The 111,147-nt window shown below is 49.8% G+C and overlaps 3 protein-coding genes across 16 annotated transcripts; 2 read left to right on the top strand and 1 right to left on the bottom strand.

Moving 5' to 3' along the window:
- Positions 1-6,547: 6,547 nt before the first annotated feature.
- Positions 6,548-72,533, top strand: Synpo (synaptopodin). Of its 12 annotated transcripts, XM_087593308.1 has the most exons (5): positions 6,548-6,713; positions 14,441-14,545; positions 37,943-38,566; positions 62,420-64,803; positions 70,037-72,533. In XM_087593308.1, exons 3-5 carry the CDS (start codon positions 38,185-38,187, stop codon positions 70,694-70,696), a joined length of 3,426 nt encoding a protein of 1,141 aa, XP_087449434.1. In that variant the 5' UTR covers positions 6,548-6,713; positions 14,441-14,545; positions 37,943-38,184; the 3' UTR covers positions 70,697-72,533.
- Positions 72,534-74,676: 2,143 nt separating this feature from the next.
- Myoz3 (myozenin 3) lies at positions 74,677-94,923 on the top strand. Its single transcript, NM_001400829.1, is given in 7 exon segments — positions 74,677-74,838; positions 76,278-76,339; positions 87,414-87,568; positions 88,636-88,689; positions 88,792-88,933; positions 89,183-89,348; positions 92,305-94,923. Coding segments are annotated over 6 exon segments (747 nt in total). The 5' UTR covers positions 74,677-74,838; position 76,278; the 3' UTR covers positions 92,474-94,923.
- Positions 94,924-96,489: 1,566 nt separating this feature from the next.
- Positions 96,490-107,712, bottom strand: Rbm22 (RNA binding motif protein 22). Of its 3 annotated transcripts, XM_087592820.1 has the most exons (12): positions 107,583-107,712; positions 107,157-107,210; positions 106,057-106,270; positions 104,912-104,941; positions 104,223-104,355; positions 103,080-103,180; positions 102,327-102,499; positions 101,506-101,706; positions 99,566-99,730; positions 98,353-98,441; positions 98,081-98,212; positions 96,490-97,384 (listed from the first exon to the last, which is right to left on the bottom strand). In XM_087592820.1, exons 5-12 carry the CDS (start codon positions 104,305-104,307, stop codon positions 97,254-97,256), a joined length of 1,077 nt encoding a protein of 358 aa, XP_087448946.1. In that variant the 5' UTR covers positions 104,308-104,355; positions 104,912-104,941; positions 106,057-106,270; positions 107,157-107,210; positions 107,583-107,712; the 3' UTR covers positions 96,490-97,253.
- Between the last annotated feature and the right edge of the window lie 3,435 nt (positions 107,713-111,147).

Raw genomic sequence — 111,147 nt, 5'->3', positions numbered from 1 at the left:
ATGAGGTATGGGCCACTGAGGGATGTAGCCCAGGGGTGGAGCACTTGATCAGCATGTACGAGGTCCTAGGTTCAATCCCTGCTAGGGGTAATAAAGAAAGATTAAATGTGGGCTTACCTGAGCTTGGATCTCAGTTTGAATTCCAGCTTTGACTCTCTTTTTGAAAAGACTTGTTTTTTTTTTTTTTTTATCTGTAATTATATGTGTTTATATGAATCGGTCTGTGTTTGGGAACATGCATGTAGTACAGACAGCTGAGCAGGCCAGGGACAACTGAGATGGATTCACAGACAGTTGTGAGCTCCCTACTGTGGGTGCTCAGCCGAATGGAACCTGGGTGGTCTGCAAGAGCAGCATATACTTTTAACTGCTGAGCCATCTCTCCAGCCCAGCTTTGACATTTGAATATCTGCTTTATCTGTGTGTTCTGAGTACAGGGGAGTATCTGACAAATATCAGTCATCATGTGTCCTTCCCAGGTCACCACTTCCTGTCTTAGGAGTATCTTAAAACTAATTAAAAAAAAAAAACAAAACGCTTTTTAAATGACTTGCTTTTCTTTCAGATGTTGCAGCTATGTAAGTGTGTGTAGAATGTGCTCTACATGCAGGCCTGGTGCTCCCAGGGCCAGAAGAGAGCGTCTGGACTTATGGATGATGATGAGCTGCCAGGTGGGTGCTGGGAACAGAAGTAGATCCTTTCCAGGAGCCCCCAGGGCAAGTACCTGACCAGCAAGCTCCGAGGATCTGCCCGTCTTCCATCTCGCCATTGCTGGGATTACAAGCAAGTACCACCACACCTGGTTGTTCTATGGGTTCTGGGGAATCGGGTCATGGTTATAAGGACAGCACTTCTGGGTGGTGGTGGCACGTGCCTTTTGTTCAAGCATGGGCAGATCTCTATGAGTTCTGGTCTATGGAGTGAGTTCTGGGACAAGCCATGGCAACCCAAATAAACCCAGTCTCAAAAACAAAAACAAAAACAAAACAAAAGCAAAAGCAAAAACAAAAGGCCAGCGTTTCATTGACTGGGCCATCTCCTTCATCCTGTTTGTTTCTTTGTTATTGTGGAGTCCTGGTTTGGACTTCCCCATGGAGATCAGCCTGCCTTTAGACTCTAGGAATCCCCCTGCCTCTGTCTCCTAGGTGTCTGAATTACAGGCATGCATGGTCATTTAATGTCACTTCCTTTCTTTGTCACCCACTGTGAAATGCGCCCCTCTCTTCTACTACCTTCCCTCATCCTGGCTGGGTAGGGTCAGGGGAGAAACATCTGAAACCAAAGAAAATGAGTGGGAAGAAGTTGGGCAGGAAGAAAGGGACAAAGAGCAGGCTGTCCATGCTTAACGCCCTTTCTCCTCATGGCATTCTAGAGGTTCTGCTCGGTGATGAAGCAACGAGGGGAAAAAAGGCCATTCAGATCAGAAGGGAGCTATCTTTGTACCGGAAGTATGTGATTAACACCTTTTTTATTTTGGAAATGTTGAGGAATGATTGTGTACCCAAGATTGTATATGTGCCGAGCAAGTGCTAGACCACTGAGCTACATCCCTTGTTCTGACATGATCTTGTATAGAAAGCCACTGAACAGCTGGAGTTATTAAGTTCAACCAGAGTGTCGAGACGGCTGTAGGAACACGCGCCTGGCAGACCTGATGACCTGAGTTGGATCCCTGGAACCGGGGTTAAAAAGCAGGATGCTGAGGCTTGAGCCTATAATCACAGAGCTCTGTGGCGAGATGGGAGACAGACAGAAAGATTGACTAGAAGTGCAGCTTCGTAATGCAGTGCAGAAAGCAAAAAACCCTACCTCAAACACAAGGTGGGGAGAGAACCAACTCCCCAAAAGGTGTCCTCTGATCGTTCTGATCTCTGCATACATACCATGGCAACCATGTACCCACAGTCTCATATTCTCTCCCTGTCTCTCTCCCTGTCTCTCTCTGTCTCTCTCTCTCCTCTCTCTCTCTCTCTCTCTCCTCTCTCTCTCTCTCTCTTTCTCTCTCTCTCTCTCTCTCTCCCCCCCTCCCCTCTCCTCTCTTCTCTCTCCGTCAAGTAAATAGATAAATCTTCAAAAGATTAAGTTTAAGTTTAAGAGGTGGTGGTGCACATCTTTAATCCCAGCACTCAGGAGGCAGAGGTAGGTGGATCTGAGTTCAAGGCCAGCCTGGTCTACAGAGCTTGTTCCAGGATAGCCTGGGCTACACAGAGAAACCTTGTCTAGAAAAAAAAACACAAAAATAAATTTAACAAGTTCATATGATACAAGATAAATGCAGAAAATATGGATTGCCTCTTCTGTATAGTCACAGAGAATCATCCAAGATTATAAAAACAATTGCACTCACCATGGAATTAAAGAAGAGCAGACACATAGACATAATTTAACCGAAGAAGCCCCAAACTTACAAAGCTATAAAGCTTTGGAAAGAAATACCTAAATAGGTGGAAAATACCATCTGTTCATGGGCTGGAAGACACATTACCGCAGTTAAAATGACAGTGCTTCCCAAACCAGTGACCTAGTGTTTCTGAGCTGAGTTTCTCATCTTTTAACAGACAGTGAGAGGATGTTCAGCTCGTGAACGTGGACATGCAAGATGCCTATGTGAAGTGTTTAACAGAGCTGGCCCCTGGGGCGAGCATGGGGTGGGGTAGGGAAGCATGGTCAGGACGTGCAAGTAAGCATTAGGGTCCCATGCTCTCCCAGGTCCCCCAAGGGAAGGCGGAGCCTGATGGAACTTAGGTTTGCAGATTGGGTTTGGCAGAGCTTCGTGGGCTGATAATAAATGAACAGGAAAGGAGAGTCTATTACATAGGAATGTCTAGGGAGGGGGTGGGAAAGGAGTCGGCTTCCCTTCCAGCACCAGCCGGCTCTGCAGCCTTGATTGATGTGCCTTACACCACGGCAGCCTCCAGGCCTGGTGGAAGGAAGCCCCTTGCTCACCCCTCCTGGAACAAGGCCAGCAGCCAGATGTTCCCAGCCTTTGGGGGAACTAAGGTGGGGGTAGGGCAAGCCAGCAGACTGCCAAAGAGCAGCTGCCCAGATGCTGGGAGTCTCTATCTTTTCCACGACTGGGCTCAGGGAGCTCCGGTTCTGTATCTGGTTTGGGTCAGCTGCTATGTCATCCCGGAGATGGTAGCCATTACTCACCCTGTTCTGGTCAAGGTACACAGCTAACCAGGAAAGAGCTCTAGGCACCAGAGAGAAGCATCTGACAGCTCAAAATCATTGAGTTGTTCTGGACAAAGCCTCAGGGCTATGATCAAGGGCTGACACAGCTGAGGCCCCTGGATTTGTTAGTTGGAGTTTGAATCTCCAGGCCTGATTCCAGGATGTTGAGAGAAGCCTCTGCCAAGAGGTACCAAGGGATACCAGAGTGTGTGGGTCCATGAACTCCTCTCAAGCATGGTGATCCATCTCTGGGTGTTCCTGTGATTTTTAGTATTAAACAAGTAATAACTGTAAGAAAACATATGTGTACACACACACACAGACACACATACACGGGGAGCAGACACACACACACAGAGACAGAGACAGAGAGACACACAGAGACACACAGAGAGAGACAGAGAGAGAAAGACACAGAGAGAGAGAGAGAGAGAGAGAGAGAGAGAGAACACTAAGTATAACCCTCAGTTATCACACCCCTGAGGATAAAGTGCAGCAGTAAGACACTTGCCTAGTGTTTTTGAAGCCTCAGTTTCCAGTAAAACCAACTAAAAAGGAAATTTCAGGGCTGGAGATGTGGCTTTGTAGGTATAGTGATTGTCTAGAACTTTTAGAGTCCCCAACACCACATAAACTAGATGTAGTGGCCCATATCTGTAACCACAAGGTTTGGGAAACAGGAAAACCAGTGTCACCCTTAGCTACCAGGTAAGTCCAAGGCCAAGACGCGCTGTGTAAAATAATGCACAGCAACACGCCAGCACAAGTTCTTTTTTTTTTTTTTCTTGGTTCTTTTTTTCAGAGCTGGGGACCAAACCCAGGGCCTTGCGCTTCCTAGGCAAGCGCTCTACCACTGAGCTAAATCCCCAACCCCAGCACAAGTTCTTATATTCAGGTTCATGCTTGCAATATTTAGGTGTGCATTAAAAGAATCCAAAAACAAAACCAGGTTCGTGGTTGCTGCCCATCCTCGTGAACTTCCTGTCTACTCCACAGTATGCTTTGAACTTCTGCTGGTGTGAGGAGATGCAAATCTGCATTGCTCTGTTCAGGGGTTTTCTGTGTGTGCCTTCAAAACCATGTAGACAGGCAGCACGGCCTCGAGCACACGTCTTGGAACATACCTGCGTTGCTTCATTATGGTAAATTCCACGAAGCAAAACTGCCAAACCAGGGGAGCTTACGTGTTCAGCCTACCATCCTCAGTTCTGGGGCTTCAGAGTTCAATGCCCACCACATCCCAGTTCCAGCTCTGGAGGAGTGTGACTGGTGGCTGAGGAGGCAAAAACCTACCTGGGGCTGGGGGAGGCCCAGAAACACTTGCCCCCCACTGGTCTTCAGGAGCCCAAAGGGTGGGGAAGTTCTGGGCACTGAAGACACCATGAGTCATTTTGGTTTACATTCCCTATTGGGACCTGGGCCCTGATGTCTCTGTTCTCTTTAGTTCACACAGTCTGAATGATGGGGTTTTCTTGACAATCTGGCCTGGACTGCAGGGGACTCCATAAGCATTCAGGACTACGGTGGGCACAAGGCAAAAATGTTCCTACCTCAGATACTTGCCTTGGGCACGGGCTTGTGCAGATTCCTGCCACAGACCCAGGAAGACCTGGCCAAGGTGAGAGCTACCCAGCTTAGCCCAGGAGTGGGCGACCAAGGAAGAACTGGATGCCCCTCTTGGGGACATGGATATGTGACAAAGCAGCATGAGCTGTGTCACTTAGAGGAGGTTAGAGGTGGGATTTGAACTAGGGGATGATGGTTCAAGCCTCCTTGGAACTCAAGGATCCTAAAGAACTTGCAGAACCAGGACCTCCATGATGACATTTGCCCGAACACACTGCTTTATTAGCACACAAATCAACCATTGTCAGCAACTTCTCTGCCACACAAGCGCGCGCGCGCGCACACACACACACACACACACACACACACACACGCGCGCGCGCGCGCGCGCGCACTTCCATTGTCTCATTGCGCACGTCACTACACTCAGACACACAATGAGAATGACACTTTGAGTAGCAAATTCCGTGATTTATTGCGCCTGTGCTGAGTGCCAGCACTGGACCTTCCTAGGCTTTGTTTGCCCCTCCCATTGTTAGCTCTATGGCACAAAGGGGGTGACCTCACTTGACTAAGGTCACAGAGGTGTGGAACAAGGGCACCCCACCCTGTATACACACTGCCTCTCGTCCACTCAGACACACCCCACCCGCTCTGGTCTCTTTACTTACCTCCTTCCTGTCCAGCCCAGGCTGAGTGCTTGCCACCTCACTCCTCGAACTCCCCAACCCCACCCCCAGGCCTCACCCAGCCCTTGGTACACAGCTGAACAGACCTGGCTTGTCCACGTCCAGGCAGCTGGAGACATAGTAAATCCAGGCTATAAACTACCTTCTTAGTTTCTTGTGTAGACACAGAGTTTATAGAAGTCCCCACCTCCCCCACTCCTTTCCCAGTTCTGAACTTAAGTGGAAGGAGGCAGAGGCCACTGCCTCAGGCTACGGAGTTCTTTTTCTTCCCTATTCCTTCTCCCCTGTCCTCTTTTGCCCTCTCAAGCCAACCTCAAGGACCTATCATCTGTGTGCCTGGAGCTAGGCTTGGCACTGTGCTATGGATGGGAACGCAATCTCCTGACCCCAGGAACCCAGTATCTCACCCAATCATAAGAGGCACAGGAGGAAGAGGTTTGCTCAAGGTCACAAAGGGACTGAGTGACACAGCCAGACAAAAAAGGGAAAACTCCCTCTGCCCAGTTTAGTGCTCTTATCTGGGAGCTCAGCCAGAGACCCAGTGACCCAAAGTGCCATATGCTGCCCTCCGGATTCAAGGCTGAGCCACTGAAGGCTGAGTCTGAAGCAGCCCTGACTAACCAGGGCTCCAAAGACTCAGACACATTGTATGCATTTTCTTGCTCGCCAAAACTCAACAAGCAGGCGCTACACAGTTATTCTTTTCTGCTGCTTTGTAGTTATAGAAGGTTCACAGCCAACCACTGGGGCCCGAGTCTGTTCTCCTAAACCCAAACCCTCCATCTAAGCTGGACTACTCTGTTTGAGGAGGGCTTTGGCAAGTAGCTGGGAGTGAGCAGAACTTGGTGGAGATGGGAGGAGAGGGGAACCTCCCGGATTGTGCAGATTGTTTGAGCAGATACAGAGACATAGAAAAATGCCTGGGGAATTCTGGTACTGGTTGGGACCGGGCAGCCCAGACGAGCTCTTGGCACTCCCAAATCACAGCCTTCTCAAAAGAGATCCCAGCAAGTCAGTCTAGTTCCGTGTCCCCAGTTCTGGAAGCTCATTAGATTCTGCCAGCGGTGGCCTCAGAGGCTCTGAGCTGGGCAAAGGTCTCTTTGGCATCATAAACCAGCCCACATGGAAGGAGGAGCCATGGGAGCTCCCATGGCTGTGCCAGTCTCAGAGAAGGACATTGCCAGGGATGGGCTAATATACCAGACTCAAGGTCCTTGACACAGGTGAGCATCAAGGACTTTGGCATGTGTGATGGTGACTGGGCAGTGCTCCAGGCCTGCAGAGGTGAGTTTAGGCAAGATTGCCTTGGCCTCGGTGGGCTGAGGGGCTTGTTGCCTGGAAAATGGGATGGGAGGAAGGAAATCCCAGCATTACCAGTTGTATTTGTAGAGTGGAGCCTGGGAGACGAGTACTATGATGTGCTCACTTAAATCCCCAAAGCACAGAGGCCAACTCTAGGAAGCAGGAGATGATTCAGGCAGAAGCTCCCTGAACTTCTTCTTTGAAGAGTCCAATCCATGACTGCCTGCTCCAGAAAGCCTTCTTCTATACCTGTTCCCCTTCCACACAAACATAGGCCACTTCAGCATCCCTCCCACAGCTGGGTTTCTTTTTGTATTGGGTTTTTTGAGACAGGGTTTCTCTGTGTAGTTCCGGCTGTCCTGGAACTCATTCTGTAGACCAGGCTTGAGCTCAGAGATCTGCCTGCCCCATCTCCTGGGTGCTGGGATTACAGGTGTGCAACATCACCTCTTAGCTTCATAGTTGGGCTTCTTATGCTACAATTTCTGACTCTACCCTGAGCTGTGGTATGCTTGGATTGGTTTTGTGTCCCTCGTGGTTCTGGGAAGGCAGATGTGTGTCTGTTGTGTTCTGTGAGAGTAGCCTCAGACCTTGAAGTAAAATAAGAACCCAAGAAATATTTGATGAACAAATGCTTATATGGACATGAGTGGATGGATGGGTGGGTGGGTGGGTGAATGAGTGGGTGGGTAGGTGGATGGGTGGGTGGATGGATGGGTAGATGGATGGATGGATGGATGGGTGGGTGGATGGATGGATGGATGGATGGATGGGTGGGTGGATGGATGGATGAATGGATGAGTGAGTGGATGGGTGGGTGGATGGGTGGGTGGATGGATGGATGGATGGATGGATGGGTGGATGGATGGATGGATGGGTGGGTGGGTGGATGGGTAGATGGATGGATGGATGGATGGATGGATGGATGGATGGATGGGTGGATGGATGGATGGGTGGGTGGATGGATGGATGGGTGGGTGGATGGATGGGTGGGTGGATGGGTGGATGGATGGATGGATGGATGGATGGGTGGGTGGATGAGTGAGCAGGAAACTGTGTAGGTAGACAGTGAAATATGAAGGTGACAGAAAGTTACATGAGAGAAACTCAAGGGTATTAAGACTAGCAGCCTGCTACTAAGCTTGGGACTCTAGACTTCAAGGGTGAGGTGCTTCTTTATTGCATTGCTGAAATAAATCACTGATCAGAAAGGACATTATATAATTACCTTACGGGACAATTCTAGACCTTACCCCCCATATGTCCTGAGAAGCACAGTCGATGTGCCCAAGGTCACACACAAATTAAACGACCCCAATGCCTGTCTCTTCACTACCTGCAAAAAGGCCTCCAAGAACAGGGTGAAGGTTCTAGTTTCAGCTCGTCTCTTCTGAGCTTCTGGGTGACCTGGGACAAGCTGTTGGAATTCCACTTTTCCTTTGAAAGAAAAGGTTGGGACCCTACCAGGGCCCAGAATCCAGCATTTTCTTTGCTTCCTCGATAAGGCCTACCTTCCTGGGTTTGGCAGACTTGTTTCAGGTGCCTTTTCCCACCCTTTTCACAGAGACCTGTGAGGCTGACAAGGTGGACCCAATCCCTGGTTTGGAGTGAGGTGTAGGATGGGAGGACTAGCCTTAGTCTCCCTCTGGAGCCAGCCCGGGCACCTCCCATATGGCCACCTTAGGAGCATCCTACATGCTGTGCTGGGTTTCCGGCTCCACGAGGAGTACTTAGAACATGCTCACTGCCCTGGACTCCTGCAGCCCTCAAGCCCCTGATGCCAGGAGGATACCCACGCAGCCAGGGTGGGAGAAGGGCTCCCATGTAGGTAAGGAATGGGTCTCATGGACCCATTATGGAGACAAGTAGATCTTAAGATGTTTATAACCTCAAACCCAGAAAGCCATGGAGTCTGAATGGAAGGAGGAGATTTTTACGCTGACCGTGTTGGGGCTGCAGCACCACGTGACAGCTGTGCTAGACTAGGGTGCAGGCAGAGAGAGAGAAGGAGAGGTAGGGTGGTGCTTACAAGGCTATAAAGCCAGACTGACCTCTGGACTTTATTCTCTATAAAGGAGAGGATGCTGTTTCTATAAAAAGCTTTCATGTGCTTCTGACATTAACAAATCCATATTGCGTAACCACTATGAAGGGAAAATAAACCCGAACGACACGAGTGAGCGTATGAAGGCAAATCTAGGGGTGGCGGTCTGCAGCTAAGTCTTAAGAAATAATCACGGGGGCTGGAGAGATGGCTCAGTGGTTAAGAGCACCCGACTGCTCTTCCAGAGGTCATGAGTTCAATTCCCAGCAACCACATGGTGGCTCACAACCATCTGTAAAGAGATCTGATGCTCCCTTCTAGTGTATCTGAAGACAGCTACAGTGTACTTATATATATAATAAATAAAATAAATCTTTAAAAAAAAAAGAAATAATCACGGAGGCACATGTCGAACACAATGGTGTGTATAATATGCGACTGCTTGTAAAGTGGAGGGGCAGAGCTCAGAGGTGGGATGCTTGCCTAGCACTGGTGATGTGCAAGCATACCGATATTTTTTATGTTTTGTTTTTTTTTTTTCTTTTCTTTTTTTCGGAGCTGGGGACCGAACCCAGGGCCTTGCGCTTGCTAAGTAAGCACTCTACCACTGAGCTAAATCCCCAACCCAAGCATACCGATATTATTTCTAGTCTTCCTTCCACAAATGGTCCTGCAATGGACTTCTGCTGGTGAAACCATCTCTGAGCATATGGGCCGGTACAAATGCCAGACAGCTTCTGAGAACTGCTGTCGCAGACTAGGAGGCCCGTACACAGACTTCAGTAGATACCAACAGATTGTCATCTGCATGGGTCTAGTTAATTGCGGCTGACACCTTTGGCAGAGTGTAAGTTATGAGCAGCAGAGTCTCCGTGGGTCAGAGGATCTTCAAGTGACTTTATTCCTAGTCTCCGTGGTCCCTTTCCAAGTCCTGAGCTATGGTGCTGGTGCTGCCTAGAGCAGCAAGAGAGGAGTCCAGTGGATAGAGTTCGTCAGCTGCTTGGAGAAGTCCCCTCCTCTGGGCTATGCGAGGACCCACATCATCCAGGGGGAGAGGACAGACTGCCAGCAGCTGTGAGGGGCTGAGTTCAGCCAAAGCCCACACGGAGGGCTGCCAGAAGTTTCTTCTTTTCATTTTTCCAAGTCTTGCGCTTTGGGCTGGGTCACAGTGTCATCCTCATGTTTCCTATTACTCTTCAAGGCTCCCTTCAAAGCACCCGCCGCCCGGGCCCTTTGATGTCTGGGCCTAGCCTGCCTCCGCGCCTGGGGGAGACACATCTCGCTGAGGATCAAGAAGGGTACCGCAGCTCGAGATGGTCCCCAGGCCTTTCTCCCATGTCTTCTCCAGGATCCCCTCCAGCCTAAGTTATGGGTTCCTGACTAAGCTGAAAAACCCTCGGATGGATGGAGCCCCAAGTGAGAAGCAAAACTCAGTAAGAGAAAAGGGCAGTGCCAGGCTCCACTTCGAATGGGAAGAGCGCAAAGCTGCCAGTCTCCTGTGAGCGCGGCAGCTTTGGTTACCTTCGATCTTTCAATCACTTCCTGGAACTCTGAACACTGATGCCCTGTAGCTGGGGTCAGTGGCTATCTGTGGGTGACTAAGTCACCCTACCTAAGTCCAAGCCCTGAGCTTTGTCCCTTCTATATAGCTAGGTGGTTTGGGGAAAACAACTAATACAGCTGACCATTTTTAAAGAAAATGGTGATTCCCCACTTTGTCACTTAGAATGTTTCCATCATGGTGAAATAGGGAGCCGATGGGGCATACTGCACGGGTGCCTGGTGTGTGAAGAGACAAAAAAAAAAAACAAAAAAACAAAAAAACAAAAAGGCAACTTGTGACCACTGGCGATGGCAAAGGGGTGCTGAAGGGATTTCTGAGAAAAGATGAAGCTAACTGCTCCCCACGCTGTCCCATCGTGGTCTGAAGACTCACTGGGGCCTTTGGTGCAAAAGGAGAATTAGCTCCTTTTTTGCCTCTATTCCCAACCTCCTGCCTCTAATTCCACAGCTCTCTGCTCAGAGCCCCAGGCTTGGGGAGGGGGTCGGGGAGGATAAGGAGAAGGTGCCAGGCAGGGGTGGGGGGGGCAGGCTCTGTCTGGGCCGGAAGGGGCCTGGTAGGTGGGGGCAGCATCTGGAAGCTTGCAGCCCTGACTCTTGGAGGCAGCCAGAGTAGAAAGGGGGTGGGGTGGGGTGGTTTCCTGGCAAGGCTGAAAAGGTTTGGATTTGACTTGGAAACACAGTGAAAAGTGCCTGGCGGCTGCCTCCTCAGAAACAGTCTCTGAAGTCAAGCTGGTCAGGAGGCTGTTTTGTATAAAGGGGCTCCAGGGACCTGGTGATGGAGAGCAGTGGGCTGGAACCTCACCCCTGCAATCACAGCTCGAAGGCTCTGGCACTTCCTGCAGGCCTCCCAGACCTATAGGCTGAGTGCTCACTGGAATCAGAGGGCCAAGATCCCTGCCGCCCAGAGGAAAAAAGAGAGAAGCACCTTTACTCAGGCCAAGCTCAAGCCTGGGTCTGTTGGGCTCCAGCTTTCAGCTGTGTCTTATCCTTGTTTAGCCTGTGACATTACTTATATAACACTTTCCTTTAGATTGAGTCACTTGAAACACCTTGAAGACATGCTTATTTCCAAAGAAACTTCATATTGCCGCTATAAATGGAAGACTCTATTCCAGTACATAGCGGCTATATAGGTAAAATACAATCAGAACAGGACAGTGTTCTTAAATGGTACTCAGTGCCTGAGATTGCTTGTCCCTCTGTTAAAACTGGGAGATCAAGGGGTTGGGGATTTAGCTCAGCGGTAGAGCGCTTGCCTAGCGAGCGCAAGGCCCTGGGTTCGGTCCCCAGCTCCGGAAAAAAAAAGAAAAAAAGGAAAAAAAACTGGGAGATCAAGACACATGAGGGCTGTGGAAAACCAAGAAGCCCCTCCATTCTACCTGACAGGTAAAAATGCAAAATAGGTAGTTAAATTTGCATACTAGAGCATGATTAATTTTTGTTAGTCATGCAAAGACAAGCCTCCAGAGATGGTGAGCGCCACTGCTGGAGACAAGACTCCATCATTAATGAACAATAACTAATTTTCCTTGTTGGTGGTGCTGGAGATCAAACTACCCGGGCCTCTTGCCTTCCAAGGAGGCACTTGCTACCTTCCACTATGCTCCCAACTCGAAAAACAAATAATTTTGTTGTGTTACAATACAGCCCAGATATCGGATAATTAATCGTACTTACACTAAAGAAAGAAAAAAGATTGTCTGTCTCGGTTCAGACTTAGTGGGGCGACTGCATTTTTTTTTTATTTGCCAGATTTGGCAACCTCAGTGAACGAAATAAAATTAAAAAAAAATTTTTTTTTTAGATTTACTTGTTTTATGTGTATGCGTGTTCTGCTTGCATGTATGCCAGATGTGTGCCTGACGCCTTTAGAAGTCAGAAGAGGGTGTTGGATCTCCTGGAACTGGAGTTATAGGTGGCTGTGAGCCGCTATGTGGGAATCAAACCAGGGTCCTCTGGAAGAGCAAGAAGTGCTTTTAAACCGCTGAGCTATCTCTCCAGACCCAACCATAAAGTTTTTAAAGGAACAATTTTCTCATGGCTAAGGACTTAGATGTTGCATATGGTGTTTCTGGGTCATCAAAAATAATTTCGAGAAAGCCCGTTCTGATTCAAGGTTGCATTAGACCACTGTATGCAGCTGTGAGGAATTAAAGGTAAGAAAGACCATTCCAGACAGCTAGGGAGTTTCTGAAAGACAAGGCAATACTGGGATGGCCCTGGAGGTCAGTGAAGCCTCAGGGAAGACAGCTTGACCCAGCTTTCAAAGGACAGAGAGGGCTTGTCTCTAAGTGTTACATATTTGTCCTCACACACCGCCTTTCAAGACAGAAAAGACCCTTTGAAGCTGTGTCCTTGAACATCTCCACAAACCCCTGAGCCCCTTTGGGGTTGGGGTCTTGTGTCCAGTGATAGAGTCCAACATCTCTGGAGGCGTCTCTTGGCTTGGGCGTCTTTGCCTTGTGAATGCTCTCCTCAGACTGCACAGAAATTACTGTGGATTTACTGGGCACTGTGCTCACTCTGCCCAAGGACCACTCTTAGTTACCAGCTTCTGGGCTGGAGGCCTTCTGGGGTCTGAAGAGACGCAGTTCTTTGAGCTGTCCTCACAGTTTGGTCTTGGGATGGGTCTGGGGTGCTGCCTGGAGCAGTAAGGCAGTGTGTGATGAGACGGCACGGGGGAGGTGGGTGTGTTTCTGGGAGAAGAAATCATGCCAGGGAGGGGGGCCCGGATGTTCAATCTGTGGCAATTGCAAGCAGAGCCATGGAGGCCTGGGTTCAGTGCTTCCTCTGTCTCTGGCTTCTGAGTTACACATTTTCCTAAGGTTCTCCTCGTGTCCTTGCTGATCTCTGTGTGTGTCCGTTCTGACTCGTTAGCGCTTGGAGCTCAGGAATAGATTTCTAGGCAGTATATGAGTTTAGAGAGAAAACAGGCAGGGTGGACAGTGCATGGTGACTGGGGGCTAAATAGGTGCCAGGAGGGGAGAGGTGGGGAGGAGAGGGGGCTTCGAGTTTTGGCAGGACAGGGGAGTTTGTTAGTCAAGTCAGACGTGAGGCAGGATGTGGCTCTGCTGTTTCTGGCCTTGCCTTCTGCCAGCCGGTAGACCGTGACCACCGTGCGCCGCTCAGACAGCTGGAAGACAGAGGCACTCTGTGGAGTCCTGTGCACAGGCTGAGACTTGTGGCCTGCAGCAGACGGTTGGCTGGCAGGGCTGAGGAGGAATGAGGACAGAAAGGTGTTTATCATGGCTCAGAACTGGGCCTAGCTGACACATAAAGGGGCTTTCTCCTCATCCTTGTGTCTCAGGGCTAGGAGCCTGGGCAAGGCGAGCTGAGACTCAATATCTAAAGGGAGTGGTTTTGAACCTCTAAATTGCATGGAATCCCTAAAAGCTAGCCAGCCCCTCCCCCACCCGTGGATTGGCTTTCCTGACAGATGGCTTTTTACTCTCCAGCTCTCACTCTGACCCTGCTTCTGCTGCTGACCCTCCAGCCCTGAGTTTTCCTAATCATCTGAGGAAGAATAAGACAGATGGTCAATAAAAACCCTCATTGCTCTCATATTTAGAGTCCACACTCACCATAAACACTAGTATTGTGCTCTTACGATCTCTGGGTACCTTATTTTTACCTTCTGATCAACACCAGAATTGCATGTATTTTATAAGGCAAAGGACAATATTTCAGTGGATGGATCTGATCAGACAGGGTAATTAGCTTATCCATGTCACAAACACTTATCGCTGACTTGTGGAAGGTACACTCCCAAGCCTCTCTTCCAGCTACAGAGCACTTTGGAGTTCATCGCTATCAGCAACCCTATCCTTTAAGCGTGTCCCTAGAGATTTTTTTCCTTTGAATGCCCCAGCAACTTGGGGAGGGGAGCCTGGCAAGTTCAGCCATCAGACGATAGCATTAGCACTCAAAGAAAAAGATACCATCCAGTTCGTACCGGCCTCATCTCTGTCCACTGTGCCTGAAGTCTTCAAGGGACATCAGTGCGTTCCTGGAGGCTATAGAGGAAAGTTGGGGGGGCTAGAAGACAGAGAAGGGGGTAGGCAGAGCTGGCAGCATGTTTTGATTGCCCCACCTTTCCATGTAGGTTTCGATGGAAGATGTACCTTGAGGAAAAAATACTTGCGTCGAAAAATGTTGCTGGATCTTTGCTGCTACTGGACTTCTCATAGGAGCCAAGAAGAACCCTCTGGTGAGTCATGCCAGCTCAGGGTCCAGTGCCTTCACCCAAGATTGAGCAAGTGCTTCTCGAGTCTCCAGGGAGAAATAGGGACTTGGATGTTTTAGATGTTTGTAGACATTTAGTATGTTTGGATTGGAGTGGAGGCTGAAAAACTGAAGGGGAAGAAAAAAAAAAAGACAACCTCCAAAAATGTCAGAATCACAAAGTGTTAATGCTTGGAAAGGTCTTGAGACACCATCTGCTTCTCTGCTTCATCCCTCCCTTCCTGACTTTTAATGAAGAAAAACTGAGACCCAGAAAGGGGAAAGAATTTGGCCCCGAGTCATTTAGCATCAAGGACAGTGGCAAAAAAAACGAGGTGAGTCCAGTCCGAGCTGCTTCGACGACTACAGTTTCTACACAGTCTGCTTGCTGGGGAGGCATGGTGTAGGGAGCTGGGGTGGGGGTGGGAACCTTGGGACAGGCAGACAGAGGTATGTGGGGCCCAGCTGCCTGCTGATAAGAGACCCCCAGTGCTATTCCAAAGGGATGTTTAATCAAGATGTATTTTCCCCTGCTGCAGACACTATTTTCTTTCTTATGTAGACTGTGCTGGCCTTCGAGATAAGGCGCCTAGACATGTTCGCACCGAGGCAGCCAAAACATGAGGCAGGAGGCAAAAAATCCCCTTCTCAATACCCCCCCTTACCCACTCCCCCTTGTTTCCTTTCATTCTCTCCAAGTTCTCATGCCCCTCCCCCCCCAAGCTGACTGGCCTCTTCCGGCCTTCCAGTAAGTCAGCCCAAAGGAGCCAGGAAGGTATGTGGTCCAGCAAAAGTCAAAGGAGACACGTAGAGAGCCCCCCGCCCCCCACCTGAAGAAAAAGGCCTAGGCCCCAGGCTCCCCATAACCATAGAAAGTAGGGGATGAAGGGAGGGCAAGCCATTTGTAATATTACCCCACAGCCTCCTTCCTCATGCTATCCTCTCTATAAACGGAATGCAGAATAGTCTCCGGTTTAATCTGGAGGTGATTAGTGATCCCCAACCACAGTCTCCGCTTCCTGACCCCCGCTTCTGCCCTCCTAATCCAAGGCTCCTTGGGGACTTTTTGAGGAGGAGGTTACCAGCCAGTTCCCATCCAGCACTTCTCAAACATAAGAGCTCCTGCCAGAGACATCTGGGGTCCCGACCCAGCCAATCTCTCCCCATCACCCTTGCCTTTCTAGGCTTCAGTTCCCTCTGCCTACCAAGGAGGCTAGACAGAGAACCTGGCCTTGAAATCCCTCCTTTGGCTTCTGTGGAAGTCAATGTTCTATCTTGGGCTCCCTGGGCACTGGCAAGCTGGCTTTGTGGCCCCACATATCAGTTCACCGTCCTGCTCTGTCAGGAAGTCACCCCACCCTCTGTACATCTGGATGGAATTTACCCCCAAAGCAACTCCGTTGCTGTGATGCGATCGGGACAGCTCATGTGTCAGAGGGGGCCCTAGTGTGGACTGTTCTGCAGGGGTGAGGACTCCTGGTTCCTCTCACAGCTCTAGGTCTTTCTTGAGGTCTCTGGGGAGATAAGGCCTGGATAGCAGAGTCCCACTGAGCAAGGAGCAGAGACACAGTCAGGCTTGGTACTTTTGTACTGGTTCAAATACCCCATCCTGAAAGCAGGTGAGGGTGTAGAAGCTGGAGAGAAACATTGATTCATGAACGGTGCTCATGAAGCCAGTGCAAATGGGATTCTCCTTGACTCTCTCCTCATTCTGAATCCTGCTAGGGTATCATGATGGCTAAACTGGGGCTTGCAAGGGTCCAGCTTAAGTCCCTAGAACTTAAGGACCTTGGGTAATATCCTAGGAGCCCTTCTTTGGGAAATCAAGACAACACCTGTTGTTTTCCCGTGGCTTTCACCAAGTTGATCTAGTGGAGTCTCTAGGCTCTGGAACTTCCTGTCACTCAGTTACTACTCGAGATCTTCATTCTCAGGAGCCTTTTTGGCCTCTTTCTCTACCTGGACCAACACACCCAACATGACCTGAGCTTAAGTATTCTGGGCATGGTGCACTATGAGAATCTGGTGCCCCACAAAGTTAGACATCCTAGCGAGGGCCCACCAGGTTGCCTAAGGAAAGATGAACCGGCTTGGATGAGAAACAGCAGGTAAGATCACCTATGCTTAGTGCTGTCACATCTGTGACTTTCGGCCACAGACATGAGTTCCACATGGGCTGCACTGACTGCTCTCTGTCCATTGTCTCTGAGGACCTTCCCCAGATCAGTGGAGTGGAGAGCTAAATTGGGAGTAAAGCCCTGTCCTCAGTTCTGCTGCCTTAGAGAAAGAAAAATCCGAGGCCACACCTTCCTCCCCGAGGGGCTCAAAAGTCAGAGGACCCGGAGGCAGCCGGCCCTCGAGTCAGGTGATGTATTAGTGAGAAGCAAATGCTGAAGATTGTGGCCCCTCATGTACACCTGCTCTGAAAGGGACAAGCTGGGGCCAGTTGGCTTACAGCTTAGTCTCCTCCCAACTTCAAAAAATTGTCAGGAAAGGGACAGTGCTCACAGAACACTTCCCACAGCGCCAGCAGTCTGTGCTCTGCTCATGGCAGGATTGTTATCATTGTCTGAAATGACTATAATCAAGACAATTGCTCCTCACCTAGAAAATGTCCTAATGCAGAACCCAGCCCAGAACTCACAAGAAGCCTCTTTCAAAACGTCTCTGAGCTTCACCGACAGAGTTCTGTGCCTGTGCCCAGAGCTCATGGACCCCTCTCACCAGAAAGCTGTCAACAGAAGTGGGAAGGGACAGTGGAATGGCTGGCTTCCTGGAGACCAAAGGGACACCCAACTTGAGTGGAAAGTCTGAGTGTCAGAGAAAGGGAACTGAAGTGGGATCTTAAATGTCCCTCCCCCAGTATAGCCATTCATCTGGGGTGAAGGGAGGTGCTGCCTATGCATTGTTGGGGGGTCGGAATGGAAGGGGTGTTCCAGCAGACTGACTCTGAGATGGGTGAAGGTTACATTGAGGACCACCCAAGGGCAAGGAGACTAGTTAGGGCTTGTTGGAACCCAGATAGAACTTAATGTCGGGATCCAGACACAGCATGAAATTCCAGAGAAGGGTATCACCATGTAGGTGAAAGTCCTCTCACGTCCTTTGTCACTCAGAGAGATGATTCTGTCTACTTTGTTCATGGGGCACGGGGACATGTCCTTAGAGGGACTCTTGCAGGTCACTGATGGTAGGATGGAGGCTAAAAAGTCAGATCTCGTGCATTCAGGCCAATGTCCTTTATCACAGATAGCTTTAGGGGTGCTGCCTAACAACAGGCAGGGTAGGCCCACAACAGGCTTCATTAAATGAAGTGGCATGGTGGTGGTTCTGCAGTCTCAGGACCAGGGTTGAGGGCAAGCGATGTATGAGTGACATTTGGGTCACAGTAGCCAGGTCTGGAGTCAGGAGTCCCTGACTGGAGGTCCAGGCTTGTACCATTCACCCATGTAACCCAGGGAAGGAGCACCCTGAGGCCAGTGACTACCAACAGAGATGGGTGGTACACTGTACTGCAAAGTATATCTTTGAAGGGTCTCGGAGCAGATGGAGGCTGAGACATCTGTACCATGTATGCATGGCTGCTACAAAGGCTTAGAAATGGCTGGAGCTCATGGCAGGGATTCAGGCAACCTATCATAGTCACGCATGTTCATCGTGGACTCTTGGTGTCATGCCCTGTGCTACTTAGTTAGACAAAGGGACGAGCAGACGGCTGGCAAGAAGAGACTAAGCTCCAACAGGAATGGAGGTGACTGAGCCCTGTGGCACCACTGCGTGATGCCATGCGAGGGTTTGCCTGAAGGGAACTGAAGGCCTGTTCAGTCACACAGTCACGCAGCAAACACAGGCTCCAGAGGGCAAGCGTCTGTTTTCTGGCCTCCCACTGCCTTCTCTAAGGTCGGGCCCTCTCTGGGCCCATTTCTCTTCCTGGAGGACAGAAAGAAAGCACCTGAGGAGTGGGAGCTGAACGGCCATAGAGGGGAACTTTCTTGCACCTGAGGCCTCCAGGCCTGTTGGGATCTGCCGGCCTAAAGGGGATTTCCTGGGGCGGGCCCTGTTCCTATCGTGACGACGGTGTCCTTGGATAGATGCCCAGAATGGGGGGTGTGTGTGTGCTCAAAGCAACGTTCCAGTGGGAAAAAGAGGCGGGCATGCTCCCAGCCCACATGCTGGCCCTGCCTCCTGGTCCTGAGGTCTCCCCACCTTTACCCTTGAGGTGAGGAAATAGGGCACCGTCTGTTGAAGGAAGCAGAACTGTCCCTTGGCTCAGGATCCTGATGTGTTTGCTGTGTGACCTCAGGCAAGTCCCTGCCTATTTCTGGGCCTTGGCCCCGGTTTGTACAGTGAGGAAGGCAGAGATTTCCAAGTTGTTTTGGAACTCTGATACTTGAGATCTGGCTGGGGGCTGGGGGTCCTGAGAAAGGGGATAGTATGGGACTGGGTTCCAGGGACTCGCCTCTCTCTATAGAGCTGAAGATGTGGAGGTACAAGGGTAGGTGGTGCAGGGGAAATGGAGCCCCAAGGCCTCAGGTGGCTCCAAGTGGGGGCCAGCCAAGCCCAAAGGCTTGGAAACATGTTTATTCTGAAGTGTCTGGTGTCACTGGGGCCATTTCTCTGGGGTTTGAAGTGCTCCAGAAGCCAGCAGGCTGCATGTGTGTGTTTGTTGAGTAGAACATGGGCTGTATTTATTCATCCTTTTCGCCTGAGCCCTTAAAAATATAGACGGCTAATGTCTTCAGTATGTATGAAATATCCCATATGCTCCGAAACAAAAGGGGCTCTGTTATTAAAGTTTCATTTCCACACGCCCCCTCCCCTCCCTCCTGCCCGCCCCCTGACACCCTGCCCTCCTCCCATCCCGTTCAGCCTGCTAGAGACAGCAGAGAGAGGAGGCAGGCGGGCAGGCGGTGGGCAGCGAGCTGCCGTGGACAGAGACCGGGCACCGCCGACTTCCTCTCCAGTGTGTGCAGAGTCCAGCTCCAGGTGAGGGGGTGCCAGTGGGAAAGGACTGCAGAGTTTTCCGGAGGAGAAATGTCCCAGGGATGTCCAGTGAGGAGTGGGAGCTGAGGTGGCCCTTCTCGTGGGCTCCTATGAAGCTGGGGCCCTGGCAGGGTCCCACTGTCTGGGACGGAAATGCCCGCTCTGCTGCTAACTGAAACCACATGTGCCTCCCAGGCAGCGGGACAAGGACACAAGCCTAGCCTGAGGCTTGGGACTGGGAGAAAGAAAAGGTGTAGGTTGGCGTGCGGTATGCTCCAGGGCAGGTTAAGGGCTCTGCAGGAAGGCTCTCTCTCTCTCTCTCTCTCTCTCTCTCTCTCTCTCTCTCTCTGTGTGTGTGTGTGTGTGTGTGTGTGTGTTGAGGCTCATCAGAGTACAAGAAGATGCCAAGGTTCTGTGTGTGTGTGTGTGTGTGTGTGTGTGTGTGTGTGTGTGTGTGTGTTCGTGTTCTTGCATGCATGAATGGAAGTGTGCCCATCTCTAAGTAGAAGTGTATTGACTCCCAGGGCTCACACAGCCTCTCTCCCGGCCCAGTGGGGGGTCCTCACTATAGGAGGCTCCTTTCTGCCCACTGCCCACTATGTCTTCTGAAGCCACAATCAGTATGCTATTGCTTGTAGGACCTCTGCCCATTCTCCAGCAGAAGACAGGGAGGGTAACAGCGGCCGCCTTTTGCCATCTGTTCTGTCCTTCATAGCAATCCTTCACCTTTAGGAACTTGGCCTTGCCACCATTGCCCTGGAAAGTAAGGAAATTAATTGTGAGTCTTGAGATGGCATGTTCATGGCTACCAAGAGGACGGGGGTTGGGCCTGTCTAGACCCAGACAGAAGGCATGGGTTGACAGGGGTGAAGGCTTGGGCTTGAGGAAAGACAGAGAGCCTCCCTGCTCCATTCTTTGGTCAGTAGAAACTTTTTTGAGGGCCAAGTAACCCGAGTCCAAGAACGTTTGTCCCTGAAGAATGAGCCTTGGAGGGGAACTTGCTTCCTATTCAGGTGGAGGCCCTGCCAGGCTCTCCTGCACAGGGCCCCACCCAGCACCTGGTCTCCGTCTTCTCGCCTCTAATGTCCTGGTTGGGCCAGGGCGGTGCTTCCAAAGCCCAGCATACATACCATTGGTAGCTCATGTCACAGTGCCCTGTGGACTGCCACTTCCCCTCTTAACAAGGACTGTTTGTTAATCTTACTTATGCTGGGGAAAAAGTGTAAAACAGCGTCTCAAAGCTGTGAGGAAATTTACTCTTGTAAAATGAATGAAAACTGGGACTCGGTAGAAACTCCTTGAGGTCCTGTGCTTTGGCTCTTTTTATGCTCTTAGCATTGAAACCGCTCTCAAGAGTGTTGCATTCTTGGGCAGAGTATGTGGCTCAGTTAGTAGACTGCTTGTCGACTTGTATACAGCCCTGGGTTTGATCTTGCGTAAGCCAGGAGTGGTGGTGTATGCCTGTAATCCCGATAGCCAGGAGTTGGTCATCCTCTGATATCTATTATTTGAGGCCAGTTTGGGATATGTGAGACCTGTCTTACACATATAAAAGCTGTTGAGAACCAGATGTGACCTGCTGTGGGACTTTTAGGTCCCACAAACGAACAGCATGTCAATTCCATGAGTTGAGAGCAGAAAGACCAGTTGCTACCCAGTGTATGTGTGTGTGTGTGTGTGTGTGTGTGTGTGTGTGTGTGTGTGTGCAGCTTGGAGAGCAAGAGCCAGCAGGGGCAGAGGGGAAAAGACCATCTTGTTCTCAAGGTGGGTTTGGTGTTCAAGGTCAAAGGCAGGGGCCTTGGGAAAAAGAATGTCCTCTGTGTGGCATTTCAAGAGCTTCCTCTGGTCTCAGTCTTAGACCTTTGAATGGCTGATTGGGTCGGGTGGAGCTGTCCAAGGCTACCTTGGCTCCCGCCTTTCCTGCCATTCAGCCCTAGCTCCTAACCTCTTAGCTGTGATTTATGTGCTGAGCCAAGGCTGGCCCCAGGTGCATAGTGCTGGGGGGACTTGCAGTGTTTGTAGGGGGAGACTTAGCATCATTCTAGTCACGTCTCCATGCTGAGCCCCTGATATACCCCTCCTCCATGAGTTCACTCTGGCTGCTATCATAGATTGGTCATAGCTCATACGTAGAGTTTCGCTGGGTACTTCCCCACCATTAGCACTTAGGAAAGCCCTATTCTGCTCTGTTGTAGAACAGCAACTTCTGGGGCCATTCTTTCTTGTCCCACACTGAGCTGAGGACGCTGACCTTTGGCACACAATGGTGGAGAACATCCTCGGGTAGGGAGGAGTTCACAAACTCTTCTTGAGGAGGCATCAGGTAGAAGAAGGAGCTGAAGGCTGGCTTCATTATAAACTTACCACTGATGTGTGTGTGTGACCTAGAACGAGCCCCTTTCTGTCCTCTAACCCAAGGAATCATTGGCTTTGGTTGAACGGAGTGCCCTGTGATGGGGCAGCAACCCACTTAAATGTTCTTACCCTGCTAGGAGTATGCCTCCTCGCAGAGTGTGGCTGGCTCCCTCAAGCACATGTAGAGCCGTGGACATTCTGCAGACCCAGGTTTCTTTTCGGCTGGTGGTAGCTATTTCAAACTCTGAGGAAGCATCTGTCCAGGGTCAGGGGCACCGTTCCTGTTTATGGCATGCTCAGCACATCTAACAGGCCTTCAGTGGCCCTGTGAGGCTTGCTGAATAGTCAATGCCGTGCTACTCAACTGCCAAGGCCAAATAGATCTGCCCTGGACTGCCCCGGGAGTCATGGGGATCAGCCTGACTGAGGCTCCGTTCAGTGGGGAGGGCGTGAGCTGCAAGACTGCAAGACCAGCTTTCCCCCTAAGAAATGTCCTCATTCGGAGAACAGACCTGCTTCTGTTAAGGTGGTCAGTGACAGAGGCATAGGATTAGCACTCTCCCTGAGCTCCTCACTGCAGCCGTCATCTCCTCCAGTTTCCTTGAGTCCTGTTTTTTTCTGGGTTGATTAGAAGCAGAGTGGAAATGAACAAGGGAGTTTAACTGTAGTGCTTCATCCAAGCTACTAGTGACAATTTCAACCCCAGGCAAGGGGAAACTGAGGGCTGCATTGGGTTAGAAAACAAACAAACAAACAAACAAACAGGATATAAAGCCAGGCATCCAGCCTGCAGAAGTCATTCCTGAAGCAGCCATGAGATTCTGGACTCTACTTTCCTGATCTGTAAAATGGGTCGTCAGAAAGTGACACAATAGCCGGGACAGACTGCCATGTACATAGCACAGTGAGCACTGAGGAGATTAGAGTTCCATAAGTCTGCTGACCCTGTAACAGAGAAGACAGCATGACACTGAGTGTTGGGTTCTGAGGTGTCAGACCGCACCGATTCTTCCCCATGCTGGGATCCAGTCCTAGCTTGTGGCTTGGTAACTTCAAACAGGTCATTGGACTCTGCTGGGTCTCATCTCCTCATATAAAACAAATGTAGAAACAGTGTCCACCTCTTGGTGGCAATAGGACTCTATCAACACTTTGAGCTCCTGGTTCACAGAAGTACTCAGGTGATGGAGCCTAGAGGCCTTGCCCATCAGGTGACTCCCCTCCTATAGCCCTCTGGTGCTCTGTTAGGTTATAGCCCTCACAATCAGTTGGCTCAATGGCCAGAAGGTTTGGATATCTTCGCCCCAGGGTACGTCTTAGACTTTGCCTTGAACTGTCACCCAAACAGCTCTTGGGACAGCTCACTTCAGACTCACAGGATGGGTGTAGTCAGTTGTGGGGGAGGGACAGTGGAGTGGTGTCACACCTGAAGAGTGCTGAGTGAGACATACTTGGGAAACTGAGGCTTTGAGAGGGAAAGGGCTGATGTGGACAGGAATACGAGAAGTACAGGGAAGAAAGAACCAGGCGAGCCTATTCCAGGCTCCACTTGGAGCAGAAGAGAGTAAAAGAACCAGAAAGCAGAGGAAGACAGAGTCAGGAGAAAGCCTGGAGCACTAAGCTGGGGTGGTTTGGTCTGGGTGAGCAGCCTCCTGAGCTTACCCTCACCATGAGCACACAAGCACGCACAGAGATCTATACATCAATGGTTAGGCACTTCACACACGGAAACAAGCATACAGCCTACCGACACACAGAGGCATATGGACATGCAAACAGACACACACACACACACACAGACACACACACACACACAGAGAGAGAGAGAGAGAGAGAGAGAGAGAGAGACCCAGAGGAGCAGTTACAGAGAGACACATACACACACAAAGACAGACAGATACACAACTTCATTCAGATGCACACATATATGCACAAAACACACCACACCTCCATACCCCCACCCCCCCACACACACACAAAGAGAGAGATTCAGAGAAGCAGTTACATAGAGAGAGACATATACACACAAAGACACACAGATACACAAATTCATACAGATGTGCACATATATGAACAAAACACAAACACACATATACACAATACAGAGAGAGAGAGGGGGAGGGGAGGGGAGAGAGGAGGAGGGAGAGGGAGAGGGGAGGGGAAGAGGGAGAGGGAGGGGGAGAAGGAGAGTGCAAGCACACAGGGAAGCTCCAAGCTGGAGGTCGTGTGCTGGGACCAACCTGCCTCTCCTCTGCCCTCACTGCAGTGTTAGTAACTCTTGTCGTGTATGGAGGCAGGCTCTGTTGTAAACACTTGTCCTCCATTACTTTGTTCAGCCCTCACAGCGCCTTGTGAGATAGGCACTATCATTAGCCCCTGATTCGTGTAAGGAGAAGTCAAGTCTCAGAGAGGAGGAGCTGCTCCCTGGAGGTTGCCATTTGCTTTAGTAGCTGTTCCAGAGCAGTCCACCAGAGTGCAGAGCTGTAGCCAAGCTGTAGCCGGGATGTAGCCGTCAGCTCACGTCTGAGCTGCTAAGGCCCAGGCATGGGGCTCAGCTCTGCCCTTCCACCAAGGCCAGGCCCAAGGCAGCAGCAATAGGAGTTGGTTCCTTCTCAGGTCCAGGCCGGGAGTGCGGTGCTTACATCACAGAGTGGAAGAGACAGGCTGGGTCTCTATGTGTGTCTAGATCAGACAAACATGATGAATGGAAGTGTGTTCCTGACCCTCGAGAATCTTATTACCCCCTTTTCCTTGGTTCAACTCACCCTGAGATTACACCTCTCTCTCCCACCCACCCAGCCACTGCCCCAGCCTCATGCCCCAAGATTCCTTCCTAACAGCTTTGGACAGCTTTTTGTATTTCTCTTCATTATTTTATGTCAGTCCAGTCCGCATGGATGATGGGGAAAGAGACCATGATCTTTTTAAAAATAGGTTTTGGCTTTACCCTGATTGTAAGAGTGCATGCAAGTGTGTGTGTGTGTGTGTGTGTGTGTGTGTGTGTGTGTGTGTGTAGGTGAGTGTAAACTAAATACAATATCTATAATCTTGTCTATTGGGCTCAGAGGGAGAATTACAGGAACGGAATGCAGGCCATGTGGTATAGATGTACAGTGAGGTCTTTGTGGACTGGGAGCTGTAGCAGCTGTTGAAAGAAAAACGCGGCCACACTGGTCTAATGTTCCTCTTTTTTTTTTTTTTTTTTTTTTTTTTTTTCGGAGCTGGGGACTGAACCCAGGGCCTTGCTAGGGCCTTGCTCCTGCTAGGCAAGCGCTCTACCACTGAGCTAAATCCCCAACCCCATGTTCCTCTTTACTGATGTAGGTAGATGCCTAGAATGGCCAGACAAGGGCTTGCCATGTTCCCTATGGTCTGAGCAATGATAGAGCAGGCTCAGAGCAGGGAGAGTGGACAAGGGTCTGTGTGGTCTTGCAGGTCTGGATGAAGGTTAGCTGTGTCAGAAAGATGGGCATCCTCAGAGGACAGAGGCCATTGGTGGCAGTGGAGGTTTGAGGCACCAGATAAGAGCTTTCAGTTCTATAGGAAAAGTGTTCTGGAGATTAAGAGTGTGCTGGCTTTGGAGGACACATGTTTTACACCTCAGACATACCAGCTGAGGCTGGGCACCCAGTGGAAAGGGATTTGGAAGTCAGAGGGAAACGCTAGAGAGATGATTCAGTGGACCAGAGGACCTTGGTTCAATTCCCAGCACCCATCTGGCTCACAACCATCTGGTTCACAATCGTCTGTAACTTCAGTGCCAGGGATCTGATATTGTCCTCTTCTGGCTTCTAGGGATACCAGGTATGGAGTGTGGTTCACAGAAACCAAACACCCATACACATAAAAAGAAGTAAGTACAATATACAAATATAAGTCATGAATCATAGAGAGCTTGGCTCCAAATTAGTGCCCCGCAACACTGCTATTTCTGTACTAGGTGCTAAAGATGAAGGTCCCCCAGGGGAGACTTAGACATGTCCGACCTACTTTAGGCACTGCATTCTGTACAACCTCGTCTTCAACCCTACCTTACTCTTTCCAAGACAAGGTTGGGGGGACCATTGGAGAGCATCTATCTGGAGCAACCATGCAGGGTAAACTGAGGCAAATGATATCCACTTGTTTGAAGTCAGGGTATAGCCTACGACTGTACCATCCTGAATGCACCTCATCTTGTCTGAAGTCAGTGGACTCATAGCAGGTGGTAGATCATAATTCTAGCTCAAATAGATTTCCAACCCTGGGTTCCTACATGTCCCCAACCTGTTAGGCCAATGATGGGCTTAAAATGTCCCTATTAGAAAAGGCTTCCTGGAGGAGCCTTCATGTTCTTCACCTTCAACTCAACCCACAGCACGTCTTGCTTGCGATATGTCCATGCGCCCTGTAGCATCCGTTACAGCAGGCCAAGAGATTTGCTAACCACTGCACATAAGGAGGAGATGACAATCTCCTCCTGCCTAGCCCCCTACGGAGCACTTTCTGTTTTCTGAAGCTATCTAGCATGCTTCTCCGTTTCCTAACTCATTGCCTCTCCTTCTGCCCTCCTAACCTTGTTCCCAAACCCAGGGGAGTCCCTGCTTGACCCTCAGTCCTTAGAGCAAGCTTGAGAGACAGTATGTCTGCAGGAGCACTGTATGTCCGAGCCAGGCATGGTGGAACCTGCCTGTGATCCCAGTACACTGGACACAGAGGCCAGAGGCTCATTACAAGGCAACTTCGTCTACATAGCCAGTTTCAGAACAGCCAGGGATACATAGAATGATTATACACACACACACACACACACACACACACACACACACAGAGAGAGAGAGAGAGAGAGAGAGAGAGAGAGAGAGAGAGAGAGAGAGAGAGAGAGAGAGCGCCTAGGTGGTGGCTTGAAATCAGCACTTAAGAGGCTGGGGCTGTTGTTGGGCTAGCCTGGGCTACATAGTGATTTGAAGGCTAGCCTTGGCTATGTATCGAACCCTTGTCTTAAAGAAAAAGAACAGAAAGAAAAAAAATAGAACAATTTACCCTTCCCCAACCGCAAAGAAACAAACTCTGCAGAGTGATAAATAGCAGGACAGGGTTCCAGTGTGAAGCCTAGTAGTAACCAGAGCCCTTTCTGAGCCAGGTCCTGTACCTGGCATGGTACGGAGTGCTCCTTCTGTGTCACCTCGTTTCAACCCCACAGCAGTGCCCTATTTTACAGGTGGTCAAATTGAGGCTAAGAGGCTCAGCCACACCTCAGATCCCTGAAGTTCATGGCATGGCAGTAGGTGGCATACTCTCCCGGACTCAGGCTAAGTCTGAACATAGAAGCACATGTGTAATTTTAAAATGACTGCAGCCACACTGAAAAGCAAACAAACAACAAACAAACAAACAAAAAACACTGGTGGAAGAAAGACATCAGTGAAATTAATTGTAATAATATACTGACTTACAAACCAGCTGGAGTTATTCTAAGACAGTTATTCTGTTTCGTTTTTGTTTGTTGGTTTTGGTATCTTCTTGGGAATGGTCTTTATTCTTTGCTTAGAGCATGTGTCTCTCTGCTTGCCACATTTCAACTGCTCAGCAGTGTATGTGGCTAATGCTAGCCTATTGGGTTAGCACAGTTCTACAGTCTATGGCCTTGCAAGGGCTTACAGTGATATCTCTGGGCTCCAGGAAGAATCCAATAATTTTTGATTCTAGCATGATCATTTTTATCATTAGCTGTTGTTTGTCCAAGAAGAGGTTGGGCTTAGGCTGCAAGCCTTTGACATAAGCGTACCCTGATGTCTCTATTTCCAATCTTCAGAGCCTGAAGCTTAATGTCTCCCCGGAGGAACCACTTCTGTGAACCTTTGGCCTTTAGGTTAGGAAAAGGCAGCTTGGAGAGGAGGAGAGGCTTCTAAGAACCCTCCATCTCCCTGGATGGCCAGCTGGGTACCACATGAAGTGAGGCCTCTTGAGGGTTGATAAGCCTGTGGCCCATCTGCTCAGGATGTTGTAAGTGGCTGGGTTGCAAAAGAGAAGGCAAAGGAAATTCTGCCTCCCGGGTTCCTGTGTGCTTTCAGCTCCGAGGGTTGCAAGCCAACAATAAAACTCGTTATCGCCACACTCACTTTTCATGGTACCCCATGAATTATTAAGTGAAGCAGGGATAGGGTCTGCACGTCTCTCTTTCCACTATTGTCTGGGACCAACTACCGGGTGCTCGAGAAGAACAGGATTCCAGAGCTCTCTGCACACAGGGATCCCTGGGAAAGATAAAAACCTGCAGATGGCCCAGTCCCACTCATAGACACACGTGTCATCCATCAGGGCTTCGGCCAGGGATTTGGACTATGTCAAACATTCTCATGTGGTTCTAATGCATGAGCAAGCTCAGAGACCAGGTGGCCACCTCTTGGAGACGTGTGCCCAGGCAGCTCTCACAGTGGTCACAGCGCAGGTGTGGTTTCAGGGAAAGTGGAGGCTCACCATAATTGAGGGACCACGGTGTAGGGTAATTTGCTGGCTATGGCTTTAACCAGTTCTGGGGTGGCCAGTGTTGAACAGGGGGAAAGACCTTGGTTTGTAACATCTTCCCATTTGCACGCTGTAACCATTCCTACCACATTCCCTACCATATCCTTTCAGGCTGTCAACTGTCCTCTGTAAGGGGATAGAGGCTGCAAGAGATGTTGGTGGGTCAGGGTGCTAACTGCATAAGCCCAAAGATCTGAGTGTGGATCCCAGCACCCTTGTAAAAAGCTGGATGTGGCTGTGCCAGCTAACCCCAGTGCTGTGGGCACAGAGAAAGAAGGATCACTGGGGGTTGTTGGCCAATAGCCTAGTGCCAGGTGCAAAGAGAGACCCTGTCTCAAAGGAATAAAAATAGAGGGTACAGACTAGGACACCTGATGTCACCTGATGTCCTCTGGCTTCTACTAGTGCACTCACCCAACATACCACACACATACACACACACACACACACACACACACACAGAGACAAACAGACAGACACACACAGAGAGACAGATACACACACATACACACAGAGAGACAGACAGACACATACACAGAGAGACAGACACACACACACAGACAAAGAGAGAGACAGATAGATACACACACACAGAGAGAGAGACAGACAGACACACACACACGCAAAGAGAGAGAGACAGACACACACACACAAAGAGAGAGACAGTCAGATACACACACACACACACAAAGAGAGAGACAGTCAGATACATACACACACACAAAGACAGATACACACACACAAAGAGAGAGAGACAGACAGACGGACACATACAAAGAAAGACAGACAGATACACACACAGAGACAGAGATAGAGACACATAGGGAGAACAATAGAGAGGTATACATTTGGCTGTGAAGTAGGTATGCCTTGACTTCCCCGATGCTGACAAACAGTCTGAGTGAAGAGGGGCCTTTGCGTGGGAAGGAGGTGGAGAGGAGTACTCTGGGTTTTTGGCTTCTTTGGCTAACTGGAATCACATACTACACTGCTTTTGTTCAATCTAGACTTGTCCTGTTGAGTTTGTCTCCACGGTGACACAAGGATAGCCAGGAAGAACAGTCACATGGCCTTGGGGAAATGCCTCCCCTTCTTGGTCCCCATCTCCTGTTGTGGCCAGGAGGGGACTTGTGGTTTCCCAAGCTGGTCTAATCCGGCCAGCAATAGACCCGTATTTATAGCCATGACTTCAGTCTCTCCAGTTTCGTCAGAGCTGGTTCCTTGGCCCGTGTACTTGTCAACCCAGCATGGCAGAAATAGGTGTGACGTGCAGGGACTTAGCTGATTTGGTGCCACTTGGATTTGCAAGTCCATTTAAAACAGGCTGGGCACCTCAGGTTCAGAGTGCCAGTTGCCACAGGCAATCCAGAGCTGGGAATGGACTTTGAGGCTCAAACTTAGGAGTAACTGAGGATCAGAGCGGAGGGCTATGGTTAAGGCAGAATGATGACCCTTTGGCTATATGACACATCCCTCCCCTCTTGGAGTCCTCAGAGAAACCTAGTGACTACTTCATGTCCTAGGTACCTGTCAGGTCCCAGTTTGGCTATTCCCCTGCTCTTGTACCGTGGGAAGAGACTCTTCTTTCGCTGAGCCTCTGCTTTCTTCTGTTAACTGGGAAGAAAGAGTAGCAGGTGCTGGGAGGAGCAGCAGGTGCTGGGAGGGGCAGCAGGTGCTGGGAGGAGTAGCAGGTGCTGGGAGGAGTAGCAGGTACTGGGAGGAGTAGCAGGTACTGGGAGGAGTAGCAGGTGCTGGGAGGAGTAGCAGGTACTGGGAGGAGTAGCAGGTACTGGGAGGAGTAGCAGGTGCTAGGAGGAGTAGCAGGTGCTGGGAGGAGTAGCAGGTACTGGGAGGAGTAGCAGGTGCTGGGAGGAGTAGCAAGTTATAGGAGGAGTAGCAGGTGCTGGGAGGAGTAGCAGGTACTGGGAGGAGTAGCAGGTGCTGGGAGGAGTAGCAAGTTATAGGAGGAGTAGCAGGTGCTGGGAGGAGTAGCAGGTACTGGGAGGAGTAGCAGGTGCTAGGAGGAGTAGCAGGTGCTAGGAGGAGTAGCAGGTGCTGGGAGGAGTAGCAGGTGCTAGGAGGAGTAGCAGGTGCTGGGAGGAGTAGCAAGTGGTGGCCTTAAAATGTCAGGTATGGGCAAGATCCATGTGGACACAACAGCCAGGGCAGGCCCTGCACAGAGTCCATGCTCAGCAGATGGCAGCTCCGGTTCTTATTATACCCCCAGGCATCCTCTCACGAAACAATAATTACAGTGGTAATAGCTGCGCCTTGGTGAGCTCTTTCACAGGTTGCCTTAGTCAAGCCTTCTAAGGACTATCCAAGATCACCACCACCATTGTTCCCAGACTCATTACAAAGTATCTGCTTTTCCAGGAGGCCTATCAATTTCATACCCTCGAAACACAATGTTCGAAATTGAAATCATACTGGTACGTGAAACCAAAGGTTTAGATATGGATTGCAAAATATATTCTGTCCTAAATGGTAGACGTAGTCATCGAGGGGGATGAGCAGGTTCTAAAATGGTGAGTGACTGAGTCATCAGAACATTCGCACAAGAACCGTCCCTCCCAGGGCTTCTGCCACACAACGTTGATTTGTATGCTTTTTAAAATAATTGCATATGAAAATCTAACACCACCATGAACTTGAGATACATATGCCACCCAAAACCCAGAATAGCATCTGTGGAGGTTTCTCTGTGCTTCCTCTATCTCGACTCCACACAACACTCCCTGGTTCTCTTTCCTGCTGAATTATGCTCCCGTCCCATTTAGCGCCATCTGATTCGCTTGCTTATTTATTTATTTATTATTTATTATCTATTCCACGTCAACCAACATGTGAGCTCCACGTGGGCAGGGTTCCTTCCCCTCCTGTTCACTGTGTGCCACCAGCACTTAAAATAGCAGGCATTCGTGAATCCGTGCCGAGTGAAAGAACAGAGAAATGAATGACTGAGCCTCTGCTCTGTCAAGATGGCGCTGGGGGATTCAGAGAGACCACGGGACTCACCCAAGGTCATGTGCAACCTTGAGGTGTGGCTAGCACCTCAGGTGACTCCCTGAAGACCCCCCGGGACCCTCACTGCCCTCTGTGCCATCCTGATGCTTCTGGGCTCTCCTGGCCTCACCTCATGCTCACCCAACCCAGGCTCCTTCTCCCCCAGGGACAGATGGGAGTGAAGGGAAGGAAAAGGGATTCAAGGAAGAAGGAGGGGCTGTGGCAAGTTGGGCCTCAACACTGCTGATGGAATAGAGACAGGAGAGGCCAGAATCCTTGTCTTTTCTTCAGAGCTTGGGTAGGGGTGGGGGCTGGGAAATGGGTAGTCATATTTTACCCCACAAAGTCAGGGGAAGTTCATGCTATATCATGCCACTGCTACTGTCCTACCAATCACACAGCCCACAACGTTTCTCAGATGGAGAAACTGAGGCCCAGAGAAAGAAAGTGACTTCTCCAAGAATGCAGAACAAGACAATGACAAACACCACAGTCCTAGTCTGGAGGTTGCAAGAACATCACTGGGTCCTGATGATGCCTTGGTCCCATCCTTGTCCCAGGAGAGAGGCAGACGGGGCATCCTCTCAGTTCAGATGCTTGCGGCTGGATAGACCTCTAGCTCTGAGTAGGTCAGACACTATCTTTTATCCCCTGTGAAGCTGAAGGTACTGCCAGGTAGGAGTAGGCTGAGTGGATTGTGAGTGACCCCTTTCCCCAGGTAACCCCATTTTTACCTTTAGCTACATGCACAGCTAATCTCTTGGTGATTCAACACTCATGTGTTAAGAGTCTACAGTATGCCAGGTGATGTAGCAGACATTGGAGGGACCCTCCGACCCTGCCATTTTCTTTGTTCATCCATCGTCTTATTTCAGGAACTGTTTCCACTGCTGAGGGAGTGCAGCCTTGTGGAAGAGCCACCATGTCTAGACTCTAGGGAGTTTTGGGGATTGGAACCTGACTTAGCCACTTGCTGGCTGTGTGAACTTGGCAGGTCACAGAAGCTCGCCTTCCTTATCTATGGAATGGGGTTAATAATAGCACGCCCATCTCGTGAGGAGTAAGATGTTTGGCTCCCGAGGAAGGTCAAATGAATGAGGTGTTTGGAATGGCCCCTGACATAGACGCTACTCAACCATCATCTCTTTTTTTTTTTTTTTTTTTTTTGGTTCTTTTTTTCGGAGCTGGGGACCGAACCCAGGGCCTTGCGCTTCCTAGGCAAGCACTCTACCACTGAGCTAAATCCCCAACCCCAACCATCATCTCTTATAACCCATACTGTTTTTATGTGCCTGTCACCATGCCATGAGCAGAGGAAACGGCTCAAAATACTCTTGTTACAGGGAACCCAGAAGACCAGCCTTGGCCCAGCCTCTGACCTTTCGCTCCAGCCCCACTGCCCTAAGCCTGTTCTGTAGAACCGTCCCAGCAACAGTCCTACAGGAATAGTCTCAATGGGTTTCCAGATCTATCCCCAGCAGTTCTGCCTTCTTGCTTTCATGGAGCCTTGATGGATTGTCTCCCTTAGGAAGCCGAGAACCAGGGAGCAAGCCTAATACAGTACAGAGACGGAAATAGGTTGTAGGTGGAGAAGGGGTTAAGGTAAGGAGAAGGAGGACCCTTGGAGAATGACGGTCTTATCTTTCTGGGTTACTAATTCCCTCTCAGACTACTTTGGTCCTCTATCTACAGAATCAGACCGTGAGATCCAGGTGTGCCTATGATCTCAGCACTTAGGGTAGGGGCTGGGGAAAAGCAAGAGGATGTGAGTTGGGTTAATCAGGGCTACATAGTGAGAATAGGCCAAGAAGAAAATAGGCTGGGGTGTCTCTGGAGGGATGGCTCAATGTATAAGAGCACTTGCTTTTGCAGAGGACCCGGGTTCCGTTCTCAGCACCCACATGGTGGGTGACAACCGTTCATAACTCCAGTTCTAGGGGACCCAATGCCTTCTCCTGGCTTCGGTGGGCACCAGGCATGCGTGTAGCACTTACATACATGTAAGTATGAAATTTTGTTGGTGCTGCTTTCAAGAAGAGCTTCTCTGTGCATCCCCAGCTCTCTGCCTCTGCCTCCTGAGTGTTAGGATTAGAAAGGCATGCACCGCCAGCACTCAGCAAAAGTAAAAATGTTTTAAATATTTTCCTTTTAAAACAAGGAAGGCCAAAGAGGCGACTCAGCTGGTAGAGTGCTTGCCTACTGTGTACAAGGCCTTTGATGCAATTCCTGGCCCCAGTATGAACTGGGTGTGGTGCTATACATGTAGGAGGTAGACACAGGAGAATCAGAGGATCAAGGTCATCCTTGGCTATTTGACCAGCTTGAGGTCTCTGTGAGCTAGAGACTGTTGAAAGAAAGAGACGAAAGAGAAGTAGAGGCTTATAAATAAGAAAAAGAAAGGAAAGGAAAAAGACAAAAAGAGAAGTTCAGATCCTGTGATGACTGTGGGTGAGCAACAAGGACTCCATGTTGAGTACCTCGGATGTGCTCTGTTGGGTACCTCTGGCAGCCCTTGCCTCTTCTCTTCCTTGATAACCACACAGTAGGTGCCTCTGCTCTTCCAGTGTGTAAATGACCATCACTGGCCCTGATTGTCTGACTTACAAGCATCTGCAGAGCCTGGAGAGCAGCTAGTGGCTGGAAACTTGTGCTCTGTCTACCACCCTGGGAAGCTCAGTCCAGGCAGCTCAGCTACAGCACAGCAGCAGTGTGTGTGTGTGTGTGTGTGTGTGTGTGTGTGTGTGTGTGTGTGTGTGTGGTGTTAGAGATGGAGAGACGGAGAGTCAGAGAGACAGAGAGACAGGGGAGCAGAGAGAATTTGAACCAGGATCTGACTCAAAGCCAGCATCCTTCCTCTACTATGCAGAGAGCAGCAGAAAGGACACACGAGAGGCCCCAGGTCACAGATTCTGGACTATATATTTCAGAAGCTGGCAGCAGAAAAAGCCAGGGATGTCTGGACGGCTACTGGGACTGCAGGGCATCTCATACCCAACTGGGCTTTGAGGTTGAAGCATTCAGGTGCCTTCATTCAGTTAGGGCCTCCCATCTAACCCGAACTCCAGGCTCCCTCTGGGAAAAAAGGGTGGTTTGTGAGCCTTAATAGCTTTGGCTGCCAGAGTTCAGAGCTTGTAGCCATGAGAATGGAAGCTTGGGAGGACCCTTTCCGTCACTGCTGAGCAGGACTGGCCTTCTTCTGCCCACACAGATGGGGTCAGCATCTCCAGGGGCTGTGAAGTCCTCAGAGCCATGGTTTGTAGCTGCTAAGAATGGTAGCTAAGAGCACTGGTCCTGATAACCTTTGTTCCCACCCTGCTACCCTTCTTGCCCAAACCCTAGACGTGGTATCAAGCTTCCTTGTCTTCAACCCTAGACCACACACCCCTGTCACCCTCCTGGAGAGGTAGATGTAAAGGGCTCAGACCAATACCTACTACTTGACACTTAGATGGCAGTTCCTGTTACTGTGACTATGAGTCCCTGTGGCTCTGGGGTAGAGCCATGGACCTGCTGGGACCCCTGCTCTGTCCCTGCCTTGGTTGGAAACCCTCCCTCCTTGGGAGAGAGCCTTGAATTGGAGGGTTCCTGCCACCCCCTCCCTCCTCGCCTGGCAGCCTGAAGACAAAGCTAGCCAAAAATATTTGTGTGGGTGGCGGAAAGTTAACTTTTCCGCCTCTCTCTTCTTTCCTGGAAACTGTGGCCACTGTCAAATACAGCAAAACAGAAGCAGAGACGGAGCGGGCGAGGCCCCCACAGGGAGTCAGAGAGCTCTGCCCCCGCCCTTCACCCACTCCTACTGCCTCCTGCCATCTGGTTCTGTGACAGGGTAGGGGTGGGTGGCTCTGAGTACTGAAAATCATGGATCCGTGATGCCAGGGTCCTATGGCCCTGCTAGCACTGGCTGCTTGAGGTGCATAATGACCTTGGAGAAAACTCACTGGCCAGGCTCATGCACAAGCTACTAGCCCCTTTATGAGAGTCTAAAGCCTTTGAGATTCTAGTGGTGGGAATCTGGCAGCTGCTGGAAAGCAAGCAAGGTCCTGGAGAGGAGTGGAGACTTGAGGCCATCAATATCAGGCTTGAGGTCCAGCCACTTGATGAAAGTGTCAGAACTAGGTACGGTTCCCAAATGGGACACTTTACTTAGTGGATTCTCATTTTTCTTCCCTCCGGCATGACTTATGGAAGCACATGTCCGTAGTAGTTTTACCTAAGTGAACACACAGGATGGCATGGCTACCCATTCCTGGGAGCTCTCTTCTTCCCGGACCCTGCTGCATGGACTAATGTGTGCTTTGTTCTCTCTCTCTGATTAGGGCACGTGTTTGCCTTTCCCCTGCTTGGCTCTGATCTGCCAGAGGTCTTGGTAAAGCGCCTATCTCTCAGTCTGCTTACCAGTCTCTCCTGGCACAGCCCCAGGTAGAGGCCAGCACCTCTACCCAGGCTGCTACATTTGGGATGTCTGTCTCCTGCCTGTGATGGAGGCCTAAGGGCCACAGGTAGTCAGGCTTGGCCCACTATCATCAAGCCAGTAGGCTTCAGTAAATTCTCGCCCGCCTGGGGCAGTCAGTACATGAGTATGTGCACGTACGAGCTCTCTCTCTCTCTCCCTCTCTCTCTCTCTCTCTCTCTCTCTCTCTCTCTCTCTCTCTCTCTCTCTCTCTCCTAATAGAGAGTTCACATGGTTAAGCAGTGGTAGAATGAAGTCTTTGAACAAAATCTGTTCACTCACTCCAAGAGTGCCTTAGGGGCTATCTGCTCAACCGAAAAGGTCTTGTTCATGTCAGACTCTGCACCTCCTCAAATGATTTCCAAAGTTTTGATCCCAGTGTGGGACTCTCCTATCCTCTGGGATCCCAAAGGGATCTGCCCACTGCACATCACCCCCTGGAAATCTAAAGATCAGACACCTCCCTGTTTCACTGAACACTTACACCTTCCTGTTTGGTCCCAACCTCCATGTACACAGTCATGTGTCCTCAAAGCCAGGAACCTGCATGGCACCTTGCCTTCCTCCCCTTCTCCACACCCACTCTCCATCTGCCAAGCTTGTCAGCTCTTCTTCTGAGTACCCTCCATTCATACCCCTCCTCCTCAGCCCTTGGAGGAAACTTCCACCCTCCCCTGATTACCATCCTCTGTAACATCTACAAATAATTATACTATTATTACTCTTTTTCCTCATCATTCACAGCCCTCTCCAACACAGCCGTTCCCAACCTGTTAAATGACCCATTCACCGGGGTCCTAAGACCATCAGAAAACACACTACGACTCATAACAATAGCAAAATTACAGTTATAAAGTAGCGATAGAGCGATTTGATGGTTGGAGGGAGGGTCACCACAACACGAGGACCTGTATTAAAGGGTCACAGTATTAGGAAGATTAGGAGCTACTGCCCTAACATATCAGAACTTCATAAGCTAGCATCATACCTTCATCTACCCTATATGTCCCAGGAGTACTTATGGTGTTTAAATAGAACATGGGCCTGGTACATTTTTGTGGGAGTAGCCTGTATGAAATAAGTGATGGATGTCTTGGACAGCGTGCCCAACGCTCTGTGTGCGTTTTCTCATAGAACCCTTTACACAATTAAACTGGAGTTGAGTCTTCATTCAAAGTGCCTGGGACCAGAAGGGCTTCAGATTTTAGATTTGTTTTGGAAAAATTGCATATGCATAATGAGAGAGCTTTGTGGATAAGAAGAGGAGTCTAAAATTAAATTTAATTTCTGTTTCGTACATATATCTTATACCCAGCTTGAAGGCCATTTTACATGATTTAAAAAAAACCAAACAAACACACTGTGACTTCATGTTTACTGTGACTTTGTCCTCAAGTCCAGGGATGGGATTTGGACTGGTGACTGACAGGATGCTGCTCAGAAAGTTTGGGGTTTGGGGTTTTCCCATCTGGGTTGCTCAAGCTAGCTTACAATCTTACAAATGGGGGAGGGGAGGACTCAGAGACCAACATACATGCCGCAGGGCTGGACTCTGGCTCAAAGTCCAGCGCGGGTAAACAGACCATTGTGTTGGCTCTTATAACCAGCTATGTACCCTGGTTTTGTACCCCCCCAACCCTGCTGTCCCAGTGATTCCTGTGGTGTGTGTACCTTTGGTGGGACGTGAAAAGAATTCTTTTTAGGTGGTGTACAGATGAGTGCTTTAAAACAACTAGATATTTATTTAATGTGTGCAGGGAAGGGGATAACTTGGCACGATGTGCTTGTGGTTTTCCTGCAATTATTGCTCAAGATAAGTCTAAAGTAACAGGAGTCATGTTATTTAAAGTGGATTGAAGGGAAACATTAAGTAAATAAGTGTCAGGTAGCCTAAGGATAGGGTATGAGTAGCAAAGTACAAGCCTGAACCTCCGGAAACACTTCCCTGTGGAGGAGTGGGAACTGTACCCTGCAGCCTAGCAGCTCTTGAGGCTGGCTACTCAAGGGTGGACAGGTCTCAGTGGTTCCATTCAGAACACTCAGCGAGCTCTCTGCCATGTTATATCTCTTCTTCCTATACAGATAGCCCACTCTGAAGGGGCCATCATAGCAGAAGGAAACCGTATTGGACTACGTCATTACCCAGCTCAGAAAGGACTTGCCTTACTCCTCAGCTGGACCTCACCCCGGCTTCAGCAGAAGAGCACGTGAATCTTCGGAGAACCCAAGGAGGCCTTGAGAGGGCCCAGGAGCAGTAGTCACACAGGCCACTCACTTGTCCTGAGCGAGGCAGCGGCTGCTTTGAACTGCCAAGGAGAGCCATAATGCTGGGCACTCACTTCCCGCCCCCGCCCCTTGGACCCAGTGAGGGAAGGGCTGCCCCTTGCACCTTCCAGATCCCGGATGGGAGCTACCGGTGCCTGGCTCTGGAAGCCGAGGAGAGCAGTAGTGAAGACGGCTTGCAGGGAGAAGTGAGGCTGGTGGACTTGGAAGAAGAGGGGACCAGCAAGAGCAGAGTCAACCATGGGACACCACCACTATCCAGAGCCCCAGCCATAATCCAGCCATCCAGCTGTTGCAGGGAGGCACGAGGTGGTTTCCAGCACAGTGACAAGCCAAGCCGTGAGTGGGATGTGGTACAGGCCCGGAAAGTGATGACAGCCAGCGTCAGCAGCAGCCCTGTGCCCAGGGTGGCCCAGAAACCAGGTAAGCTTATAGGTCATAGAAAACCCCACTGGTTCTTAATCAGGGACTGTTGGAGCATATTTTCCTAGGATGTTTAACAATGATTGTAAGTCATCGGGAATGTCCAGATCTCTAATTGTGGAGAGATGGGAAGTGGTCCATATGTGTAGTTTCAGCTGATGTCAAAGCGAAAGCAACAGAAGAAAGCCCATATCTCACTCAGGTGACAAAAAAACCCCACTCCTCCCCACCCCCACCTGCCCTTTGACCATTCCTGGTAACAACTTGGCTGCGAAGTCCCAAGTGTCTTATGGGGCAGGCCCCCCTCCTTAAGCCTTCAGAGCTCAGCAGTAGCTCTAGACAAACAGACACCCTGAAGAGGTCATTGCTTCCCAGTTGCTGACAGGGCAGACACCGAAGCCTTTCATGAAAGCTGACCTCGGTGGGGAAACTGAGACTCAAGTGTGCGAGCTCCGGTCTCTTAGCATATTGATGGCTGAGTAGGCTTAGGGCCTTGGTTTTCCATCTGTCAGAGATGGATGACAAAGGAACAGGCCATGTCACCTGGATTGCTGCAGAATCCAATGACGGCTTGTGGAAGGAGGAGGCCTGGGGCCCATGAGTCCTGGAGTCTGCACAGCAGGCAGGATGAGACAAGGGAATTCACTCTGAATGGCCTCCGTCACTGGCCGGCGGCAACGGAAAGGCTGTAGTGGGTTTTCAATGGGGGGTGGGGATGACCATGAGCTGAGCCACGATCTGCACAGGCAGGAGAGCTGCTGCCAGCCGGTCCCCAGGGTGCAGAGCGGGTGGGGTAGTCCTGGGAGGGCTTGTGCGTCAAGAGACTGAAGAAACACTTCATTTCTTTGCAGGCGTCGCTGACGCCAGAGCTGGCATCTTGCCAACCTTCTCACCCACTCTGCTCTCTGCAGTAATTCTCTCCAGGCTCTGATTATCCTCTCTGGACATGGGCAGAGAGAAAGAGCTGGGCAGGAGCAGTGAGGGGCTTTCAGGGCCTCTAAACAGAGAGGAGGACTCCAGAATCATCCTGAATATGGGTCCTCAGGAACCTGAGTCTCATTGTGACTTGCTCCCTTCCCATACCAAGGGAACAGCTGGGTCAGGAGGCAGGGATGATGGGTCTCAGCCCAGAGTTTAGTAGTCAAGCCCTAGTCAGTCCCTTCTCTTTGGTGAACTATCTCTCTCTCTCTCTCTCTCTCTCTCTCTCTCTCTCTCTCTGTGTGTGTGTGTGTGTGTGTGAAAATAGAATAAAAACAGGAGCTGTTGAGAGGGTGTCACGACCTTAGCTGTGGCTATGTTTTGGAAAATCTACAGTGCTCTCGGTAGCTGTATAAAATGAAACAGAAAGGATCATTATTAGCTGAACAGTCCAGTTGCTATCGTCTGAGCTGTGTGCAAAGTCTGCTGTGCTAACAGCGTCAGCGTGTGACTTTGAGCCCATTACATAGCTCAGGAATGCAAGTGACTTGTCCAGGATGTGACTAGCGTGTCCAGCCATGGTTGTTTGACTAAGGGGCTTGCACTACGTGTTATGATTCTATTGTGAAAAGTGTGCTTTCAAAATACCCTGGAATGATAGCGACAGTGGGTAGGGCAGGGAGGAGAAAAGATCACCTTTGATTGCCTTGCTGGCAACTCACAACCCATGGGTCATTCATTGCGACCTCAGTCTCTGATATACCCTGTAGACAACTGAGGGTCAGAGATTCAAGTCACCTGTCCAAGATACACAGCCATTGTCAGCCCCGAGACTCCGTGTGTCCTTTACATCAAATGCCCAATTCATCGGTCTACTGTCCACCCAGTTGGTCTGAACATTCTAGAGACAGAGGGAAAGGAGGGGCCTCTGGAGAAGGGACAGGTAAAACACTTCTCAGAGGAAGCTGGCTCTTGCGGAGAAGTGGAAATCTGGGTGGTCTTGGATCTAAGTCTCAGTGGCCTTTCTGCTCCCTGGGGCTGGGGAGTGGCAGGTCCTTTCCCTCTGCCTGGAGAGTGGGAGGGAATGAAGGCTGGGGAGCTGCCAGGTTATTAGGAGCTTAGGGTTTCCTCTCCAAGCTTCCTCTCATTACAGAGAGGATCATAAGCACCTTTAGACAATCACACCCATCCTTCCATTATTAAGCCTGGCTTTCTGGAGTGCTGCCTGGCAGACTCGAGCCCAAGCCATTCATCTTCTGCCTCGGGCACCGTACAAATTTTTATTTGGGGATTGGTGGGTGCTGGTACCATAGTTGAGATGGGCAGAACAGGCTCTTTGTCGGGCCAGGAGGGGCTGCAGCCTCACGTTCAGGTTCCACACCACCCGTAGCTGAGAGAAGATGATCAGGCCTCTGCCGAACACTAGGTCATCCACAGTTCCCCAAGAAAGAGCTCTCTCCACTACAGCCCTCTTTTCTACAGTCTCACTGATTGCACCTGGCATTAGAGTGTTGAGTCTGCTGTGCCGACGGAGACAGAAGCAGATGAACGGAAAACAATTTGTGCAAAGTCACACAGAACCCAGGTTTCTGGTTCTCTTTTCAGCTGCTGGACTCTGGGTTGAATGTTTTGTACAGATTACTTCATTGTAGCCTCAGAATACAAAGTTCAGACAGGACACTGCCTCTTCCTCTTCCTCTCCCTCTCCTTCTCTCTCTCTCTTTTTTTTTTTTTTTTTTTTCCTGGAGCTGGGGACTGAACCCAGGGCCTTGCACTCTCTAGGCAAGCGCTCTACTGCTGAGCTAAATCCCCAACCCCTCCCTCTCCTTCTCTTACTCTTCATCTCCCTCTTTTTTTTTTCTTTCATTTTGAGACAGTCTTGCTATGTAGTCTTTTTTTTTTAAATTAATTTATTTTATATATGTGAGTACCCTGTAGCTGTCTTCAGACACACCAGAAGAGGATGCCAAGATCCCATTACAGATGGTTGTGAGCCACCATGTGGTTGCTGGGATTTGAACTCAGGACCTCCGGAAGAGCAGCCAGTGCTCTTAACCACTGAGCCATCTCTCCAGCCCTTGCTATGTAGTCTTGCTAGAGTCTAACTTGAGCGGCTGCCTCTCCAGTGCTGGGATTACAGGGGCGCCTTCCACACTTGCTTTCTCATTTCCGTTTTCCAGATGAGGAAACTGGGCATCCAGAATTTAAGAGAACTGTGCCTTGAAGTCTCACAGCCTGTAGATGGAGGGACTGAGATTTGAACCCTGAGAGGTCTTGGGCCTGTGCTTTTAAATAACTCTTTTTTTACTGCTTTGTCTCCATGGAGACAAGGAAGCAGGCTGTGATCTTCCACCCACCTGGGGCTGGAAAAATGGTTGTTCAGGCTCTGAGAGTAGGTGGGGGATCCAGCCAAGCCACATTCCTCTTTGTCATAACAGGGAGACCTATGATCCACTGCTGACCCAGCTTCTCCTTTGTCAGTGGCCTTTTGATGGTAAGGAGTATCTAGAGGATTCGGGGACCGTTGCTACTCTTGTAGACACTGCCTGGAGCCATGGGCGTGAGGATTGGAGTACTGATATGGAGTGTAAGATAAGTCTCGGTTGCATCCATCTTCATTAGCAGAGGGAACTGAACCATATTCATTTTATTAAGCAGAAGACAGAGTCTGGTCAAGGTCAAGGAGCTTCTGCCCCTTAGGCTTCTAGGAAAGAGCAGATGGCACAGGAGGCTACATAGGGAGCCCTATACCCTGGTGATTTTAACAAGAAGACAATAGGGAAGAGGACCACCCACAGGTTCACACATACTTCCCTGTGCTGTTCAATCAAACATACATCCATAAACCCATGTATACACCATGATGTAGACATGCCACATTCTCAGACAAAGGCTATATGTGCACCTTTAAGTTACACATATGTGAATGCCTGCAAACCCTGGCATATATATGGGCAATGGGCACACACTGGCATACACCCTCCCAAACAACCCCTCATCCATTATACCACAGTACGTGTGGACAAGTGACTCAGGCTCGTTTGCATAGCTCCCATCCCACCTCAGGGCATGGAGTAGACACTCCTAAGTGTTCTCACGAAAGTACATGGGCTCTTTCCTGTAGACACGGGTTAAACCATGCCCTTTTCTCCCTTTCCTTTGCTAAACACTCATGGTCTCTCCTCCGGGCGTATCCACGGTTGCACAGCCACTGTCACACCCCCACATGCAGACTGAACCACTTTCGCTCCCTGCTTCTTTTTCTCATCTCTTTCTCTTTCGCAGCTACCCACGCAGTAATCCTAGCTGCTCTCTCTCTCTTCCTCTCACCCACACACTCTGTTTCCTGGATTTCCACAGGCTGGGCTGCAGCCACCTCCCCAGTGCACGAATTGGGAGAAAGCAATCTCTTGCATGGTGCCATCTCCGGGATAGCTTCTTGTCCCTCACCCAGCACAACGGGAGAAGAGTGACCACAGGTCAGGGGAATGCCCTGATGCCCATGAAGCCAGGCAGAGGGATGGAAGGGGCCAGAGAGGATTTGTTTCCCTCAGTCAGCTGACTGCTTGCACTCAGAGCCAGGGGCAGTTTTAAACAGAACACATCTTTGGGGTCTGTGCTTTAGAGAGCCAGCATATTTCTAAGTTCCTTTATCGGAAACCTAAACACAGTTCTTTGAAGACAGGTGACACTGGAACCACCCTGTCTGAAGGAGTGATCAACGAGTGTGGTCTTCCTTCAGACTTGCTGGGGATACAGAAGTGCTTGTTAGCCCAGTGTTGTTTCCAAGTCCACCAACCGCTCCCCACAGGATCTGCCCTGGAATGTGCGAATATAGACTGTTAACAGCAGTGCGTGTGGTGTTCCCACTGAAGCACGGTGACAATTGCCATGGCCTCTGCTGAGCTCAGCCTGAACGGTGCTTTGCAAAAGTTGGGGAATCAAAGCCACATACAGACCACACAGCATCTCTGCCCTTGTTGCTGATAGCTAATTAAGTCGAGGGATGACAACAGACTGGCAACAGCACTCATCAGCCTCTTTGCTACCAAAGAAGACAGTTAGTTACTCTATAGTTACTGGGCTGAGACAAGTGGAGTGGGGTGTCACGGTTATCACTTGAGGGGACAGATTTTAAAGGAGAGTAGTGGGGGCGGGGAGAAAGTGGCAAAGAGATGGCGGGGGCATGGAAAAACTGAGTGAGAAAGAATTTAAGGGTAGAACTACAGACCTAGAGATACACAGTAAGATGAGGAAACGATGAACAGGGGCAGTCGAAAGTGAGGTGCGTAGAGAGGACCCGAGGAGAAAGTAGGAATCCGCTTCGAGGTAAGGCCTCCCCACCGGGGCAGGGGGAAAGGGGGGCTCGTACCCCGGGGGCTGGGCGGGGAGCTGAAGGGGCGGCGCTAGGGCCCGGGGGAGCGCTCGGCAGGAGAGCGGTGCCCGCCCAGCGCCCGCGGCTCCCGCTTGGGTCCCCTTCAGCCTCTAGCGGCTAGGACCTCGCTTAGGGCGCTGAGTGGGCGCCGCCGCTGGGCGGGGTGCAGGGATCTCGGGGCGGGGCTCACGCATGGACGTAGCCAGGTGAGCCAAGGCGGCGGCGCCCGGGAGCTCGGGGACCGCGCACGGCTGCTGGAGGTGAGTGGGGGGGCTCGGGGCTGGCGGGGCGCCCAGTGAGCCTCGCCCTTGCCACCTGCGCAGCTGCTCGCACCGCCCCAGAGGAGGTGGCGCATCTGGGCTCCGGTCCCTGTACTCAGGGTGACCTTTGCCAAATTGCTTCTGCATGGAGCCTCAGTTTCTCCATCTGTACAGCACAGGCTGGGGAGATCTCAAGGCTCTCCAGCAGCTCGGAAACAGGAGGACGCCCCGTTCCGGGGTGCTACCTTCCCGGGCTGTGTGGGCACCAGCTGTCGTGTCTTTCTCCTCAAGCTCGTCGTTGTTGGGGGTGATGCAGCGCCCAGGCTCACTCATGGGCACCAGTCCTAGCTCTAAGCCCCTGCCCGCTCCGGGAAATCCGGCCGCAAGACCCAGGAGCCTGAGCGTGAACCGACGTGGGCGCCTGTGGAGGCAGCAGGACTGACTGTACTGGCCAGCACCTCAGTTTCCTGCGGGCGGAGTGGCGGGGCAAAGGGAGCTGCTGTAGGGCTGGTGCGCAGGTTAGCCACGCTGCCACACAGCTGAGACCTCCAGGGTCCGATCCCATCTGAGGAAATCAAGTCCTTTATAAAGTCCCCCAAGGGACTCCTGAGTTTTCCTCGCCTGATTCTCACAGCCCTGGTTTTCTATTTCCCCTTTCGTTTAACTACCAGAAAGGGCCGGTTCCTTTCTGACATAACACCGCGGAATGAAGGGAGGGAGAAGGTACCGCTTAGGGCCTTGGAAAGACCTCTGAGGAATCTAGGGAAAAGGTCTCCATGTCCTCACTCAACCCCAAGTTCCGGGCTTAATTCTGGATGGAGATGGGGATTCCTGTGCTCCACATCTGGGTTTTCTAAACAGCTGAGTGAGAAGCCGCAGGTGGTCCTAGAGCAAGTGGGATCCTAGCGTGCCCCTCCCTTCTCCAGATCCCAGAGAGGTGGGTAGGTGACCCCGAGGGGGCAGCTGCACTACAGACCCAAGTACCACGGTGGTCCGAGGGACAGCCACCCTTGTGGCTTTGGAAAGTGGGAGATGAAATTCGATGCTTGTCATGAGGGAGGGTACAGTGAGCTGTCTCGTCGGTCCGCAGCCAGCCTGCCCTGTCAGTGACCTAGACCTGGCCTCTATCCACGTTGGGGGGTTGAGGCAAAAACTGAAGCTGATGACTTTCTCCCAGCGGGAGGCCGAAATCCTTGTCAGGAGCTGACCTGCCTTTGGCTTGTTCCAGCATCTTTCAAGTTTGGTGCTGGAAGAACTTACAGCAAATATTTGCTGCTGGGCCACCAAAGCTTTCAGGCCCCGATTTTTAGCCTGCCCTTACTTCGCAAGCCACGCCCCACTCCTGTACCCCTTTAAACTAACTTAGGACCCAGTTTTGCACAGTGAAAAAAATAAAGGCTTTAACTCTTTCCCTCCCTAAACAGCTCTTGACCTTCTATACTCTCTGGAAAGTAAGGTAGACTTTTTTTTTTTTTTTCTTTTTTTCTTTTTTGGTTGTGCCTGGTTTCTGACTAGCAGCTTAGCGCACCTCCGTCTTCTGAGTTGGGGAGACTGAGGCCAGGCAGGAAGAGTTTGCCAGGGCACTTCTGCAGGCAGAAGGCAGCAGGGCCCTCTCTCCCTGGGGGTGGGGGTGGGGTGGGGATGGCATTTTACTAAAGGGGAGGGTTACAGCACCCTAGAGCATCTGGAAGGAGGGAAGACACTTCAGGGTTGATTCCCTGAGGCCTCGCTAGGTGGGAAGTTCACACATCACAGGCCCCCTACCAAGGTTAGCTTCCCACAAGGCTGATTTACACCTCTAGCCCTGGGGCTTGGCCTGGGAGGCACCTTTTCCTTTAGGGCAGCTCCTAGGCTTCCAGACGTGAACTCATCGGAGCAGTTGATGCCAGGAAGGGAGGGACTGAGGGGAAGCAGTCAGGGCTGCCCAGATGGAAATACCATGGGCTCTAAGAAGTAGAGTGGGCACTGTTGTCAAAGGCTTGCGGGCTCTGCCCCATTGTGACGAAGAAACATGATCAAAACAAGCCAGGGGAGATCAGCTGGGAGAGGATGGAGCCAGGCTGAACGCCCCAGCCCTATAGTGCCAGGCTGATCTCTGGGATCTGCTGGCTTGCCAAGTGACCTTGGGTAAATCCCGCCTGCCTGGGACCTCAGTAGCCCTGGGTAGCCATGAGGGGGGAAGTATACATAGGAACTAGGTTCTAGTAGAAAACAGGGCAGACAGATTCTTCCCATGGGAGCTGCTGTATACAGCATATACACATCTATATACAGTGTACATACACGTACACACACGTATAGGACTGGGCTTTTTTTTTGGACACGGTCTTACTGTGTAGCTTACTCTGGTCTGACACTTGCTGTGACACTCAGACTGGCACTGAGCTCGTGATCCTTCTGTCTGAGCCTGCTCAGTGCTGAGATCACAATAGACATGTGTTGCCTTACCTAGCTTGAAGCTAGCTGCTTTGTCTAGATTTTAAAATAAAATTTATTTATGTATGTATGTGTTTGTGTGTGTATGTGTGTGTGTGTGATCATGTTTGTGTGTGACTCATACATGCACATAGCCTGTGTATGGAGGTCAGTAGTATCGGTCCCAGGGATTGTACTCAGGTCATCTCCTTTATCCGATGTCCCTTCTCACCGTCAGAGCTTTCATTTTAACTCAAAGAATAAGGCAACTAAAGAGGGATGAGTGGGTCAATAAGATAACTTCAGAGTGGGGGGACAGCACGAGAAAGCCCTGCTGTTGGGATGGAGAGTGGCCAGGGAAATGCTTACCAAGGTCTACTGTAGCACGCGAATCTGGATTTGAGTGGTGGTCAGGACTTCTTGGAAGAAGCATATCCAGAGTGGTACCCAGAGGCTTTGAGGGCACTGGGCTGGGTGTGGGAGGGTGCTGCAGGGGATGGGGAGTGGCCCACACTCAGAGCTGGGAGTGGGTGATGCATGTGTTGGTGGCCGGGTGTACCCACCTATGCACATGGCCCCAGGCTTTAAAATACAGGCCATAGGAGTTGAGCCTGAGATCTGGCCAGAGGGAGGGCCGATCTGCCTCTGGAGAGGATCCGTGAGTCAGGACAGTGTGTCTATAGGGCCCTTTGTGAACTGTTTCTGGACACTGGGGCTCAGTTGCTACTCAGGGTGACTGGAGGAGGAGCCTACATGACAACAGCCCCCAGGCCCTGTAATTCCAGAGGCTTACCCCAAGCCCTTTTTCTGGGATAAAAACCCTTCCCCAACTGGCTGCTGCTGACATTCCGTCACCCTGGTTCATCTTTTCCATTCAGTAAGGCGGACCAGTGTAGGTCTGTGCTGACCCTGCCCTGCCCTGCCCTGGCCTGTCCACTTCCCTGGATGCCACAGTCTGTCTGTGTGTCACCTGCTTCCCGCATGGCTGGCACATGAATGCTGCAGTCAAACTTTGGGGTTTCGTTCCTGGCTGCCTGAGAGTTCATAAGCACATTATGTAACCCCTCTGGACTCTTAATTTCCTCATCTATGAAACAAGACAATGCTAGGCCTTGTACTGTTGTGAAAATGGAGTGACTTCATGATGAATGCCTAAAAAATGAGCTACTACTTATTAATAGTACTCCCATGTTTTGATCTCTGTTAAAATAGCAAGCCCTTGAGCAGATGGCCTCTTGCCTGAGACTCCTCAGATCTCCGTGTAAATTTCTTCTTCGAGTTTGGCCAGGGCATTTTGGAGATTGGCACGATGAGCCAGCACAGTGGGTACAACCTGGACTAAGCCTTGGGGGTAGCTCATAGGCAAGCGGACAGTTAGGTGAGGCCATGGTTGGAAGAGTGGGCTGACTTGATTTTGTTGGTTGTTGTCACTGTGTTCCAAGAGCCCTATGAAACCAGCCTCACAGTTTCATGAATGGGAAACTGAGGCACAGAGCGGCTCGTTCAGTGAGCCAGTCTGACCTCCTGCAGACCTCAAGTTTAACTACTGTATAACATAGTCCAGAGAGGCCAAGACATTTTCTCCAGATCTCGAAGCAGAATTGGAGGATGGGGAGGCACTGACTAAAAAATAGATTGTCTGTGTGCATGAGGGCCAGACATGCCACCACCCAGCCTCTGGCTGTTTGGCTTTCAGTGACCCAGATGCCAGGTTCTTCTTAGTCCTCCCGCTGAGAGCCCTCTCCACCTCTCCTGGCTCTGGACCTGAATCCACATGTCCTCAGCAGCAGCCGCTCTCTTCCCTCCCTCTTGCACTTCTCCCAGCATCCAGGCAGATGGTGCTCTCATTGAGCGTGGGTGGGCCCAAAGCTCAGCTGTTGGCTTCTAGCTGTGCCAAGGAAGTCTAGTGTCACCGTGCACTGGTTGTGTGGCCTCGGATAAAAACCTGTCCCTCTCTGGGCAATGGGAGAGGAGGGGGATTAGTAGAAGCTCTTTCTTTGAAGGTTTAGAAATCTTACTCAGCTTTCTGCTCCCACAAAAAAACCTGGCAAAGCAGTGCTGGGGACCCCACACCAAGAGGTGATGTGGCCTGCAACAGCCACTGGGCCTCAGAGAGCAGCAGAGGTCCTGGCCTAATCATCTTGAAAGTCCTGTTCTTTAACGGCTTCACAAGTTGAGGGAGACTGCATGGTGCCATGGAGGTGAAAGCTTTGCAGTGGGGGTTCGAACTGTTCACTCCTCCGTTCTTTTCTCCCAATGTCAATAGCCAATGTCTCTGCCCCGTTAGGGCAGAGCAGACCGATATTAAAACAAACAGCGATGGAATCTGATGAGTTGGGAGAATATCTTGAGGATGTTATGGTGAGAATGTTACTCCCAGGGGGTAGAGAAGATTGCCGTCTTCCAGCATCCCAAGTGTGGTCAGAAGGGCACAGCTGATGGGGCAAGAGCAGAAAGGACTCCAGGCAGGGAGAGAAGGGGACAAAGGTCCTGAAGTGAGAAAAGGCATGGCACCTCCAATGAATCTCTAAAGGAAGGCCATGAGGATGGACTGTTAGGAGGACGAGGCATCCCAAGGAGAAGTGCATTGTGGGGGCAGTGGAGATGGTCATCTGGGGTCTGGAGCCCCAAAAGGATTTGAGAGCAATGCTTGTCTCTCTGGTGCTGTGCCAACGTCCGCCTGCATCTTTTCTAGGATGGGTGCTATCAGTGGGCCCCACACCCAGCTACTTCATGGATGGTTGCTCACACAGCATCTGGAGCCACCTCTCTCTGCCTGGACCACTGTGCTTGTATCTGAATGGACTCGAGCAGGGGATGGTGGTCCAGAAGCCACCTCCTTGGCCAGGCAGTTCAGAGTCCCCTGAAGCCAAAACCCTGGAATGTTGGTTCAGAGGCTTGAGCTCTGAGCCAAGTTCTGCTGAAGTCCTTTTCTTTGGACTGTTTCCCAACCTGTACCCTAGAGAATAGGTTTGCTGCTCTCAAAGTGAGACATGTGGATGCTGCGGCAGCATCGCCCAGAAGCTGGTTGGAAGTGCAGGTTCAAGTGCCCTGCACGGGTCCCCTGTGCTCCAGAGGAGAGAACTGTTCTAGGCCAGCCATTTTTAAACTTGCAAAGAGTTAACGTCTACAGAAGCTTCCTCCCTCTCCAAGGTTTTACATATAATCTTTCCAGACCTCTCTTTTATTCTTTAAGAACTTGGCCACTGACCTCTAAGTACCCTTAATTCTCTGGGGTTCCCTTTCTTGAGAGTGTCTAGCAGGGAGGGCAGTTGGCAGGCCACAGGCTGGTGACATTGTTCCTGTTCATTCCCATTTAGTGTCCTGCCCTCTTCCCTTTGGGATCCCTGAAAGGGTAGCTGGTACTATTCTTAGCAGGTCAGGATGGGGAGGAGAGAACATACTGGTACATTATTTATGTCTCTTTGTCAACAGGATTACATTCTGGGCTCCCAGGACATAGCCCTTCCAGCATGGCCTTTGTCACTGGCATGACAAGGACATCTATTATGTAGCCCTGAGGTGAAAAAGTGCTTGGCACCAGGAAGGAAGGAAAGCAGTTTCCTAGGACCTCAAACCTGGCAAATGGTGTTGGGGAACCCACACCCAGAAGCAACATGATCTGGAAAGGCCCTGAGCCTGAGGAAGCAGCTGAGCAGAACCCTGACCTTGACCCATCTTGAAAATCCCAGTCCAAAATATTCCAGTTGAGTGAGATTGCATGGTGCTACAGAGGGGAAGGCTTTGCCATCTGGCCTGTCACCCCCATTTAGGCTTGTCAGCCTCATGCTGGTGAATGGAATGTGAGATATAGTGGTAATGAACCTGAGATATGGCCGAGTGGGTAGCGTGCTGGCCTAGCATGCCTGAAACCCTGGATTTCAGTCCTCCATGTCATATAAGCCTGGATGCGGTGGTATATATCTACCATCCCAGCCCTGGGGAAGTGGATGCAGGAAGATGCAGGAAGAAGGTGTAGGAGGGCGTAGGAAGATGTTCAAAGTCATCCTCAGCCACGCAGCGAGTTTAAACCAGCCTGAGATACAAAAGGCACGTATGCAGTTATATGTGTGCAACATGTGTGTGCACTGACAAATGACAAGACTCCCTGCTTCAGAAAGTTAGTGTGTTAGCCAGAGCCCATGCACACCCCCCATGATCGCTGCATGAGCCAGGGCCCTGATCATGGCTCTTGGCTTGTATGTGACGAACCCTTGCAGCTGCCCCACAGGGTAGGAGACTGTTACAGAGGCTCAGCAGATTCAAGGCTTGCTGAAGGTTTGATAACTCACGATCAGGTTGGTTAGGGGGAAAAATGATTCTTTTCGATCGAATGCTAGCAGTAGTGCTGGGGCTCCGGGGACCCTGTCCACAGCCTAGTGAGAGAGATGCTACTTACTGTGCTGGGAGATTAACTGGTGGAGGTTGTCCCGTTGCTAGGGAACCTTGAGTTGTTGAAGAAATCACATGTGTCAAGCGTTTTTCATGAACTTGGAATAAAGGCCAGTTACCCTGTGGCTAAAGTCAAATTTATAAAGGATGAGTGGATCAGGTCAGAGGTGGCATAGTTCGCTGGAGGCTCTGCAGAGGCTCTGGCTGGAAGCCAAAGACTGCATGCTGTGAAATCCTGTGGGGAGGAATGGCTTCTCTATGCCCCCTCCCCCTTCTCGCTTTTTATTTTATTTATTTATTTTTTATTTTATTTTATTTTTGAGACGGGGTCTTGTTATGTATCCCTGGCTGACTTCGAGTTTAAGGCAATCCTCCTACCCACCTCTACTTTCTAAATGCTGTGGGTACAAGCATGTACCACTATACCCAGCCACTGCCTCAGTTTTCCACACTGTAGAATGACGTCACAATTCCCGTGTTTCTGACGAAGGAAAGGCGTTAGGGAGACTGAGTGTCTCGAGTACATAGAGGACGGTCTCTATTCCCTTTATAACATGGTACGCGTACCTAGATCCTTTTTTACTAAGTTTTCTCCTTAGCATAGCTAGGTTTCACTGTAGCATTATCAAGCACAGCACACATCACAGGGGCGTTGCTCTTATCTGTTCCACGAGATAATTTTCTCACGCAGTGCATTCTATTGACTGTGGGTTTTGTTAATGTTAAGGAGCCATGTTAATATGCCAGATCACAGTCTAGGCATTTGTCGCTATAGGTTTGCTCGCTATAAACCTAACTGATGGGTTGGTGGGCTCCAAAAGGCCCGTTGAGCCTTTAACCTGACTGTGTGCTAGTGTCCCTCAGGTGGGCCCAGGGGTCTGGACTGGAGCCCAGGAATTGGCTTGTGGGCCACCTGCAAGTTCTGATCCGGGCAGGAAAAAGAAAGGGACTTGAGGCCTTACATGGCGTTGGGTGCCAGGCTAGGGCTACTCTTTTTCTCCTTCTTCTTAGCTGCCCTGACCTGTGCCCAGGAGAGAAGTTAGGGCAACTGTGACAACTGGTGACACCGATGGTGGCTGCTGCCCCCCTTGGTGCTGTGCAGGTACTTTATGGGGCTTAGCTGTTGTGGAGATGGACAGGGGGACATTCTCCAGACAGTGTCATCTCCTGGGACATCTGGGACAGGTGGTAGGTGTTAATGCCCTGAAGGGAGAGGTGCTGCCTGACAATGGAGAGTCATGAATTTCAAAGCCTGTCATTGCATCACGTCACCGGCTGTGCTCCAGCAGCTAGCGCCCTCCATGCAAGAACTGCTTACTGACTCCATTACTTAGAGAGTAGGTGGGCTGGAGGGACCCCTACCCTCCCACAAGGTATGTATTGATTTCAGATGTGCCCAGGCTGGCCTGCTGCATGTGCACGAGGTACTTCCGCGGATATGCCTGCGGGCACTCACGTGACTGTCCTGCCCACTTTATTTACTGTGTGCACGACTGGGTGGGCTCTGTTGCGTGTCAGGCAGATTTGAAGCAGGCAGAGCCTCTGCGTGGGGGCGGGGTGGGGGGAGGGCTGTGTTCGAGGGAGGATGTGCTGCCACCCGCTGGAGTATGGCCAGCGTTCAGGAAAAGAAGGAGATCTCAGAGGCAAGAAGAGGCTGGTGGGAAAGGCAATTTTCTTGTTTGCGTATTATGTAGCCTGCCTCAGGACCTTAGCACGAGCTGTCCCTCTGCCAAGGCACACTCCCCACCCCAGATGCCCATCCCCCCTCCCCCACCTCTGCCCCCTACCTCCTGGACGAGGTTGACAGTCATGGCTACCTTTGCAAGTCACTCTCCAGAGGCTCAGAATCAGGCTCAGAATTATGTTTGTACTCATTATCTTGCCGCCTTAATTAAAATTCACACATTTTTGTGCTACTTTTTGTTAATGACTGTGTACAGTGCCCAACCCTTATAATTCGTGCAATAAACATTGGCTGTACTATGGGGTCTGTACTATGTACGCCTAGTTTCTTTAAATTGTCTGATTATCCTCTAAGATGAGACACACCTGACAGCAAAGGCCTGGTGCATGTTTTCGGGGACACATTTGAAACTTACATAGCTATGAAGATGTGAAGAATCAGAGCCCCACCCAGAACGCTTGGCATCCACTAGAGGTGGGAGGCACCGTTCTCGGGCAAGCACTGGTCCCTGTGCGATCTCCAGTATGAGGAGCTGGGTATAAACTAGGTACAGGAGTTAGCTCAAGGCCACCTAAATGCAGTCATTCAGAGACGCAATGATTTACTAAGTGTGGATGATTGCCGATCTGTTGCCCAGTAGGTGGAAGGGTGGGCTACGGGTGGGAGGCGCCAGCTGACAGGATGGGAGTGTGAAGGCAGGTGCTGGAGACCTACAGTTAACTCTCTAGCCTAACGCTGTAGGGGATCCTCCAATCCTTGAGAGCCTCGGTTTATCTTTAAAATGAAGATAAGACTTGTGACTCACAGCTCACAAGGATAAAAGTACAATATTGAAAGAATGATTATGCACAAAGGGGGAAGGCCTGGTAGATGGATGTGGTGGGCGGGCGGCTACTTGAGAAACAAGGGCACCCAACTCCTGACAGTTTTGCTGTGGTGACCCCTGTGCTATAAACCTTAGAGCTACCTCTGCGTCTCAGTTGCTGAGTGCTGGCTATGAAGCGGATGGTCTACTCTGTGTGTGTGTGTGTGTGTGTGTGTGTGTGTGCCTGTCTGTCTGTCTACCATAGATTCTCCCTTGTCACCTGCGAGCAAGCCAGAGCCCCGGTTTGGTCTTCTATCCTCTGTGAGAGGCAGCCTCAAGCCCCATCCCGGGAGAGGCACTGGGCAGAGCTGGGTTCCCATGCTGTCTACCCCGTTGAGTAGCTGGAGTGCCAGCATGCTTGTGCTGTCCTTATCATTCCTCCTGTGTTTTCTCTCCCGGGTTATTTATTTTTCTGAGAGGAAGGAATGTGGAGAATTTACCACAGGGCTGGCCTTTTTTTTTTTTTCTTTTTCCTTTTTCCTCAGCTGCATAGCAGCTTCTTCTATATGAAGGAAGCAGCAGACACAGATGGCAGAGTGGAGGAGGCAGAGGGTCCTGGCTGACTGTGGGACTGAGAGGTGCGGGTTATATAACCACCCAGAGGCCCGAGGCAGATCCCACAGGGCATGTAGCTCAGGGCAGAGCCTCGAAGCTCCCGGGCTCCTGTGAAATGCTACCCAGCTCACTGCATGCAAACTGGACTCCAGGCAAGCCTGCTGTCAATTTTTCTTCATCAATGGTTTCTCCTCTCCTTCTCACTTTGGGCCATGGGGGTAGGTTAGGGCCAGACTACCTTTGAGTCTTCTAGTCTCTGAAAACTGTCCCTGGTGCTTGGGGCACCCCTCATCTCTGCTTACAAAAACCTAAGGAAATGCTGTCCTCTGCAGGAAGCTTTTGGACCACTTTATCCTGATCTCTCTCTCTCCAGGCTCTGTGCTCTCTGGGTATCTTATGGAATATTCTTCTCCTCAGGTTTGACACGGCAACTTGAGGTTTCATTTCCCGTTCCCCCCACAAGTTTGCCGTTCTTTCCTCGGTGTCTCCTCACCCCCTGGGAACCTCTCTCCAGTCTAGAATCTGGAATTTGGCTCTAGGGCTGAGTGAAGAAGCAAATGAGAAAGTTTGGGTGTGGGGGCGCTCGTCCATCCGTCCATGCTCACTGAGCCCTGCTACTGATATTTCTGCCCGGTCACGGCACTTAACGAAGCTCTTGGCACAGCGCTCAGAAGAAAGCCCACCTCTTTGTGTAGGGCCAGCCTGTGGCAGGCGCTGGAGATGAGCACAGATGCGGGAAAATTCTCTTTCCTATCCTGCCTCTCCATTTTTAAGTCTCTGGACCTCTTTGTCTCCGGGGTTATGAGTATGGTCTGTCTTGTGCTCCTAAGTCTTCCAAGGGACCTTATATCCTGAAGGTCAGTCAGCCTTAGCTCTCTTACAGGTTCTTGTCCTTCTAGGACTGAACTTGCCTATCTCCGGTTACTGTTTTAGATTTTGCTTTTGTTTTTGAGATAGGGTCTCATTGTGTCACCACTCTAGTCTGGAACTGTACACAGACCAAGCTGGTCTGGAACTCATAGGAATCTCCCTCGCTCTGCCTCCATAGACAGGGTTAAAAGTGTGTGCCACTAACGTGCCTGCCCTGTTTTGTTCGGGTTTTTAAAATTTACTTATTTTTATTCATGTGTGTGGGTGTTTTGCCTGCATGTATGTTTGTGCCCCAAGTGTGAACAGTACCCATGCAGGCCAAAAGACAGTGTTGGATCTTCAGGAGTTGGAGTTACAAGTGGTTGCTAGTCACCACGTGGGTGCTGGGAACTGAGTCCGGGTCTTCTGCAAAAGCAGAAGGCCCTGTGAACCTTTGAGACAGTTTTCCATCCCATTCTTTTTCTTAATAATTGATCAATTTTTTTCGGTACCAGGTCTCACTCTGTAGTCTTGGCTGGCCTGAAACTTATAGAGACACCTGTCTCTGTCTCTGCCTCCTAAATGCTCAGATTAAGAAGGGTCTGCATCACTATGCTGGGTGATTTTGTTGTTGTTTTGTTTTGTTTTAGACAGAGTCTCATGTAGCCCAGCAGGCCTCGAAACTGTGGGGTAGCCAGTCAAATATGACCACGGACTTCCTTTCTCCTGCCTCCACCTCTCTAGTGCTGAGATTACAGGCATGCACCACCATGCCGTCCCATACAGGGCTAAGGGATGTATACAAGGACTTTGTGTGGGCCAGACAAGTGCTCCACATGGATCTGTGTCCCCAGCCCTCTGACTACCATTTCTAAAATTCTGAAATCTACCCATAGTGCATCAGTGATCTAGCCAGTAGAACAGGCAAGAACAATGCTATGACAGCCCGGTCCTGCCAGGACCTTGCAGCAAGGCCTCGGTCAGCCAGAAGTCTGCAGGCTACCTTTTATCTGCAGAGACAGCTGCCAGCTGAGCCAAGGGTCAGCCCTCCCTCTTCTGTCTGTACCTGGCTCTTTTGACAGGAGTGGGAAACCAGGAGTTCTGGCACAGCCCTCGTCCTTCTACTTCCTGTGAGTTCTCTTCCTGCCGTGAGGCCTCTGGGCCTGACTGAGCAGAGGATGCTATGAGCCTGGGAGGATTGAGCGGGGGGTTTCCTGGATGAAATGGCAGGAATGAGAGGTGTGCTTGAATATTCTCTGCAGGTGGAGCTCCACAGAGGGGAGCATCCCAGGCTCAGGGATCCGCTGCACTGCTGCAAATATGCTCTGTTCCCTCTCTTGGCAACTGTGAGAGCCGGGGTGTGTGAGCTAGCCTTCAGTGCCTTTCTCCTCGGCTCTAAACTGGCCGTCAGAAGCAATCCTTCCTAAATTGCTGTAAGAAATCGAGGAGAAAGCCTCCAGCCTTTGTTTTCAGCATCTGGAACTCAGCAGATGGTGGCAGCTGTCATTGTCACTGGGGGTGTGGGCAAACAGGAGTGCAGGAGTGAAGCAGGCTATGTGGGGGACTGAAGACCCAGAGCCTGGACATCTTGAAACAAACTTTGGGTGGGTCACCCTGAGTGTGACCCGAAGCTGGGTTTCCAACTGGCCATGTGACTTTTCCAAGATACAGCACGAGTCTTCTCTAAGGTAGAGGTGATGTCACGGGTAGCCTCAGGGCTGCTGTGAGAATGAAGCGCAGTCCTGTCAGCGTCCCTAGCAGACAGCAAGCCCTCCCTGAAGTGCAACTGCTTCGCTTGTAATGGTGCCCTGGGCGGTGCAGCTCAGACACTGACAGGCAGGGAAGTCTTTGGGGAGGGGCTGGTCACATTCAGATTGGACAAGAGGGTGGGGGGCATAGGACACATTGACAGGACGGGAAGGAGAAGGCTCCAAGTGTAGATGGAGGTTTGTGCATCCCTGTTTCCAGACTGGAACTCACTCACAGGCAGGAGTGGGAACCCGGAGCCCTTGTTCCCAGCCATTGCTAAGGACACAGGGAGGAGGCGAGTACTGCTCAGGCTGTCTTAGCTGTCAGGACCCTGGAATGCCTGGATGAGGAAGGAGGACCCTTCTGGCTCTCCCGTGGTTTGGGGTTCTGAGCACAAGAAAAGCATAGGGCTGGAAGGGAGGACTGGTGAATCTGGTGAATCTGGCTGCGTGGGGTGGGTTGATTGGCGGGGGAGAGACTGGGGGTGGAGAGGCCATTTAAAAGGCGGTTGCAGAATCGTTTTTTCCTGATAAAGAGCTGGGCTGAGTCATCTGTGGAGGAGAGAAGTCATATCGAGCTCCTCCGGGTACTGTCAAGGTGGGATTTTTCCTCTCTTTGTCGGCCAGGAGCTTGGCTGCCTGTTCCAGAGGCTTTGAGAACAGAGGCCAGCCAGCAGCAGAGCATCCTGGGGAAGCTAGGCTGCAGGGAGGACCCGTCAGAGTGAGTAAGCTGAGCGCTCAGGGGGGCCTTTGGGGTTTGGGGTGTGACTCAGGGCATGTGGCATCCCCTGTCTGGCCTATTTGCTCCCCCAGCATTAGGAAAGAGGCAAATGGGGAGTTCTCCCAGCCTGTTAGCAAGGCTAGAGCCGGTTGGCTCTAGGGATCCCTGCTCCTACCCCTGCATGCCCCTTCCTACCCATGTGTGGGTCATTCCACATGCTTCTGGCATGGATGCACCCCTGAGGGTCTGTGTCACTTCCTTCTCTGCAGGGAGGATGTGAGCTTGGGCTGGCAAAGCGGCTGGGTTATTACTCAGACCTCCTCATCTTCCTGCCCTGGCCAAACCAGAGGTTATGTAGTGGCTGGGACATTGGGTCCTTCCTGACACCACTGGGGAGCCAGTTTACCCAGCCTGTTTACCCAACCTGTTGCCAAGGCTCCCAGGCTGCTACAATGGGCTGCCTCCCGTCAACCTCTGTTCCCACCTCTGGCTCCCATCCTACCCACTGGCCTTGCCTGGCCACTCCCATTGACGGCAATAGTGTGGAGTCACATTTCCTTGAATTCTCGCTGTCCTGACCTCTCTGGCCTCTCCTCCTTTGCCTCAGATCCCCTCCCTTACTTCAGACAGGCTTAGTGATGAGCAGAATGGGGGGCTGCCTACAGGAAGCAATAAGGACTTGGAGAGAGAGCTTATACCTGCTACAGCTGGGCCGGGAATTTACTGATTCTAGCCTTAAGATCTTCCTACGCCACTGGCATTCCATTTCTGCCTTTGTGAGAATAAGGCTGTCAACTCTCCTCCTGAAAGAAAAAAGTGGTAGAAAGCAGCTGAGGGGTGTTGGTGGGGTGAGGAGACAGGGCTCTGCAGACTGTCTTCCAGGAACCTTGAAGCTTCCTTGATGTCCCTCCCACTGAAGCTCTGAGCCAGAAAGCCCAGTGGTTAAGACGTCTCACTTCCCAGTCGGACCTTCGGAGTCCAGAATCCTAACTGTGCCACTTAAAGTTGTTTGGCACTGGGTGGGCAACTCTGAGCCTGGCTATCATCTACAAAATGGAAGGAGTAACAACAGTATTATCATTTGGGATTGCCTTGTGGATGAAAATAAAATCCAAATCTGATAAGCATTTGGGGGCCATGTAGGGCCTGTACCCTAGCATCCCTACCGCCCTGGGGCAATGTTCTGTCTTTAAGCCTCTCCTCCACTCCGGATCTACCCCGTCCTACCTGTCCCCAGGTAGCTCTCTTCTCTTTGTCTACGCTCCATCCTTCTTTGAAGGCCTGTATTCAGGGCTGTTCTCTAGAGCTCTATATAGGCCTTCAGTGATCTAGGCTAGGAAAAAGGGCACCAACTACTGCAAGGGCAGCCAGGCAGTGAGGACTGCTGGTTCCTGTGGCCCTGGCTCACCTCTGATCTCTCTGAAACCAAGATGCACAATCTTAGACAAGTTTGCTATTGGCAGGGGTGACATTGCCTTAGGAGACTTCAGTTGGAACATCCCCTGTTGCCTGTGACAAGGGACCCTGGGGTACCTTTGGTTGGTCAAGTCCTGTTCTATCCTACCCCCATGATTGTGTAGGGTGACCAAAAATTGCCATGCTAGTAGTTGGCTGGGTTGACTCCAAACCTCTTGTTGAATTTCTTTTATGTGCACTGCAGCTGGCCCAGGGTTCAGGACTCCACTAGAAGGGAGGCTAACACCCCCGCCCCAGGCCCTTTCTGCCATTCTTCTTGGAGCTTAGGGGCAGCTCTGATCTCATAGGAGGGGAGGGTCATCTAGAGCAATTCAGACTATGACTAGCCTGGCCGGAGGTCAGCAGTCTGGATCCTGGGCCATCTCCTCTTTGTGACCCTTGTTTTTCCTGAGCTTCCCAAGCTGGCTTCTCCCCAAGGGTCTTTCATACTGCCATTGGAAGCCAGAGGGTTGAGGAGTAGTGTGTATATGTGAGGCATGCGGGTCGGGCACACAGGACTGGCCCTGAAGCAGGAAAGTAAGGAGGAAGCAGCAATGTGCAAGGACATGGAGTAGCTGGACGTTCAAACACCAGATCACTTTCTATCTGCCTTACCCTGTGGGATCCTGCTAGCCAGTTACCTAGCTCTCTGCAAAGGTAACTCTGTACTGTTGGATAGCTCACCTTCCTGTTCTGGCCTTTGGTTTTTCCCATCAACACCAAGTGCACAATAGCAGGTTGTGCCCTATAGGGTCACAGTGAGAGGGGGGCGCAGGTAGCATGCACTTAATCAGTGCTAGCTGCAAATTGCTACAAGTGTGTCAGAAGGAACATTGGTGGGCCCCGTGTCCTGGGTCACACATGATGGGGTTGCCCCCGTGAATCTCTGCAGGACTGTCAGGTTGCAAGGAGAAGCTGTTCGCTGGTGTGGCCGGGGTTGGGGGTAGAGCAGAAACACACTAAGTCACGAGTCCATGCCACATGGGTGTGTCAATAAGTTTTGCACATGTAGGGGTGTTGGCTTTAGGGATGCAAGAATCGAGTGGAGAATTGTGCCATGACAACCACCTCCAAGCTGCTGAGACTCTGTGGTGCTTCTCCATGTCTCCAGAGTCCCCTGATGTGAGGCTTTCAGGATCCTGATCTGTGCTGTGAATGAAATGTGCTTTGCAGGATAAGGATTGGGAAATGTCTGTCCTCATGAGCAGAGTCGGGTCACAGGGGCCTGCTGTTCCTGGGGTAGCATGAGCCTTCTTTGCCCTTTGCCCTAGACTTGATGATGTCAGATCCCTTGTACGTATGACCTCATGGAGGCCCCCAAACCTTTCAGAGCCCATGACTCTGAGAGAGGATAAGAGTTTGCCAGAGCCCTAGGGATAACCCAGCCGGAGAACTTGGCTTTGGGCCAGGAGACCTGTTTTAAAGCAGAACAGAGGAGGGAGACGGTCACTGCATGGTCCAAACCTTTCCTAAAGACTTTCCTGTGTGCCTGGAAACCTCATCTTCAGCTGTCCCAGGGGAGTGGTCTGGCTAAAGCCTTTATGTTTTACAGAGGGGGTAACTGGGGCAGAAGAGGAATACCACCAGGTGTTGGGGTACAGGTGGGGTAGGCTATGTGCTGTCGTTGTGGCATGAGGGGGAAGCTACAGGAGTAGTAGACTGGAGGATAGAGCCAAAAAGCCACGAAGCAAGGATTGTACCTGCTGACCCCAGCATGGGGGCCAGTCGACTTTGCCCTGGGATACTCTCTGGATCTCAGTTTCCCTATCTATAAAATGGGATAATGGTGAACTACCAATCTCCTCTATCGAGGCACTCCCATCTCTCAGAGTCCACGAACTCAGAGCCAGGCTGGCAAGATGCCTAGAAAGACTGTCCCTGGAGACCCATCAGCCTGTCAGGGCCAGGGCTAATTAGGGTGAGTTAGGAGAGAGGGCAGGGTCAGATTCCTCAAGAGCTAATTAGTTTCCCACAGTGGGGGAGGGGTTTTCTCAGCCACTGGGTAAGCTGTGACCCTGGTCATAGGCTGATCCCTCCAGCTGCCTGTGACTCATCTGTTCAGGCGACTATTTGTTTATTCATTGTTCAACAGCATGGCAGCCGGAGTGCGTGCCAGCTGGGCACTGTGGGCAGAAAGAAATGATTACCTCACTTGTTAGGAGGCCGACCAGTGACCTCTGTCCTTGCCATGTCCCACCGATTCTTTCCCCAGAAGGACCTTGAGCACAGCTATGGAGTGACTCAGCCTTTGCCACCTGGAGCTGTACGGCCTTGGGTCTGTCAGGAATCTCTGAACTTCTTCACACAGCTGCCCAGTGGCTGCCTCTCAGTACACTGGGGAGAACAAGATGAATGAACACAGGGAGCGTTGACATTAGCCCAGGGTATCACTTGGCTTATGTTAGCATGTACAAATTTTTAAATAATTATCTTAACAAAAGTGAGAGGAAAAAAATGGGGAAGGGTGTAGGAGAAACTGGATCGTGGTCTCTTGATTTGATGTGTTATAATTAGGGTTGGGGACACGGCTACTTTTCCATGTTTTTATTTTTTAGAACTAAAACGTGTTAACCATTTTATTTTTTGGAGACATTAGTCCTGGTTGTCCTGGAGCATGTTATGTAGACCGGGCTGGCCTAGAACTTGCAAAGATCCTCCTGCCTCTGCTTTCCCAAGTGCTGGGATTATAGGCATGTATCACCATGCCTGCATATTAATATGTTTTCCGAAAAAGAAGTCTTAGGGGCAGGAGAGATGGCTCAACAGGTAAAGGTACTTGCTGTGCAAGCCTGGTGTCTGAGTTTGATTCCCAGGACCCGTGTAAAGGTAGAACGAGACAAAATTATCCTCTGACCTCCACATGTGTAAACATGGTACATGCCTCCCCACATCAATAATGATAAATTTGAAAGGCCTTAAAAAACAACTTAGTGGCCCAGTTCTAAAATGATATCAAGCAAATGACCAAACTTTGAAAGTATAAAGAGAGAAATGCGTAAGGTGTCCTGGGCTTTGCACACTGGGGAATCTTTAGGGAATCTATTCTTGGAATTGAGGTCAGAAAGGTAAACACGTCAGACGAGGCCTTCGGAGCTGTGCTTGAGGTGAGGAGATGGATGGTCAGTCAGGAGATAAGCAAACTCGTTGATTTCGGACAGTGGTGAATGAGTGCTGTGCAAGAAGAGACGAGATCGGAGAGGAGACAGGAAGGCCCCTGAGGGGAGGGCGTGCTGTCGGGGAAGAGGATATTCCTAGCATATATGGGGCCTTAGCCTTGCCTTCCGGCCTCTTCCCCTTCTTAGGTAAAGAGGAGAGACAGAGTTGATGTAAAACACTCTCAGGGGGTGAGAGCGGTCAGTGGCCAGAGGGACCATGGGAGATGTAGTTGGAGGCATGACTCATTTGGAGAAGTGCTGTGTTACAACCTTCCAGGGCAGTCCAAAGGGACAGACAGGCTATTCTGGACAGCCAATCAGCTTCACCCTTGTATCTTCATGACCGCTGATTCTAGGAAACGGAGCAAAGATCAGATTTCAAAGAGATGTAGGAGGGCATAGTGACTGACTGTCCGTCCGTCCGTACGTCCGTTTGCTAACCAGGCCTGTGTTCTCTGCAGCTTTGGGCCGGAGCACCAGCTTCACAGAAAAGGATCTGAAGGAGGCCAAGGAGAGGAGCCAGCGGATTGCAGCCCAGCTCACCACCCCTCCCAGCTCCAACTCCCGAGGGGTCCAGCTCTTCAACAGGCGCAGGCAGAGGGTGAACGAGTTCACCTTGGAGAGCCGAGGCCAGAGGTCACCAAAGCTCAGCCAAGAGGCCCTTCAAACAGGGCATCCTTCCAGCCCCATAGGCCATGCCCCAGGGCTTAGTGTGAATCCTACCTCTCCATCGAAGCCAGGCTCTCCAAAGCACTCCAGCTCCCAAAGCCCCAGCCGAGGGGTCCCTGGCCACATCATGGAGGGGTACTCAGAGGAAGCCAGTCTGCTGCGGCACCTGGAGAAGGTTGCCAGTGAGGAGGAAGAAGTACCATTGGTAGTTTACTTAAAGGAGAATGCAGCCCTGCTGACAGCTAATGGACTGCACCTGTCCCAGAACCGAGAGACCCAGCAGTCCTCACCAAACCCTCCTGAAACGGAGGAAGTGCCCAGCCCAGCTGCAGATATCAACCAGAACCCCTCCTCTCCCAATGCCACGCTCACCACAGCAGCCTCTAACAGCCACCACAACCAACCCACCGCTGATGTCAATCAAAACCCCCCAGCCACTATCACCCCTGTCCAACAAAATTCATCTGAGACACAGTGTTCCCCGAATGGCACGCTTGATTCCAAACCCAACACTCCAAGCGCTGATGATGGGCAGCGCCCGGTGCCAGCAGAGGAAGTGAGGTCCAGCATTCTCCTGATTGACAAGGTGTCCGCTCCACCATCTGCCGCCAGCCCCTTCTCTAGAGAAGCTACTCCCCTCTCCAGCTCTGGGCCACCAGCTGCAGATCTCATGTCCAGCTCTCTGCTCATTGGCATGCAGCCTAGCACCCTAGTGGCATCAGCAGAACAAGAGGTGTCTGGACATGCAGCTGTCACCACGCCCACTAAGGTGTATAGTGAAGTACATCTCACACTAGCCAAGCCTGCATCCATGGTCAACAGGACCGCCAGGCCATTTGGGATGCAGTCGCCAGGGACTACCAGCCAGATAGAGCAAAGTCCCATGATGGGAAGACGACATTTTGGAGAGAAGGCCTGGGCTCCCCCAGCTAGCAGTATGGCGGATAGGAGTCCCCAGCCACAGAGGCACATAATGGCCCGCAGTCCCATGGTAGAAAGGAGGCTGGTTGGGCAGAGAAGCCCGGTTGTAGAGAGACGCCCCTTAGGAAACTTTACCCCACCCCCCACCTATGCGGAGACTTTGTCAACAGTCCCTGTGGCTTCCCGGGTTAGGTCTCCTCCCTCTTATTCTACTCTGTATCCCAGCTCTGACCCCAAGCCTCCCCATTTGAAGGGCCAGGTAGTTCCTGCCAACAAGACAGGAATTTTGGAAGAATCTATGGCACGCCGAGGCAGCCGGAAATCAATGTTCACGTTCGTGGAGAAGCCTAAGGTGACGCCGAATCCAGACTTGCTGGACCTCGTGCAGACAGCTGATGAGAAGCGGAGGCAGAGAGACCAAGGGGAGGTGGGCATGGAAGACGAGCCCTTTGCCCTGGGAGCTGAGGCCTCCAACTTCCAGCAGGAGCCAATAGCTCGGGACAGGTCCGGCCCTGCGGCAGCTGAGGAGACTGTCCCTGAATGGGCTTCCTGCCTCAAGTCACCCCGTATCCAGGCTAAGCCGAAGCCCAAACCCAACCAGAATCTCTCAGAGGCCTCAGGGAAGGGGGCTGAGCTCTATGCCCGCCGCCAGTCACGGATGGAGAAATACGTCATAGAGTCGTCAGGCCATGCGGAATTGGCTCGCTGCCCTTCACCTACTATGTCATTGCCTTCATCCTGGAAGTACACCACTAATGCCCCTGGGGGCTTCCGAGTGGCGTCCTTAAGCCCAGCGCGGACTCCGCCTGCCTCTCTCTACCACGGCTATCTGCCAGAGAATGGAGTCCTGCGCCCAGAGCCTACCAAGCAGCAGCCATACCAGATGAGGCCTTCACTCTATGCTCTGTCGCCGGTCAAGGAACCTGCCAAGACCTCATCACGTGCCACCTCGTCACGCGCTTCGTCACGCACTGTCTCACCTCGTGCTGCCTCCCCGGCCAAGCCTAGCTCCCTGGACCTGGTGCCCAACCTGCCCAGAGCAGGCCTCCCACCGTCTCCTGCGCTTCCTCGGCCTTCCCGCTCCTCCCCAGGCCTCTACAATGCCCCAGTCCAGGACAGCCTCCAGCCCACTGCCGTGAGCCCCACCTACAGCAGTGATATCTCCCCCGTGTCTCCCTCCAGGGCGTGGTCTCCTCGAGCCAAGCAGGCCCCCAGGCCTTCCTTCTCCACCCGGAATGCTGGGATCGAGGCCCAGGTGTGGAAACCTTCCTTCTGCTTCAAGTAACACATCCCAGTGCCTGTCTTGTCCCCCCTTTCGGAGGGCCAGAGAGAAGATGTGGCAGGATCTAGCTCAGGGCTTAGTGAGAAAGATGGACGTCTACGGTTCAAGGTCTGGCATTGACACCAGATAGCTATGTGACTGTAGGTGGACCATCTCCCCTCTCTGAGCTGCAGACAAAGGGGCTTAGACGCCATATCAGGGCGATGAGGGGTATCACGGAGAAAGAAAACCCTCAGAGGGTCCCAATGAGCAGAGAGTCTTTCCCTGGCCTTGCAAGCTTCAGGGATGGGAGTCTGGTGGCAGTGTCTTGCTTGGAGAAGGCCCAGAGGTGTCCTCACGGGGACTTCTGGAACAGTCTTCTGACATCTGTGAATCTGCAAGCTCTGGGTGTGCCTTACTCATAGGGCTCAGGCTCCTGGCCTCTGGCTTCCTGCTTCTGGATTCTCACCTTCACAGGGCGCTTCTTCCCCCTCTGCCTTCTGGACATTTTCTCTCTCCTGCCTCAGAGAGCTTTGCCTGACTCCACCTCCTCTCCTGAGTCCTCTGCTGCCTGTGGACTTAGTGCACCACTCCTTTCTGACGCTTGTCCTCCTGCTCTCTGAGACTCTGCTGCCTCCGTGCCCTCTCCAGGACCTGACTGTCCACAGGGAGGGTGACTCCTGGGCCCAGACCTCAGTCCTGCTTCCAACTGCCTTGCCCTCACTGTTCTGGGATGAGGGACATCCCTGGGGAACCCCCGAGAAGAGTGTCCTTTAGACAGCTATGCAGATGTGAATGTGCTGCTAGGAGAGTGACCCTTTAGTGACATAGTGACCTCGGGCAAGATCTCCCAGACTGAAGGAAGCCACCAGGATGCGAAGGCTCAAGGTCCAGGGAGAGACAACAGAAGGGTGTCCTAGACTCACCCACACCTCCCATTTGCTGGGGAGCTTTGGCCAATTCACTTCTCCTTTCTAGGCCTTAGTTTTCCCTTGTTCACAGGGTTTCGATACTCCCTGGAGATTGAGAGACCAGGCTGGCACAGTGGGATAAAGGCCCCAGAAGCAAGCACACTGTCATGTAGAGAGAAAGTGGAGGAGCCGCTGTGGAGGGACAGTGAGTTAGAGCGGCCTGAGGAGGTGGGGTTGCAGCGGGCTACAGTCAGAAGCCTCGGCTGGGTCAGCTTAAGCGTGGGCTCAGTTGGTGACAGTGGGAAGAACGTGGCACAGTAGCTCAGGAGAGGCACAGAAAAGCCTTGGACTTAGATCTGGACTAACAGACTGAACGGGCACCTCGGGTCTCAGTCTCGGTTTCCCTGTTTATACAGAGGGTGTGGAGTCAAGTAGCCCAAGATCTCCCACTCCCTGCCTCCCTTCGACGTGGTACAGCCACCCCCTCCCACCCCTAGAACTATCCTTTGGAGGGTGTGTGAGAATACAGATATAAGAAGACAGACACATTTAGATGGAATCTTCCCAAGACTTAGGGCTAGGACCACCCACTTCCTCTTTCCCATCCCTATTTCTGGGATCCCAGAGGGGCAGGGGTGGTGGAGGCGTTGCCTGTACTCGGCTGAGTGCGCAGTTTGAGCCTTAGGCTTGTCTCCATGGGAACAGGGGTGCCTTGTCAGTGAGCTCATCCACACAGAAGAGGGGGGTACATGGGGAAACTTCAGGCCATGTCTTCCCTGAACAATCAGTCTCTAGTAGACCCTGCCCTTTTGCACCCGGGGCGGGAAGGTTGGCAGTGGAGGAGCCCATCCTCCGTCTGTCCTGTAGCTCCTGCCGAGGGCTCAACTCTGGTCCTGCCTCCTGTTCTCAATACACTCTGTCTCAAATCTGTCTGGCTTCTTTCTTCTGCGCTGTTGCTGCCGCAAGTTGGGGCTCCCTCTCTCCTCCCTGAGTCAGGCCTGGAAGCGAAGTGGAACTGCTCAGCTGCTGTGTGTGGATGGAAAGGGAGACTGTGTCCCTGTGCTACTGAGCCTGCTGTGTGACTGGATCTGTTAGGTGTCAGCCATATGACACCTAGGAAAAGAGGGCACTTCTTTCCCCTTACTTCTTTCCTACGTCTGAGTCTGTCCCAGATCGTGTTGAGGAGAGAGAAAACACACTGCCCTGTGGCCCAGATCGGTTGGGGGGTTCTATCCATCTGTCTGCCCATCTGTCTTGTCTATTTATTTGTTTGTTTGTTTGTTTGTTTATTCATTCATTTGATAGGATCTGTAGCTGAGCCTGGCCTTGAACTTATGATGATCCTCCTACCTCAGCCTTCTGAGTGCTAGGACTATCTATAATCATAAGCTTCCATGCCTAGTTCTGTGGTTTGCTGTTTGGTTTATTTATTTTTATTTATTTATTTATTTATTTATTTATTTATTTATTTATTTATTTATTTTGAGACAAGATCTGGCTGACCCAGAACTTGGTAGGTAGACCAGGCTAGCCTCAAACTCACAGAGATCCACCAGCCTCTGTCTCCCAAGGACTGGTGTGAAAGATGTGCATCAATGTGCCTGGCTCTGATTTACCTGCCATGCCTGCCCCTCCTCCCTCCCCTTCCCTCTTTTAATAAGTGGGATTGAAATGTCTTCCACCAGAACACTCGCTCTCCTGCTCCCTCTGGTTCCTTCCCCCTCTCCATTATCTCTAAATTGGATTGTTTGCCACGTACATTCATCACTAGCCCTGCCTGGCTCCCTTGGTGGAGAAAAAACTAGCTGGTTTGCACGGCCTCTGCCTGTCTCTGGCACTGGTTTCCTCTTCTGTTCAAAGACGGGGTTGCAGGGGATGCCCTGCGAGTTCCGAGGCCTCTGACACTGCCATATGCTGTCAGCTCAGCTTCTGTCTCCACCCCACGGTGCATAGACCCTGCTTTGAGCCTGGGGTGACTGGATGCTACTTTCTGAATTTTCACCTATTGCGTTTTCAAGGAATTGGGTAGACACAGTGAACTGAGCTCTTTGGCTGGAAGTGAACAGTTCTGCTCTCTTCTTCCCATCTGTATTGTGCACCCTCTGCCCACACACAGTCATGAGACATGGCACTTAGCATGAAGTCAGGCCTGGATCACTCACATTTCAGCCCATGCCTGAACCACGCCACTTCACAATCCTGCCTGAGTCTGATCACTCTTTCCACTTGTTGGATCCAGCAATCTGCAGTGACCACAAAAGACAGAAACAGGTTCTTTAAAAGAGATTTTTAGACAGTTCTCACAGCTCCTCCAGCCTCATTAACTAGGGCCAGGTATGGTGGCACACGCCTTTGAGCTCAGCACTCAGGAGGCAGAGGCAGGTGGATATCTATGAGTTGAGGCCAGTCTGGTGTACAGAGCAAGCTCTAGGACAGCCAGGGCTACATAGAGAGACCCTGTCTAAGACAACAACAAAAACATTCGTTGACTGACTTGGGTCATGAGCTCAAGGTGACACTCGTTATATAATGGGATGTACCTGAGCCCTTGCACTTGGCTTTTGGATCTGAGACTCTGATCTCAGCCTTTAGTCCTTCCTGTCTACCCTGGGGCAGAGGCCTTCCTTGGAGCTCTTCCCCATCAGCCTGTGCTTCAGGCGACCTGGCTGCACTCTGGGATGTGTCACACACAGAGACCAGCTTCCGGGGACTCTGGCTTATATATACACATACAGCCCTGACCCTGGGAATAAAGGTGGGCTGAGGCCTTGGGCTGACTCTTAATTTGCTTCCCTGTAAGCTTGGATATCCCTGAAAAGGTCCTTACAGCATTACATCCCACCAGAAATGTCCTCTTCTGACTGTCCCTAATGGCCCTTTTGAATGAGGACACTGAGGTTGGACTCATCTGGTAGCTGCCGTGGTGTGACTAGAGAATATATACCTTCTGTCTCTGTTGGTTCTTTTGGTTGGGAGGGACCAAGTTCTCTGCTGGTTGAAAGGATAACTGGCAGATGAGTGTTTGGGTCAAAGAACAGACTTGTGGGTGATTGCAAACTTTGGGGTGAAGTCACTGACTGGACCCCATAGCTTAGGGCTGGGGTAGATGGATGATTGCTAGTGAACATGGACTCAACTAAGAGCCCAAGTGACTACTTCTAGAATATGGGTGAAGAGCTGGACTGTTTAAGGGGTGTGTGTGTGTGTGTGTGTGTGTTTAGCCTGTATTCCCCAAGCCCTCCACTTTCAACCCCCTTAACACTGTGTAAGCATGGTGTGATGTTTGAAACACACACACACACACACACACACACACACACACACACACACACACACACACACACCACAGAACGCAGACACTACTGGGTATGGAAGAATACACCTCTTGGCTTTTTTTTTTTTTTTTGACAGGGTTTCTTGGGGCTGGAGAGATGGCTCAGTGGCTAAGAGCACTGGCTGCTCTTCAGAGGTCCAGAGTTCAATTCCCAGCAACCACATGGTGGCTCACAAATGCCTATAATGGGATCTGATGCCCTCTTCTGGCATGCAGGTGTACATGTAGATAGAGCACTCATCCATTAAAGTAAATAAATGGGGTGGGGGTTCCTCTGTGTAGCCCTGGCTGTCCTAGAACTCACTCTGTAGACCAGGCTGGCTTCGAACTCACAGAGAATCCTCTGCCTCCAAGTGCCCTGCACAAAACCCTTCCTCAAAAAATGCTTTTATATATAAGAATAACATAAGGCTTATGTTAGATATCTACATTTTTTTTCTTTTTCTTTTTTTCGGAGCTGGGGACCGAACCCAGGGCCTTGTGCTTGCTAGGCACGCGCTCTACCACTGAGCTAAATCCCCAGCCCCAGATATCTACATTTTAAAATAGTCAATGCAACTGTATGGCTCAAAACTCTAAACAGACATAGGAAATACTTACTTAAGACTTTTCCCACGCTCTTGTGGCTGTGTGCATTGTGTCTGCCAGCCCTATTCCTTAACTTTTTCCTATATCTTTCCCATCTCTCCTTATGGTATTTTGTTTAGCAGTTCCCTCCAAGAAACGTATTAATGCACGCTATGTTCCTTCACATGAGTTTCTGTTTCCAAAGCAAGCAGAGGCTGGCCCCAGATAGCAAAGGCTTTAAAAGCTTCTTCATTGAGTTGAGCCACCTGAGTTTTTTACTTCAGGCACTACCTGACTTTATTGGGTTCCTTTCCTACCTCCGAATGATGGACAACCATGCTTGATCCTTTCCAAAACCCTGACTCTGGAGGACCAGACACTAAACCTTTCCCTGTCCTCTCTGCTCTCTCCCCAGGACCGCCCAGAGAGCCTGCCCACATCCCCGCCCTGGACGCCAGGCGCTTCCCGGCCCCCTAGCAGCCTAGACGGCTGGGTGAGCCCGGGGCCGTGGGAGCTTGGCCGCGGGAGCAGCATGGGCAGCCCTCCGCCGCTGCCGCCGCCTCCACCAATGTCCCCCTCCTGGAGCGAGCGTTCCGTCTCCCCGCTGCGATCCGAGGCCGAAGCGCGGCCCCCAAGCCGCCAGCTGCAGGCGCTTCTGGCACGCAACATCATCAACGCGGCCCGGCGCAAGAGCGCCTCCCCGCGGCCAGCGCCCGCCGAGACTCTGCGGCCCTTTTCCCCGCCGCAGGGGCCGCCGCCGCCGCCGCGCATGCGCTCTCCACAGCCAGCCCGCCCGGCGGGCAATTTCCGCGGAGCTGCTTTCTCCCCTATCCCGCGGAGCCCGTTGCCCGTTGGGCCTTCGTCCTGCACTAGTCCCCGGAGTCCTCAAGCCGCGCCGTCCAGGCCTTTTCCCTACCGCCGCTCACCCACAGACTCCGACGTGTCTCTCGATTCTGAGGACTCTGGGCTTAAGTCGCCCGGCATTCTAGGCTACAACATCTGTCCTCGGGGCTGGAATGGCAGCCTGAGGCTCAAGCGCGGTAGTCTCCCCACCGAGGCCTCTTGCACCACCTAAAGTTCCATCCCCGCCCCGGGAGGGTCGAGCTGGAAGAGGCACTAAGCTTGGGGAACCCCAGCACCGGGATCCGAAGGGTCTGACCCCATTGGACAGCTCTAGAGAAAAGGGGGGTCAAGGAAGGAGCGCTCTGGGCTTGGGGGGCTGTCAGTCAAAGGGTTGTAGCCCTTGGCTCTGTCATTTATTTGTATGGCTCTGAGGAAGAGCCTGTACTGTAGTCTTTGACCCTTAGCTTTGGCCAATGCAGTCTCCAGAATCTTCCCGTTCCTTCCATACACGCATGCCTTGGGGGCGGCAGCTAAGCACACAACCATTGGCCTTCATCATACTAAGCTCCCATGCTCTTTCCTCCAACACTATTCTCCGCCGCCTGGCAAATGAAGTGTGTGTTGAAAAGAACCTAGGCCATGACCCATGCCCAGGCTCCGGCTTGACCGTCGGCTCCTGGCACCAAGTCTCAGGCAGGAGCAGCTGTTTTCCACCTCTTCTCAGACTAGCTCTATTTTTATCTGGTGACCTTTAACGAGATCTCCCAGGCAAGCTCAAGGTGCCCTGCTGGGCCCCTCTAGGGAGAAGGGGCTGGAAGTTTCTCCCGAGGCTCTGCCGTGCTGCTTTCTCTACCCCACCCAGCTCAGGGTGTCTAGAATATCTCTTCGGCCAGGGCAGAGCAAAGTGTAAAGTTCCCTGGGGCCATGGGTCTCAAGAATCCCAGACCCATGCTTTTCTGGGATCATTGATGGCTAGTTTTAGGTTTTCAAAACCGGGAAGAGACGAGATGGCAGTCTAACACGGCTACCCTAGTCTAGGGTGTATTACCTATTTGGAAAGGGGTCCATGTTGCAGAATATGCAAGTCATGCCCAGGATGCGCGGAGGAGACTCCGGTATTGGGTAGAGCTGACTCCTGACCTCTGAGGATTCTTGAAACTCACTCCATAGTATTAGAAAGCAAGGGAGGGTGAAGGGGGAGGTTCACAGGGCTTGAATTCAGAGACAAACATGGGTGGGCAGTCAAGGGGCTACTCCAGTATGGGGCTGCCATAGTGTCTATATTATGCGCAGAAGAATGGGTATTGTTATATTCATTGTCTTCACATCTCTCTCTGGCCTGGCTCATACCTGTATCAGCCTTTGAGGCATCTGTCCCCTTAACCTCAGTGACTCTGATACCAGTCCCCAAGAGTGAGTCGGGGAAGAATAGCTGAGTTCTGTGGTTTTCATAGTCGATGGACGGTATCCCTTGAGATTCCGAGCAGCAGCTTCAGAATTCAGAGCCTGGGGATGGGGGTGCTGGAGTTTGATGAGGCACGCATATATGTAGGTGGGGAAAAAAATACCAGGATGTTGTTAAAGGTAAGGGATGATGCGATTTGGGGATAATTAATAGATTTACCCACATATCAGGGTGATCTAGAGCCCCTTAGGAAGGCTAGGGGAAGCTAGGGTCAGGATGGAATAAAGTCAGGGTTGGAATAGACAAGTGATCTTGGTAGGTCCCTATTGCCCGTGGGTTAACCAGGCCCTGGGAAATGAGAGAGTACTTAGGTCCTACCTGGGGCAGCGTCCCTTGTAGCTAAGGAGTCCCAGGCTACGATGCCTCCAGGAGAAGAGACCCTATTAGATATCTAGTCAATGCTGTGGCATACACAGATCAGCTTCTACCTGCATTTCCTCAGAGAACCAGCAGGAGTCAGCTTTGAGAAACTACAGTTGTTTCTGCAGTTGTCATAGCGACCACCTTCTCACTTGAATAGTCTTCTCTAAAACCCACGACAGCTTGCCTGTATCCTGCCTCATGCCTCTTGTAGAATTCAGAGCAATAAATGCGTTCTGCATTCTTCTGCCTCCTGTTCCCTTTTGCCTTTCTGGAAGCCGTTGCCTTCTTCCTAAGTATGCATCAGTCCACAGAATGTCTGACACACATGGTCTTGGAGCTTGGAAATAAACAGTCACAAGTACAGATGCAAGAACTTGGGGCCATAGAAGTCCTTGGATTGAAGCCCAGGTTCTGTCATTGATTAGGTGGGTCTGAGTAAGCCATTCCTTCCCCGTGTCTCAGCATCCCCATCTGAGTGAGGGGAGGGTTGCTCTAAGTAGTGTCTTGGAGTAAGCACTGCTGCTGGAGTAGGCAGGGCCAAGCTGAGTCTGAGTCTAGTATCCTGACACTGCTTTCTCACTGAAGTCAGGATTCCAGGTCGGGAGGAAGAGTCTCCAGCAGATGTTCTATGTGACTTCAGACAGACTGAGAGAGACCAGGTTCGTCAGGGTCCTGCTCTCTCCATGGGCCAGAGAGAGGGATTGTGTTCCCACTTCTAGGTGAGGATATCCGTTAGCCCTACCCTCTAGATCAGTGGTTCTCAACCTGTGGGTCTCAGTCCCTTTGGGGGGTTGATTGGGCATTTCACAGGGGTCACCCAAGACCATCAGGAAACATATTTACATCACGATTCATGACAATAGCAAAATTACAGTTATGGAGTAGAGACAAAAATTATTTTATGGGGTCACCACAAGACAAGGAAACGTTTTAAAGGGTTGTAGCATTAGGAAGATTGAGAACCACTACTCTAGATTCCGGCCCGGCAGAGATTGGCCTGAGCAACCCAAGGGGTTAGAAAGCTGAGTTTCAAGCAGAGCCCATGGTGTCAGAATGGTCTAACTGGGACCATCTGAACTGATGGAGTCGGGTGCTTACCACCCTGGATCCAGGGAGCTCTTGCAGGGCCCACCCCTCCCTGGGATTGAGTGTTGCTCTAATAGATCATTACTTCTGTTGGAACCTGCCCTGAGTACAGTCAGGAGCTGACAGCCTGCTGGTACCATTACTCCCTCATCTCTTGCCCAGTGCTCAGTACCTCAAACTGATTCATCAGAGATGGAATGAGCTTACCATCTGACCCCGCCTACTTAGCTTCCATTTCCAGACCCTCTCCAAGATGTGGGCATTATCTAAGTGCCCCTCAATGTCCCTTGCTCCTCTTCACCTCTCTGTCTCTGCCCTTAGCCAGCCACCCCATCTCACTCTTGGCTACCAGTCTCTCAGCCTCTAGTCTGGCCCCCTACAAACACAGTGCAGAGCAGATCTGTCTCTGGAAAACGTCAATCTGATCGCCACAGTCCACCAGCTTAACCTCTTCCTCAGCCCTTTATAACACAATTTCCTTTTGGAAAACCAGCCCTTGCCCACCTCTCTCAGTTCCCAGCACCACCCTCAGTCCCAAGCTCTAGCCCTCCTTGCCAACCCACAACTGTCTTTGTGAGAGATCTGCCCTCTGCCTGCTGGGTCCCTGGCCCCTCTGCCTGGTGCGCTCCCATGAATCCTGCATCATCCAAGATCCAGTGCCAGTGCCTTCTCCTCTGGGATGCCTTTCCAGGCTCTGGGCTGAGCTGGCCCTATGTTCTCAGCCCCATGAGCTCTCTCAAAGCAATGCTCAGGATACAGGTCAGACCGTTTACTCACTGGAGTCTGAGCTCCTTGAAAATGAGTCTTGGCATATTTGGTTTTAGTCCCTGGATAGAGGCTCAGGGAATATGAAAAGATAGCAGGGAGGGAGAGAGGGAGGAAGGGAGGTAAGGAAGGCATGAGGAAGGACGGAAGGGAAGGAGTCAGGAGGAAGGGAAGGAGACAGAGTAAGGGAGGGAAGGAGACTGGAGGGAGGGAAGGAGGGACAAGATATTCATTCATTTATTTCTCCATCCACCCATGTGCCAGCAAACATCTGTTGAATTTCTATTAGGCATTACACTTGAACACTAGAGATAGAACAGTTACCATGTTTCGGCAAACGCAGCCAATCCCCAGCATTCCCAGGTGACTGAAGAGTTCTAATGTGGATGTGTGTAGCCAGGGGGTGCAAGCCCTTCTGTTTGCAAGGGCCCGCTGCCGGGGCACCTGTCTTCCCCAGAGCCCAGTGCTTTAAGCATCTGGCCCCGGCTCCTGTTGCAGCCCGAAATAAGGCTGTGACCCACGGACAAGACAAGAATGATTCTTGTCAGCTGAAGCCAGTACTGGCTGTAGGGCACACCCTGCTCACTGACCGCTGACCTGGGAGACTGCAGTGGACACAGGCCCTAGAGCTCCAGCTCCCCGAAGTGTTAATCCTGAGGGGTAGACATTCTTCCCACCTACTGTGGCCCCATCAGGTACAGGCATTGCCCTCTCATCTTTGGGAGATCTTGGGGCATAGGGGGAGTGGGTAGAGAAGATAAGGTAATTTTCAGGGCCTTGCAAGGGATCGGGGGAGTCTGGGCCTTACAGAGGCCTAGGCACTGCATTAGGAGGAAGGGAGTTAGTTGTATGCTGCAGGGTCCTGGACATCAGGTGGGAAGGCTGGGGTTAAAGGTAAGGGAGAGGTAGCTGATATCTCTTCTTAGCCTGCAGAGAAACAACTCCCTGAACATTAGAGACCTTTTTCATACCCTGTGACTGTTTATTTGGGGACAGATCTGACTGTGGCATTCTAACCCAGATAAGTCTTAGTTGGTTTTTGTCAGTTATCTTGTGACCCTAACCCTCGACAGTGTGCAGACATGCTCAGATTTGTGTTCATTTTTAGAGGTCTGTAGACACCCCGAAGCCCATTCTTATAGTTTAGTCCAAACAATGCTGTTAAATTACAAAGGGGGAAACTGAGGCACAGAGCTGGCAAATAACCCGTCTGTACTTGCAGAGAAAGCCAGCGGAGCCTATTGGACTCAGCTCAGTGTTCACAAGGGTCCTATTGGGTGTGGGGACACAGGTAGAGGATGGAAAGATGTAAAAGCCATAGAGAGGAAGGCTGGCAGGGGCAGGCAGGGATGAGGGACTGAAGTTGGGGTCCCCTTTTCTGACCCATGTTAGGGAAACTGGGTTGGGGACCCACGCATGTTCCCTGGGGACTGCATTTGTCAATCTGCTTCGAGATTCCTGGAAAGCATTAAGAAATGAAGGGGAGGGATGGAGGGAGTGTAAGAGAAGAGATGGCAGGTAGGGATAGCTGAGGGCTGCAGGCTTGTGGTGGTGCTGGGTATGGAGGTAAGACGGGTGGGCAGGGCCAGACTTCCAAAAAGGAGAAAGTTGCAAAGGGCACGGCAGATGGGGCTGGCAGAGTGAGGTGGTTCTACTGGCATTCACCTGCAATATCTCTGCTGCCGTGGAATTAGAACAAAGGTAGAGAGATGGTGGGCCAGGATGTGATGACTCTGCCCATCTGATTGGACTAGCCTCAGGACCAAGTACCAGTGTCCTTACCCCAGGGTAGCCCTGGCCTGACTCATGATCCCCAACCTCTATTAGCCTCCAATTAGGTGAGCAGGTGGCAATTGTGCCCAAGGTCCCACCTACCCCACCCTGAAGCCCCAGGCATGGGGACGGACCCTAGGAAGAAGCCCTTAAAGAGAGTGACTTCCCAGAGGACTGGCTTCCGATTCGTGTGGCCTCCTTGGTCCACCGTCTCCTCCTTCACATAGAGACCTTAAACGTCCTTCAACTCCAGTCTTTGTGACTGTGTTCAGCTCAGAGCTGGGGCTGAGTGGCAAGGACTTAGAGGATGTCTTGGGAGAAGAGGTTTCCTGTGCTATTTGTGGGAGTTTCTCCTCCACAGGATGATCCCCAAGGAGCAGAAGGAGCCAGTGATGGCTGTCCCAGGGGACCTTGCTGATCCAGGTAAGGTGACTCCAGTCCTCTGCCTTTTTGGTCCCAGATTATGGCCATTTGAGCCTGCCCTGCTGGCCCCGGGGCTGGCAAGCAAGTGGGGGTTTCACAGTAGCTCCTAGACATGTCTGTGGAGTATGTCACTGGCCATACTTTCTGAAGCCTTGTGGGAACAAACCCTATCTTACAGATACAGGGTACAGAGGAGTATCCCAGACTGAACCTCGGTTCCAAGACCGCATTGTACCCAGTCCTCTCTAAGGCCAAGCTGAGCTCCAAGGATTGGTCCCAGATTCAACTCAACTATGGGTCACACTTAGGCCTCAGGGCAGGACAGGTAGCCCAGCCCCATTTCTGGGAATAGGATTGTGTGTGTGGTGGGGCATGGAGGGACTGGAGGGAAGGTGGCTCAGCTAGACTCAAACTATTTTACTAAAATGTGTCTTAATTTTATGAAAACAAAAATCACTTAAACTCCATGCTCAGCAACTTCACAAGGTACCTTCAAGAATGTCCACAATAATCATGGAGTTTATTAGAGCACTTCAAACATTCTAAAAATTAATCCAGCTAAGGTGGGAGTTTCAAGTTTTCATGTGGCCTTAGTGGTTCCATGTGGCTGATTAAAATCCAGATCTAAGGCTGGTGAGATGGCTCAGTGGTTAGGAGCACTGACTGCTCTATCCAGAGGTCCTGAGTTCAAATCCCAGCAACCGCATGGTGGCTCACAGCCATCTGTAATGAGATCTGATGCCCTCTTCTGGTGTGTCTGAAGACAGCTACAGTGTACTTATATATAATAAATAAATAAATCTTAAAAGAAAAAAAAGGTTGATAGCCTCAGCTCCTGGGTGTGGTATGGTTCGGTGTGGTAGTTGGGGTGGGGCCCACACCTTCTGGATAAGTGCCAGGTCACTGGCCCAGATGGCAGCAGAGACTCTCTGATAAATGTTTGCTCCGCACCTTCTTTGCTTCTCAGCTAGGGTTAGAGACTAAAGGACTCTACAATCATACGGTATGGCTTCAAATGTATTTTAAGAAAATAATATTTTTTGAATCAGGATCTTATATATCTCAGGTTAACTTCAAACTTGCTATAGGGCTGACAATGACCTTAGAGAGTACAATGTATGTGTGGGGAAGGGGGCTGGGGGAGCAGGAGCAGGTGGATGCATGGGTATGTGTGCACAGAATCCAGGGGAGGACATTGGGTTCCCTGTTGTATCATTTTCAGCTATTCCTTTGACACAGGGTGTCTTAGTTAGGGTGTCACTGCTGTGAACAGTCCCTGTGACCTAGGTAACTCTTAGAAAGGACACTTCATTGGGGCAGGCTTACAGGTTCAGAGGTTCACTCCATTATCATCAAGGCAGGAACATGGCAGCATCCAGGCAGGCCTGGTGCAGGAGGAACTGAGTTCTACATCTTCATCTGAAGGCTGCTAGCAGAAGACTGGCTTCCAGGCAGTTAGGGTGAGGGTCTTAAGCCCACAGCTACAGTGATACACCTACTCTAAGAAGGCCACTCCTCCTGATAGTGCCACTTCCTGGGCCAGGCATATACAAAACATCACACAGGGTCTTCCACTAAAACTAGAGCTAGGCTGACTAGCCGGCAGGCCCACAGGACCCTTCTGTCTCTGCCCTCCAGCAGGGCTGGGGTTTTAGCTGTGCAGCATTTTACGCAGGTCCTGGGACCTGAACTCAGAACCTCATGCTCATACATGCTCTTACCCATTGACCCATCTCTCCAGTCTCCATGCCGGTTTTATGTGGCATTGGGAATCAGTGCCTAGTGCATTCTAAGCAAACCCCAACAATTGAGCTACAGCCTCTGTCCTGTATGGCTTTACATGTGTGAGTTATTCTTCTTCTTTTTTTTTTTTTTTCTTTTTTTTCGGAGCTGAGGATCGAACCCAGGGCCTTGTGCTTGCTAGGCAAGCGCTCTACCGCTGAGCTAAGTCCCCAACCCCGTGAATTATTCTTCTAACTGACCTTGCGTGTTCCTTCATCTTTTGGTTGTTTTCCTGGTTTTGTGACCCACCCCCTTGGGTACCGAAGCTCAAAGACTTCTCGTGTGCTAGATAAGCACTCTAGCACCGAGTCCCACTCCCAGGCTGTGTCCCCGTGACTCCGTGTGCGCACATGTGCAAACGCTGTCAAGCATTGATGCTACCCTGGTAGAGTCATGCAGTGCATTTTACGCCTCTTGTCCATGGAGTTAATCACAGCCCCCCCCCCCCCAAATAGCGACACACAGAATTTATACCGCCCATGATTATTATCAAGACACTGTATTAGTTATCTTGTGTGGCTGTGATGGAAATCTATGACAAAGACCATTTGCAGCTCTCCAGAGAGAATCCGGGATGGATGGGGGAGGCATCGCAGCAGGCAGCTGGAGCAGGAAGCTGAAAGAATACACCTTCAAGCACATGCATAAAGCAGAGAGAAAGCTCTGGGAGTGGGGTGATGCTTCAGTCCCTCGAAGACAGCCCCCAGGCGAAACACTTCCTCCGGCAAGTTCTATCTCCTCAAAGTTTCTTTTTTTTTTTTATAAATCTTTTTTTTTTTTTAAGATTTATTCATTTTATTATATATAAGTACACTGTAGCTGTCTTCAGATACACCAGAAGAGGGCATCAGATCCCATTACAGATGGTTGTGAGCCACCATGTGGTTGCTGGGAATTGAACTCAGGACCTCTGGAAGAGTAGTCGGGTGCTCTTAACCGCTGAGCCATCTCTCCAGCCCCTCCTCAAAGTTTCTTATCAGTGCTACCAACTAGGGATCAAGTTTTAAATACTGTGCCTATGGGAGACATTTTTTCATCAAACCACCTGTCTTAGGGTTCCCATCACTGTGAACAGACACCATGACCAAGGCAACTCTTTTTTTTTTTTTTTTTTTTTGGTTCTTTTTTTCGGAGCTGGGGACCGAACCCAGGGCCTTGCGCTTCCTAGGCAAGCGCTCTACCACTGAGCTAAATCCCCAACCCCCAAGGCAACTCTTATAAGAACAACATTTAACTGGGGCTGGCTTACAGGTTCAGGGGTTCAGTCCATTATCATCAAGGCAGGAAGCATGGCAGCGTCCAGGCAGCCATGGTGCAGGAGGAGCTGACAGTTCTACACCTTGTTTCAAAGGCAAAACAGAGAAGACCAACTCTCACATGGCTAGGAGGTGAGTCTCAAACCTACCACAGTGACGCACTTCCTCTAACAAGGCCACACCCACTCCAGCAAGGCCACACCTCCTAATAGTGCAACTCCTTGGGCCAAGCATATTCAAATCCCCGCACCACCAAATATACTAATGTCATTTTAAAATTAAAAGTAGCCACCGAAAGCAGTAGCAATCTCCAGGCAGTGGTGGCACGCTGTTTAATCCCAGGATTCAGGAGACAGAGGCAGGCAGATCTCTTAGTTTGCGGCCACCTTGATCTACAGAATGAGATCAGGGATAGCAGGACACTACACAGAGAAACCCTGCCTTGAAAAACCAAGACCAAAAACCAAAAAAAAAAAAAAAAAAAAAAAAAAAGGCAGTAACAGTCAAAGCACTTACCAACCATTATTACTTGGCTCTGTGGGTTAGACACTCTGTAGAAACCTTTTTGCACTAAGCCAGCTGAGCCACAACAGCTCTAAATTACGTATTATCATGCCAGTTCTGCAGACCAGAAAGAGGGCTCAGAGGAGCCAGGTGACTGGTCCATAACACAGTTGGGATCTCACTGTTGATCTCTCTGTCTCTAGATACGATGCTTCTATGGTGGTTCTGTAAATAATTTAGCCAGTGACAATATTCAGACAAGTGCCCAGAGAGATGGCTCAGTGGTTACGAGCACTGGCTGTTCTTCCAGACAACCGGGACTCAGTTCCGAGAATCCACATGGGGGCTCACAGCGGTTTGCAGCTTCAGTTCTAAGGGATCTGACACTCTCTTCTGGGTTCTGTGGCTATTGTATGCCTGTGGTACACAGACGCACATTCAGGGAAAACATCCATACATAAAATAATGGGTTTTGAAAAATTCAAAGAAAACACACGTGAATGAAACAATTTGAATTCGTTAACCTCTGTCAGTATAATTTTTACTGGTGTAAAATTTTCTCCTCTACATTTTTATATGAATGCAAGTGCATGGACCGTGTTCTCTCGACCAAGCCAGCTCAGACAGTCAACAGGATCTCCAGGGAAAGAGTGAGGATTAAAAAGAAAAAGACAATTAGACAACACTATAAAATGACTCCAACCAGTTCTGAAGCTCAGGTAGTTTTTTTTTTCCCAGTCTGCTTTTATATCATTCTAGGTGCATACAAAGAATACGGTCAGTACCAAGGCATAAACAAAGTAGTCAAGGAACAAGCAAGGCATAAACAGAGTAGTTTAGGAACAAACAAAGCATTAAAAAAAGTCCCATGATTACTGTATTCAGGGTCTTAACAAGACTTATCAAGATACAAAGATCATGGGCTGGAGAGATGGCTCAGTGGTTAAGAGCACTGGCTGCTCTTCCAGAAGTCCTGAGCTCAAATCCCAGCAACCACATGGTGGCTCACAACCATCTGTAATGGGATCTGATGCCCTCTTCTGGTGTGTCTGAAGACAGCTACAGTGTATATAATCATTTTTTTTTAAAGATACAAGCAACACATCCCTCAGCTGTATTCATCTTGAGTCTACTTCCTTGTCCTAGCCCAATGTCAAATTCTCACCAATATCCTAGAAGGCGGCACCAAGAGCGCTCCGCATTCTCCTACTGGCTTTCTTTTTCACTCAGCAGCATACCACAGGATTCTTTCCATTCTAGGATGATTTATCTCGCTGCATCCCATCCACTTGCTTCCGTAGCACATCTTGTTTGGGATGTGTCATATTTACCCGACCAATTAATTCATGATGGTTGTCCCAAAGGTTGTCTTAGGTGGGACCCTTGAACGGAGGGTCTGAGTGTGCAAACTGGAGCTTAGCTGTGGTTCTGCTGATGCTCCTGTGTGTTCTTTTACCTCAAGGTTGCCTGTAGCCCAGGCTGTCCTTGAACTTGCTATATTAGCCAAGGATAACTTTAACTCCTGATCCTCCTGCTCCTTAGGTGCTGGTACAGGTGTGTGCCACACATTCTGTTGACAGAAGGACAAACTCCCCTTCTGTTCTTAGTATCTGTTAGAAATCCCATTGAATGGGGTGGTTGGTGGCACACATGTGCATGGCCTATGCCTCTAGTAGCTGCATCCGCCTCTGCAGTCCGTACACCCTGCCATGCTTCGAGTTTGGCGCCCCCCCCCCAACCCCTTGCAAGTTTCTACGACCACCTCCCATATCCTTGTCTTGGGCGCTGGCCTTCCTTGTCACAAGGAGAACGGTGAAGTGGCTAACGCAGAACACTTGTGAGGCAGTGTGCACACCCGTGTGATCCCATTCTGCAGCTGGGCTGAGGACACCTGTTCCCTTCACCGCAGGCTCGAGAACACTCCTTCGTCGTCTTCCCTCCATCTCTTGCATTGACAGTTACTATCCATGCCCTTCATGAAAAGCCCCTCCTTCCCGATTCCACAACTGCCCGTGACCACTGCCCTTTAGAGCAGGGGACATGCTTTACTAACACTTTTACTTTCCTAATTTCCGAACACAAATGGAGCTAGGATACAAGTCCCACAGACCTCCTTTATTATAGATTCCAAAATTGACACAGAAGCTCGAGATACTTCCCCTGAAGAGCATGTCACCACCCCCTCCCCAGATTCTACAACCTGAGGAACAAAAATAACAGTCCCTGTTTGTCACAAAAAACATTAGCACATTGAACGGTAGCAGCAATAATAATTGAGTGGCATCTAAGAACTACTCGATATTCAGATTTAATTTAATTATTTTATTTTATTTTATAACTACATTTAGTAGTTTTTAAAGTTTTTAAGCTGGGCAGTGGAGGCACACACCTTTAATCACAGCAACTGGGAGGCAGAGGTAGGCACATCTCTGAGTTCAAGTTCAGTCTGTTTGTACAGAGCCAGTTCCAAGACACCCGAGACTACCCAGAGAAGCCCTGTCTCAAAGAAAGCACAACTTTTAAAGCCTTACTTATTTGTATTGGGGGGGGGGCGGCGGCGGCGTGTTTTTGCGTACATGTTTGTGTACCACAATCATGCAGTTCTGGCAGTGGCCAGAAGAGGGCAGTGAACACACACTGAACCCACCCTGCAACTGAAATTTCAGCCGGGTGTGAGCTGCCTTGATGGTTTGAGGAATTGAACCTGAGTTCTCAGCCAGGGCAGCCAGCGTTCTTAAACGTTGGACTCTCTCTCCACCCCCATTTGTAGTTTTAATCAGGACCCAAGCGAGGTGCACAGTTCTTATTTGGTTGCTATATTTCTTAAATATTACTCAATCTAAAATAATCCCTCTCTTTCCTTCCTTCCTTCCCTCCTTCCTTCCTTCCTTTCTTTCTCCTCTTGTCTGAAGAAACTAGACCGCTGCACAGCTGCACTCACAGACATTTCCGCATCCTATTTCTAGCTCTTCACCCCTTTATTCCACTGTCCGTTTTCTCTTGAGCCCCTCCTGCCACACTTGCACACCCAAACGCTCTGTGGACATTGCTTTAGTGGAGTTTACCACTGACCCAACTTGAAAACTCCGATGGTCACTTTCCAGGTCTCATCTGCTTTGACATGTCAGCAGAATTTGACTCCTTGGGCTGGGCTCTTGTCTCTGAAGTGTTTCAGGTACCCTTTCTCCCTATTTCTGCCTTGCTGGCTCCCCTAGGATTCCAGGGTATTTTTCTCCTCCACCTAAGCTATGTTAAGTCATTGGTTCTCTGTATTTGTATTGCTTCCTTCCCGACTGCATCCAGCCTACCAGCCTAAAAGGGCATTTATTCACCTGTTGACACAGGAGAGTTGGTGGTGTCTGATTACACACACACACACACACACACACACACACACACACACACACACACACACACATAATTCTGTACTAGAAGAGATTGCCCTTAGGTTCTTTCACTTGCTGGGAAATGCTCTCCCGCTGAATGACGCCCCCACCCGATATCAGATGTTGAAGACTGGTAATGTTAGCTAAGATGCCCACATAGAGCCCTCTTCCACCACCATCGATTTGTTGTCTTCCAGGGGACTTCCTTTGTTGGTTAAATATATATAGTTATGTCTTTTGCTCTTAGGGAAACACAGGCAGAGGGTTTGGGATCTGAACGCTTAAGGACAGTCAACAACCCCGAACATCCTCTAAGTGGGGATAATGACTGATTCTAACCATGAGAAGAGGCATAAACAAAACGTTCTTCATTGAAAAGCAACACGAGGCAGACATTGTTCATGGCAATCCTCAGCTAGGTAGCAAATTCAGGGACAGCCTGGGGCCACATGAGACTGTCTCGAAACACAGTGGGTAAGAGCATTTGGCTGCCAAGTCTGACAACCGGCGACCCAGAGGATGGAGTAAGAGGGCTGACTCCTGCAGGTCTTCTCTGGCCGCCACATTTGGTATGGCATGGGCCACCTCCTAGAACTTACTAATGGATGGATATAATAAAAACAACAAAAATGAGGGGAAAGGGAGAGAAAAGTGAAAATAAAATATTGTTTATAAGCTTATGATGCAATTTTGATCTCTAGGCTTTTTTTTCCCCCTTTGAACATTAGCCTAACACTTTCAAGTTCCTTCTTGGTATTTCTTTTTTTTTTGGTTCTTTTTTTTTTTTTTTTTTGGAGCTGGGGACCGAACCCAGGGCCTTGCGCTTCCTAGGTAAGCGCTCTACCACTGAGCTAAATCCCCAGCCCCCCTTCTTGGTATTTCTACCTGAATATCTGTAAGATTCCTCAGACTGAAAAGGTGCCTTTGTGTGACGTTGTTGCTTTTGTTGGTATCTGGTTTTTGTTTTTTTTTTTTGTTTTTTGTTTGTTTGTTTGTTTGTTTCATGACAGGGTTTTTCTGTGTATCCCTGGCTGTCCTGGAACTCACTCTGTAGATCAGGCTGGCTTTGAACTCAGAGATCTGTCTGCCTCTGCCACCTGAGTGCTGAGATTAAAGGCCGGGGCCACTATGGCCCTGGAATGTTGTTGTTACTTCTGGTGTTTGTTTTCACAGTACTTACAATGTAGCCCAGCCCAGCCTTGGACGTAGTCCTTTATAACATTCTTAATTGTTTTCAGACAATTGGGAGAGTTTGAATAAAACCAGGTAACTGTGCTGGCTGGTTTTGTGTGTCAACTTGATCCAGGTTAGAGTACTCAGAGAGGGAGGAGCCTCAGCTGAGAAAATCCTTCCAACTTGCTTTTTTGGTCATGGGGTTTCATCACAGCAATGGAAATCCTAAGACAGGCTGGTTTCAATGCAGTGGGGTATGGCTGTGACAGACCTGACCATGGTTGGGGAGAACTGTGGAGGGACTTTGGAACTTTAGGCTAAAAGAACCTAGTGGTTTGAGGCCCCAGTGGAATGTTCTGTCAAAGCTTGGAAGAACAGTGCCGAAGATGGAGGCCTGACTTGTGACATTTCAGAGGGAAGATTAAAAACTTTCAGGGCCAGGCTGGAGAGACGGTTCAACGGTTTAAGAGCACTGACTGCTCTTCCAGAGGACCTGAGTTCAATTCCCAGAAACCACATGGTGGCTCACATCTATTGTAATGAAGTCCAACACCCTCTTCTGGTGTGTCTGAAGACAGCAACAGTGTATTCACATACACAAAATAAATAAATCTTTAAAAAAAATCAGGGCCATTTGCGATTTTGATTTAAGATTTTCTGTGGTTCTGGCTGCTGGGGCTTTGATTTAACAAGAGGCAAGAACCACTAAAGTGCAACCTTTGTGCTACTGGGACACTTGATGCTGGTCAGCTGGAGCTAAGAAAGTAGGGCAGTGATCAAGAAGAGGCCAGCATCACTGGGGTGAAACCTTCTGGGAAGTGTTTCCTGAGAGCACAGAAAAGCTGTGCTCCAGAAGTGACCAAGGTTGTACCGTGTTTTGGCACCTAGACTTGGTAATGTGTAAGATCACCCAGGTGGTTCTGGTTTTGAGAGCGTGAAGAGGTCATGGAGAGCAGCTGACGCTTGGCACTGTGAGAAGTCAGGAAAGGTCACTGGTGAAGGTGCAGCCTCAGTGGCAGTTGAAGGACCAGGACTGAAGGGGTCATGCAAAGAAGCTGAGGCTTGGCATCAGGAAGAGAACTCATGACAGGCTATTGATGAAAGTGTGGCCCAGTTGCAGCGGAAGAGCCCAGCTTTTTGGAGATGCCAGTACCATGAGATGACCACCAAGAACAGCAGCTGCAGTGGAGAGGAGCCAGTTAGAGCCAAAAGACAAGTTGTGTGTGCTACAGAGGGCAAAGCTGGAGAAGTGACCCAAGTCCTTTAGTGGAACCCAGAATATCATGTGTGGATCCCAGACACTGGACTTCGAGTTATTGATACTGTTAAGAGCTTAGTTTTGCTTGGTTCAGAGTGTGACTGTGGCCTGGTTCTTCCCTCTTGAAGAAGATATTTAATTTTGAATTTTACAGGCTGCCCAGCTGAAAGATCTTGAACTTTTAGAAGAGGTTTTTGGGTTTTTAGAGAGACTGGATATTTTAAAAGAGACTGAAATTTTAATGTGTTTGAATTTGTTAAAAACTGTGAGACTTTTAAAAGTTATTTTTAATGTGAGATCTTGGGAATGAATAAGACAGGAAGAATTTATGGTTTTAATGGTAGTATGTTTGTGTGTCAAGTTGACAATGGGTCAGTTGTACTGGCTTGTTTTGGGTGTCGACTTGATACAGGTTAATGAGAGAAGTGAGCCTCAGCTGAGAAAATGCTTCCATGAAATCCAACTGGAGGGCATTTTCTCAGTGATCAAGGTGGGAGGGCCCAGCCCATGATGGGTGCTGCCATCCCTGGGCAGGTGTCTTGAATTCTTTAAGAAAGCTGGTTGAGGGAGCCATGGGAAGCAAGCCAATAAGCAATACCCTCCATGGCCTTTGCATCAACTCTTGCCTCCAAGTTTCAGCCCTGCTTGAGCTCCTGCCTTGACTTCCTCCAATGATGGATTAGCATCTGGAAGTGTAAAACAAACCCTTTCCTCCCCAACTTTCCTTTGGGCTATGGTGTGGAGACAATAAAACCCTAAGATAGTAAGTAACTTAGGTAAAGGAAACATTTCTTAGTTTCCTTTCTAACGCTGTGATAAAGACACCCTTACCAAAAGTAACTGGGGGCAGAAAGATTTTGTTGGCTTCTATGTTTCCGCTGTCACAGGTCATCATGGAGGGAATCTGAGCAGGAACACAGAGGCAGGAACTGAAGTAGAGACTCATGGAGGGGTGCTGCTTACTGGCTTGTTTTCAACAGCTTCCTTATACTACTCAGGACCACCTGCCCAGCGCTGTGATCGCTCACAGTGGGCTGGGCCTTCCCACATTATGGAGCTGAAAAGTCATGCTAGCAGGGGAGTCCTCCTGGAGCAAGATTGAGATCCGGGAGTGTCTGCACCCTGAAAATCTCTTCCAGGGCCTGCACGTCTCTGGGCATGCAGTCTTATAGCCCCACCTTTGCCAACCTTGAGGTGGTCAAGTAGCCTGAGGGTTACGTGGTTAACAGATTAAACTTCTTCTTTCCTGATAAAGTCGTGTCCAGCAAGCACCTGGAATTCCTCTTCATGTAAATAAGGCATTCCCGGCACCTTAGCCCCAGCCAGATATGTACACTCACCCCCAAACGCTCTACCCGTTCTCCAAAGGCTTTAATAGCCTTTGGTTTCCCAATTAAATGAGCTGCTCAGTGAAGCCTGCCTCCTGAGAAGTCTGTTTCTCGCCAAGCTCACCCGCAGCCTGAGTTCTCTGAACCCACCCCACCAATCAAGGGAAGGGGAGTGGAGCGGGAACAGTAACACACCAGCCAAGAAAATGTCCCGCAGAGCCAAGAAAATGTCCCGCGGAGCCAAGAAAATGTCCCGCAGAGCCAAGAAAATGTCCCGCAGACTTGGCTAATCTGATGTAGAAGTTTTCTTAGTTGAGGCTGTCCTGGGGTATTGGTGGGGCCTCCTTGAGGTGAGGTAGTAAGAGCCCTCTCTGAACGCTCCCACAGTCCCTTCGCTGGACCTGGGGAAGAAGCTGAGTGTGCCTCAGGACCTAATGATAGAGGAGCTGTCTCTACGAAACAACCGAGGATCCCTCCTCTTTCAGAAGAGGCAGCGCCGGGTGCAGAAGTTTACCTTCGAGCTCTCAGAAAGCTTGCAGGGTGTGAGTAAGCCATTGCGCGCTCTCGGGGAAACCAAGCCAAGAGGGAGCCAGAGCGGACCTCTGTGGATGGCGGGTGGTAGGTGGTGGGGAGCGGTGTGTCCCTTTCGTGCACCCAGTAGATTATGCACTGAGTCGTTGACTTCGTGTCAGATGCAGTTCAGACTTCGGCTTGGTCTTAGGGAGGAAATACAGAAGAAGGCCATAGAACGATGGTTCTCAACCTTCCTGAAACCATGACCCTTTAATATATAGCGCCTCATGTTGTGGTGGTCCCCCAACCGTAACATTATTATTGCTGCTGTTTTATAGCTGGGATTTTGCTATTGTTATGAATCATAATGTGAATACTTTTAGACATGGAGGTTTGCAAAAGGGGCCCTGATCCACAGGTTGACAACCGCTGCCCTAGAAGCATTGGCCAGTAGACAAAATTAAGAATGGGGGATAGTGCAGCTCAACTGGTTGAGTGCTTGCCTAGCACGCAAGAAACCCTGGGTTGTACCCTCAGCAACACACAAAACCAGTGTGGTGCTTCACACCTGTAACTGTAGTGTCTGGGAGGTATAAGTAGGGGATCAGGGTTTCAAGATTGTCCTTGGTCACAGAACAAGTTCAAAACCAGCCTAGGCTACATAAGTAATCCTGCCTCAAAATACAATAAAATAATGTTTGGCAGGTGGCAGGTAATTTTAGAAAATACTAATAAAGTTAAGGAGTGGCTACTTTGCCAGATGCCTGAGACAGTGCTTCCCAAGGGTCCCACATGTATGAGGTGGGATGTGAAACCATTATCATACACGCGGTCATCCTACCCCCACCCTCTGCCCCCAGAAGGGAACTGAGACAGTGTCTTATATTGACTCTAGTTTACAGTAGCAATGAATGCTGTTGTTATTTCTCCACTACACTACAATGGCACTGACTCATTGCAGCAAACCATCAACTCATTCTTCCTACATCCCCAAGCTCCCTGTTCCTTCATTCCCCTCCCCATCCCTTAGGTAGTGATGATTAAATCCTGGCTTCTTGCTCTGCTGAGCGTCCCTACCCATTTATTTCCCCCATAGATCCTGGCGGGTAGTGCCCGAGGGAAAGCGGCTGGCAGAGCAGCGGTGGCAACGGTGAGGAGGAGGGGCCCTTCCCCCAGGAACAGCTATGGGAGGGGACCTGGCTGCTAGTGGGCACCTGGCCATTACCCTCTGCGAGTCTGATCCTGTGCTCAGGTTCCCAATGGCTTGGAGGAGCAGAACCACCACTCCGAGACGCACACGCACGTGTTCCAGGGGTCACCTGGGGACTCCGGAATCGCCCATCCTGGAGCGGCTGGGACTGGGTCTGTTCGTAGTCCAAGCGTCCTGGCACCAGGTGAGCAGCTGTCCCGATGGCTCTGAGTCAGCAAGCAACCCAGATTGGTTACACAGTGCAGGCTAGACTCCCACCGCTGGAGACCTCCCTGAGTCCTCGGATCCGGAGGCTGTGCCTCTCCTCATGCACCCCAACCCATCTCTGCTCTCTTGATTCCACTCTCCTGGCCTTACCATTCTCCCCAGGGATGTGGGAGATAAGGAGATAGAGCCCAGGCCTCGCCTGTCACCAATGCCATTTCGCCCGCAGGCTATGCGGAGCCACTGAAGGGCGTCCCACCGGAGAAGTTCAACCACACCGCCATCCCCAAAGGGTACCGTTGCCCTTGGCAGGAGTTCATCAGCTACCGAGACTACTACCCGAGTGGCAGCAGAAGTCACACTCCCATCCCCCGCGACTATCGCAACTTCAACAAGTAAAGCCAGGCTGAGTGGGACACACAGGGTGGGGAGGCCTGAATACTTTCTGCTTGCTAGCGCTAGCGCCAGAACTTTGTAGATGTTTACTGAGATCTTGCTAGAACAACGGTGTTCAATTAGTGCCCATGCGTGCGTGCGTGCGTGCGTGTGTGCGTGCATGTGGTGTGTGTGTGTGTATGTGTAAAAGATGAATATGCCACACCTCCATCACATATTTGGGTGTGGCCCAGATTCAAGTCATTTTACAAAGGTAGAGACTGGGCTCAGGGATATGAACTCTCTTCTAAGTCACAGAACTGGGAGGAAGGGGCATCACGGGGCTTCAAGTCCCGGAAGTCTGGGCTGTATCGCTCTCGGATGAAAGTTCTGTTCTTTTCTGAGGACAATTCCACATCTCACCAGTTCTAGGCCTCCCCCTGCTTTATCTTTCACCAGGAGTATGGGAAAGGGCCGGAAGGTGGCTTCAAGGCTGTGGAAAGCAGGAAATAGCAGAATTGAGGTCTGCTGAAGGAAGTGGTCTATACTGGCTTAATGTATGGACTTAACTCAGGCTTTAAAAAAAAATGCAGATGCCAGACCTAGCTGTGTGGTCTTGAACAAGCAACGTAACCTCTCTGCCCCTCTGTTACTCCATCTGTGAAAGGAAGCATTCCCATGTGCACAAGGTTGCTATGGAGATAGCATGAGAGGTCCTAGGAAAAGTTTCTGTCAGATAAGAAGCTACTGGGGTTCGCTACAGACATAGCTGTTTAGGTAGAAATGTTGGGGATGGGTCAATTGGGAGGGAACGTGGGGAACACTGTTCTGGAAGCCCAAAAGCAGAGCAGGAGTCCCAGCTGAAGGTGGATCTGGAGAGGAGCACCAGCAGAGGTGATGTCGCATCACTTGGCTTCCTTGTCCTCAGGGCTGTTTCTGAACATGTTGCTCTGGTTTGGGCTGCAGTGAGAGAGAACAAGAAGGGTCCACACATGAAGATCGTGAGGCAGACACTTCCATCCTGAGAAAAAGGACAGAAGGAGGGGGTCCTTGAGGATGCACAGCTAGAGAGGGACTTGCTGACTTTAACAGCTGATTGGGCAAGAGGCATTGACAGGACGGACTGGGCCTCAGGTTATCCACCATGCTCAACTGCTGGCCCTCCTAGGTCCTTGCCCACTGCCTGATCATCTATTCAGCTGCACAGTGGGCTCAGTCCTCACTGCTGGCGTGAGTTTGGATGACTTGCAGGCACTTTCCACTGGTTTGTCTCAGAATGGCAGCTGAGGTACACTTCTGGGCAGCAGGAGGGTGCTAAAGAGGCCTCTTCTGAGACAGAAGGAGCACCTGAGGTAGCAGAGAATAGCGTTCTGGTGGACAAGCAGGACCCAACCAAGATGCTGGATTCCTAGTTATGGCTGTGAGGCCTGCTGGGCTCAAACACTGCTAGCCTGTTCCTGCAGGGTTTAGCTGGGGTAGACCCCACAAGTAGTACTGCCCTGGCAGGCTCCCAGGCCCTGGGTGAGGTTTACAGTTCCACCCTTTCCCACTGCTCCCCGCTGCAGGAGAGCTACAGGAGTATTGCTTTCAGTATTTCTTCAAAGGGTTGTAGATGCAACTGGGCAATCCAGCCCTTGCCTAGTGTGCATGGGGCTTCATGTTCAATGCCCAGCACTGCTCTTTCCTGGGAAAAGACTTAAAAATCACATACAGTGTTAGCCAACTACAAATGAAAAAGAGAATCACGGCTGTCCCTAGGTGTGGTGGCGGAGATCTTAGAGATATGTAGAAGACTGTAGCCAGAGGCAGGGACATCTGGGAGTCCAGAGTGGACATGACCGTGAAGTAAAGACAGGATCTGTGTGTGGGCCACTCTCTAATTCCTGTTTGCTTTGCAGTGGTTAGTAAGATGGTCAGGATTCCCTGATCTCAGAAAGTTCATCCGGGCAGCTGCTTACAAGAGTGTGAGACATTGCGCTCTCTCTCTTTCTCTCTCTCTCTCTCTCCCCCTCCCTCCCTCCCCCCTCTCTCCCCCTCCCCCCCTGTATTTGCGTACAAATACTTTGTTTTATTTTGTAGCCTTTTCTCAGGCAACTTCGTGCTTTTGAAACCCACCACACTCATACATAGATTCTATTTCCCTTGAGTCACGATATGGCTCTGGCTTGTCCACCCCTACATCAGAAGGTGGAGGCTGTTCCCCCGCTTGTTAATGCCCTGCTCTCAGCTTCTTCACGAGAGCATGCAGGAGCCTCCTCCAGCCATATGCTTTGAGACAGAGTTGCTGGATGACAGTTTACACATTTTCAGATTTAAAAAGATTCTGTCAATTTGTCCTCTGCCGGGGTGGGGTGGGGTGGGGTGGGACACACACCAACATACCTGGGGACGAGTGGAGCTTCACCCCTGCCCCCCTCATTAACTTTAGCGTCCTCCTTTGGCGGTCTTGGGGGGGATGGGGTACTTGGGAGAGGCATTGTTCTGGATTCTGCTTGTCACTTGTGTTTTGATGATTCTCTGGAGGTCCTCCTCAGTCCTCCATGTTGTAGGTATTTTGTTGTAAGGGGAAGTGAGATAAGGAAAGAGAAATCCACTCTCCAGTGTTCTCTTCTGGCACTGACTGGAGGGGAACATGAAACTTTGCCTACAGCACTTCTAACTAGAAATCTCCCATTTACTTCAACAAGGAGCAGATTTGGACAGGGCAGAAGTAAGGACACCAGTTAATGATCGCACAGAACTTTGCTGCCTAGAAGGGGAAACTGAGGCCTCAAGAGACCACACATAAGCACCTGTCTGTTAACCCTCCTTCTTTTTTTCTTTTCTTTTCTTTTTTTTTTCTTTTTTTTTTTTTTTCCGGAGCTGGGGACCGAACCCAGGGCCTTGTGCTTGCTAGGCAAGCGCTCTACCACTGAGCTAAATCCCCAACCTGTTAACCCTCCTTCTTACAGCTCTCCTTTCCTGTTTCTCTTCCAGGACCCCAGTGCCATTTGGAGGACCCCATGTTGGGGAGGCCATTTTCCACGCAGGCACCCCCTTTGTCCCGGAGCCCTTCAGTGGCTTGGAACTTCTCCGCCTCAGACCCAATTTCAACAGGGTTGCTCAGGGCTGGGTCCGGAAGCTCCCGGAGTCTGAGGAGCTGTAGCCTCAGCCTGAAGCTACAATTCCCTGGGCTCGAGGCCCAAGAAACGTTATGCTTGTCTGACCTTGCTTGCTTTTCTTTCTTTCTTTCCTCCTATACCCAGCCCCCAACCCCAAGTATTTCATTTCTCCCTTTACTGAGACAGGATCTCACCCTGTAGCCTAGATTGGCGTGGAACTCATAGCCCCACCTGGCCTTGCCTCAGCATCCCACGTGCTAGGATTACAAAGTCGGCATTAGAGGCTGACCTCAGCACATAAAGAGCTTTCACACCCTGAACGTTATTAGATACAGCAGTTCAAAGGTCAATGAGTTCATTAATCCTCAAAGCGGATGTGTATCAAACATTGTATCATCTAATGTGGATTTGGAACCTGCCCCAGACTCAGTCTCAGATTGGCCTGTGACAGGAGCTAGTATCAAGTACTCCAGGTGACCCGTGTAACCTGCCTGTGATGTGTGTCTGTAGGAAGTGACAGCCATGCCTGCCTCTGCCTGACCCCAGCAGCTGTCACTTCCCTGATGACAGGATGCTCAGTAGTAGTCCGTCTATGTGTAGATTGTCCTGATCATTAGGAAGGAGTAACTTGGGAATGCAGCTGTTTGTAGAACGCTTGCCTAACAAGCCTAACACGCACCAAACCCTGGGCTTCATCCTAGCACCACATTAACTAGGCTTAGTGGGGTTATGCCTAAAATCCCAGCACTCGGCAGACACAGGCAAGAGGATTGGAAGTTTGAGGTCTGTGCTCGCTTCAGCAGCACATATTATTAAAATCGGAAGTTTGAGGTCATCCTTGACTAGATGGTGAATTTAAGGCCAGCCTGGGCTACAAGAGACTATCTTAGCTGCTGATTGACAGACGTGCACCCCATTAGCTGTCATCTGTACATGCTCCCAGCGTTTCTGAAACATGCCCCATGCTGGATGGTGCCAGGCCCAGGTCTCAGGAAGGCCATGACAGGAAGACGGTTTGTAAGGCAGGTATATACTGACAGCTGAGAACAAAGTAACTGGGAAGAGAAGACCCCCAAGTGAGCTGGTGGGATTTCACAAAGTTCCCAGAAGGCTTGAACCAGACCTTAGAGAAGGAACAAGAGCCCACCAAGAAAATAAGATTGTGATAAAAGGTCATTTTTGGTATGTTTTGAGCTGGGTATTGAAGTGCGGTGTTTTGGAGAGGCGAGGCTGTAGTAGAGACAGAGGCTAAAGGGACAAGGAGTTAGCAATGGCCTCAGTGGTTGCTGTGTAGCACCCAGGAGTGATGCTAGACACTAGGATGTCCACAAGGCACAAGGAGCAGGAGGGGATTAAGGGAGTGGAGGGTGTCAGCCTGTGATGTCCTTTATAGAACAGCTACAAAGTAGGACACGTAATGACACCATCCCGTCCTCCATTCTGTACAGATTCTAGTCCAAGTGATGGGGCTGCGACTGCTAATTGTAGAGTGTGGACAATGCCTTGGTGGCGCTCGCCATACTCTGCTCCACAGATGTGGCTATCCAGTCTCTAGACCGAAAGGAGCAGAGCTGAAGAGACAGAGTCCGTGAAGGATTCCATCAAAGAGAACCACTGCTCTGACTGAGCTGACGCTCACCCATTCTGGAGTCGTGGAGCGGTGTCCTGTTTTGTGATTTAGGGTTTAATAGTGGGGGCTTGGGTATCCCACTAGTTGGGATTTGGTTAATCTGAGTGGTATGAGCTTGGGAAAGCCACTTCACACACGAGCCTCTGCTTCTGCGCCTGTAAGACAAGGACAAGTGTAGGTCTTCTGCAGGACTCGAGAGCACAGTATAGGACAGTCACAGGGCCTCCATGTCGGGTTTCTTGCGTTACCCGTTCTGTTGGAATAGATCCGCAGTGGATGCCACTTATGAAGCGGGCTGTGAGGATGCAGGACTCAGGTCAGCCTGAGGCTGATGATGGGAGGGCTCCTTTTGGCAGGAACCCTTGGCCAGGCTGGATGGCGCAGTGGATGCATTTTTTTTTTTTCTTTTACTCTGTGGAGTTTTACTGCCTTTCCTGGTTTCAGGGAACCAGTAGCCTGAATCTTGAGGTGTTTTCTCTTGGATTTGGGGCTGTCAAAGCCAAGTTTCCATAATCTGAAGACCAACACTATCTGGATAGTAGGACTTCTTGGATGGCTTGTGTAGCTCTCTGGAAGGAAACCTATCTGACAGCACAGAAAAGATTCGGGAGGTGGGGGTCCTGCATCCCAAAGTAGGTCCTTCAATCTGCCGTGATTTTTGTTACTTAATAGTGTCCAGCATGGCCCATGCCATGCACCTTCTCCCTTGTATTCTCCACTCCTGCAGACTGTAGGCAAACTGCTAGTCTTTAATGGAACCACCGCATACGTGCTGTTACTCAACCAGAAAAAGTTTGGATCCCGAGAAAGCAAATAAACATTTCAAGCATTTTGGGGATCTACCAAGTCTTTCATCAAACCTAACTTTATATCCTTTATATAAAGTATCAAGACAAAACAAAAACATCGAGAAGCCTGGTATTAGAGCTAGCAGCAATGATGGTGAACTAGTCCCACGTGACCACAAGGACACCTCTCAGAAGCACAGTGGTGAACAAGGCAAGCCAAACAATTACCTGTATGGAGACAGAACAGTGGTGGGAAGGGTTTGTGGATGTGAATGACTGGAAGTTCTCTATTTCTAGACCTAGCTGACTGCTAGACAGATGTCCACATTAAAACAGTTCAAGTCTGTTGTATATCTGTGTTTTATATGCTCTCCCGTGTACGTTCTATTAAAACGATCCCTTCTTTAAACAAGTTAATTTCAGGTCCTAGGACCACCAATAATCCTAAAAAGGCCAACAGACAACTTCACTGCATTACACATGAAGAACTAACAAACCTCAAGTTCCCACAGAGTATCCCAGTTGGGAAAAGGGCAGAAAGCGAGAGGTCACTACAACAGCTCAGAGCTTTTCCTGGCAGCACATCAGGCAGCAATGGCAAAGGAGGTTTGCACCAGCTCATCTGAACCAGCTTGGCTGCAGGAGGGAAGTGCTCAGAGCAGGGCAGACACTTGTGGGTATGCCTTTGAGGGCTTTGAGAGAAGTGTGGGATGCAGGTCAGTGCGCTGAGTGAAGGGTTGTCTGCAGTGTGGGTGACAGACACTGTTATAATGGCTGGGGCAAAGAAGCAACTGTCTAACTGTTTTCCAAGTTACACATGTGAGCTCTGAAGGAGACTTTAGATAAAAATGGCATCAAACCCACTTTGGATTTCGCTGTTTCATTTACAATGGTTTGTGTAAGGATGACACTTAAAGTTACCATACTTTTCTTTCTTTAAAGACAGAGTTTCACTATGTAGCTCTGGCTGGCTTCAAACTCAGGATCCACCTGCCTCTGCCTCCCAAGTGCTGGGATTAAAGGTGTGTGTTACCACAGTCAGCTTCCTGTCAGTTCTTATTCCAACCATACTACCAATTTCTTAGTACTAAAGAGGATGGGTATTTTTACCATCATAGAAAGAAAAATTTAGAATGCCAGTATTCAGGGGCTTATAAAAAAAGACTAACCTGAGCTATATCTGAAGATTTTATCTCGAACTGCATAGCCACCCCCAGGACCAAAAAATACGGTCTTAAAAAACTGAAAAAGTGGGGTTGGGGATTTAGCTCAGTGGTAGAGCACTTGCCTAGCAAGCACAAGGCCCTGGGTTCGGTCCCCAGCTCTGGAAAAAAAAGGAAAAAAAAAAAAAAAAAAACTGAAAAAGTGGGCTGGAGAAATGGCTCAGAGGTTAAGAGCACCGACTGCTCTTCTAGAGGTCCTGAGTTCAAATCCCAGCAACCACATGGTGGCTCACAACCATCTATAATGGGATCTGATGCCCTCTTCTGGTGTGTCTGAAAACAGCTATAGTGTACTCATACATAATAAATAAAAATCTTTAAAAAAACAAACAAACTGAAAACGTTCCCATTAATAAACACGCTTTTACTTATTGCACATTTAATACCAAAGGGTAAAAAGAAACAGAAATCCAGGAACATTTGGAAAATTGACCCGTTTTTAATTAAAAACAAAAAATACAATACAACATCAAATTCCCCTTACCATCTACAATTCAGTTAAATTCAAAAATTCTAAGAATGAACCCAGTCTCCTGCCCAGAGGCAGTGAGAAAGCCGCTGAAGACACAGGGAAGTGCGGACATCAGTTCCAGCTGCAGGCAGTCTGCCAGTCAAATGGACTCTAAGGCGCTTCCTTTCAGTTTGTCAAAGTGTTTCACAGGAAGTTTCTTAAAATCATTTCATCTCAGGCACCCTCTCTGAGGGTGTGACTTCAAATTAGTTAAATCACTTTTATGCCACTACAATGATTAGTACTAAATATTTTTTAGATGATATAAAAGAAAATACCAAATAGACATAAAAATGGTCAAAATATTTTTTTAAACTGCAGGTCAATTTTTGCCTCCCTCCCAAAAAGATACAAAATGAACACACTAGGATGGGGACTCCGCTGGTTATTCCAGTTCACCATGTGCGTGTTCCCACAGGGTGGGAAGGGAACAGACATAAGGCTCTTAGTACTGCTGTGGTGGTAAGCAGCTATGTTCAGGACAGCTTCTTGTTTTAGGCCCGCCGATCCTCTGAATACATGTGGGGAAGCATAGCTGTGTTCTCTGCCCACATCGGGACACATTCAGCTACCATGGAAACTACAAAGCAAGGGAAATTATACTTATCCCAGGACTCGTTTACTGGGATTTGAGTGCCCTTTCTTCCTCAGAGGCCAGGTGGTGACGTGGTGCTAGGGGCTGCTGTGCTTTCCAGCATGAGCTCCCATTCTCTGAGGGTCCTGAGACGGGTAGTGGATTGGTCCTGGAGCTCTCATGAAAGGAGGGGGCGGTCCCATTGGGTGGAACAAGTGTGGTCCAAAACCTGGTGTGGGAGAGAACAGATTAGACTTGCGCTCCCTTGACAACCTTCCAAACTGAGTCTTCCTAGGATCTCAGCCACCCACACAGAAATCAAGGCTGATCAGTGTTAAGTAAATGTCAGTGTGCAAGACCTGCTGAGGACCATCTGCCTTCAATCCTTGTTTTTCCCTCAGTCCAAAAACTCCACACTCCTGCTCCTGGTAGTATGTGACCCTACTGTCTGCTACTTATCAAACATGCAAATCCTACCAGACAGGAGTCAGGATGGGGAAGTCTAGAAGGAAGCCAGGCCAATGTCAAGACCCTTTCTTTCTCTGTGCTTGACTGCAGAATGAAAAGACTGTCTTCACAGACACAGGCTTGATATCGAAGACCACTAGCCACCCACTACTTCCTGCATTGTTCACAGTCATGCACACTCACACTCGGTGCTATCGCTTGAACTGTTTGCTGGTGGCCGCTGACATGATAGAGTGCATAGGCCAAAGAGGCACTCACGTCCATAACCTACCCCATGTCATTTTGTAGGAAGGGTTTCTATCGACAGCAGTGGTTTACTGATTCCCATCCTTGCTGTGGACAGGTTAACAGCTCATCAGTTAGGATGAACTGACAAAGAGCAGACTGGTGGCAGATGGCCTGAGGTGCGGGACTTTCACAAGGGCTTCTCAGGGCCAGGAAGGAAAAAGGCAGTTACCTGGGGGTGGGGGTGGGGCGATCCCAGGGGGTGGGGGCAGGGCAATATTCACTACGGCTGGAGGCCCACTTGGGGGCAGGTTGAAGTAGTTGGCAGACGCCTCCTCTTCTGCGGCAGGAGGTGGAGGCAGAGCTGGAGACAAGGGAGGACAATCAGTACCACGTGCAGATGTCTCTAGCACAGACATCTTGGCCTGCCACACAGGCCACAGAGGCACGCCTGCTATCTTCTAACAGAAACCCCAGCTGAATGAGTCTCTGACATGAACTGACCTCCAGGCAGTCCTGGTACAGGTTCTAACTTGATCCCAGAGTCTGTAGTTCCATCCTTCTCTTTTTCTTTTCCTCTGGCTGCTTGGGATCTGGAGACATATATACACAGGATTATCAGCACTGCGTCCCATCCCCAGTAAAATAGAGTTCCATCCCTCTTTCCCTTGGGTGTGCATGCCTTTAATCCCAGCATCAGGAGACAGAGGCAGGCAGATCTCTTTGAGTTCCAGGACAACACAGAAAGACCTGATCTCAAACAAAACAAAAGAAGAAAACAACCAGACCAACACCACTGTCACTGCCAGGGAGGGCAGCACTCATGTGTGCAGCAGTGCTCAGCAGACAGAAGGCCCCCCAGGAAGGGAACTGTTGTCAGCCTGCTCCTCTCTGTTTTCAAGATGGACACAGAGTCAGTCCCCTTTGAAACTTAGGTGGTGCAAGCCTTTACTCCCAGCACTCAGGAGGTAGAGGTGGGGGATCTCTGTGAGTTCAAGACCAGGCTGGTCTAAGACTGAGTTACAGGAGTACACTGAGAAACTGTCTCTAAAAACAAGACAAAACAAAACAAAACACCAAAGCAAACCACACACACCCCCCCCTTAAAAAAAAAAAAAAGAAAGAAAAAAATTTACAGCCTTTTCTCTTTTGTGGACAATTTCAAACTTAAAACGGATCTCCTTCTGCTTTAGTGCCTTTCCCTCCACTCCCCAGTACTCAGTCTGAGGAGAGCACTTAGGTCTAATTCAACTGTGACCCCCAATATCTACCTTTGGCAATCTTACATCATGTTTACCTTACAACGGCTGCTAAAAAATGAAGAACTCCAAAGGAGCAGGTTATTAGAGCAAGACCTTGAATATATTTCTAAAGGAAGAAGCTTCCAAATACTAAGAAATACAAAAGAAGGGGCTGCAGGATAGCTCAGAGGTTAAGAGCACTGGGTGCCCTTTCAGAGGACATTGGTTCAATTCTCAGCACCCACATGGTGGCTCATAACCATCTGCAACTCCAGTCCCAGGGGATCCAAACCCTTTCCTGGCACCAGGCACACAAATGGTACAGACATGCAAGTAAGCAAATCACCCACACACATAAATGAAGTCATTTAAAAAATACCAGAGAAGGGCCTAAAGATTTGTAAAGGCCCCGTCAAACCTATGTAAACAAAGCTTTCCATCCCCAGATGAACAGTTTAGAAGAGTCTTGTTCATACCGTCCCCATTTGACATTGAGTCGTCGGCCGTTCACAATCAGCTTGTTGAAAGACTTCTCGGCAGCCACCTCGGCAGCCTGCCTGGTGGCGAACTGGATGAAGGCACACTGCTGCCTCTGTACAACAGTGACTGTGCGAATCTCTCCGAACTGGTAGAAATGATTCCTGAAGAGCACAGGCCCGGGAAAACAGGTTAGTAACCCAGACGTGCTGAGAAAACAGAAATGGGCTACGGAAGTGTTCCGAGTCACTAGCCCCTTGGACACACAGGGGAGCCCCTCGGACACACAGGTGCTTGTCTTTAAGGCTCTCTCACACCTGCCCTACTGTAGGTGCTACTTGTTGGAGATAAGGGAAAAATTAGGCAAAAGTTCTTATGTATCTTGGAGTTTTTCTTGGGGAGGAGGGGAGGGCCTTTAATTGGTCACTTCAGAGCCATAGTTTCTTACCCTAGTATAAGACACTGGCAAACTACAGCTGTTACGGTCCAAGTGCCAAGACCATTTTCATTTGAGATTAAGCCTTGCTATGTTATACAGGTTAGTTTTGATTTCATGGACTCAAGTGATCATGCCTTAGCTGGGCTGTAAGCAAATACCATCACGCCCACCTAAGAACACAATGTTTAAGAGTTGAAAACTGAATGGCTCAATGGCAGAGCACGCTGGCCTAATATATGTGTCCTGGTTTCAAATCCTAGCACTGGAAAATAAATACAAAATATTGACTGAAATTTAAAAAGCTTAAAACTAAAAGAAGAAAGAAAATGGAAGACAAGAAGAAAGCCAGGTATGGTGGCCCAGGCACAGATTCTAGTACCAGAGAAAGGGGAAGGTCTTGAGCTTCAGGACAGTCTACATGACAAGACCCTGTCTCAAAATAAACAAAGATAAACAATAAGTAAATAAATACATCAAAATCAAATCCTACAAATGAGACCTGGTGGCTCCTGCCTATAACTCTAGTACCAGGGGGTAGGGGCAGAAGAGGCAGGAGAGGGCGAGGGCAGGAGAGGCAGGAGTTTAGGTCCTCAGAGTTCGCCACACTAGCCTGAGCTGCAGGGAACTACATGTCACAAAGCAAAACAAAATGGGAGCAATAGCTCAAAGAGATCACATAGGTCAACTAGGCCCAAAGTGCTTTCTCTAGCCTTTTTATAAAAGCTAGCTGGCCCATGGAGATTGCTAGCTCAAAGAGAAAGGCTACCAAGGCAAGAGTTAGTTCATCTCCCTGGAAGAGATCTCTCTTCTAGTCAAACACAGTGTAAGCCAGAAATATAAAAAGCAACAATTTAAACCAAAGAGTTTTGGAATTGCAGGGCGCTCTGCCCTCCACAACAATCAGGTGTGTATGTATGTCATCCTTTGGCGGTGATGGCACAACACCCTTACTCCCAGCACTTGGCAGACAGAGGCAGGAGAACCTCTGTGAGTTCGAGGCCAGCATGGTTAACAAGAGTGAATCCCAGAACAGCCCAGCTAGGGCTACAGAGAAAAACCCTGGCTAGAACCCCCCCCACCCCTCCACCGCCCCCGCCACCTGCCCAATACGGAGAGAGCTGGCTCAGAAGTAAAGAGCACACAGTGCTCTCACAAGGATCTAAGTTTGATTTCCACGCTGAGTGGTTCACAACCACCTGCAAGATCTAGAGCTCTTTGGGTTCTTGAAGCCACTTGCACAAGTCTATAGTAACTAAAAAATTAAAAAAATTCAAATGGGTCTTTAGACCCCTATATTATTTTTTGATGCAAAGATAAAAAGCACTCTTGAAAAATACAACTCCTCTGGCATCATAAAAAAGAGATTTATAAAATTTTGAATCGGCATTCATATCAATGACAGACTGGATAAAGAAATAGAAGTATGTCTGGTGATATTATTGCAAACTATTTACTCAAAGGCAGTTAAAAGCAAAGAGTTGTGAAATGACGCTCACAAACCTGAGGTCTGTTTCAGTGATGGTGTCTCCCAGACCACCCACATACAGTGTGGTGATCGTCTTATCCTCCGGTGGGTCAAGACGAGGCATGGTTGAAGCCCGCTTGAGAAGCTTATCAGCCACAGGGTCGTTAATTCCATAGTACCGGTCTTTTATATTCTGATCAGCAAGAGGGTCATCTGGATCGGTAGGCTTCTCATGTCTAAGATTCGCAAGTGGGAAATGCACCATGGTGAAAGAAAGGGAAAAATATCACTCTGCAGTAGCTACATGGTAAGGATCCCTCAAATGCCTTTCAAATTAGAAAAGTGTCTCACCAGGAATAGTTACTACACAAGAGCAAATACCAGAGGAGTTATTCTACCACATCAAGCCTTCCTGATGCTCTAAGCAATCCACTTAAACTGCTCTACTAGGCTCTGGCTGAATCCGACTTCACCTCAGAAAAAGGGTGTGTATTCAGGGTGGTGTTACAGTTAACCAATCATTAGCTAAACCCCTAACCGATGCTTGCAGGAGCCTTTAGGCCACTGGCCTTGCTTTGACTTCAGCTACATTTTGCTATTCACACCATTTAAATGGACACCAAATTAGCATAGAAACTTAGCACTTACTTAGAAACAGTCAGCACGTATAGCATATAACATAGCAATTTCAGTAGCCAAGGCTTAGCTGTAAGTAAAAGGTAATTTAGCCAGGCTCTTATGTTTTAAAGCAGGAGCTACTCTCCTGCGAACAGACCACGGAGCTTTAGCGTTGAGGCCTGAGTTTAAGCGAGCGTCTCCCACTTCTCAGGAGTCTGAAGGTGAGGCTCGGCCTTACCTGTAGGGACACTCCTCTCCCCTCTTACACTCTCCTTTCACCCAGAAGGAACAAATGTGGGGCCGATTCCTTTTGTAGTAAGGTGTGGTCCGGGCCAATTTGAGTAGCATGTCACTAGTGGATGTTGCTTTTCCCAGCATTCCGACTGGCCGTGTTCCATCAGAGTTAGAAATCTGCACAGAGAAGGCAACTTTATAAGCCGTCAATCACTAGGATTTTACCAAACACAAAACTACATCACAAGGCCCTGGATTCAGTTCCCAGCAGCATGTATACTCAATCCATTCCCCCAGATACACAACGGCATCGAGACAGTAGCCAGAGGACCAGGACGTCTGGTGTGAGACTGAGTCATAGAAGTGACAGGGAAGCTACACCCATGGTATCTCAACAATGTCCCTGCCAAAACAAAGGCTGACAAAGTACAGGCAACTAATGACTGCTGAGAATTAGTCTCCCGGACAGGAGTTCCCTAACTGGTTATCCAGTACAAAGTGGTCGGTTTTGAAATCAGATACAGATAGGCCACATTAAATGAACCCAGCAGGTATCAAGCACACACATGCATGCGCATGCATACATGCACGCAGTACACATGCACACAAACACATATGCAAGCATGCCTAGCACACTAATAAAGAAAAGGAGGCCATCTTTTGGGAGGGCCATAGATGGGAGGGGTTGAAGGGAGAAGACATAGGAGGGGTTGGAGAGAAGTGATATAATTAGATTTTAATGAAATAAAAAACATACTTCTCTTTCCATATTTTGGGTGTAATATTCTTTATTGACATCTGATTTAGGCATGTCATCTTTAAATGATAACCCTGCATCACGGACCTGGATGGGTAGGCCTGGTACAAAGAAATTGAGGAATTAATATTCATATTCAATATGTACATAAAGTACAACATCACTCTTCCCTTCTTGGTCCTAGTTGGTGGGTCTTTGAGAGATGTTCCAGTAATCAAGAGAGCTGCTCTACGGAGGACCAACGTGCGGCTCCCTACAACCATGCAGGGTGGCTCACTGTAACTCCAGCTCCAGAAGAGCCAACATTCTCTTCTAGACTCTTCTAGCCCTATACCCCACCCCCACATATACACAAATGAAAAACAAAAATAAATCTTTAAAATCAGATAATCAACCTACTTGTGACAGTTTACAATGTTTTAAATCAGACTGTTTAGCACCATCGGGCTAACACCTGCTGCGGAGACTACCTAAGAAACTGTCCAAATTCCTGTGCTGACATAGAATACGGTGACGTGAGTGTTTTAGAAAACTGTTTCAAAGAATATACTTTAGGGTCTAATTAAGTTAATAAAGTATCCAGCTTTAATACAATATACCTAAAATACATAGAACAGAGTGGTTTATTGTTAGACTGGATTCCTGTGGACAGACAGTTATGCTTAGCAACACTGTACTCCAGGTCTGAACTCCTGACAAATATATGATATAAAATGATATGCAGCCACAGCAGGTTTCCTCTCCCCCCCTTGCCAGTAGGTAACTTTTTCTGAAAGGAAAACCTCATTTACATAAAAAAGTAAAAACAAAAGCAAGTGTTTTGAAATAGAAGCAATACTTGGTCCAACAGCCCACAGCATAATTAGCCCAGGAACTTGTTCAGGACTGTGGAAAGTTTTCGATCAAAAGGATCCAGGAAAAACAAACAAACAAACAAACAAACAAACAAACACTGTCATAGCAGCAATGCCAACTGGCACAGAGATGGGTGAATAGGCCAGTTCTAGTTTCTTTCCAATTGCTCCTGAAGTTCCTACTATTGCTCTGGAGGTCTCTAGAGCAGCCTAGTTATGGCATTTTTCTTGGGAAAAGCCCTGTTGGGCACCCGCACACTCTCAGATCTAATGAACATGGCAAACATACCGTACTCTAGGTCTAACAGGCAGGTCTGACAAACATTCTTCAATTTACTGCAGGTCTGGCACACTTCAGTCTTCTTGAAGCGCATGCGGACCCCAGGGCACCATCGAAATACTGTGAATGGCCTGGCACAGATCTGAACACACATCAAGGGACAGATTCTTAATCGTTCTGACCTGGACTCAATTCAGACTGAGTAAGTATGGAGATCTGGCCTTAGCAATCATCTATTTACATGTCAGCCGACCCAATCTCCTTTAATTCCTTTTTTTTCTAGAAGTTAAAAAGCTAAAATAGTATAGAAATATGCATTTAGAAGGTCAAAGCCTTCCTACCTAGAGGCAAACAACATTAAATTTTGACTTGTCTGTTTCGTGGGGAACAAGGAAAGTGAAGCAGGAAATATCTCTTCCAGAATATTGTGGCAGCCACAATCCTCCTCTTCCTCCTCAGCTAAAACTCTCAGCACACAAACTCGTGGTGTTTGGTGCATATTTAGACACCTGTTTATGAATTAACACTGGAATGGCCATTTTCTTTTCTCCCATAGCTATTGACTATATCATGAAAGCTGTGAGCATGAACTCTGAATGGAGGACCTCAAAACTTAGTAAACACAAAGCCATTTTGGTAGAATACAGGGAAGAAAAGGATAAAGAAAATGAAAATTAACTCTTAATAGACATACTTACTTTGCATTCTTTTCCATATTTTTCTTTGGTCTGAAATAGAAAAGAACTGGAATTACGGCAGAGAAAGCAAGCACACAGACAGACAGACAAATGAAACCAACCCGGGTACCTGTTTCTCCCCACCTCCAAGTACAAAACATGGTATGTGTGTGGAGATCCCTGGAAAGACAATCAAATCAAACCTAATTCATCTTTTCGTTGGGGCTACGGTAAGGGATGCTGTGAGGGTCAGATCCAATTGTCAACTTGACGTAACCTAGAATCAAGAGCCTCCATGATGGACTGCCTACCTACATCAGCCTGTGTGCACGTTAGTTGACGTGGGAAAACCCAGCCTGATCATGGGCTGCACCATTTCCACAGCTTGCACCCTGGACCCTGGACTCTGGAAGTGAAGAAGGGGCTTAGCACTAGCAAGTACACATGCATTCATTCTGTCTTGACTTGGATGTGATGTAACCAGCTACTTCGAGTTCCTGTTGTCCTGACTGCCCCACAATGATGGACTGTGTCTGTGAACTGTAAGCCAAATGAAACTCCACTCTTCTACGCTGTTTTTGTCAGGGTGTTTTACCACAGCAAGAGAAATAAAATTAAGAGAGAGATATTCCGACAAGATCATATTCTCTTTTGATCTAATACCAAGTGTCTTCCTGGAGCTTTAACTCTTAGATTTACTTCTGACTTTCAAGAACTAAAATTCCTACTAAAAATCCATATATTTTCTCTTATATGTTGAACCTAGATTTTAAATTGTACTTGTGTATGTGTGTAGATCATGAACCAAGAAAAGGGACCCTGAGTGGGAAGAAAGAGTTTGTATGTGGGGATAATAAAACAGGTGTTGTTAGAAAGAAGGGTAAACTGGGGGATCTAAGAAAATGAGGCAGAAGGGGCAGGGAGAAAGGGGCAGGGCAGCGGAAGAGGGAAAGAATTGAAATCGAAGTACATACGAAACATGCCAAGATGAAATCCATCCCTTTGTATGCTAACCTAAAAAAATTAATAAGAATGAAGAAATCTGTTCTGGAAGGTGGCTATTTCAAGGGCTACTCTGTTTTCCAGATGAAAGCTTCCACAATTTCTAGCACATGTTTCTTGCTGACTAATCTTTGAGGAAACTGTTTAAACATCAATCCAATCACCTGGCTGGTTGGCTATGTGTTTGGTGGGAGCTGGCCACCAAGCTGATGACTGGTCTAGGAAAACCAAGACCGGAGATGGCAGGCAGCACCTGAAGCGGGAATGGCTTTTTAAAGCATCTACTCTTGCAATGTGGTCGGCAGCTTCTCCTCATGAGAGTTCGCTAGGTCGCTGGGTTGGAGGAGGTAGACAGTGGGGAAGGATGGTATCTATGTGCTTTAAGAAAAAGACAAGGTCTCATTACATAACCCTGGCTGGCCTAGAACTTGATTTGCAGACCAGAATGGCCTTGAACTCACAGAGATCCACTTGCCTAAAGGTTGGGATTAAAGGTAGCCATCACCACTCATGGCTGGTTTAGGAATATGTGTTTTTTACACCCAATGATGTCTATTAAAAAAAAAAAATTAGCGTCAATTAAGAACTGATTTTTTTTTATATTAGGATGTGGATATGCCATCTAATCTTTGTTAACTAATGGGATGAATTTTAAAAATTCTTTTGGTGTGAAAACCAAAATTCCCAAGGTCTCCAGCCACCAAATCAAGTAGGATGATAACTAGAGACAAGTCTTTCTATAGTTTGTGCAAAAGGTAACTGCTCTGGGCTCTCCTGTGCTGGTTGGTGCACGGTACGTATCCAACGTTCTGTTCCCATAAACTATAGAGTCAGCATCTGTGAGGCCGATCACAACATACAACCCTATAATCATTGATGCCTGTCGCTATTTTACCCTTTTTGGAGAGGAGACGGAGTGTATCTTAAACTAGAGAGACTACCCCAAGGCACAGTGGCTGAGAGATACATGACTAGTAGCCAGGAAGTAGTGCTACGTAAAGATATTCTCGCCTGTCAACAGACCTACTTTTTAGGTTAGATGCTCAACAAGTATTAGCTGTTATGTTACAGCTCCTATGTCACAGGATTACTGCTCAGTATCTAGGAGAGGAAATAGGTAGGGCAGTACTTTGCAAGTTGTCCTCCTCTTTGGGTTAGAAAGAGCATCAATTCTTCTAACGGCTAAGAGAAACTCTTTACATTTACCTTGCAAGGACCACAAAATAAGGAACAGTTTACTTCCGCTGCACAGGAAAGCACTCACCATTCGTATATAAGGGTTTTCTCCAAGACACGTCTGACACAGAATGGGGAAGTCCTGGAGAAAATGGAAAAGCTGGTTGAAGATCAAGTCCCGAAGACCCTGTTCCCTCAGTCACTGTCCTGGGGCTGGGAAGGATGCAAGGCTGGCAGGAGCCCCAGCTCCCTCCCGCACTGGCCGCGGCCCGGGAAGGGACGCTGTCTGCACTTCCGGCAGGAAGAAAAAGGAAAGCATCTGGGAAGAGTGGAGTCGCCGGGTGGACACTGGTCCCGGGACCCTGATCCGCCGCACGAGGGCTCGCTCTCCTCCGGCTACCCCACCGAGCTAGGCCGCAGCTCGGTTCTGGCCGAACCCACCGCACCCTAGGGCAAGGCTTCCCCATCCGGCCCGGCCTCGCCGTTCCCGCGTCCTCCTCCGGCGCGCACTCACCGCGTCCTCCCAGTTCTGCCTGTTGTAAGTGTTGGAACCCAGAGAAGTCGCCATATCGGGAGTCCCGGGGCAGCTCTGGCTTCCGACTCGAGAGACCGACCGCCACGATCCCGGCAGGCACAGGGGTAGCGCCGAGCTACGTATAATCTGCGCGCCTAGGACGGCGTGGGGCGTGGCTTCGCGGAGGGGTGTGGTCTCGCGTCAGAGCCCGCGGTTCAAGGGGCTTATGCGGAGCTCTACTGCTCGTCCTTGCCTCTAAAGAATAAAGACCCAGTAGGGTCCAAACGCGTGGCTAGGCGCAGATGTCTGCATTTCTAGTACTTTGCTAGAAGAGAATTCATTATCACGAAATCACATTTAACTAGACATCCTTTATATTCTGTTTCCACCCTACCATTACGGTAAGGATGTTGGTTACATTTTTATAGAAAACGTTTTTTTTTGTTGTTGTGGTTGTTTGGTTTTTGAGACAGGATTTTTTCTGTGCAGCCTGGCTGTCCTGGAACTCACTCTTAGATCAGGCTGGCCTTGAACTCACAGATCCGCCTGCCTTTGTCTCTCGAGTGCTGAGATTAAAGGTGTTCACCACCACCATTTGTTTTTCATGATGTTTTTCAAAGACTTATTTACAAGTTTTTAATTCTGTGTCTCTGTGTGGATATATGTACATGAGTGTAGGTGCCTACAGAGGCCAGAGACATTAGAGCCCCCTGTAGCTAGGTGATTGTGAGCAATGCAGTGTGGGTTCTTGGAGTCTTAGGTCTTGCAGCAGCAGTACACGTACTGCTGAGCAATCTCTCCAGACCCTCCTCTGTGTTTTGAGTAGGGGTGACACTCCACACATACCTACTCCGTCATTAGGCAGAAGCTTCTGCAGTTAAGTTGTTTTAATTAAAATTAAGAGAAACCTTTCTCTAACTTCAACAAATGAAGGAATTAGTATCCTGTGCTTAATGTATATAGCCTTAAAAACAAGTATAGGTACCCCTCAATAGCATGAGGCATGGTGATTGTCAGCCTTTGGCCCAGTGACAGTTTGTCAGCATCCTTAACCGGGAGGGCTGTGGAACGGCCTCTGGCAACTGGGTTTAATTTCTTTGACAGGGAAGCCATTGTTTGTATCTAGGGCCCAAGAGTCTGAGTCAATACCCCCTTCGCTATCCCAGATCTCTCCATGAAAAGATGGCTTAGTCACATCTGGCAAATCCAAAGCTGGTGCACAGACTAAGGCTTTGTTTAAAGCATTGAGGGCTTAAGTTTCTCCATCCTGACAAAGCTTTCAGGGGCTCCTTTGGTGTCCTCATATAGTGACTTAGCTATTTCTGCAAAGCCTGGTGTATTAGTCAGGGTTCTTTAGAGTCACGGAACTTATGGATACAGTAAGGGAATTTGTTATTGATGATTTACCAGTCTGTAGTCCAACTGCCCAACAATGGTCAGCTGTGAATGGAAAGTCCAAGGATCTAGTTGCTCCTCTTCATCTCTATCTTCTAAGGCCATGACTTGGATAAGCTTCTTTTTCTTGGGGGCATTTCTTGGCCCAGTGGTCTTCTTCCTTACAATAAGTACATTGGTTCTTTCTCAAGTGGGGGTGCTAACTTTGGGTCTCTTCCTTCTCCGGAAACCATGTTTTCGGTATCTTCTAAAGTCCTCTGGTTTGGTGATGGCTGCCAACATGTTCCTTGGCAGGTTTTGAGTCTACTGCTTCCGCTCTCTCATCTGTCTTTTATCCATCCAATTTTCTGCCTCCATGTTTCTCCTCTGCACTCTCTCTTCCATTAAACACTTTAGAAATCACTACATTTCTCAGACTCTTCTTCTAACCTCTCAACGCTCTAGAGTTTTCTCTTGACATGTGATGCTGACTGGTTGATAAAGGCTAGAGCTGCCTGCACAAGATCAGTTCCTGCTTCCTGACCTGCTTGAGTTCCAGTCCTGACTTCCTTTGGTGATGTCTTAGTCAGGGTTTCTATTCCTGTACAAACATCATAACCAAGGAGCAAGTTGGGGAGGAAAGGGTTTATTCAACTTACACATTCCTGTTCATCACCAGAAGAAGGCCATGGAGAGATGTTACTTACTGGCTTGCTTCCCCTGACTTTCTCAGCTTGCTTTCTTATAGAACCCAAGACTACCAGCCCAGAGATGGCACCACCCACCACGGGTCCTCCCACCATGGGCCCTCCCGCCTTGATCACTAATTGAGAAATGCCTTACAGCTGGATCTCATGGAGGCATTTTCTCAAGGGAGGCTCCTTTGTGGTAACTCCAGCTTGTGTCAAGTCGACACACAAAACTAGTCAGTACATGTGATGAACAGCAATGTGGAAGTGTAAGCTGAATAAACCCTTTCCTCCTTGCTTCTTGGTCATGTTTTGTGCAGGAATAGAAATCCTGACTAAGACAAATTGGTGCCAAGCGTGGGGTATTCCTGTGACAACCTGACCATGTTTTGGGGAGGACTGTTGAAGGACTTTGGAACTTTGAGCTAGAAAAGCCACTGGGATGTTAAGAACTCCGTAGAATGTTCAGTAGGAGCTTGGAAGATAATGTTGAGAACAGTGCAGATGGGAGGCCTGGCTCGTTAAATTTCAGAGGGAAGATTAAAGACTCTTATTAGGGCAGTTGTTATTTTGATTGTGACAATTCTATGGTTTTGGTTAGCTGGGGCTGAAGAATCAGAAGACCCCAGTGCACTGACCTTGAACTTTGGTCTTTTAAAATTGTTGAGATTGGTATAACCATGGGGACTTTGGAAGTTGGACTAAATGTATTTTGCATTAGGGCATGTTTAGTTATGGTCCCCACAGACTTATGTGTTGTTTGAAGAAGTCTATTAGGGTCAGGGAGTGAAATGTGATGGTTTGTATATGCTTGGGCCAGGGAGTGGCACTATTAGGAAGTAAGGCCTTGTTGGAGTCGGTGTATCACTGAGGGCGTGGGCTTATGATCCTCACCCTAGCTGCCTAGAAGTCAGTATTCTGCTGGCAGCCTTCAGATGTAAAATTCTCAGCTTCTCCTGCACTATGCCTGCCTAGATGCCACCAAGTATCTGCCTTGATGATAATGGACTGAACCTCTGAACCTGTAAGCCAGCCCCAATTAATGTTGTGCTTGTAAGAGTTGCCTTGGTCATGGTGTCTGTTCACAACAGTAAACCCTATCTAAAACGGGGCGGGGGGGGGAGGGAGGGAGAGAGAGAGAGAGAGAGACAGACAGACATAGACTTACTTCAGGGATGGGCATAATGGCACCTTTAATTCCAGCATGCTGAAAAGGCAGATACGACTGATTTCTGTGAGTTCGAGGACAGCCTATAAAGTATGAAGATCTCAAAAGAGCAAAACCAAACAATTATGCTGGTTATTTTTATGTCAACTTGATATAAGCTTGTTATCAGAGATGAAAAAAACTTAATTGAGAAAATGCTTCCTTAACACTGAGCTATATAGGCAATCCTGTAGGGCATTTTCTTAGTGACTGATGTGGGAGGGCCCAGCCCATTTTGGATGGGGACACTGCTTGGTTAGTGGTCCTGGGTTCTAGAGATAAAAGCTAATGCACA

This window comes from Rattus norvegicus, chromosome 18 (genome assembly GCF_021556685.1).
Source record: "Rattus norvegicus strain SHRSP/BbbUtx chromosome 18, alternate assembly SHRSP_T2T, whole genome shotgun sequence".
NCBI lineage: Eukaryota > Metazoa > Chordata > Mammalia > Rodentia > Muridae > Rattus > Rattus norvegicus.
The sequence above is the reverse complement of the archived record's forward strand: the minus strand, read 5'-3'. Positions and strand labels throughout refer to the sequence as shown.

Coding starts and splice junctions, on each gene's coding strand:
- Synpo (XM_087593308.1), top strand. CDS start 38,185: ATGCTGGGCACTCACTTCCCGCCCCCGCCCCTTGGACCCAGTGAGGGA. Junction 38,567..62,419: donor CAGGGTGGCCCAGAAACCAG/GTAAGCTTATAG, acceptor TGTTCTCTGCAG/CTTTGGGCCGGAGCACCAGC. Junction 64,804..70,036: donor ATGCTGGGATCGAGGCCCAG/GTGTGGAAACCT, acceptor CTCTCTCCCCAG/GACCGCCCAGAGAGCCTGCC.
- Rbm22 (XM_087592820.1), bottom strand. CDS start 104,307: ATGCGCTTCAAGAAGACTGAAGTGTGCCAGACCTGCAGTAAATTGAAG. Junction 102,500..103,079: donor CCCAAAATATGGAAAGAGAA/GTATGTTTTTTA, acceptor TTCTCTGTGCAG/ATTTCTAACTCTGATGGAAC. Junction 97,385..98,080: donor CGCCCCACCCCCACCCCCAG/GTAACTGCCTTT, acceptor CTCCCACACCAG/GTTTTGGACCACACTTGTTC.